Source organism: Gallinula chloropus (genome assembly GCF_964237585.1).
Source record: "Gallinula chloropus genome assembly, chromosome: 5".
In the NCBI taxonomy this organism is placed as follows: Eukaryota; Metazoa; Chordata; class Aves; order Gruiformes; family Rallidae; genus Gallinula; species Gallinula chloropus.
In genome coordinates, this window is record NC_140090.1 from 23,165,019 (window position 1) to 23,298,839 (window position 133,821).

Here is a 133,821-nt window from a genome sequence, read left to right on the forward strand (position 1 = left end):
AAAGTTAATTTAGCCTGCCCGGTACAGATTGGAGGAATACAAATATTTTAATCCTCCATAAAACAGGGAATGCAAATAACAGCGAGAAACGGATTCTGCTGCGCGGGCGCCAACCGGAATAAAGACGTTGCGTTAAAGAAAATACATCTGCCGCGAATACTAATAGCCGCGTCCCACCGCGTCCCACCGCCTCCGCGCCGCTGCCGCACAAAAGCCACCGGGCAGCGCCGACACCGCCTCTGCCCCGGGGCGGCGGCGGGAGCCCGGCGGGCCGTTCCGCGGGCAGGGGGAAAGGAAAGCCTCCCGGGACACGCACCTCGCATCTGGCCGCCGACAGCACCCTCCCCGAGAGCCGCTCCGGAATTTTTCTGGCCGAAAGCATCCCGGCAAAGGTCCCTTTTACCTCCCGCCCGCCCCCGCCCCGCCGGCGGCTGGGTGCCGGCTGGTTTCCCGGCGGGCAGGGCAGGGGAGGGGAGGGGAGGGGAGGAGAGGAGGGAAAGGACGGACGAGGGGGACAAGGCAGCGGGCGAGGGGGACGTGCTCGGGCAGCGGTAAAATCAACAGCGGGCTGGCCGGGCGGGCGGCGGGACGCGGCTCCCCTCCCTGTCGGGCGGCGCAGGGGCTGCGCAGGAATGCACCCGCGCGGGGTGTTGGGCAGGAGTCAGCTTTGTTTTCGATTTATAATAAAACACATCAAAGGAAACCATCCAGGTCCAGTTTCTGCCAGGCCGGGGTTGCAATTCTCAGCTCAATGATCAAGGACCTCTTTGCATTGCCTTTGCCCCTTCGGGTCAGAAAACGTCCATCACTTCCAGACTCCCCAGAAACGAAGAAGGGAGCAGCTCTGGGCCGCGGAGCCGGTTCGTTTAACCGGGAAAATAGAAAGCATGTCACCTTTTAAAGACTAAACGACACGATTCTTTCGTACGTGTTGGCGATAATTATATGGTCTGGGGAACTTTTAACACAAAGAAAAACTAAGGAGCAGACGGCGTGAGAACCGAAAAATAAGCCCGATTTCACTTTTTGAATCCGTAGTTCAGCAGCACCTCCTTGGGGGAAGGACGCTGGCCCGAGAGCAGGAAAGCGCCAGGGAGGAGAGGCGGGGAGGGAGGCAGAGGGGGGAGCGGGGCTCCCCGCCGCCCTGGCCCGGCTCGCCCGTGGCTGCGCCCGGCTCCCGTTCCTCGCCCTTCGCGGACAGCGGCTCCGCGCCGGCCCCCGGAGCCCGTTAAAACACGGCTAAAAAAAAACTCATCCAGCGACAGCAGACACCGACCGTCGGGAAAAGGTAAAGCGCCAGGAGAAACCGCTTAGGGACGTCGTTCGATCGCCGAGCCCCGGGCCGCAGGAAGCGTTCCCCTGCCCCCCGCCGCGAACTACAGCCCGAGCGGCTGGTTTTACACTTAAAAGGCGGCATTAACGTTTGCGTTCTAACGAGGTAATAGACAAACTCCCGGTCCCGTGCCCGGACAGCTTCTTAATCGCGTCTTTCAATTGAAATGGAAACTTTATCTGCGGGAGCTGTGATTCATTTGCAGCCGTTACCCGCCCCCCAAGGTCCTCTCCCTCCCCTCGGAACGCCGGCGAAGGAGCCTAACGGGAAGCCCGCCCCCTCGGGTAATTGGGGCGCTAAGTGTTTATTTTAAGCGAGAGTAATTTCGCTACAAATTTCCTCAAGGAACAGCGTCCCTGACACACTGGGGGAAAAGGCGGCAGCTCGAAAGCCGGGACCAGCGATCGCGGCCGGCGCTGCCCGGCCCGTCCAGGCCGCTCAGCGGCTCCTGCGCGCCATCTAGCGGCCCTGCCGCCCCCCGCTCCCGCCGCCCCCGCGGCCAGGCGGCGGGCTCCGGGGGCGCGGCCGGAGCGCTCCGCGGGGGCGGCGGCGCTGCGCGGGCCGGGGCCACGGAGAGAAGCTGTGGAGGCGGGAGCGCGGGGAGGCCGCGGCGGCTGGAGGGGGAAGGCCGGGGGGGGTGGTGGTGGGGGGTGTGGGAAGCGGCGGAGCCGGGCCCTCGGGAGCGGGCGGGCGGGCTGGGGTGAACTTCTGCGGGAGACGGCAGGGGCGGGGCGGGCCCGCGGCGGCAGCGCGCACCCACCTGAGGGGAGAGGACGGCGGCGCAGCGGGTTTCCGACGGGGCGAGCGGGGGGGGGTGTGGGGGGGAAGGGGCTTGCTCGGCTCTCCGGCTCCTCCAGGGCAGTCACCTGCCGGGGCGGGTGGGCCCTTCGCAATTAATGCCGGCACCCCGCCGGGGGTGGGTCACCGCTCCCCGCCCACCGCGCGGCTCCGTGGGCCGGCCCCGCACCTGCGGCTGTCCGGGGGATAGCGGGGCGGAGGCGGGGGGGGGGCCGGGCGCCGGCGGGCACCGGGCGAGGCACCGCCGCCGCCTTCGCGCCGCTGTTTTAACACAAACCCGCGGCAGTGCCTATTTCCGAGATGTGCTAATTGCTACTTGGGTGGCAGGGCGCGAAGTCCTTGTCCGTTTCCTAGTACAAAGTAGGTTGCTAGAAAATTTGAAATTGCCTTTCAGCCTAAAGCTGCCTTACCTGAATGTCATAATTACAGTAATTATGTACATCCAAATTACATGCTAATTAAATTAGAATCAAATCGTTCTAAATCGAAATCAAATGAGGTAGCGAGAATTAATCAATGACAACATAAATAGAGAGCTTCCTTCAGGGATATTTATTGTAACGATCCAAGCAGGAACCTGATCTGGAAGTCACCTGTTTATTTACTTTCCGAACGGCAATAATTTACGGCTTAGCGTTAATTTTAAATGATCGGTTCCGCGGGGCGGCAGAGCCGAAGGGCGGCCCGGGAGCCCCCTCGCCCGCGGACGTGAGGCTCTCCGCCGCCCGCCGCCGGGCGCAGCCCTGCCCGCCCCGAGGGCCGCTCCGCGGAGCCGCTGGGAGTGAGAGCCCGCCCTGTCCCCTCAGCGCGGGGCCGAGCTCTGGCCCCAGCCCGCCGGGCAGGGCCGCGCCGCCCCGCAGCAAAGCGGCCACCGGAGCCGCCCGACGGCCCTTCCTCGGCCACAACTTCTCCCGCTCCGAACCCGGGGACGCCCCGTCCTCGTCGGAGGGCTCCCAGCCCCGTCCCTCCCCGCCGGGCTGAGGGGGGCACCTGCTGGCGCCCGGCCGCCCAGCCCAAGCGCAGAGGGTTAACCCCGCTCCGCGGCTTCCAAGGGAAGAAGAATTTAAAAAAAAAAAGAAGAAAAAAGAAAAAAAAGAGCCGTTCGTGCCGCCATCCGCGAACCGACAGCACCTCCTACCGGGCCCCGCCGCGCTCTGCCGAGCAGCCGCGCTGAGGGCCCGCCCCGCCGGCCGGGGAGCGGGACGGGGCCGCGCTCCGCAGGGGACGCCGGGAGGGGACCCGCAGCTTGCGCGGGGAAAGCCGCGTAACGCCGCCCCAGTGCCCCTCGCCCCGGCGCAACGCCGCCAGCTCCAACGGCCCCACGGCACGGGCCGCGGCACCGGCCAGGTGGGACAAAGTACCGAGAGCAGCACCGACCTCCCTGGGCCGCCTGGGCTGCACCGAGCGCAGGAAAGGTGCCGCAGGTGCGAGCGTTGCGTTTCAAAGCTCTTCAACAGGTCTGTGAGACAGATGCGGCCAACATGTTGCTGTTCCTCCGGCTTAACTTTCGTTCCCAACAAGACACCCGTGGCACTTGCCAGTCTTTCCCTGTGCCAAAGGGGAAGACGTTCATGTGTGTATCATTTAACCACAGGCAAACAAATACAACGCAGAGCCCACAGAAATGCCGGGAGCCCGAGCTGTCCTTCCTTCTCCAGGCAGAAGTCAGTGCCATTGCAGCTGGCAAGACGCCGGTGTGCTGATTCCCCTGCCACACACACAACAGGCAAACCCGTAAGCACCAGCCCTTGCTCTGGAGTAGGGGCACCTTCCTGGTTATTCCTTGTACCTTCCTCGCTGTACTTCCCATGAAAACATTCTACCAGAACAAGCCTTTTCCCCCATCACACTACTCTTGTCCGTCCTCTCTTCCTCAGGAGAAATCCTGCACGTGAAGTTTTGTTTAGATTGTTTGGAGGGGTGTTCTGGCTGTCCCCTCCTGTTCTTTCTCAATCTGCGCATCCATACTAGGGCCTGGCTCTACAGAATTCTGCATGCACCCTTTCACTTCCAGCTACTTGAGCAAGAAGCCCGGAGCAAATGAATGCAAGAGCATTTAAAAGAAGGTTGTCACATGCCTTAATGGCTCACCCTTTCAAACTCATTCACAGGCATGTAAAAGATGAGCCAGCTCACTTCCACCACGTATTAAACCCAGTGTGATACCTAAAAACTTCTGAATGAGGGTTTCAAGAAGAACTGGTAACAGGAGAGAGTCCCATTTGTCCTGTGAGCAAGGAGAGGAAGCAAGCTGCTTGCCAGAATACTGAACACAGGGACACCTTTTCCCCTGTCCACTAACGAACGTGCCACCCTGAAACAGCAGAGAAGCATTTCCTTCACAGTAAAAACCTCGTTAAAAACCTCGTGAAGCGTCGCACTGTGCATTGGTACTGGTTCAGAACTCTGGAGAAAGCATCAATTCTTACTTCTTAAAGATCAAAGTATTTTATTATGGAAGTTCACCTTCATAACACCACCTGCAGAAAATGACTAACAATCATTAAAAAAAAGTGTGTTCCATGAAAACAAAAGGATGGCTATTTACATTAACTCTCCACCACAAACAACACAATACCTGAAACAGTTGAGGCAGTAAATATTCTTTTCATGTCTTGCGAGATTATTGAACAATAACTTGACATTGTACTGACACATACCAACAGGGGTTCAAGATGTTTAGATAGCCCTGACCAAGCTGTACGCTGCAGGTGGTCAAAAAATGTTGGCTACACACTTATGTGCACTATGTCTCTCTGTTGTTTTAACTCATGAAATTGATCTCTTACAGGGAACTTTAGGAAAAACGCTTCAGTACGAAAAAAACACCCCATCACCCTCTGCTATACAATGTTTTGATCTCTGAAGCGGTGATTTTATCCAGAACTACCTCAAATGTTTGTTGTCATTTAACATATGCCAGGGCTCTTCCCAAATTACTCTCTGCTTCCCCTCACGGTTGCATCCAAGCAGAAATCATCACTGAGAAACCCAAGAATATCACACACTGCTCTGAAGTATTTCAAAACCCTGAAATCGGGCCTATGAATTACTGCACGTATACGAGAGGTATTTGCCAACAAGTATATTTATACAGTAAGAAAAATACCATAACATTTATACCTAATTTACAAATATTCCAACATTACAGAAATGATGCTGCTGGCTTTATGTAGGAAATGCTAGTTACAGAGGTTGGAAAATGAACAGCAATACATAATTGAGCCCTTGTTAAAGGTATTCATCACAAACATTGAGACATTTCTGTTTGCACCTGTCCCCTACACTATCTATTTTTTTTTCCTCTCCCTGCTTCTGCTTCTACTGCGTCTGCTCCTTTCTCTGTGCTCCGCTTTGCTGCACTTGTCCCCGTAGCGCTCTCTGCATTTTTTCTTCTCTCTGTGCACATCTGTGCTGGGGCTTCTGGTTTCTCTCTTCCTGTGCCACTCTTCACCAGGGCTTTGACTTGGGCTTTTTCGTATCTGCCTTTGCCTGGAACTGCTGTGACTTGTGCAAGGGCTTCTCCTGCTCCGCTCATCCACGCTTTGGCTTCTACTATCCCTCTCCTTTCTTTCAGTCTCTCTCTTGTTGGTGCTATGGTATCTGCTTTTGGACTTTCTTTCCCCCTCACAGGAGCTCCGTTTGTTGTTCTCCGCAGAACTCTCTCGCTTTAAAAGCCTGAACTTCTCCCTATCTCTGTCCTTGTTACCGTGACTACTGGAGAGATCTTCATAAAGTTTTTCCTTCCCCGTCTTTGCCTTTCCTTCTGAATCGCTGCTGCTGCTGGTAGCCTCTGAAAACTTGGCTTTTTTTCTTTTCTTAGAATACATCTTCTTTTGTGCTGCTTTATCTCTGCTGTCGGTCTCGCTATCGCTGCTGCTTACTGAAGTCTCACTGGAGGATGAGGAAGAGGATCTCATCTTATGTTTCTTGTGTTTACTTTTGCTTTTTTTCTTTTGCTGCTTTTTCTTCTTCCTGTCTTTCTTTTTCTTTTTCTTCTCCAGACGATCCAACTTCCTTTTATTTTCAAAACAGAAGAGGAGTGCAATCACACGTGTTAAGATAGGCTAACTTACAAAGCCCTTGCCTTTCAAAGTTCACTACTTCTGATGACCCACAGAGCACATCAACATGTTTTTATGGAAAAATAGTGTAATTCCTCTCCTCTTTCACAGCAAAGTATTATTTTGAACTGCAAACCTGACATTCACTGTAGTAACAATCCTCCTGCAACCCACAAATCTGTAATCCTGTCATCTCAAACCAGGAGGATTTTCTTTTTAATTCTTTAATTTTAAAAAAGGTAAGTAAGATACGTCAATTTTGGCCTTATAACTAAGAACACATACAATCAGCAGTGCTTTTTTTCCTTCCTTGTCAGCCTGCTCCAGAGACTTGGGAAAATCATTGCTGCTTTTGTTTGTGCATTTTTAAAAGAGATTTTGAAAATGAAAAAAAAAAAGCAATTAGCATTCACTTTCTTTTAATGATGGAAATTGAGACTCTGAAGCCAACGTCTCTGAGTTCCCCAGGCAACTCATACCAATCTTTTCAATAACCAATTCTGTCACAACTAGAAATTGACATTCTCTAGCTGTAAGTACAATATTCTGTCGTGCACGTGCATTTATTGTGATTTGACTGCTTTCACCTAGTTTTTCTTTGGTTTTCTGTGTTTATTCTTAAAAAAGAGAAGTGACTGACTAGTAAAGCTACATTCAGTGTAATAAAACAAAAGTCCCTTCAGACTAGTAAAATCTGAAGGACCCAAATATTTACTGAACTTCACCTTTCAAAATATGAAGTATTACAATTACATTGTGTTGGACCAGCAGAAGTTCAAACAAAAAACTGTTTTAAATTACTCAAACAACATACACATTCCTTACTTAAAAAGAACAGAAAATATGCCAGCCCTTTTCAGAGAACGATGTGTTACATATGCAAAGACCATATGTACCTACCTACTCGTGTGCCTGCTCAGCCATTCACCCTTCTCCCCTCCTCCCACTCCCCATACACAGAACGCCCTGTAATCTAAAAGGCTGCTTTAAGCAGCGATACCTGTTATGGCATCTACCAGGCAGCAGTAGTTAGTATTTTTCATTTTTAACATTTTCAGGTAATTTCAAGATAATTTTCCGTATTATCAGGGGGGAAAAACAATTAAATCCCAGTGAGCTGCCATGAAGTCCGTAGCACAGAACCAAAGACCTCAAGTCTCCTTTTATTAGAACTACAAAACCAGGGGGAGCTCCCTGTGCTGGGGCAGGGAATGGTAAGCTCTGATCCCAGAGCAGTGTGGATGGAGCTAGGCTAACCTTGGTAACAACAGCTGCTAAACTCTAAACCAGTAAACAAGAACATAGAATTTCTCATCTTGGATGAAGTTACTGTAAACAAAGGAGTGCAAAATAACATTTTAAAATAGCAACTGTCAGTGTCTCCAGTGAGCCAGTTATTATTATTTCAGTATCCCAGTTAAACTGGAAATGAGCCCCAGTGCATGGGCACCACAACTAGATTAGAACAACCAGATTAAAACAAAACCAACTGGATTAAAAAAGCTGCGCTGTGTATTTGTGGTCAGTTGTATGTTAAACTAAGGTGATTTTCTTCTGTACTGATGGTAGCACAGAAGAGTTACAGGGACAGTCATGGAGTCAGAACTACTGGTGATACAGACCCCCTCCAAACTTACCTCAGAAGTTTCTGTTTTTGTTTGGTTGACAGTGATTTTAAAAATTCAACTTCTGGATCATCTTCTCCTTCACTTGCAACAAATTCCTAGGAAAATGTGGCAAGACATTAAGTACTTTTTCTCTCTCTCTCTCTATATATATATATATAAAATTAAAAAAAATCTTCATTCAGATTCTTGTATTGAAAGTAATGTCTCTATGTATCTTATTTCTGCACAGGCACAAATACATTTGTATTACTAAGTCTGCTCAAGGCTCCTGGGAAAGAGCAGCAAGCTTGCTACTAAGTGAAAAACCACCCCACGTTCTGTCTCAAAGCTGAGTAGGTGTTATAATGTGGGGGTTATTCAGCAGGAGTTATTAGTAACATGAAAAAAATCACTGTTAGAGAGAGAAACATTTCTGAAATAGTTAATAGAAATGAGCCAATTTAGGAGCCCACATGATTCCCTGGGATAAGTCACTCCATTGTTACCATGCTTGGATGAATAGGTAAGATGCTAGTCCTGCTCGAACCCAGAGTAATTTAGGCAAATTACTTTTCTGTCTCGGTTTAGTCATTAGGAAAATGGGTATTAACACATCTACCTCACTGTTGTATTATTAGTCTTTAAATGTTCGTGAAGTGTTCTAGCAATGCAAAATACTGTAATCATATAATCCACATACAGGAACGCAATCAGCAAAGCGTAACTACTTTGAAGACCCTGAATCCTTCAAATTACGTGCATCTGGTACACTACAGCTCTCCACCATGATGTTTTTAATTGTAGCCACACTCAGGGTGGGGAAAGAAGAAAAAAAAGATTAAGAAGCTCTCCCAAAAAGGCCCCACCGTACCTAACATAACCCAAACACACACGGCTACCACTGCCATTCACTGAACCCTGCCCACAAGCTGCAATCTTCTGGGGTACGTAGGCTTTTTAAATGCAAAGGTACATCCCTCTGTCTGTGGAGACCCAAAGAATTGTTGATTTACTCAGGATTTCGAGACCAGCCATCGTCCCCTCTTCACTAGTGGCCCCGACGATATCCTGCCACGCGAACAAAGGTTATTTCATGGTGGCTCACTCAAGGAGCCTGAGTGAATTTTTCACTCCACACTTTCTAACTGAGGCGCTTTAATAAAGCCTACCTTGTGCAGCCTAAACAAAGACAATTAAGCATTTACACTCCCAGGAATAACAGATGGATGTAACGGCAGTCAGTCAAGTAAAGAAAAAATAAATCTTCAGCTCTAGCACTAATTATCTGTGCATCCCTCCTCCAACTTCAGCCCAAGGCCAGCACTGTATCAGAGCACACTGCAAAACCCCACACTGTCCCCCTTATGAAAAACTTCACTTTCTAGTCACCCAGAGGAGGGATTTAATTTATTGTATGTGGTTTTAAAAGAAGTAATTTCTGATTCACCGTTCTGACTGAAACAAAGCTGGAAAACAGTAAGTTGCTGGACATTTTTCCACTGGTACAGCTATTCAGCTTTCCTATGGATATGCATATTTGAAAACATTAAGTAGCAATTCACAAGCAATCACATTCAGATTTATAGACATTTTCAGCTTACTGGTAAAAAGATCATTACCTGTGATGGATCATTTGCGGTCAAGTTTCTCCCCAGTACATTTTGTTTCAGTGCAAACCCACTGTTTCTCATCTCCGCTATTAGCTCCGAGGGGTGCATTGATGGCCCTGTTCACAAAAATCACAGTTTGAATGTATCATTTATATCTCTCTACCTTTTTTGGACTCCACAGTAGGAATTCAGTTGAAGCTTTGTTAAGTAAAATCACAGCTAAATCAACTCAATAATCTTCTGCTGAGCAAATAATCAGATATGATTTTCTAAAACAGCAGTCTGGAGATTCAGAATAGAAAATAATTGCATTTTTCTTTAAGTACAAGGGGATTCTCTTATGTAACTTTGTCATGTTGAAAACAATATATTTCGGTAAGTCTAGTAATATATTTTCATTACAGCAGAAAAAGCACAGGAAAACTAAAGAAAGCCCAATGAGTAAGATTTCTAGGTGCCTCCTCTCCCTTAAAACAACAGGAAAATGCACTTCCAGTATGCCACTAATAAGGCATTTCTCATAATGAAATAAATTTTTTAACTTAAATGTAAAAAGCAGCCATTGTTAGAGACTTAATACGGAAAAGAAATAAATTAATGAAAAAATGATCTATGGCCTTTCTTATTGTAGGGACCCCCAAAAATGCAGGCTCCCTAGGCTGTTACGTCCTCAGAGATTTCTGGTTTTTCAGCCTCAGAAATACTCTCTGTATTGCATTAGAGTAGGGGTTTGGGATTGGGCATGGTCCCTTTCTTTGCAAACACCTAACTCCACCGTGTAACTTGTAAGCCACGTAACTCCTTCTTTTGCTTTAACTGGATACCTGTAATCACCAAACCCTCATCTACTTGTCTGTCTGCATAGTTATTCTTCACCTGAAACATGTGCTCTTTTATTAGGTCACTTTCAGTAACCCCCTTCCCAGTTTGTTCGCTGACCTCACTGTCAGTGACTTAGCACGACTGCGTAAGGGGAATCGAAATTAGAAGGAATGTAAAATAAAGCATGGAGCACATGGCTGCTATTGCTTCAGGAAGCTGACTGTGATAACATTAATTAGTCTTATGGAATACATTGATCCTGTTTTGTGGAGATGGGACAAAACTCATACGTTTTTAATACAGAAAAGTATGAGAAGGGAGACTTGCAGTATGGAAAATATATGGAAAGTAAAATAGCTTTTTCTCAAAAAATAGTCAAATCCAACTTTTTTCTCAGTTTTCACTGCTTACAGAAAGAGACAGGCCTACGTGTAAAGCAGGAAGAAGGTAAAACTTTGGGAATAGTTTAAGGTTACTTAAAGAACTTTCTAATGAGATATCTTTTAGTCTTCCCTTGAGTTTACATCTCTATTAAGTAGGGGGTTATTCCCCCCAACATACGTATTTTACTGAAAGTATTTTTTATTTACAGGGTAAATGTAAGCTCGCTGATAGTAGTTAAGGAATGTATATGGACTCCAGCACCTACATTTTTGTTTATTTCAAATTTAAAACCTTGCTCTCCTTACCCAAATCTACTCTGGCTGGAACAGAAACTGACTTTTGACAAAAGCCCAACAACAGGATCTGGTACCTGATTTGAAAAGGCCCTGTGTGAGGAAGCTGAAGGCAGACAAAGCATAGAGACACGGAATAAGATCTCACCACACCAAAGAAACCAGAACACGGGGCCAGACTGAAGCCTGGGACCCCTGTTATTCAAAGGCAGAAAGAGCCACTGCCTAACAGAGTAACCCGACCCACCGGCTGTTCCCCCTCAGCCTCTCAGCGTGGTACACCCTTTGATGTGCCCTGGATACCTAATAATTCTCAGTAGGGTGATTAGACAAATAGAGGAATCCAGCTTGTCCAGCTGGTTAAGTACCAGTTAAGTGATATACTGTAACAGTGACGGTAAGGCTGTGCTGAGGGGCTCTCAGTTGGCTAAAATCCTGGGAGCTGATGTTACTCCCACATCAGGCAGAGCAAAACACTTGGTGTGCTATGAAAACCTATCTCCTCATACACACATTGCTTATGGCCTAGTGCGAGGCAGTCTGTGAAAGAAGGTGCCTGGGTGATCTCATCCAGGGATGATGACATTATGCTGGGAGTTGACAGACAGGAATCCTGTAAAAATAACTGATTGCTGATACTTGTAACAACTAGTCCCTCAGCATTCATCCATCCACAAACTAAAAATAAGCCCAGAGTTACAATGTTTCATCATCTGGTTCTTATTCTTTCTGAAACAAGTCAAATACAGTACCTTGCTATTTCTGAATATGTCTGTCAAGTTTATTTTCTGGAATTTACATTTTGATAGGGCAAAAAAGAAAAGAAAAAAACCCTTTAGAACTTTTCCAGGTGACGCTTGTTTTAAACTAAAACATTTATCTCCTTTAAAATTAATTCACCGTCTGAGAAAAGCTTTTTATCATATAGTGGAATTAATTGCATGCTGATGTCATACTTATTTTTGTGCAATAAGGCAACTGACAACTTGTTAAGTTTTCTACAGCTACAGGTACTTAAAATTATATTAAGGGCCTGCACAAAAGAGGCTCCATAGTTAAAGACCCAGTAAAGGATTTTAAAAATATTTTTTCCATGGTCTTTATAATTCTCAAGAAACAGTGTTGTCAAGCAAATAAGACTACGGTTTCTTTCTGCTTCTTACTTCCCACAGAAGTTCTTGCTGCATTAATTCTCTGTCATCTTCTGTTTAAGATACTATTTAAGGAAAAGATCCAGAGAGCTCAGCTGACTCAAAGAGCTGGGGCACAAAACCTGGAAACTCAAACCACTCAACGAAGCGTGAAAAGAAGGATTTTAGCCTTCATCAAGTACAACCCGAGTGCAACCTCAGCTTGACAGCTGTTGGTGCATCTCTCTAATATTTGTACAATTAAATAAACAGAAGAGTTGTAAATAGAATTTTTCTGAAGCCCATACGAGCATCAATTATGCCGGATGGCAGAAGGATGTCATACTAGGATTTCTACAACATGTTGTCAACTTGCTCGTCTATAACAAAGAGCACTCCAATTTCTTATCACACTTAACTGAGATCAATTTAACAGAATCAATTCTGCTTCTATTAAACAACTGGGGAGGGAAATAAAATTCTGGATTTCAATTACCTAAAAGCCTGGCTTATAGCAAGCCATCCCAGCCCACACTACTACCCCCGCTCCCAGCCCAGCAGTCAGACACACCTATGGCTCCAGTTCGTTTCCTGTCTGGTACTATTCTGGAAGGTACAAACAACAGGGCATGCAACGCACTGTTGTTGCCTGAGTGTTTCCTCTACGAGGCATGGGCACAGGACACCCCTTTGGAGACCAACCCTAGCCATAACACACCACCTAAGGAGGCCTCTAAAGCTTTAGGAGGTCTAAAGGAGGTCTAAAGCTTGTTTTTCAAATTATCCAATGTTATAGAACCATGAGCTAAAACCTCTTTTCACAACTCTGATTAGATACAACTTTTTCCACAGCAGTTCTGGTGGCACTAAGGACAGATGACTGCCTCTATCACCAAAAGAAGCAGTTTTGCTCCTACCTACTCATGATGTGTGGTCTCAACAGCATCTGCTCGGCTTACTGGTAAAAGCTTTCACTGCTGTCGCCAGTGCGAAGAGGAAAAACAAATTATTCTTTGCAATCTCTTAAGTTTTAAACGGATTTTTGCTGTGGAACACATACCGAAAGCAAGGAGGGAAGCCACAGTCATAGTGTAACCACGATTCCCACCTGTGGTGGGGGAAGTGACAGTAACCAGTAAGAGTAACCACTTGGACAGTGGCCGCAGTTACGTATTGTTATATAAGGAAACAGAGTACTCAGCATCAAAGTTACTGGAAAAGTCAGTAGATTCTTCATGGTGTCATTTTAATTACAACTTTTAAAGCCCTATTTTATGCTTATTTTGCATAGCATCAGGACAAAGCTTTTCTAGAGCTTCCCCTTCCTGAGAACTTACTCTGGTGTGGGACGTCTTTTAGTTTTCAGATGTGATCATTTTAATGTAAAAGTATCACCATTATCACACCATTAGACTTCTCCTTAGTAAGACTTCCATGTTCAAAAATTAATTTAGGACTCAAAGTCACAATACTTCAAGGCTTACCCTTTATTACTAGGTAATTTTGTTAACAAAGGAGGCCTGAAGCATATTGGATTTCTTCTGCCTTGTATACATCTTTGGCAAGTTTTATTTTAACACACAATCACATGAAGGATAACTACACTCTGAATTCAGAAGGCTGCCTTCTCTGTGTGGTAGCAAAGGTGTAACATGATACAAAGCTTTTTAGGTTTTGCTTATAAACTCCCCTAACTTTAAAATTAGCATAGGCAGTTTCATCAATACATCCATAGGCTTTTTTGTGCTCTTCACAGAGTTTCATATGGTTGGGCTTTTTTTCTTTTTACATTGCTGAAAAGGAAATTGAACAAAAACAGAAAAAAATATAGATGGATCCTAATCACACTGTATCATCTGTCAACTTTTAGTGCCATTGTGACAGAACTAAGCACAGTCACAAAGCACACAAAGAGCTATTATAAAAATTACGTGATCATGATCCTGGTCGTGAAGAACACAGCAAACTTATGTTGCACTGCTAATTCAGAATTGATCACTTTTTACTGATAATTTTCCATCTATGCCAGAGATGACTGCTTTCAGGCTGTATTTGCACTTCAAGGCAACTGCTGCAGTTGGCACCAAGAGAAATCAATGGATTAAAAAAAAACCCTCTGGCTTTTAATTAGCTCTTCTTTGGAAGGTCTGCAGTTTAACTGCATGGAACACCTCAGCACAGAATTTCAGTGCATTTTGCCATGCTGCTATCATAGAGTATTTAAGAGAAACCCGGGTTTCCCTTTTACTTTGAGTAGTAAAACACATTAAAGATTGTCAAACTGCTATAGGAGTCCATACACACTGCTTATATGCCAAGCACAAGATTTCTACTAGAAATCTGTATTTTTTGCATTCACACCAAAAATAAAGGCTTCTGAAACATAAACGGAGGAGGATTATTCTAAAATGTGACACTTCTTAAAACTATGTGATGACTTAGTTAAGGTTCCTACTGTTCACAATCAAAGGTCTCAGCTGCAGATCATACAGGAAGGTTTCACACACCGTACGTTGCTACAGGTGACTGTTTATACAAATATTCACAGTTAACATATTCAAATGCCATTTCTTTGCTATTATGGATTCAAGAGAACACTTAAATCAGTCCCCACATTCCTGATACAATGCAGATTTTATCTGTTGGGAAACAAAGCAGCACCCTATCTGTCCCTGAAAAGTGCAGTGCGAGACAGACATGGTGTAACATGGATTTCCTTTGTTTGCTCTCTCTGTATGACGGGGAATTTCAATGATTACTATGGAAAGAAATCTCCCCCAAAACCTAAGGAGCAGTTGAACACACTAAGTGATAGGCTGATGGAAGCCACAACCACAATTACTTTATGGGCATTCGGGCACTGAAGAGAGGGCACATGCTCCAGGAGCTGATAATGAGCTTTTGGAAGGCTGCATTTGCATAGATGTACCTAGAACTTCTTTATCTTGGTAAACTGTAAGCCACTGGACATGTACACATGTTGCCCAATTACACTGTCATCATTATTTGCCTGTATTGTTCACAACCTGCCAATCACTTCACACTACTCCCCTTGGTAATTTCACTGGATGGATCACATGCATATGGAACCAGTCGGCTCTAAAACATTTGGAGTAGTCCACAGCAGCGGAGGATGCCCAACACTTCAGACTTGGCTCTCACAGGTCAAGAGCATGAGAATCTTTTTAATCTCAGCATCCCACTTCTTTTAACTACATGACTGATAAATGTACCCTCCCATTTGAGACACTAGCCTTATTTCATAAGGTAGCAATGCCTTTCTTAGTAAGATGGTAATAAATTCCTAACAGGTTATTTATTGTAAAAACATAGGATAAAAGTTGTAAGCATTTAAGCTTTCATAGCTTTTTAACAACTCCCTTGACACCTCAGCTCTAACTGAGCAAGACAGATGGCTTGCAGAAAAAAAAGAAATTAGTTTGTCTTAATGTCACCTGACCAAAGGAGTCAGAGGTAATTCTGAAGTGAAATAACAACATTATTTCAAAACATTTGCAACCTACTAGTCTCTGTTCTAATAAAGCCAAAGGCTTTTTCACAAAACAAAACAAAACAAACCCCAAAACCACACACACACAAAAAAAAAAAACCCAAACAAAAACCCCCAAACCCATGCTCCAAAAAGCATGAAAGTCTACAGGTGCTGCAGGTTAAGGATATAAAAGCACTGTAAAACAGGCAAACTTTCAGACACTACTGACCTGGGCTTTTTGCTGGTACATGTTACATTTTATACATTTTTATATAGAGAGTGGCAGACAAAGTCAGAGCCACGACTGATATTTTCATCTTGTTTGCACTTTGAAAGTTAGGATTTCATCAGTAAATCAGTTTAGCCCAAAGAAGCATTTTGATTGCCTAATTTAGCTTTGTAAAGGAGTAGTAAATCTTATAAGTTGGTCTCTGTAAGCCTCACAGCTGGAACATTCTAACACTACTTTGCAGTCTCCAGCGATCAAAGTACGTTACTTTATATCTAAAACTAAGAATTTCATAATGGAAATAATGCAGCACCAGGGGGTGCAGTTATCATGAAATAATTACACTCCTGGGAGATTACAGACAAGGCTGTACCCCAGGGGTGTGATTATCCCATGATAACCACATCCACTGAAATTGCCTTATTGCAAAAATAATCTCTATTCACTGGTGAGATATTATTCAATAGGCGCCTTTTTAATGGCAAGATTATTATTTTTTTTTTTGGTATGAATTACCAGCTAGATTAGTAAAATGGTCCCAGAAGCAAAATAAGCAAGCCACCATGCCTAAGTTAAGGTACTGATGGTAATTATTTTTGTTTGCTGGAGTGCTGCAGTGGATGTCAGGTGGTGAAAGACAGCAGCCGTTTCTCTGGGAAGAGAGTTCTGGGCCACAGACACACGTTCACCCTGCAGCAGTTCCACTGGGGTAAACTGAAGTCTGAGGTGTTCAACACTGAATCCAAACCAACAACTGCCAATCAGTTTGTGGGGCAAAGAAGATGATTACCAAGCAGTCTTCATGTAAGATTCAAAGAAGTAACCTTGGGCTGAGCTCACAGAATCACAGCTTACAGAATTTATGGTAAAGAAAACTCCTATAATGCTGTTTTATGATGTGAAAAAAAAAATGTATGTAGGTAATCAATAGCTCTTCTTTTTCCTCACAGAGAAACAGAGCAAGAACTGTAGATAATGCAACTACAGACGACAAAGGAGTTTCATTTTCATTCATTTTAACTCAAACATTTCCTCTAAGGCTCAAAAAAGTCTGAGCCCAAATAAGACTTTTTATTTGGCTCTCTTTCTGAAGGAGGAAAGAATCAGGACACCACACTGAATTTGCATCAAGTGCTCTTGAACATTTTCATTGTATGTTGGGATGCATCATTTATGTAGGTGTCAAAAGAAACAATAATGACAATTAAAAATCAGGTGTATTTTTTTTTTCAGCACTTTTTAATAGCTGACTACTCTGGAAAATTTCTGTCTACAAAGTATCAAGCAATACTGGAATGCCACACCTCTGCTGTTTGGTGGCACACAGTATAAACCACGAATCCAGGGCTCTGTTCACCTGCTACGCCTTTCCCTTTAGCATGACCTACTCGCTTGGGTAAAACCGCTTCTGCGTGACAAACTTATCTTCATTCAAATAAGGAGTCTAAATCCTACTGAAACTCACTCATTTGGGATTTTAAAACAAATATACATTGCCCCCCAGGCTTTTATTAAATTGAAGTCACTATTCAACAGAGACCTCCAAAGGCCTTGTTTTTGGAGGCAGAAAGGGAAGGATGGGAAGGTTGCTCTTGCTGGTTTTAACTCAGTAATTTGGTTATCCTACTACAACAGTTTCTTTTTACCTTCATTTTCTGTCAAAAGCTTTTGACCAAGGAGAAGGAAAATCTCTCCCCAATTAGCTAAGTGCCAATTCTTTATACATGCATAAACATTTGTCAGCAATACTGTGGTTGCTGCTGTTTGCACTGTTTTTGGCTAGGATAAGAATTAATTTTCTTCAGAGTAGCTTGTTTGGTGCTGTGTTTTGGGGTTGTGACACAGGGATGTTTTAGTTACTGGTAAGCAGTGCCTACACAGCATCAAGGCATTTGCTACTTCTCATGCCACCCCACCAGTGGGTAGGCTGGGGGTGCACAAAGGTTTGGAGGGGACACAGCCTGGACAGCTGACCCTGAGTGACCAAAGGGCTATCCCATACCATATGGCGTCATGCTCAGCATATGAAGCTGAAGGAAAAAGGAGGAGGAAGGGGAGATGTTCAGAGCGATGGAATTTGTCTTCCCAAGTCACCATTATTTGTGATGGAGCCCTGCTCTCCTGGGGATGGCTGAACACCTGCCTACCCCTGGGAAGTGGGGAATGAATTCCTGGTTTTGCTTTGCTAGTGTGCACAGTTTTCGCTTTCCTTAAACTGCCTTTATCTCAGCCCATGAGTTCTCTCACCTTTACTCTTCCAATTATCCTCCCCATCCCACTGGTGGGGAGTGAGGGAGCAGCTGTGTGGGGTTGAGCTGACAACCTGGCCTAAACTACCCTGTTTCAAGGTTAATTAGCTTTGTTCCATAATGTTCCTGAGAGCAGTCACCCTTCTACACTAGAGATTTTAAAAGATTTTAAAAAGTTATTACATAAGGGAATTCAGTCACAAGTCTAATTAGTATATAATAAACTTCTTTGGGTGTTCCTAAACTTGTATGTACAAGATGTTTCAGTCCTTTATAGCAGAGCATCTGAAGTTTCTAATATGATTGTTCTGCAGATAGAAACACATCTGGGTGAATGCATGAAGATAGCAGTGAAAAAAAGTCATTTATTTTCCCACATGTTAAGTGTGTTTCTCTGAAGCAGAACAAGACCTGTTAGAAGTCTCCTACAGGGAAGCCAGACCGTTTTTCAAAAGCTACTCATGTGATGTTGTCGTGGTTTTACCCCGGCTGAGAGCCGAGATCCATGCAGCTGCCTGCTCTTTAAAGGAAAAGAGCAGGGGAAGGGGGGAGGGAAGGTGTGAGGCAAGGGAAGGGAAAAGGAAGGGGCAAATAACAACCCCAAAACCAAGAAACCAAAAGCCCGTGGGTTGGGATAAGGATAGTTTACTAAAATAGCAGAAAGATAAAATATAACAATGCTAACAGGACTTTAGAGCAAAAATACATGAAGCTGTTGATACACAATGCAGTTTCTCACTGAACCCACAGCTCAGGCCGTGCCACCCAGAGCCGTCCCGGAACCCGACCGTCCCCCAAAAACTGCGCATCCCGGAGCCGCCCCTGCTCCTCCTCCCATCAGCCCCCCGTTATACTGAGCAGGACGTAATTGGCATGGAATACTCTCTTTGGCCAGTTTGGGTCACCTGTCCTGGCTTCGCTCCTCCTTTCTCATGAATAGAGAAATATGAAGAACGGAGCAAGTCCTTGACTGTCTGACAGCAACTAAAACCATCAGGGTGTTACCAGCACTGCTCCCATTTTAACTCTCAAACACAGCATTCCATCCGCTGCTACAAAACAAGTTAACTCCATCCTGACTGAAACCAGGGCAGATGTCCATGTCCTTAGAGCATCAGATGCAGAACCATGAGGCCAAGGGTTCCCAAGCACGGGTTGCTTAGAGATTCTTTACCAGCCACAATGCTCTGCAGCACACTGACTAAGACTTCCAACCCTGTGCTGCTGGTGCCTGGTGCACTTTGATGAGGAGAGTATTTTCAAAGCTCAAAGAACCCTAACCTAAATTCCAGTAGTGTAACTAGCATGCACTCCCTACAAAAAGAAAACATGCAGTTCAGTTTGCAGAAAAGCATGCAAGATCATCTTTCATTAGGGTGAAGGGAGTGTAAATCATAGGAGATGAAGTGCTACCAAGCAAATCAGTTCACAGCAACAGAGCTGTTTTCAAAGACTTTATTAAGAAAAGCCAAATATTTGCTCTTTTAAAAGTTTTAATGTTTTATAGCTTGAATTTGTCCTTCTAATACGATTAATTTCATAAACTAATCAGAGTCCTCGTATACTGACTATGGTACTAAAGATTTAATCTAATTTCACCTTTATTCCTTATTATACTGTATTTCTCAGTTATGACACAATATTTATATTTCAACTTCCTGACACACAGGCTAGGAACAAGCTTTCCAAGGGGACTTCCCACATACAAGCTAACTTCCCAACCTTTAAAAGTATTACTGGCTCTAATAACTTATCCCAACATTCCTCAACTCTCTCACTCCAGAGTTGGTTGCAAACCCATTTTACACACTTAGCTAGAGAAGAAACCCAGTCAAATAAATTAAATACATGTTCCAAACCTGCTGTATACTACAAGCAATGACTCGTTATCCTAGAAACCCCTATTCATTGTTCTCTTCAGAGAATGTATTTTCTTCTACATTCTAGGAATTAACAGGCAGCTTCTGAAAATTGTTCTTTGGAGTTCAGACCTTTGAAGGCAAGTGGGCTTTACTTTTTTTTTCCCCTGCCCCCCGTGCTGCAATCATGATAAATTAAAACTTGGAACTATTTACATTTTTTTACCAGTTTTCTAAGTAAAATAAGACAATGGCTTGTGACACATGGTGAGGGGGTTGGTAAAGTGCTGTTGGGCTTTTCTTTAAACCTAATCATCAGTTCATGAAACACAGGAAGTTTTCATAAAGAGATGGCACCATAAAAAGTCTCTATCCCTACAAAGCAGTATTTTCTGCAGTCCTAGCCAGTCTAAGTAAGAATAGTGTGGCAACAGACACTGTTGCAATGTTATAATCAGAAAATAATTAGCAATTTAGTCTTGAGACATAAAAGCAGCTTAGGAGTGTATGCAGTTACTGATAAAGAGGAGCAGGAGGATGCTGAGGTTGAGGGAAGGCAGAAGGTTCTTCCAGGCAAATACAGATTCAGCACTAGAGCAAAAAAATTAAGTAGTGAGAGGAAACAAAGAGCAATGAAGAAAAATGATCAAGACAAGATTATATTGCTGGGGTGCTGATTAGAATATGACAGATTTTGTCTTTTTAACATTGCAGTGTCTTGATAGGAAACATAAAAACACACCTTTGCTCTCACTATAGGTTAATTTTACAGATGTATCTGCAGAACCACAACTCTGGGCAGAACTCTCAGCAATGGAGTGATAACTACTTACTCCCATCCCAGAAAACACAGGGCTGGAGTCAGGGGATAGTAAAAAAAGTGGTTTTTTAATGCATGATGTAAGCTTTAACATGCCATGTGAATGAATTATGAGTCTTAAGCAGTGAATTCAATAACTTGCATTGACTCACTTAACTGCAGCGCTTCATTTACATACATGGAGCTTCCAGAAGTCAAAGGAGCATAACCTAGCTTGTTATTAAATCAGATGAAGTTTTAGAAGAGTTGATGAAAGGATTGCATTCCTGAAGTTCCAAAAAGCAGACAATCTTTTGTCTGATGATCTAATTAATGGTATTACCACTTCCTATAAGCCCCATATCTGTTATTAAATCAGAAACTTAAAATTGTTTCACACTTTACCTACAGTGTTTTTACATACAGTTTCCCTGAAAGAAAGTGAAAGTAGCAATATCATTACAGCTGACTATTCAAATCCAAGAACAGTATCTTACAAATTATATATACAAACCCTGATCTGTCACCCACCCCTACTCCCTGAAATCCTTCCTCAGCCTATAAAGCAGCCTATGCTCACAGCACACTGCCTTCTACATTCCAGTGCTAGAAATGAGAGGGCAGCTTTACAGCACTTTCTGTGATGCAAAATTCACTGTGGAAAGCTACCTGGAGAACATCTCTCTGACTAGGCAACACCCACAGCAGTCAAGCGTTGCCTACACCTAGACAGTTCAGTATGAAACAAGCAGCCAGTCTGACACTGACAAAGTGTCGGTGTTACTTTGTTGTGAATAATGAGGAGTCCACTTTCAAGTCCACACAAGCACACACAAATACTTCCCACTTTCCCAGCCAAACTCGTAAAATCTACCCACACCATTTGAGCTGGGGGCAGGGGGTGTTGGAAGAGGGTTGAGTTCTGCAGCACAAAAGCTTATCTGACACATCAGAGCTGCACAATAGAATTCTACCACCACCAAATGCTCCAAGCACAATTTCTTGTAAGGTAAGAAGGAGGCAAGAAAATTACTTGATGCTAAGACATGCTGAATAGAAAGGCTGAGAATGTCAACTACAGGATACCTCATACAATGGCACAGTCATCAGACAGTGCCTAAAAGCAGAGGAGTGAGAGGGGCACTGTTCCCTTGAAGTCTTTCAGGCCTCATCTCAAAGAAATGACATAACTAGGTGATCTAATTCTGAAAAGCAAGATTGTTGATAGGCTAAATAAGTAATAAAACTAAGAGCTGCTACATAAAACAGATAACCTGAGGAAAGACAGGGGAAAACCAGGTGTTACCAAGCATGCAATGGTAATGGGATGCCGCAAAATTGAATACAGAGCACGGCACGTGGTTGTGAAGGGCTGCACAGCAAGTCTGAAGATCACCCACGTTACTGGGTGTTTCTTTAACGTGCCACTAAGAATCTTAAAAGTGTTTCAAACTTGGGTCAATTTACAGAGGTACTGTAGGAAAAAAAAAATAAATTAAAAATTAAATGTTTATATCTAGTCCTTTAATCCTCATCTATCACTAAATGCTGGGTGACTTCAAGGAACAGGAAAGCTAATAGAGGGGGGGAAAAAATCTAGTTCAGGAAGCAACAGGCAGCCAGCTGAAAGGAAACAAGGCACTGAGAACTCTAGCTCTCAATTGCTTGTCCACTCAGAGAAGCACAATTACATAAATAACACTCTCCCCTCCCAAAAAAAGCCCAACTAATTAATAAAGATATACCAGTATATTCCAGCTTTTCCAAGCAGTTTGCCTGAATCTGAACTGGGACAGTCTTTGACAGTCCATTACATTAATTTTTTGCAGTAACACAAATATTGTCATTCTGAAATAAACAATCTCATTGCAGATGATCTTTATGAGACCCTTCTAACTCAGGACACTCTATGAGTCTATGATCTTCTGAGTTTTTCCAAAGATATAATCAAAGCAACGGTTATTATGGAATATTTTAAAATGTGTTACTAATTAGAAAATTAGGTCCCTGTCATTGGAAATAATTAACTGAAATTGTGGAGCCTACATTTGGAATAAAGAAGCATTTTCCCCATTTTATCATATTTCAAAGAGCCAATGATCTTAAATCTTCTAAAATAGTACCTGGTGTGTTCTCCCCAGCTGTTTAACCAGCACCTTTAAGAGACACTTGCTGCCTACCTGAACCATCAGTGGAGACTGAACTGGCGTTGATTCCAGAAAGGCCAAATAAGGGACACTCTCGGTCAGTGTTTACATGACCCCACTTGTGGCATTTGATACACCTCACATTCCGCACCTAAAAGTTAAAACAAAGAGAAAGAATTGGCATAATTTAGTTAACAACAGAGCTTCACATTTACAGAGGCATCTCCATTACTAGGCATAAGAGAAGCTTTTAAACTCACTGAGACACAGAGGATAAAACTGCCAGTCCGTGTGACTGCTCTGCAGTTAGGGAATAACTGAAATACACCCAAGACATCCAGAGAGTGAAATTTATGTAACTTGCCTGGATACCAAATGGCTGATCTCTGATATTCATATCATCCTTAGCATATCTGTTACACAAACACAAAAGAACACAAATACTCAATTACTTTTTGTTTTTCAAGCCATGTTATACAAAACTACCTTTTATTGTTAAGTGCACATCCATTTCAGAGAGACTTCTGGTAAACATCAGCTTTAATATGTTTTCAGATATGGATGTAAAATTGAAACAACAAAATCAGCTGATCAAAAGAGTTTCATATTTACAAGTTTTACAAATTAATTGCTAGAACATGACAGGATTACACAAGTCACCTGCTTAAAAATAAACCAAGGAGCAAAAAAAAAAGGATATAAAAGTTAAGAAAGAAGAAAAAAAAATGGTTCAGATCTAGGCATCTTACTTTTCTCGAGGGGCAACTTTTTGCCATTCAAATTTGTATTCAGTCTCTCCTTCTTGCTATAAAAGAGAAAACATGGGAAGTTTGAATCGTTTTGTAATACATTTTAAATAAGTAGGAAGAAAACATAGAAATGATTTAAGGAAATACCTCTTTAGTTTCCTCTTTGAATTTTCAGAAGTCATGGAAAGAAAAGAAAAGATATATTAATTAGACACCAGCTGCATTTTACATGTGTAAGCTGAAGACAAAACATTTTACAGTTTATACTAATACAACAGTGCAAATACTCAGAAAGTCACTTCATTTAAATAGAGCACATTTCCTGATAATCAGCCTCCAAGCTACAAGTCTTGTAAAATGAGAATCATCTTTCAGAGCTGTATTCATTTGATACACAAAAAACTTCAAACTTCTGCAAAAGTAAACTTTTAAATCTTAAATTTTTAAAAGCAAAAATAGCTAGTTTATAGTTGCATTTGCTCTAACCTTAAGGGATTAATTGAATGGCTTTTAAAGTTATATAATTGCTCAATTTACAAGAGTAAGCCTATCCAATCGTTTCTAAAGGGTTTTGTGTAAATGGGAAAGATGCATTTTAAAGGCAACATGTTTTCTTTTAAAGAGAATATGTTTCCTTAGTTTTGCATTTACATTGATTTTTATAAAATAAATTGACTGATGAGTGCCCACCAGGTACTTCCTAAATTCCATCTGTGAATCTACTAAATACCATCCTAGTCAGAGCCACCAGTCAGCTGCTTTGACTTCTAAAACTTCCACTAGTTAGTTTCTTGCTTTGGTATTTCCTATGCTTGACAGGCATCAGGCTTATTTATGGGCAGAACTTTTTACGTCAAAGTGCCCCTGCTATTTCCAAAAAGGAGAGTAGGCAAAAATAGAGGTTTGTGTTGTCTGAGTCATCACCTTGGTAAGGCCTCGTCCTCCTCACCCAATGGCTTTATAACTGGCTAAAGAAACGCTTCTGGTCAAGGACAGAATTTCTCCTGCTGCCAGGAAGTATCTTTCCCCCCCCGCCTTTTACTACATCCTACGCATGCCTGCATATACCCATGGGAAGAACTAAAAACCATGCCTTCTGGCATCCCCTCACTACAAACACATTGTTTGAAAGTAAAAGACACTGTGCTTGTTTCTTCAGAGGGTTTTCAGCCTTGCAGTACCATCTGCTCAGGATCAGGAAACCACAGTACCTTTCTTTGCTCCAGGTGGGGCCTCATACATGAAATTAAGACCATTCTTCACACGCTCATCACCCATAAGCAATCTAAATAGAAAGGGCAAAGTTTGGGGTGTTACACACCAAACAGTCATGCTGGTACTACTTATTAAAGAAACCCAAACAGAAACAGGCCGCAGGAAATTGTTAGTAATGGCAATTTTTCATTTGTTAAATTGAGCAACAAAAGTTGAGTATGAAAAAACCTGAGCCAGCAGTTCTGTACGCTCCACTTGTACAAAAAATATCACAACTGAAATGTAACTCTGCCCGCAGAACTACAAGAGGCAGATTTCTGCGTGGCCCAAATATAGTTATACAAGGTTACTTGCTATTCTGTGCAACATAACGTATTTCAAATTAATTAAAAGACACACAGAGGCCACTTTAAAGAAGTTCTTGTGACCTCTGCTTACTCAGACACCAATTTAAGAGTCACTGTCCTCTCCAGGACTACCGTCAGCAATATTGTACTGGGAGACAGCACTTCACAGCCCTCACAACAACATGTCCTTCACTGCTATGAAAAGGAGAGACAGCAGAAGTCCAATTCTCACCTATTATCATAGGATTCCTGTTCTTTCAGATACTGTTGCATTAATTCTTCTTGTTTCTTCTTATCATACGATATTTTCTGTTCCGCCATCCATACCTAGTTGAAACAAGAAAGCTTCTACTTCAAACAAATACCAAACCTACCAAAAACCACGTTGGCATATAAATACTTAACCAGCTTAGCCTATCGAAAACACTTAATAAGGGAAAAGTCCCCTTCTAATCACATCAAATAAGTTACTTTCACCCAGCACCTGGACCAAGGCGCTTCACACAGGCTGCACTGCGACTCCACAGAACAATCGCCAGCTGAAATCACGGGAAAGCCGAGCGAGGCACGGGGAAAAGCAGGCTCGGCAGATAGGCTGGGCACCGCTGTCACCCTGTGCCAGGCTTCCCCACCTACGCCTCGGCTGACACTGAAGCCCAGGGTCTCTCGGAGGCTCCGGGCACGGAACGGTGCTGAGAGGAGAGACCTGGAGACGGCTCACAGCAGGTGCGAAACAGCCGCTACTGACCCAGAATCGACTGCTGAAAAGCGGGAGCCGGGGCAAAGCAGCGCTACACGCACCTGTGAGCGGGTACACCCGACGCCTCAGGTACCCCCGAGTTCCCCTCGGGCTGTTCCCGTCCCCAAGCCCGGCACCCCGGGAAGGCCAGCATGCCCTCCGTGCCGCTGCGGAGGGACACCGCCTGCGAAACCGCCCGTCGGAGCCCAGCGTCCCGGGCTGCCACAGTGCGCGGCTGACACGGCCTGACCGACCGAGGAACCGCGGCGCCTCCTCCCTGACCGGCCACCGAACGGCAGCGGCTCCCGCCACCGGCCTGTCCCTCCGACCCCCTCACCTTCTTGATGTTGGACTTGGAGGCGGGGTGAAAATCCTTCTTGCACATGAAGTTGGCGAACGACTTCCCCATGGCGGCGGCGAGTAAGCCACCAGCTGTCCTCACCGACGCGGCTCCTCAGCCGGCTGCCTCCTCCGGGCCTTCCGGGTCAACGGGCGGTCCTTCCTGCGGGGCGCGACGCCTCCGCCGCCGCGCAACCCCGCCCCGCCGGGCCCAGAGGAGCCGCCGCTCTGCCGTCTACCGCACCCCCCAGCATGTCTCCCCGGCAGCCGCCCCGCTCCTGCGACACCTTCGTGGCGCTGCCGCCCGCCGCGGCGGGTGATCGCGTCGTCTTCGGGAAGAACTCGGACCGGCCGGCGGACGAGGTGCAGGAGGTGGTGTACTTCCCGGCAGCCACGCACCCGCCCGGCGCCGTGCTGGAGGTGAGCGCAGGGCCCCGCCGCAGGGCACGGCCAGCCCTTCGGGAGACGGCGAGAAAACCCCCTCCGTCCTATTTTCTGTTTATTTTTAGCCCGCGATTGGGCCGGTTACTCGAGGGGACGGCGCGCACGGTAATCTGTTGTGTGCTCTGACTTCTCGCAGTGCACCTACATCACGATCGAGCAGGTGGAGCGGACGCACGCCGTGGTGCTGAGCCGCCCGTCGTGGCTCTGGGGCGCGGAGATGGGCGCCAACGAGCACGGCCTCTGCATCGGGAACGAAGCGGTGTGGGGGAGAGAGGAGATCGACGACAAGGAATCTCTCCTTGGCATGGACCTCGTAAGGTTTGCACGGGCTGTTTGGGTAAAGGGTGCTGAATTCAGGATTTAATTTAGAAAATAATTGGTTTGAGCTATATGGGGAAATTAGTGCTTTTAACTTCAGAAGACACACCTGCTTTTCTTGCCCTGGGTAAAAGTAGGTAACACAGGTGTTGGATCTCTGCCAGGAGCTGGGAGCCCGTGAAAGGTATCTGAAATTGCCAAATGTGTTTCCCCTTACAACCTTTAGTATAAACTAAAACAAGACTCTAACTCTTCAGGAACTAGTGTTTGCACCTTTTTCTAGTCTGTTCTCATTTCCCATTTTCCCCAACTTTTACACCCATATTTTTAAGTTTCAGCCTAACTCTGCAGCTCCCCACAAATAATGACAGTTTCTTGTGCTGGTCTCACTGGGTGCCAGTGTAACTCTAACCCACCCCAGTGAGTCAGTTCTTCTTGGCACTGCTTCCCCCCAGCCCAGCCCGGGACTTGGATGCATTTCCTCAGAGCCCTCTCCCTGCCATCATTTCCCTTTGGTTGTTTTTCCCCACATCAGGGACATGCAGGACCAACTTCAAGCTCTTTAACTGACTCTCTCCTTTCTCTTACCAGATCTTACATCAGGTACATACAGCAATAGCATTCTAATTTGAATACTCAGGCTGAAGAGTTGTATGCGGAGTTTATAGTTCAAAGTATAACATCTTTCTTTTGTTTTAGGCTTGGACTGGAGAGAGCAGACACAGCTGAAAAGGCTCTTACTATCATTGTTGATTTGCTTGAAAAGTATGGACAGGGAGGAAACTGTATGGAGAGCCAGATGGCATTTACATACTATAACAGTTTTCTGATAGCCGACAGGAAGGAGGCATGGGTGCTGGAGACATCAGGAAAATACTGGGCAGCAGAAAAAGTAGAAGGTATGGATGGTGCTTTTTGCTTTAAACCATTTAACGTGTAGTGACAGCACTTCTTTACTTTTCATGTACCATTTCTTTAAAGCATCAAACTGGCCACCAGACATGTGAACAACAGGAGCTGCTTCCCAGGGCATCACTGTGGGGAAGCTGGCAGTTTCACAGGGGAGTTGAGTCACGTGGGGGCCTTCTCAGAGGCAGGATGAACGCTTCTGTGCTCAGAAAACAGAGAGCACAGAAGGGCAGCAGGAGAATGACAGCGGTATATATGGCTTTAAGTGTGGTGGCCATCAACGACAGTTGCATTTGGTGACAGGGTAGGATTGACAGGATTGGTGCACTGAGCCCCAAAGTGGCTCATTCCTCCAGTGTACCTAGAAAGACAAACTGTGTCTTTGGAGTTCCAAGTTGAAGAACATAGAGATGGGAATAATCAGAACAGAACCTGAAATATGATGCTGGCAATAGGGGAAAACAAGTCAGAAACCAGCAGCAGTGGAATCTCAATTAGAAGGATACCAAGGGAGAGAAGGCCAAAAATAAACTGTGTGACTCTCAGATCTTGTAGGAAGCTCGTCAGAGCATAATTTGCTTAAGCTAATTGTTAGCAAAATACCAAGAAAAAACATTTGATATATTAAAATGAATCTTCCCTCATCTTACAAACAGGTGGTGTACGTAACATTTCCAACCAGCTCTCTATCACAACCAAGATTGACAAAGAACACCCAGAACTGAAGGAATATGCCAAAAGCAAGGGCTGGTGGGACGGGGAAAAGGAATTTGATTTTGCTGCCACATATTCTTATGTAAACACTGCCAGAATGACCACATCCTCAGGCCGATACTGTGAAGGCTATAAACTTCTGAACAAACACAAAGGTATCTTGTTCTGTAGTATTTTTAAAGACACAGAAAGTGTTTAGCAAACTACATTAAATCATAATTGTTTAGACATCTGACATAGGCAGACATTCACTTGGTTTGATAAACCAGAACTCAGTGGAATAACTTTTTGCCTAAAGGAGAAACACCAGTCTTGAAGTCTTCTATCCAAGTTTGCCAATTTGTTGATGAGGAAAAACTAAAATAAGGGTCAATTATTACTCTCATTTACAGCTACAACACCGAGAAGTCACATTCTGACCGTACTGCTAAGTACTCCCTAAGACCTAGCTCAGAAACGTGCTAAGCTGTATAATATTACTGTACCTCTAAGAAAAACAAATCAGAGGCTAAAACAGACTCCAGTGGTTTGCAGCCACAAACAGAACAACTTCCCTCTGGTACCATTCATACAGGCCTAAGAGTACAGCATTCAGATACAATTCTTGCATTTCTTTTTTTTTTGAGATTGCCTTTAAAATCTTTGTAGTTTCACTATAACTGCTAATCTTACTTTTTGTGGTCTAATAAAACACACCGAGAGCAAAATAAAATAATTGTCTGCAGTCTAAGCAGGCGCTCCTAATCACTAATTTATTCACTTACTTCTCAGATCCCTGTGGAAGGAAGCTATTACTTCTTCTAACTGCACCCACCTGGCAGGTTTTTACTGCATCTGTATTTACTTCCTCATTTGCAGTGATTAATCTGAACCAAAATCACATTGCACCCTTTTTTTATTTGTTTGAGCTCTGCCATACCAGGTTTAGCATTTTGCTAATGCATCAGAATGAATTACCTTTTGCTATCCTGCTCTAGTGATCACGTAAATCCTGCATTCATTTTGGCAATTGCAGGTTCTGAATACTGAAAGCATTTTCATAATACCTGTATTTACTTGTATTATAACAATGCTGAGATTCTATCAGTGTTTTCGTTCTAAATCCCCATTTTCAGGCATTTACCTGAGCCATTTTAAAAATCACACTAGGTGTTCAGGTTATCAGCCTCACACAGTTTCAGTTTGTTTAGATTTATTTTAAATAGGTGCCCTAACTAAAAGCTATTTGCTTTACCGCTTCAGTAAAATCACTGGTTGCTTAATCTACCCTTCCCAGCTTTTTTGCTCAGTGGCATCATAGGTTTTTTTCCAGACTGCCTGCCATGTGAAGACCATTTTTAGATAACCATCATTTATATTTCAAAAACCAGGGAATGTATTTCAGGAATACAAATAAAAAAGTCTAGTGGGAAGTACACAATACCTTCTTCACTGCTGGACAAGTTGCCAACTTGCAGTTGACAAACTGACTGTTGCTTCTTTTAATTTGTCTTTGCTTTGTCTATCTGGTTTCTTGAACTCTCTGAATTTCCCAAGCAACTGGGGAAAAATGTGAGAGTGTTTCCTTGCTGAAATGTAGTGCTGCCTACCTGTCTGCAGGCATTGTGAATCTTGTATAAAAAAAGAAAATTTTATCATAGACATCTGAATCAGCAGCAGCGTGATTACTTTGTGAGGAAAGAACAAGGCAGCTCAAAGATTCTTTTTTTTAAGCAGCTAGAACTGCACTAAGAGATTAAATAGTAGATGATTATACATTCAAGTAAAAAACCCCAAACAAAACAAACAGAAACAGCAAATGAACTAAAGGCTTTGGTAGCTTTTTGCCATCAGCATATGCTCAACTAGTACACCAAACCTGAAAAGAAAGCTACTGCAAGTGGGGCCCGTTACAATATTGCATCACCAGTATTCAAACTTCATTGTACTCTCCATGAACAGCAACATCACTTGAACACTAGGTACCCAGGCATGTCTGAAAGGGTTTTGTTTCACCTGAGAAGACCACATCATTTTCAGAGAGGCGTTCAGCTCTACCCTTCACATAGGGCTTCTTTTACACATGAAGTGTCTTTACAAATGGATGTACAACTGTAGTTTCTGTTGATTCCAAGTACAGAAGATGATGTTACTCTAGTGCATCCTTTCAGTTCTCAACTTGCAGCCTAGGTGCTTTTGCAGGTCAGATGATTAAAATGAATAATAATAAAAAAGAGGAGTGACCGCCTTGGCAGTTCATTTTCAAAGCTACACACAAACCCCGCGCACAGTTGTTATTTTTACATTTCCAAAGCATCCCAGCAGTAGTAACTTTGTACAGACACCAGTAACTATTACAGGGATTTGTGTTAGCTTCCACACAGTGCTCAAACAGTTCGGCCTTTAATTTCCATCTGAAAAGTTACTGCGTGGATGACTATTTGCCATGAAAGGAAAAAGCAGCCAGTTGTAGAGAACATGCCATTTAGCTGGTGTTACTGGGAGCTGTGTGTGTGAGCACTTGTGTTGTGTCTCAAACAGGCTCTATTACTGCTGAAATAATGATGGAAATTCTTCGTGACAAAGAGAGCGGCATCAATATGGAAGGTGGATTTATGACGACGGGAAGCATGGTGTCTGTACTGCCTCAGCAGCCTCACCTGCCCTGTGTTCATTTCTTTACTGGAACTCCAGACCCTGCGAGGTGACGTAGCAGCAAGCGATTCGGATACAAAGTTGCATATACCTAAATGACAAGTATTGGAATTTGTCTGTCTATATTCCTTTTCACTTTGCTTTTTTTTTCCCCTCCTGAAATGGCACAAACAAAAGGTAGGAGGAACATAATGTATATTATCTACCTTAATGCTAGTTAGCAACCTACCTTAGTGAAACACTGCTGTGACACTGACTTAAAAAATCCTAACTGATGTTTAAGACTTCTTTCTTAAGAAGTTAGAACGGGGAAGAAGTACAGCAATTTACTGGCTTAACAACTTAACATACCTGTATCAGTAAAGGATCTCTTTCTATTTTCTCTTTCTAGGTCTGTATTCAAGCCTTTCATTTTTGTACCCAATATTACTCAGTTATCAAAAACTACCTCCCCTACGTTTGGTCATAACGATCCAGTTAAGAAGCAGCCACGTTTTCAGAGTAAGCCAGATCGAAGACACGAGCTGTATAAAAAACAGGAAAGTGTTGCTGTAGTTATGGAAACTCTGACGGTACGTTGATGAAATTAGATTTCAATACAAGCAAGTGGCTCCTTGCTCACATTTTGTTAATGTGATACCATTTAATGCCCTTTGATGGGTTGTGAGGAATACTGTAGTGCACCAGAAGCCTGTCCATTGTCTTGGCATCTGGCAGGCACATGTTTCAGATACCAAAAACTGCAACTAGCACTGTGCTGTACCCCCCAGCCTAGACCCAAACAGGTATCTACCACTCACCCTGTGCAGCAGCAGGCCATTCCCACTCCCACACCAGTCAGATAATGAGAAATGCTGGAGCAGCCACAGACAAATAGAGAGCTCCTGGTAAGGGCACTTGAAACACTTCAGCACCCTGACCTGGGCAGAAAGGAGGGCATTCCTTTTATCATTGCTTGGTAGGGACAGGAAACGAAACAAGATCGCAAAGACAGTGGGACACAGAGGTGAAGCAGGGAGGTAGTTGCGCACTTTCCATAGCAGCGCCTCTCCTATTTAGAGTTACATGTTCTAAAAAATAAGATACACACCCACTTAACTTTTGGTAGGATAAATACCTAGAACAGCTTTACTTTTGTTTGTTTTCAGTCCATCAGACAGGGATGCAGGGAGATACATTAGGTATTAGGAAAGCTACTTAAGAAAATCTGTTGTGGTGCTAACTTGTACCAACACAAACTCGTATCGTTGAGGTTAAGGTAAGTACAGCAGAACAGAATATGTTGTTAGGGTCAATACTACATACTCTGTATTGTCTTTAGTGAAATGCAGTTTCTTTTTGCAGGACAAAGGCAAAGAGATGCTGAAAAAGATACAGGAGCTGGAGAAACAGAAGATGAGTGAAATGGAATCAGTCCTGCAAAATGGATGTCTTGATGCTAACCAAGTGGTTAACATTTTTTCACAGTGTGTAGAAGAAGAACTCAAAATATACAGCTAAACCTACTATTTGAATGTGGTAAAATTCAGTTTTATTATTAACTTTCCTAATGAACTGTCTATATAGATTACATCTTATGTGCAATACCACACTTAGTATAGACAGTTTGAAAGATGCAGATTCACATTCAGACCAAACAGCTTTTGGATGTAAGCAGCAACACTGAAAAGGCTCGTAAGAGCTCGGCAGTGGCTTTGTCGTGTGTGGCATAAAGCTGTCAGCAGAGATTGATTTCATCAACAAGCATGCAATTAGAGTGTAATAGCTTGACTCAATTGTGGAACGACCCCATCTCTGGATGAAGAATACAAACTCAGATTTGGGGAACGTGCTTCCAGTAAATACACATGTAGCTTTTATAGTCAAGATAATCATAGCAGAACTTCACGTTGCCCGAATTAAAATGGCCATGCAGGAGGACTTGATAAAATGTAGAAGCTATTACTTGCACCAATAAAAGAAGTGATAGGTCAAAATTGGTTTTATCAAACAACTGAATGTCAGTCTAAGATACACTGAACGAGTAGAAGGGTTATATATGAAATGTCACATGAGGCTGAGTTGAAGGTATACTTAAAGCCAAATCATGGTTAAAGTTTTACCATGATTTGTTGTGAAATCTGATTACATAGAATTCAACACTGCAAGCATCCTGCAAGTTACCACACCATTTTCACTTCCCTGTTTTACCTACCATGATAGGGAAAAGTAAGTTAACTTATTTACATACAATATGATTATTGTCAAATTAATTCTGCAATATACTCTATAACATTATGTAGGTTTTTTAAATGTTCATTAATTGTTACATTTTAAAATCAGGCACCTAGAAAGGAAGATGCTGAGGTACACAAGTATGTATATGTACTCAGTGGGACACTTAAAATAACTTTTAAATTTTTTCACTTCATATGAAGCCCTTTAACAATGACTCATCTTGCCAAAATTACTTGATTTAATCAAGGTTTTTGCCCTGCCAAGAACTTTTCCTCCCTGATCCTGCTTACAAGTAACAATCAATATGTGACCCTTCTTTTCTTATCTGTGGCAAGGTGCAAACTGAGCAAACAAAGAAAGAAGGTACCGACTTTACTACATGATCAAGCAGGATAAAAAGTATGACTGGAAGGAAAAAATCCCAAACAAATCAGCACTTCTGCAAACCTTCAGAAGAGAACACGTAACACGAAATGGAATTTAATGCTGTAGCAGCAGAATGTGATGACACACAGCATCCTCATGGAAAGACCATTCTTTGATTTTTCTTTATTTAGTTAGTTTCTAGAATCATCTCAGATGCTAAAAATGGGGCTACACACTTGCAGTTTTCTTACTTTGTAAAGTGTCCTATCCCCTATGGGTAAAAAAAAAAAAAAGCATAGTCAAACAGATTAAATACAATTGAGTAAGAAACTACAATGAATGTAGAAGCTAATTTAGGATACTGTGTTCAGATCCACAGCAAGAAATCAATGGCTCAGGAAAGGTTCTTGAAATTCCTACATCTAGTGACCCTATGTGTACCAAGTGGCAGTAGCAAGACTGATTAGTAGGTAAGACTGAAAGTACATTGGAGTTGACTGTGAACCTTCTGTGACTGTACCACCCTCAAAAATTCCTGAGTTCAGTAGCACAGTGGATGTTCATTAACTAGAAGGCATATTTAATAAAGTTCTGCTGTATTTACCCATTTTCCTTGTGGATGTCTATCTGACCATTGTGTGTATCTTTATCCTATTTTGGCTCATCAGCTGTTCCACACTAGCTCTTTGATAACTTCAAAGCTGGAAATGTACCTGTAAACTTGACTTACAACTTACACAGCGAAACAAGAAAAACAATTTTATGCTACAATGTAAACATAGTGAAGTTTCATAGGGATAAGAGTGGTGGAGCAGACATTTAAGTGAACTTCTTGTCAACTTAATCATGAGGTGGTAATTAACCAGGTTAAGCATATGGGTCTGGTTGTAATACAGGCAGATACAGTCCAGCTGTTCCTCTGGTTTCTGTGCTAAGGGGTACAAAGTAAAACCAATGTGATGTGGCAATAGATCAAATGATGGCTGGAGTACAGAATATTGTGGATTTTTTTTCCCCTGGGATTTCATCCTCTAAAACATATGCAGAGTAAAAAAAAAATTATCAGTGTCCTCTAGAGGGCAATCTTTGCGTGTATCTCAGGCAAGCACACATCCTACAGCTTCTTTCATGAGGTCTTGAGCTTTATGAAAGATCATTATTAAAAAAAAAAACCAAAACCAACCCCCGAACACAAACCAAACCCCTACTAAAATTGCTACCTAGAAAAACAAGTTTGATATCCACCCTATCCATTATCACACTTGTTTTGCATTAGTGCAAGAGAAAAGATGTGTTTCACTGGAAGCTCCCCTGGACTACTTCAGTAGATGTTTTCATGGAACTGTAAGTGCCAAGTTAACTGAGATACATTCCAAACTAATCCCTCTTCAAAACAAAAGAACTTACTGCACCAGGGACCACATTTTAAAAGCAAATTATTTCTCACCACCAAAAACTCACGGACTGGTAGATCAACTATTAACATACACGGGATTGTCACCCATTCTAAAACTTGCCAGTGCTCTTTGGTGCAAGTATTTATCAGATAAGAGTTATTTAACTTCCTAAAGCTAGTCACAGTCTATTCTGAGATTCCGGAAGTACCCAGTCATTTAGAAACAGATTATCACATCCTGTATTTCATTCACAATTACTTCATATATTAACCATCATAAACACTCATTGGACTAAAGGGTATGATCAGACAAGTCACAGTGGTATAACAGTTAATCTAATAAAATTTAGCGTCAGTTTTCAGTTAAAGGCATTCTCTTAATTAGATTTGTAACAGGGCCTTCTCTAAGCAGGAATTTTGAGCTGTTTATTACTTAAAACATACATTGTGTCAAATCTAGGGAACAGCAGAGCCATTATGAAAAGGGAAGCAAGGGCAGGACTTCACAATGACAGCAAGACAGACAAGACTGCAAGAACAATGACTAGGCACAGGACTGTCAAACTGTCCTAGGATCAACTTCCTGAACGTCTGAAGAATTGTAAAAACAAGTAGAATTGGCTTTGGCAAATAGACGATAATGTGAAACATCTTTAAAGATCCTTCTAGGCTGTTAGACAAGAACTGGTATCTTCATGTGAGTACCCATTAACGAGCCCTCTGTCTACTTAAAGAGCATCAAGGGTGGATTTCAGAAATACCAAATTTGAAACCCAAGAGCCACTTTAACAGATCTCAGAAAAACACATTAGTAGTAAATCTTGACATGCACACATACCCCTACCACACATAACATCAAAGCTCAGAACTCTGAAATCAAGTAACAGCTTTATTGACAAGTTACATTATTTAGAAGCCAGGCATACTCATGGCTTCTGCTCTTAAGTCACATGTCTCTAATTATTAAAAAATATTTGATGTATCCACCTTCAGCAGCTGTAATGGAAATACGCTATTGTTCTCCTTTGTGGCCACAGCCTGATACAAATGTCAATTAGTTTGTTGCTGGCAAACATTAAAATATGTCAGTTTGTATAGCATACATACACAGCAGGACGCTGCTATGTTTCTGTGCACACTGCAGATGTGCAATAAGACTGACAGTAAAAAGAATTACTTTACCAAAGTAAGTCTTTGCATGGTGCTATAGCTACCATAAACCAACTGTTTCTTGAATGGTCTTTATGCAGTTAAAATCACTTTTAGTTCTTAATAAAAAGTAGATGCATAAGTAGCTATAATAAAAATTTGTGTACTAAAAAAAAGAAGGGAAAGACATTTTTAAAAAAAAGGATGAGAAGAGTTTTTTATATGTTGAAGCAATTTTTTTTTTAAAATACCTGGGTTCCCTTCCCTCACTATATAAAATTTTTATATAGACACATAAATGCTATTCTAGCAGTTTTAAAAGGGCAGCATAATGTCTGTCAGATACCCCAGTCTGTCTTTAAACTTTTCAAAATACTGCAGAAGACACACAGATTCTCAGGTTCTGCTTCAGCACACAGGAATCTGAATGACACCCGAGTAAATATTTAAACATTGTAGGGAGATACCTGAGGCTTATGAGAAACCTGTGCAGATGATCTTCAGCTACTCTAAACACTAACTTGGACCTTCAGTTAGAATTATTTCTATAATAGATTTAAAAGTCATTGTATTTCACTTAAAAGTTTTTACGATTTGATAAATTTTTCATCTTGACTTGCACAGGTATCCAAGGCTTCTGTCACATCTTTACCTGAGGCTGGCACTTCAGAATTAAACTGGTAAGGCTAACTTCAGAAGGTGAAACTCTACTCTTGACAAAGCTGTTATTACCACCATAAGGCAAAACTCCTGAACCAACTGTTCATCTGTAACTCCATTATATAATTTCCTAATTCGGGGTAGTGGTGGGTATTCTTATATGTATTTAAGATGTTACGTTTGTATAAGACCATTATTTTTTCCACTCGATATTTCCTCAGCTTTAATCCTCTGACATCAGAATAATCTTTAGAAGAATTCTACTTTTATGAAAGGAGGATTTTATTTTTAGGGAAAAACCCACCTGATCTGAGGTGTAAACAGCTAAAAAAGTTCCTGGTGTTAGACAAGTGCAGTAAAAACTGGGGTATGATAGAAGAAATCCCATTCCTATGATGCAGATGAAGGCCTGACCATAAACAGGAATTAATATTTCATCACACTAAAGTATGAAAAACATACAGCAACATGAAAAATACCTCATTCATGGGTTTGGTTTTTTTTTCTTTCCATTGTGCCACCAGTCACTAAACCTGCTGCTAAAATGCCTCTCCAGCATATGACTATGACACACATTTTACTATTTGTTTTGCTCAAACTGGAAAAAAAAAGCTCTGAATCCAGAGCACCTTGTTTTTGTTTTAGTTGCATTCTGGTTTGAACAGAATGTCACTCGCTAAATGTCACTCGCTACCCTTTTCTTCAGAACAGACAGAAGTAGAACCACTTAACTTTATAAGAGAGAATAACAAAATTCTCCAGGAGCCTTGAGAAAGAAATGCTTCCAATTTCACTGCTGAAGGCAGAGGAGATGGTCACACTCACCCCTAACTGCCTGTCCTCTGCCTACAGGCTCAGGTCAATGGCTCTCAACAGCAACCGATCTCTTAGGAATGAAGCGGTAGTACAAATATTCATCCCGAAACTCAAATTCGTTGGTGATGTGCTGGATGACGCCTCCTTTCATCAGCCTGTCTCCATACATCACAGCTTCACCACGGTCAGCGGCAAGGCCAACTTGCATGAGCCAGTTCACCAGGTCACAGCCAAAGAAGATGCCAGTGGAGATCTTTGCACCACACCTGTATGTCAAAGGAATGATTCACCCACATGTTCTGTAAATCTGGTATCACCACTGCACGATGGGGAAAGGCAAGGAAAAATAGCAGGAAACAAGGAAAGACATCATGATAGTTAAGAGCATGTTAGAAAAGAAGTTGCAAGTTTTGTGTATTAGGGACATGCCAATGTTCACTACCTTTTCCTACTGACACTTCAATGAGAAACAAAATGTACCTGGCAAGTTATGTTCATTGAAGTTAATATGCACAAGCCTAAAATAAGTAGCAATATTCCTAAAAACACACACAATGTAATTCTACTTTTTGGATACTTACTTCCCAATGTCCTCAATAGCATGACCATTTATACAACACAGTATCTGATTTGAGCCTAGCAGCCCTCTGCAACAGGAACTCAATCTGCACTTCAAATCTGTTTTAGAAATTTCTCTACAACTTTAAACAGACACTGACTGCTTACATATAATGTAAACAAAAAACATTTAACATGCATAGCCAGTTAAATATTTACCATATAGGCAGTACCGAGAATAAACAAAACCTTTACAAGAAGACTTCACTAATTTTCTTTTACATATTTATGAGGCAATGCCACTAACATCTACCTAGTTGCAGTAAAAATACCATTCAGAAATGTACCTGCAGCAACAAACGTTTCTGGTTATCTAAAATCTGCTCTATGGAACTCAAACACAGGGTTTCTGAAGATGATTAACAGCTACACAGCAAAACCCAAACTTCCTTCTCTCTTTTTGTAACGTTAAAAGCAGCAGTAACACAGAGCAAGTCTTAACATCTATTAGCAGAGAAGCAAAAATTAAAATACAAGTTCATGATTACAAGGTCTCAATTACAGAATGTTTAAATTAAAGAGAGGATCAAGTTAGATCAATATTTAACATGAGAAGCACTGTCTTTCAAATCACAAGGAGAAACGACATGAAACTATTTCTACACAAACATAGTACTAAAATAGCGCAGCAACAAATGTCAGATTTTGATGCCTTCTCAGATGTATGTATGATTAATAAAAAACCACAAAAACCAACCAAATGAGCGGCCGTAGAAGCCACAATAGCAGCAGAGGCACAGGAAACACAACTGTAAAACCCATCCCTATTTCAAAACACTTTCCGCTACATCTTTTCTGTCTGGCATGAAAGAAGAAAGTCTTTGAACTGCCACAGTTAATTTTTCCTAAGTGAATAACTTTATTATTTTATTTCTCATGGAACATTACTGATTTCTGAGAATGAATAAAATCATGATGCTGTCAAAGAAAACCGTTCTCAAAAGTGGTTTTGTACCTGACCATTAAAGGACCAAGCTAGTCCTACTTAAAAGTTCACATAACAATAAATTTTCCTGTTGGAACAATTCCTCATGTCTTCTTTTCACACAGTGAATATTTAAATAAAGGTAGAAACCTTTTGTTGTTACTGCTGCTTCTGTCTGCACTTCTCTCCTCATCCACCTACGCACACCTGAACATATAATCCTTGCTTTAGCTACCATGATTTGTATCTGAAAGCTTTGCTGATCTCACAAATTGAAGATTAGGCCTCACAAGAAGAATGAGCAAAAGAAATTCTATGAACTCAGAGCTCCTAAAAATGCTATGATCTCATATATTGAGTGGCCTCCAAGTACACACTGACATCAGTTGCAATAGCTTCAGCTCCTGTAAAAGCTGTTAGTAGTAAACATTTAGAGTCATACTGATACCTCCTTAATCTCAAATGAAAACAAAGGGTCTCAAGCGTGACAAAACTCAGACACATACCCTCTATTGTAGGCATTACCACACACATTTGCTACAGAAAGATTAGCTCTCCTGAACTCTAGCTAAATGCAAAAACTGGTCCCATGCCCTAAGGATATAAAACTTTTAATGTCAAACCCAGATGGGATAGCATGATAACTTGCACCTCCATGTTTCAGTGTGAGACAAGAGACATCTCTCTGTGACTGATACCCTCACCTTCAGGTTTGACTAAGTATGCCACAAGAGGAATTACCCACAGACAGATTAAACTGAATTGCATTATTACCAAAAGGTGAGCTATGTTAAGTTGTATGTGCAGGGAGGAACCTTACCTTCTGCCTCTGACAATGCTTTTGACACAGTGCTCTCTATGATAACGGACAAACTGTTGACAGGTCATCCTGATTTCCTCAGGCACAGAGGGATCTGTATGTCCTGCTGTTTCTCTCCCACCCCAGAGGAATTCAAGCCTTATAAAAAAAAAAAGTACAAAATAAAATAAAACCAGCAAAACAGCCAGAGGCATCTTCAAGGAAACTGCAAGTAATAGAACAGAACTCACAGGAAGCTTATCACAACTGTTTTACTAGTTTTGTGCCCAATATATTACATAAAAAAAATCTTCCTAATAAACATGTATGTCCTTTGGACACTGAGTGGTTTTATTCTAGGCTCAGGCAGAAGGAAAGACACAGAGTAGTTTGCAGCCAGCTTTAGGTGCTGGATTCACACTGTTAGCTCCAGTTTAAAAGCAGCTTTGTACAATTTATGCCTCCACAGCGAGGCACCAATTAAAGTGTCCATTCACACAAAGCACGTGCACGAGGTTATGAACACAGGACTTCAAAACAACGAGGACAGAATCTGGTTTAGCACCTGTATCTAAGTTTTAATTTATTAGCTGAAATTATTTCTGAAGTTCCATCATCTCACTGATCCAAATCACATACTTCATCATTTGCCAAAGATTTTGTTTATAGGGTTTTTGGTTTGGGGAATGACATTAGGACAGCAGTAAAAACTCATGCACCGTGAACTGCAATTAGCTCTCCACAACTGGAAGATCAAACAAATAGAATACGGAGTGTGGTGACAACACTCAATAACCTATAAAAAGTATTATCTTTCCACCTATACCTATAGATTTAGATAGTTATTAAAGATTCTATTTACCTTCGCTTGAACGGTAGAATGATTAAATGCTTATCTAAGCCAAAAACACCAAAGGAAATGAAGCCCTGCAGGAAAAAAAAACACAGAAAAAAAGCAACATTAAGATCTGGTTTCTAAAGAACAGAAATAAAATTTTAAAAGCTCATTGTGGAAACATACATGAGAAATAGCTTTCTTCTCTAGGTATCATTCAAAATGCATTTTGTTTCTGCTTTGACAATCTTTTTAAGGCTCAAATGAAAGAGATTAATAGGTAACAGTCCAAAGAAACTGTTCAAGAAACAGTTCAGAAAACCTAATGCTGTCACATGCCATCTGACACTTACTTATTTACAACTTAGGGGGAAGTTTTTTACAGAAAGAGTGGTGAGGTGCTGGAACAGGCTGCCCAGAGAGGTAGTGGATTCCCCGTCCCTGGAGGTGTTCAAGGCCAGGTTGGATGGGGCCCTGGGCAGCCTTGTGTAGCTCCAGGCCTGGAGGTTGGTGTCCCTGCCTGTGGCAGGGGGGTTGGAGCTCTATGATCCTTGGGGTCCCTTCCAACCCAGACCATTCTATGATTCTATGAACTGTCTTTGTTAACATCAATAAAAGGACTTTTATTTGAATGCTAGAATGCTTTCTAGTTCGTTCATTTTTCTGTGCTGCTTTTGTATCAACATGACTATCATTACTTCATACTGCAGTGCATCTTGTAGGCACACCTGTCCACGGACCTGTAACACATTCCTCTAGTATGTGTTTTAGCACTGCCTGGCTTTCACCTTCACAGATAACAAAGCTATTTTGTGCCAGTTTGCAATGAAGTAGGCTCTGTGAAGCTGGAACAATTACACTTCTAATTGTCAGCTCAATTGTTTGTCAGTTAATTGTCAGCTTAATGGTGTTGTTACAGAAACTGAAGAGATAGTACCTTAAAGCCTTATAGTGAAGTATCCACTTGGCCATCTCAACCTATTAAGTAGCCACCTTGCACCTATTTAGTTAACTGGTATAATGTCACAAAAGCGACAAGGTACAACTTTCTCTTACAAGCAAGGCTAACATGCTACTCAGTTTCCATAGACATTTGGTACTCGGTTGTCATTTGCATCTTGCAGTGTTCATGCACGTAAGACATGCATTAGGATAAGAAAGCTATCAAAGTAAAAGAAAAACTTGAGGAAAAAAGGCAAAATGACACAAGGGGCCAGTGACTTCAACACTGTTTGAGGACTCCAACTTACTGTGTTTGTAACAGCATGTGCTGCAGCACCCACTAACAAAAAGTCATTTACAGAACACATCGATAAGTACCTGACCAAAATTAAACACAGCACAGAAGAACTGCAATTCCACATACAGCCTTCCAGGCTCCTGGTTGAACAGCCACCATAAACAACTGGAAAGGTTCTGTTAAGAAAAAACCCAAACAAAACAACAACATAACCACAACAAAACTCACAAACCTAACCTATTAACAATCAACAGCAGTTTCTTACTCTTTACATGCTATCAGATTATTGTGCAATTTTCACTGTCTCTATTTAACAAGTTATTCAGACAAAGACAAGTAAGAGGGAATAAACACCTTAAAACATCATTTCAGTTTGTCTTAATAGGGGGAGGTGGCAGGGAAGGGAAAGGAAAGAGCTTGTTCGTTTTTAAACAAAGTCATACAAAACATACCAGTGCGGAGGTCCTGCCCGTTTACGTAACGAACTTGCCTCAAGCACACTTAGGTATTCAACCTAACACAGATAATATTAGCCCAGACAGATCTGCAGTATTTGTTTTTAGGCCTGTTAGCTGAAACCAGTGCTTGCTACATATTTTCTGCATAGTTAAGATTGTGATAAGCTGAAGCACATACCACTTCAGCTATTTTAGATGCCTGACAGAAGGGAAAAAACCTCTAAAGTTAACTCCTTTGGGTGAAAAGGCTACTTCTTTAATGCAACTGGTCTCATTTCATAGCATCTATGTAATCAGTCAGATACAACTAAAACAGGGGCTAAATATTTCGGAAATTTCTTAAATATAGAAGATGTAAAGAAAAAAAAATAAATCAGCATGGAATATTTGATACAGGAAAATCAAGAGGGAAAACCTCCATTTTGTAATTTAACAAGACCTGAAAAACAACAGCAGTAACTATCACACCACAGTTTTCCCACACTGTCCTGCTTTCCAGTATCATATACTCGTGCCACAGTATTTTCCATTTACAATAAAAATACTTTCTTAATTGCTCAACCTTGAGCAGGACATTCAGAGAGTTGCTTCTCATCTCTCCATCACAGTTAAAAATTCAAATTATATCCCTAATGCATTACTTTCTGCCATTTCACACTTCTACATAGGAGCAGCCACTTCACAGCTGGGATCGAGTCAATGATGATGCTTGGCAATGCCAACTTAGCTACACACTGCCTCCAAACCACCACTATAAGCAAGAAAACTGCACATTCCCATTTCAAATAAAGATTTATATTATTCTTCATCTCTAAAGCACCTCAGAAATACGAATCCTAAATAGAAGCACAGTCAGATGGAAACAATTTTTGTACAATCTCCTTCAGAAGTAGAATTCACTTTATATTTTTAATTAATTTCTGTCTTGGGAATAAGACTAGTTCTTTAGAAAAATGGGAAGAAATAGGAAGTGGGGTGGTAGTGACAACTACCAGATGATAAAATTAATTTCTTCCCCCCCCCTTTAGGTTTCTCCAGTGTCACTTGCTTACTTACAACAATTTTAACTTGCCTTGAATTTAAGATATGGTACCAAAATTATAATTTTATAATATCCTTCTTCCAGTAAGGAAAAAAAAAGCCACTAATGTATTTAATTGTTACATGAGGAGTTGGAAGATTTTTACTGTCTACATAACTTCCCTAAGTCATCCCACCAACAATGAGTTAAGGAACAAGGGAAGGAAAAAAAAAAAAAGTATTTACAGCAAAGAGGCCAACAATAAGAAGCAAGCACAGCAGCACGTGTCTGGCCAGCTGTTTGTCTCCAGTCTGTAGAAGCTGTTCTTCCTGAGCCAACACACAGGTTTGAGCACTGCAACGACTCACACACTGATCAGCTGAAAAACAAACCACAACTTTTCATTAGGCTTTTAACTTACAAACTCCATGAGCACATTTGTCACAGTAACTTCCCAAGTTAAATTACCTTGTAAGTAATTTGTAAGTATCTATATTGAAGTCACACACAAACATTACCTTTGACAATTACCTGTTCAGACATCTATTCTCAAATAAAACAGTAGTTTACATGTGCTCCTAAGTGAACAAGCTTTTTGCAACAGAACTCTTCTTTCAATGGTTTGATGCACCTGAAGTTGTTTAATATTTAGAAAACACTGCTATAGATAATGAAAAAGGAGCACAAAGGTTTTAAACTTTGACTATTTCAAATAAACCACCAGCTCTAATGTTCCTGCTTCATCTCTCAACCTCGTTGGGCTCTAGTTCAGACAATAATTTGAATTTGACTTCTGAGGATGTATTTTTAACATGGTCTATCAGAACACTGTCATAATTCTATCGATCAGAACAACCAAACACACACACAGGGAACAGATGCTTGTCTTCCAGCTAGAGTTTTAAGGAATTATGAGTATCCTCCTCTAGATGGCAGTGAAAAACTTCTGGCAAGGACATGCTGAAGTATTTGCAGTAGTTACATGTCAGAGCACTTCAAGGGCATAGTAGACATATTAGTAATTATTGCAGCCAAAGTTGCATAAGTGTATCCACTACGATTTGCTTTTACTAATTTATAGTTTTCAAGTGTTCATTCAGGAGGTCAAAAAAATTCCAACTCAATCATAAGGTACTTTCTACCTTATCTTTAAGGATAAGAAAATTAAACTGGCCTTCCTCTATCACTGGAAGACATTCTTATGATGCTTGTCTAAATTACTTAATAGATAAAATAGCTGGAAAGAGGTGGAAAGCTAGAATTTTATGCAAGAAGACATAACTAAGTATATTTCAGTGTGAAGTATTTAGATTTGTTGAAAGTTATGATGCATCCAAGCAAAGCATAAAGACATGAACATCCTTGGTAAGGATGAAGAAAAAAAAAGGCAAAAAACCCACAAAACAGTAATGAAAGAAAGGCTGCACTGCACCTAGGTTTGATTATTGAAACCCATGTATGATGAGGACAGGCTGAGCCTGCGATTTTCCACCAGGTGTGGATCATTTTGATCCACGTTTTTCTATTTCAGTGATTCCAAAGGCCTCTTAGTCAACTTCCTCCATATCTTTCCCCTAGACATGGCTAATAGAGCAGCAGGGACATTTGATCTAACCTGCAGTAGGTGCTTGCTCCTCTAGATCTGAAGTTTCTTATTCAAAACCTCTGCATGATTATAACAAAGGCTTCAGAGGCCTTTTTAGAAAATGCAAGATGTGAATATAAGAATGTTTAAGTTGAACACTTGAGGCGAAGTAGGGTAATGCACTGAACTTCACAGGTTCCAAAACAAGGCAGTGATGGAGAGGTAAAGTCCAAATACTCAGAAGGACATGTTTAAGTAGCTTAGTGGTAAAAAAATCCAACAAACCCCAAACAACTCCCCATCTTGAGCACTGAAAGATTACTAATAGCTATCAGGCAGAAGAGAACAAACACCTAACTTGTTGCCTAATACTTTCATGTAAGTTGTCCAAGTAGAGCTGAGAGAACAACAGCCCAAGCAGTTTCTTTGTGAGAACACCACACACAAATATTTGCAGAGTCTGCAAGAACAGTTAGCAGTATTGAAGCAAGGAGACCCTACTGCTTTACCTGTCTCAATTGGAGGAACTTTGTTTTCAACAGCATTTGACACTGCTTTGCTCTCTCTGGCACAGGATAATTCACCATTTGTTGTTTGACAGGAACAGCAACCTATTAGACATATACAGTAACAGGGTAGTTAGCTTCCTTCGCTACCATAACTTATTTTCCTGTAACAATATGTTCTGTACAGCTTTAAAATTACGCTGGAAAATAACCCAAAAGTAGAAAGCAGGCTTAATTTTTCAAATTTGACAAGAGGGTAATACTAATACACAGAAACATCTAACACAGCACTACTGCTGCAAAAGCAACACAAATACTTTTAGCTCCATGGAAAACATATAGGAAGTGTTCAAAGAGGCTACATACAATCAGGGAGGATTAGAAACACATTGACTATCAACGCTGCAAGCATATAAGCCATTCTCAGAGAGTTTAGTGGGTGAACAATCTAAGACACCCAGTGGACCGCATTTATCATAGCCTTAAGATACTGCTACTTACTTAAGAACAATACACATGCTTTTTTTCCTGTCCACTTCCCCCCAGCCCTTATAGTGACAACCATCAAACTTCCTGTAGAAATGTGAGACAAAATCCTTGGGCAAGTATATCTAGATTTTCTTCTGTCCTAGTGTAACACTTAAAGGTGTAAACAACTGCCCTTCCCAGGTCAGAATTAAATTTGGAACACCATTTTATTGTATGCAGAGCCATTTATTCTTTTACAGAGCCATTTATTCTTTAACAGATTTATGTTCCCAACCTTTTTCTGCAGATGGCTGCGCAGAAGATCCTTGAAAAGGCTGTGCAGAAGATTCTGCAGAAGGCTGAGGCACAGTGGCTGAAACTCGAGTCCCCTCACTCCCTTCCCCTTCAACCTCCTCCACTTGGCTACGCGGTGAATATGGATTCAACACCTCATAGCTTGACTCTTGCCTATTTCTGTTCATGCACATAAGTGAGATACCTGACATCAATATACTGATGAACAGGATCACTGTCGTGGTAATTATCTGTAAGGGAACAAAGAAAATACACCTAAATACAAAATAAAGGAAAATAGTTGCATCTATCTTTCCTAACTTCTGTACTTTCCTAAATATGCTAACAAATGCATCTGAAGAAATCAGTTTTTTCTATATTTAATGCTCTTGCACCTCGTGGCATTGAAGGAGGGGCTCCATCAGCATGTGAGATTAATTTTCCCCGCCTGACTAATTCAGTTTTAAAAAACCAACCAAAACAGAAACAAAACAACAACAAAAAAAACAAAGTAGTGACGTCTTTTTCCCATGCAATCCAAACATCCCCTCACCATCACCTTTCCCCCTGAGGATCATTAGTGCTCCAATTTAAGTTCTGTTCAGGTACCTTTTAATTCCAAAGAGGAACGTGTTCTTGTCACCCTGTGGCGCAGCTCTAATTTCCATGTTTTCTCCAATGGGGAGCATCCCATTAATTAACCTTAAATCACCTGCCTCTGACACCCAGAGTCCACTGTGAGGTTATGTTGGTACTTGTGAAAGTGCCACATGTAAACCCCTGGCTCAAAACATTTCTATCCTTAAGAGAGACAGAAGGAAAACACAACAAATCTACACTAGTGGCCTTTACATCCTCAACGAGAGGAACTGTTTACTGGTAAAAACTGTAGTTCAGGCTCAGGCCCTTTCAACCCATGGTTGTGCAGGGAAGTCTCCCATAGTGCAAGCAGTTACTACTACACATATAATGCTGATTGTATCTATTACACACTAAAAGCCATTAATTAGCTATTGGATGGTAACAATTTTAGATAATTATCAAGGTAGACTACAAATTAGTCACCAGGAAAAGGGATCTGCAATTCATTACCACTCCTAAGCCTTTACTTTGGGAAGCCTACTCCCTCTTTTTCTTAGTCATAGCTGCCTAAACCTGAAGGTCCCTGTCCAAACAAGTTTTTCTAATGATTCATTACAGAAATACATTTTTGTATCAATCTATGAGCATTCTATAATGATACTGTTATTATAGTAGCCTGTACTTTGACTGAAACCTACTTACATAAGACCAAACAGAACACAATTTCTCAATACTGCATTGGACATGGCAGAAGTCTGAAGTGATGAGAACAGGACACGTTCATACCTGGTATTTTCCATAGAAAAAGGCAGAGTCAATGCTAGCGTTGTTACGTTCACCAACAATGAGCAAGATTCCCACCAGAAGTGCTGGGAGTCTGAAAGAGCAAAACATGAACCAAGTAACATATTTAGCATGCTCCCACTAATTCTGCAGGGAAACATCTGAATTAACTTACCCCCATCCAGCTATGATAATAAATCCAATGGGAATCTTTACTGTTTCTCTTTTCCTCAACAGAAACAAAGAGAAAGATAGAAAACCTACAAAAAAAAAACCCAAACCCAAAATGAATACCTTATTATTAAAAAGAGAACCAATAAATACAGAGTCCATAACCTCACAAGAGTATAAAAGATGCAATGAGAACATTTAAGACACAAGTAACTAATTTCTTATCAACAGCAGTTGTTCTAGACTGACATTCTTAAGTAACCAACACAAGATGTTGCATTCTGTTAGAAGATTTCTTTGAAAACTGACTAGACCTCAATAAAGTCAATGACAAGTTTAACAAAAAAGCATTACATGTTTTTACACATATAGCCATATAGGGGAGTATCATCTGGAACAGCCTATTTTATTCATGCCTGGGAAGCTCAGCATGCCGAAGCTAATCTAGTATTGATGTTAGGCTATACTAACCATGAGCTACCTATTTCAGCTAAACACCAATACAACTTGCTCCAAAAAATCACCACGGAACTAAACCCTCAGACTTCTGAGCAGTGACAGGACCTGAAAGAACAGTATGCAGTTAAGACAAGGGAGGTGTAAGTTGGGTATTAGGAATAGGTTCTTTGCTGTGAGGGTGGTCGGACACTGGCACAGGCTCCCCAGGGAACTGGTCACAGCACTGAGCTTGGCTGAGTTCACGAAGCATTTGGAGGATGCACTCAGCCACATGCTCTGACTTGGCTGGCCCTGTGTGGAGCCAGGAGTTGGATATGATGATCCCTATGGGTCCCTTCCAACTCAATATATTCTATGATTCTGGACTCAAGAATGGTATTAAAAGTTGCCTGAATACCCAAAGCCTCTTTTGTCAGTCATACACATAAGGTTCTCCAAGTTTCTTGATGCATCTTTCAACTTTGCCTATTTCAAGTTATCCCTCCATTAATCACCTACACCAGCAGAACACACACATTCTCTTTACAAATTACAATTCTAAAGTGAAAGAAGTGTTTAAGTTAGCTTGGTATTTCCCTTCATACCATATGTCCTACTTTTTTGAGGCAGAAAGTTTTAAAATCCACTTAATGTTGAATAATAAAAATCTTAAACTGCATTAATCAAATATAACCGATAATGATTTTGGTTAGCTGAAGGGCAACCAACCATGTTAATTCTATTGCTTCTGCCTTAAGAGTAGGTTCTTTTACTACAAGCTAGCAAGGCTGCTGTACCTAGCAAAGACAATCAAGACCTGCCCAGGTATAAGAGCACCTGACAGCAGAAGCAGTGTTTGACACTGAGCCCTGCCTTGCTGGTGCTACAGCCTGGCACAGCTTAGAAGCATGCATATATGTAGAGCTACATACAGGTGAAAGGAACAATTACTCTGAAGAATATAATGAAGTTACTTCAATACAGTAATCTTTTGTTACAGGGTCTGCCTAGAAAAACGTCATACCTGTCCACAGGTAGGTGCCATAAAGTGAGCTGTAGAGGAATATAAATACTAGGATCTGTATGGTGATGTCTTTCTCTTTAACAACAAAATTCCACACCACCATTCCAATGCAAGCAATAAACTGGAAAGAAAGGTAAGAAGCCATCATTTACATTGGGAAAGCCGGATGACAAGAAAAATCAAACACAGTGTAATATAGCTACAATTAACTTTGAAACTCCACCCCCAGATTCACTGGAGTGTGGTTTTATGAACTGGATAGTTTTCACAGCGGTAAAGCACTGCAACAGTAAACTCAGTATTACAGCTCTGTTACTCTTTTCAGGGGGAATATTTTTTTACAGCAGTTATGTAGCTCAGATAAACTGGCAGCAAGGTAAGTCAGAAATATATATAATTATATATCTTACAATAAATGTAAAGCTTTTGTTAAGTACAAACTATTTATCTGAAGTGATCTGAACATAAAGCTGAGGTTAACAGATGTTTGTCCAGCCAATATTTATACAGGTTTTCACCCAGTGATATTGCATATATGATAGTTTCAGTATGTAGGAATCTGAAAAAATAGGCTGTAATATTATGGAAACAGCATTACAGCAGTTCAAATTTTTTTAAGATGACAGCTAACTTTGCTGTTATAGACAAGAAGCACCTGTGACTGATACATGACTTTTTTCAAATGACTCCATGATCAGACCTCAGAGTTTAGTACATATATATACATAAAAATATATATGAAGGGTTTTTTTGGTTGGGTTGGGAGGTTTTTGTTGGTTTTTTTTTTTTTTTTTTGTAAATTACAGAACACTTCAGAAAGCACTTCCCCACAGATATGTTACAAGTACAGGCTGGTCTCACTGAATTTAACAGCAGTTGTGCAGTTGACTTCAAGGGAAGAAGGAACATGTACTCATGTTTTCTCTCAGTTTAAATAACTATTAAAATTAATCCAGAGCTATTTGGCTTTGCCCTTCCCTAGCCACCAGCTATGCATTCCCACACCCATCTGATCCTTCAGCGAGTCACTTCAGGGAGGTAAACCAGCACGGGGATTAGTTTTCTATTTAGCTCCTTGAATCAGGTCACCACGTGGCTGATGATCCCAGCAGTGCTGACTTCAGACTGGCATAAACTGATACTGAAGTGCACTTAACAGTATTAGTCAGCAACTTACAATGCTAAAAATATGTTTCAGAAGCCATTCTCCATTCTGCTGGCTTACAGTTCTGTTTGAAAACCATACTACCAGCATCACCTATAGCTTTCTTCAAGGGTGTATTTTAAGGCACAGAAATTCTTTAGAGGAGTTGCACTGCCCCTCCACAGATGGCTACAGAGATAGCACTGTAGAAACCCAGCTTGTAAAAATGTTAACACTTTCAAAGCGCCCAAAACTCACACAACAGCATTCTTTTTACTACTCACCTGAGCAACAAGTAGATTTGTTGTAATCATATGAGGAAGCTGTTTGTATTTCTTACTCAGAAGAACAACAATAAGAGACCAGATCTGTAACATAAAGGAAAAAAAATTAAATTAAGGGTAAATCCAAACCCAAAAGAACAAGACAAATATCGTGGTGGACAATGATAAAATCTAATATACAGGAAGTCTTCCTGACAAGTTCCTTAGCAATGTGACTACTGTAGTCAACTCCACACCATCTGCTGCTAGTCCTTGTGGCTCAGCAACTGTGGCCAGCAAAAGCAATGCCTCTTTGTGCTCTTGTGATGGTGAAATACCTCCATGAAGCACCACAAGCTTGCCTCTAGTGTGCAGAAGCCTGATTCTTCCTCAGGACATGAATGATCACAGAGTAGCCTGGCAATTTCGAAGTTAAAACCCCACACCCTGCTACCCAATCTCCCAAAAGGATCTGTGACAGCAAAAGGCAGTCTTCATTTGTGGCTTCCCCTGAGGCACAGTTGAAGACAAGAGGACTTCAGAAAGACAACAACTTAAGGAAACTGCAACTCTCTTGAACATGGAAGATTTTATTTTAAAAAAGCAATCAAAATAAATACACTATAAAGTGTTTTGGCACCTGTAAAGCCAAAACATAATTCACATTGGACTTCTGGATTAATCAACCCACTTTAAGAATTATGCACTGAAAATTTCTAGGAAAGTATTTTATCAAATTAAACCTTCCAAATTAATGTTATTAATACTTATTAATATTTCATTAAATAAATATTCACTGATGTTTCTAGAGCTCAAGTTTGTACACAGACAGCATCAACTACTGTGATATCTAAGCACCTTATATGGTCTGATGGGATTATTCCCTGTGGTGTAAACTAGAACTGTTATTCCCTACACCCTGTTGTTTAAAAAAAAGGAAAAAACCAAACTCCACAGCGCTGCACTAGAGCACTAAATCACTTACCCATCTTTCTCTACAGTGCTGCTTTCCTGCTTACCCACTGCTAAATCAAGGTTTTTTAACTCCTTCCTCATCCTTCTGCAGGAGGATACAATGAGGAAACACGAGTCACCTTACCATGACTCAATTTGTTGCTTATGCATTAACACCACCATGACACAACAGTGTGCTTCTGTACTTCACTTCATCAACACCTACCAGAGAAATGAGGCTGACGATACTTATGTCAAAGCTAACATTTTGGAGTGCAGATGCTAGTGGGTTGGGGTCCATAGATGGAATGGTCAACAGCCACGCAGAAACATACATAATAGGTGCAGACACAAAAGTGCTTATCACCATACCTGAGGTAATCTGCAAACAGTCAAACAGAAACAAGAACAGAGCTAATCAGATCCCAAGCTGAATAATCTTTCAGGAATACAACTGCTGGCAAAAGCATAGTTCTGAATTAAACATACACAGACATTAAATAAATCATCAAGTTGTTTCTGTAATAAATTATGTAGAATTTGAGCCAGAAAGTAGCCATTTTAAGCTAAACTGAAAGTTATAGTAAGTTTCTAAAAAAAGTAGGAATAGAGTTCCCTACAGTAATTTCTTAGAGTATTTTTTCATGGACATCAAATATACTACTGACAACAGTCTAGGAGTGGATTTGCAAAGTCATAATTGTCTTTTCGATGCAATGAATTGGACTAAATAAGAAAACTTGTAGCTATGCAAATACATTTATGCATTAATTCATGAGAAGCTGCTATATATATTTACATGTCAGTGATTTCTATTTTGACTTCTCATTGTTGTTAGTTATACTACACATCACTTTTTAAAGAGATTTCCTGAGCTTGTTTGGCACAAAATTCTATCTTGTAAGGTTTACTTTTCACATCCTTTCCCCCCCCCCCATTCCTTAAAAAAAACCCCAATAACTAAACAAACAAAAAACCCCATTAAAACAATGGAAGTCACCAGGAATGTTTTAACGTCTCTTCAAGTGGAAGAAAGGAAAGTTGTATTTTAAGTTGGAAGCATAATTGATAACCTCTTTTTTTTTTGAAAAAGGTAAGATTAATTTCTATTACTAGATTTACCTGAAGGGCAACATAACAGAATCAGCTAAAGCCTAAGTTCTTCTGGTTGTTGCTTTTTTTCAAAGATACAAGTTCTTTAGATTTAAGATTATCCTAGTTTTTCCCACTACAGACACAATAAGAAAGGTATGAGGATATATTTATGAATGTGTACTATCAGGAGACTTGAGACATCAGAAAAGTGTACTCTGCTTAATTGATTATCTGAAATATAATTTGTATTATAAATAAATAAATCTAAGGACTGTCTACGGAAAGCAAATTCATCAAGCCTCCTTATTTACTTAAGTATTTAATCAACAAAGTTAAGCCCAAAGTTAGTGCATATTTAGGAAAAGCTAACGACATACAATTCCTACTTCCATATTAAATTGGCTTGCAAATATTGCGACACCAGGTGCTGCTGGAAAAACTCCATAAAGAAATGCATAGTTTGATAAACTGGTGTGGTTGACTACGTTGTCACTCCTGTCCAAGAGTTCCACCATTTCTCTACAGAGAAATGGCATCATAAGTCTGAAAAGAGAGGGGAAAAAAGTAATTAAAAAAAATGACTACTCAAACTATAGCAATAGATTCTTCTTTACTCGGGAAACAAAGAAAAGTTCAAACTTGTTTGAATACTATTTATGAAAAAACAAATACTGACATCAATCACTTTAATCACTATTACTGTTACCAGCAGCTTTAAGATTTTATGTCACAAATTAAACAAAAAACCCACATACATTAAAATGAAGGTTAAAATTATATCAAACTCTGTGATATAAGCCTCTTCTCTGACTGCACAGATACACTCTTTCTATAAACCTCAGGTTTAGAAAGGTTAAAAATACAATTTTTCAACTGTTAAGCTATACTCAGGTGACCATTCTGCAAGCTGTCCGAAATATAACACGGGCTCAAGCTTAAGTATCCCTTCTGAAAGTTCTGGCCAGCAAAAAGAGCCCTGCATCGATGTTAGTCTGTTTGCTATTAGCAACGCCCCAGGTCTCAGGCAGACTCGCTATATAAGCCTTACACAGGCTCACGACATAAATTCACCAGTGAAGCAAAGTGGTAACAGTAAAATATTTTTTTCTCATGTTCTTACAAAATCTGTCATTGAGTTCGTTTACAAGTTGGGTCTTTAACTTTGCTAATCAGTTGTACTGATACTCAAACACACCTTCAAATTTTACAGTACAAACTTCACCATAATAGAGCGATTCTTTGGTGGTTAATCGGAGCTCTGTAGCAGGTGAAATATTTAGTTCACCTGAAATATATTCAAGGGAAGACAGCAATGGCACAAGTTCTAAATAGAAATTGTCATTGATTCATGCTTAAAAGTCAGACAGTTTGAGTGTAAAGCTACCATTTTTAAGCTCTTCCAATACAGCAGCTTCAAAGTTTTATAGACAAAGCAAGGAAAACCAACTCATTTAGAGATGTACTGTGCAATCAGAAGAAAATATAAATACTAATAAAATACCAGTTAAATAGACAAGAGGGAGTTTAAGTAAATTTTAAGGTAAATCATTCCCCAAACACCCAACTTGTGACAGGTGGCCTGTAGGCAATGTGTGAAGTCACAGCACACCTGAGTTTGCTTCTCTGTGGAGCATGACAACAGGTTTTCTTTTATAAAAGTTAAAACTCATACACTATCTGAGTTTGGGATGCATTCACTCAAAATACTGGCAGTGCAACATAACCACTACTGTAATGATTTTGAGAGAAAAGCCCCCTGACCAGTATATGCAGAGCTTAACACATCTAGAGAAGAAAATTATAAAAGTACATAAATTGAACTTACAGTTTAGCTGTGATGAGAAGGATCAGTGCAACAAACATACCCTTTGTCAGTTTTTTGGTTTGTCCCACCATAGTTAGTCCAAGGTAGAAAAGTGCGGAGCCAGAAAATGAACTGCCCAGTCCATCAAGGAAGTTTTCAAGGTATTCAGGAATTTTCTGGCCAAGAATAAAGTTTGAGGCAATTCCTATGAAGACCATGAATACAATTGGGTTCTGCAAAACTCGGAGGAGTGCTAGGCCCACTATTTTGATTTTGCTTTGTGACACAGTGCGATTGTCCCTCCACTTCTGGATTTCACAGAAGATAAACCCAAGAGGGTTTAGCATCATAAGAGATATTGGAGCCACTAGGTAAATGTACTGGAGATACTCTGGGTAAGTGGTTTGATATAAAGCTTCAACTAGAAGACAGGAAATGAAAAGCGATGAGTGATAACATTTCAGTACAAAAATACATTAATATTGAAATTAAATTTTATTGTCTGCAAACTAGAGAAAAAAGTTATCCTTCAGAGGTAACTGCATTTACAAACAACACAAGATGATGTAATACAACCAGTACACTCAATCACCATTAGGACATAGCCATCTAATAAACACATTAAAAATCAAAGATTCACTATCAAATATTTAATGATTCTATGAATATTCAACAGTTTATATAGAATGTTACAATTTCCTGTTAATATTCAATATTTACAGGAGGAAAAAACAAACACAAAAACAATCCCACATGCCCTGTGAGTCTTCCCAAATGCTGATTTTTTAAAAATTATTTTTTCCCCTGAATTGCTTTTTCTCCCCAGAAACACGAGAGTTGTGCAGAATTACATGCACCTCTGCAGGACACAAGATGCTTCTCATCTAGACAGTGTCTCACATCTCTGAAATGTAAATGCATTTCAGTGGATAAATCAGGTGTAATCTTTCTACACTGATTCAATACAGAAAACCAACAGCTAAATAAAAAAACCCCAACACATTAGCACATAATGGTTGGCTCATTTCCTGAGACTACTCAGAACAAGAGTTAGTGCTGTAGTTCCTGTCCCTCAAGGAACTTTAAATCATGAGCATTTGTTGTTATTGCAACTACATATTTGAGTCAAGTTAGAACTGCTTCATACTTCAAGTTTCTGCTAACAGCACTTCAAAAATCATGAAAAGACTCTAGGAAAAAATATACCATATTCTATCCTACTGCAAATTAAAAAAAACCCCACAATATTTTTGAAGTAAGATTTTCTTTTCATTATAATACCCTACATTAAGGGCAAGAAAATCACTTGTCAAGCTGCAAGGTTTTGAAGTTGCTATAGGGATACCAAAACCATTGGCATTCTGGAGTCAAAACTTCACATGAAAATTGGAACAGGAAAAGAAGACTCTGTGCATGAGAAGCACTTTCTCGCATAAGCAGTGATGTAACATTTAAATTGCCACCACTGCTTCATGCCTGCATTTTAAATGTCTTTTATAAACCAAGAGTTCAAGTGAAATTATTTTAAAATTCTTGGTCTACACTGTAGTATTTCCTACCTATGCATTAAATAATGAATTAAACCTATCAAAGTTGCTGTTTATCTGGTATACAGAGTTGATCTATGTAAGAATGCCATGTTAATTTTTCCAGACTTCTTTGGAAAGGTAACATTTACCTTTTACCTTCCTTATTATGTTATTATTTCAAATATTCCAAGCAGTGCTTTCCATTTTAGTTTTCTTTGCCCGAGGTAGAGACAAACACAGGCAGAGGTGGCACAATATGCAGATGCAATTCTATTTGCACTACAAAGAATGTATAGAAAAGGAAGCACTACTGGATAAATACACCTACCAGACCCTTCTGTGGGACAAACTCACCATGCTCTAGCGTATTAAACAAAGTTGAATATCACTAAGCAGTCAACTGCTGGAGGTATTTCCATTTCTCCATATACTAAAACTCTCCTTTTTTTGAAAAAGCTTCTCAAAATCCAAAAGATTTTTACCTTCATATTAGTTAAGCATCTGTAGTAGCAGGATCTACAAAGTGCTAAACCAGCACTTGTTGTAAACTGCCTCCTCTTTAGATTGAGTGAACGGACATTTGCAATTAGGTGATTTCCACTATATAAGAAGAGAAGCACCTTTTAGTGCTTTTTCTTACAAGTCAGGATTGAAGTACATATACAACAGCTACTAGTCCTAAAAGCCTGACTGAACTCCTGAACAGAATTCCCAAGTTTGTGGTTAGTGGATTTAACAAGCCACTTTAAAACACTAAACACATTCTGATAAATAAAACAGCTTTAAACATGATGGACACCTGTCATGCAAGTCAAAATCTCCTAAAAACCCAAAGTGATGCTTTTATGCTGCTTTATACAGAATGTCCATTTTAATCAGATGCAACTCAACACATCACATGTAAATAATGTGTGAGTGAAAAACTGAATATTTTCTTGGCAACATGAATCTGTATACTGAATACATATATATTAAGTTCTACAAGTAATTTAGCTGATGCATGAAGTCACAATACATTTTCCTGGGTAGCACAAAGTGGAAACGATGTAGATTGCTGAGTCAGTGGGAAAAATATGAAATCACTCTGAAGTCATTATCATTAAAGGCAATTAAAATAATCCACAACTATCTCTGATGAAAAATTTTCTTTTTATTTAAATCAAGGTACCTGCTTGCTGATAGTAACAAAAAAATTTGATATTTTAATATTTAAAAAATAAAATTCTACATCTCAGCTGCTCAAAATTACATACAAATCACACATTAGCTGTCCATGCTTAGAAAAATTAGCATCATTAAAGCCATGATAACTGAGTCACCATCCACACAACACTTCTGCTACACCTATGCTTTAACAATACAGCACTGGAGAGCAGATGAAGCTGTTTGGTCAGAGTATCACCTCATCTAGTAATAGAAATCAAACAGACAAAGCTTTCTATTATAGTAATTCTATCAATGCTGCTAGCAAATCTCCATACCAGTTGCTTTTCACTCCAAACCAACATCAGTTAGAAGTGTAGAACTGTCACAGCAGTGATTAGAGAAAAATAGAATGGTGATCATTGAAAACTTAATCTGTATTTTAATTTTCCTATGTGCACATCCTTGTTCAACACCAAAAAAATAGCACACTGTTATTGAAGAAATCACATGGGATGAATACACAGGACATTATTTACCTATTCAGGAGGTCAAACTGTCTTTTTAAATGGTGTGGTTATAATACACGGATTGGTCAATAATGATTTACTTTTCTTTTACAAATATCAGCTGAAGCAGCCTTTTAAAATAGATTTCCATTAAAAGGTCAGGTTTTGCTCAATATACTACCTATCATCACACATAAAAAGAAATAAGCAAGGCAGCTCTAAAATTAACAGCATCTAAGTGTCTACTGTGCTACTGTTGCATTAGGCATTTGAGTAAAGCTCGAGCTAAATGTTGTGAATTTGCATAGAAGAAATCATATTTTATAAACAATTAAATACCTGAAGAAAAATGCAATCGGACAAGAAAGTCATTCACAGTAGAAAGAATGTTTTAACTAGAATGATACAATATAGTCAGATAACCTGAAAACAGGAAAACAAAATAGGAAAAAAAAAAAAAAAGAAACCCTGGCATTTTAATCCAGTCCCAAGAAACAAAGACATAATCTTCACTGCCTTATTGGTGATGAACTTCTAATTTCTCTTAGGAGGAATACATCTCAGGAGATGCAACAGAGGAAAACAAAGTATTTTCATCTAGGGAAGAAAAAGACTGCAATTGCATTTGTCTATATTTTAGACATACACAGGAAATTTGAGGAGAGTAAGGATTCCAGATTCTCTCAAGCATACTGCCCTGGAATAGTGAGACTAGAACTGCCAACTTCTCAAGTAAACTAAAACATGGAACTACTAGTGGTTACATATAACCTGAAATTGCATGCTGAAGCTGAATGCTGAAGCTGCTCTTTTCTAACTCTATTTTCAATTTGTTAATCAAACATCTCACTTTTTGCTTTGCTAGAACAAACATGTTCTTTTTTTTGTTCTTAAGCTTGTCTGGATTGTAAGAATGATCTCAAGAGAATTAGAGAAGCACAGAATACCTTCTCTTCAGGGAGCAGCAAACAAATAAAACATGGTCCAGGCATACTCTCCAAATGCCTTCCACTCAAGGTGTATTTTGCAGGTCCGGATACTCGACATGTACATTCCCACACCAGGCACACAGGTGAGACTGGGGAGAGGCAGCACCGAAAGCTACACTGGCACTAAAGAGCTTCCTAAGGCAGGTAGGAAGCACTGCAGCTTAGGCAGCAGCAGGTGGAAGAAGCCTGATAGCAACTCCAGACCACTTCCCAAGTATCTTAGTGTGTATGCCTACAAGTGTACTAACATACCATTAAGAAAATCTAGAAAAAGGAAGACGACAAAACCTTCCTTAGCAAAAGAAAGACAATAATAATCCTCCAGACTGAATAAAATTAAGCTAAATAACTGATACTGCCTGGAATTCAGTTTATAGTCTTAGAAGAACAAGAGCACACAGCTCTATTATACTCTGAATGCCTCTCTTGTTTGGTTGGTTTTCAGCTCCACTGGACTAGTGGTTAGTTAAACATCCCAAGAATGGCATCACAGCCGCATGAAATTCCGATTTGAGGTACACAAATACAAGTTACCACAAATCACTCAGCAATCTTGCTTTTCAAAAAAGACAGACTTCTTCCAAGATTACATTCTAAAGCAGGTATACCGGTCACAGCAGCATAAAGATTAAGGGATAAAGTGTGACTGCCTACTTAAATGAAGTAGGATAAAAATTAGGAGTTTCTTCTGAACAGATTTAAACACCTCAATAATCAGGAGGCACCCAAATTACCAAAATGTTTTCTTTGAGCTAAACCAAGACGTAACACCAAATCAGTGAAAACCCCACTACAGCTATTTCAGAGGCTACAGGTACAAACTCATACTTTGCAAAGAAAGAGATTCACATCATGAGGAAAGCTGGCAATTTCCCATAAGGGCATTCTTAATCTACAGTAAGTCTAAGGTAACTTATACCAATCTTGAAATTAATTTCTAAATAGCCTTTTTTTTAAAAAGAAAACTATTTACTTTAACATGACAAGATCACATAGCCAACAGTAGACAGATTATTTTAAATCCCCTCATTCATACCAGATGACAGTTTTCTTCCCTTACATGGTCTGAGGTCAAGAAACAAGACTTGAGAAATGGCTTAGCTCCTAACTTCTGTCAGAGATCAATTTCAAAAAATGGAAAAATAAAAGCACACATGTCTAGAATGCTGAAAAATTGTTTTAAGGAAGAAAGCATAGGGAACTACTTACCTATTGGATATCCCAGTGCAAAATCATTGCTTTGTGTAGCAAAAATAGGGAACAAACCTGCTTTGCTAAATCTGTTGTCAGGATTGGCTACCAACAATGTTAAAACACAGACTAAGAAAAACACAGCAGCTTTGGCAACTAAAATACTGTACAGGAAGGACCAATTCACATTAGAAAAGTTAAGTACCACCATGTTTTTGAACAGCAGAGCTGGGAGTGCAAAACGGGACACAAAATTTCCCAGTCCTTTGGCCTGAGTTGTTGTGATAATGTTGGCTCTTCCAGCTATGTAGCCACAAAGAATTATTCCAAAGCACTCTAACAGGGCTGGGAAAAGCCTACTTATTGACATAGAAGGAATACCACCAGTGGTATTCAGTCCAACTTGTCCAGGTAAAGAAATAGACATATTAGCTGAAGATGAGAGGTTCTTCATATTGAAGTCTGAATAGTTATCCATTTCCTTTGACCACGTCTTCCAAAAAAAGAGCTTGAAATGATCTCATCTGTTAAAAAAAAAAAAAATCTTTAATGTCCAAAACTGTGTCTGTGAATATTTATGGTATCAGGCTTGCTCAGACAAGAGTTTGCACTTACAAGTGCATTACAGATAAATAATAAAAGACAGATAAGTAGCTACAGAGAAACAACTCTGAGAAGAACAGTGAAAAATCATTCCATACACACACCATCTTCATACATATTCTCAGAAGTCCACACAATCTAACCAATTGATAGAGGATAAAAATTCCTTATTGCTCTTTTGTCTCCCTACATTCTCTGCCTGTGTATTTTCATAAGCACTTTATCAAGAAAGAATGGATGAGTTCTAGATCTCTCTTTATAATCCAGATCTATCTGTTAAAATTATCATTTTACCCTGGCCCAAAGATCTCTTTTGTGAATAACCTGCTGTCCATTCAAGTCCAATGAGCCTGACACTGTTCTCCCTTTTGGGAGATACCCCCTCAGTTACTGTATGACATGCATCTATTTTTCCTAGAAACGAGTGACAAAGATTACAAAATCCTCTAATTAGAGTGAAATGCAAACTTACCTCATGCATCTGTAACCGTTGCACGGAAACACCTTCATAGTCTCAGTTTCAGTTCTTTTTTTGGTACATCCTTCTACAGACTCATTCTCCACACAAAACCCTCGTTTTCATATTCTTTTACAGTCTAAGCTCAGTGCCCTCTTAATCTATCACAAAATAGCAAGAGGAAGCCTTTACAAGAACATGAGCACCAGGCAAGGAAGACAAACATGTCCAGGAATTTTAGCTTTCCCATCCTGGCACAAAAATATTTGGCAAGGCCCTTCTCTACCTTCCAGAAATATTGAGAGGTCAAATCAGTCTACCACCCTTCAAGCTTGTACCTTGCTTTGTGCAACTTTGACCTCGACAAATGCTTGAGTGTCATGTGCTAATGTTACACTTCCCAGCTAGCAAGCAATCCACATATGACAACAATGATCTAACTCTTCACACTATTGCTTACTCATACACACAATTCTCTCAGCCCATAACAGTGATGTTGAATCATGCATTAAGTATTTAAGTGCAAAAGACATATCTTGCAGCTCCTGATCTTCACTTGTGACCACTGATCCCCTTTGGAAGGGCCAAGTATAATGCTGCAGGTTCAACATGCAAGCACTCTGCATATCAGATGGAGAGGACATCAAACACCGGTGTTCAGTGGCCAACAGCAAGGTTTTGCAGAAACAGATGTGGCTTTGCTGATACAGCTCTGAAACACGTGCAGCCTGTCAGCTATCTATGTCTGAAACTTTGACAGGACCAAGTCCTAAAATACTCTGGAAAGGAATTAAAGATAATTTACCCCATTTTGTAGAGATAGACAGTAAGGCAAAGGCTGACTAATTTGTGGTAAGCCATTAAACATGTCAGTGGCAAAGCCAAGAGTCCCAAATCCCAAACCAGAGCTTTGCACGGCACAATGGCTAGGTCTGGGCCAATTAACAACTGGGTTGAGTCTTCCCAGACTCTTTGTACCCTATCCTCAGGGAACAGAGAACTCTCTGCCAGGTAAACAAGCAAATAGGTAAGTTGGAGTAAATCCTGTGCGCTCTATTTCACACCCTGGCATTCAGCATACACATATTCACATGTAGCATAAACTCTCTGACTCATTACTTTTATTTACACCTGAGGCTTTTAGTGAGCAATCCTACAATGCTGTCGTCATTCATCTGGACTGAGCAGCTGCATCATCCAAATCCATCCAGCAGCCTTGGCCACTTCTCCCAAGGCAAATGAGTCTCGCACCAAGTAGGATTTATTTTAAAAGTTGTATTTTTCTTATGTTATAGATTACACATTCATGTAGACATATTTGGACCAGGAGCCCAAAGCGTTATCTACCACAGCATGATGAAAAAGCTTGCAATAAATAATGCAGATAACACACTGCTGCTTCTACCGACAACACTTAAGGAAGTTGTTGGGATTTGCAAAATGTCCTAAAGAGGATCAGAGACAGATTTCCAACACTAAATTCCTGAAAGAAACCAGCCACATTCTAAACTAGCTGCAAGGTGAAAAGCAAGGTTTTGGCACAGCCCACCTCCATTTCTTCAAGGCTGCAGCACTGCATAGAGGTAAGGCTCTTGGCAATGCAACATGTTCAACCTACTCCCTGCTCTGCTGAGGTATTTTTTTTCAGCAATAAGATAAATGGGAAGGGGTTTTTTAACCAAATGCAATGCTTGATCTGTAGTGGAAGTCTACTTTAGCTCTATCTGTCCTTAAATCCTGTCACGCCTTCTCATGCCCCATGCTTTCCCAACTAAGGCTGTATCTTTTTATTACCTTGTCAATACTGATGACAACATTTATATTCTGATATTCTTACTCAAAAACACCACAGTTTACATACTGACTTTTACCACTACAATACCTCCTTCCTCTTTTTCTTTCCTGCAAAGTGGTTTGAGGCACCCAGGCTTTTTGCTTGCATAGTCGAAGACTTCACAGGCAAGTCTATCAATAGTTACATAAGCCCATACCATTAAACCAAATTGTGCCTAAACTAAACACCTCTATTCCCTCTGCATTAAAATTATTGTTTCTCCTCATAGAATTGCTACAAAATACAGAAGTTCCCCTGCCCTCATTTTATAATTCAGGACTTAAATATGCAGAAGACTAACTCTCTAGCTGTATCAGTCAGTAGCACTGGGTTGGTTGGACTCAGTGATCTTGAGGTCCCTTCCAACCTCTACAATTCTGTGACAACATGCTAAATACTCAATTTACCTCACTAGATCCAAACTGACATGGATATACACTCACGTATCCTATGACCACCTTCTGTAATGTGCCACAAAGATCCCTGCAGCTTTCCTTCAAGCTATCTTTACCTTGAACTTCATTACAAGGGGGTTTGCAAAGTCAGTCAGGCTCAACTTTTGGTGAACCACATGAGTCTCAAAGAGAGAAACTGCATCACAGTAGAGCTGCTCCCTTTCTGGGCTTTGAGTGGGAACCATCTATTCAGTTCCAGAGACAAACACATCCCAAAAAATTCATTTCGCACAGGTTACCTATTGCAGAGCTGTGTCTGTCTTCCAGAAATGCAAGCTCTTGCACAGTGTGCTGCTTAACACAGTGAATATTTCGATCAGCCTTTTGCTCTACAGGATACTTGCATTTACATAATCTCGTGACAGTTATGTAATAACTAATCACAGATTTAACTTATCACACCTGGGACTTAACTCAAACTAGCATCCCACATACTAAAATGTCTTCAACTCACAGTTCTTAATGAAATCAAAGATTGTGATCTGATGCAAGACCAAAACCTTACATATTCTACACAGAAACTCATCTGTTCTTACAGTGGCTGTAACAAGTGACACTAAAATAAGGAAATATGACACAGTCCAAAGGAAAGCACCTAGTTTTGACTCCAAAGGACATACAATTTGTGGCTCTTCCTTCAGGGATTGAGATTTGAATCTTTGAAAACTCAAATACAGCTGCAATGCTGGGCACCGCTGGCTGATGAAGACAAAGCTTTTCAGAAGAACACTGCCTTATCTGCTGTCAACTGCATGGAGAGTAGCTGCTTGTAGCCAGGCTGACAGCTTGCATTTGTAAGGAAGGACAGCCAGCACAAGAGGAAGGCTAGTATGAAGACCATCAATAGACAGAGTGCAAGGAACAACTGCAGTTTACAATTCCTTTGAAACAAACCGGAGCACTGATATTTACCCACTTCTCTCTTAGGCTGTCAATATTTGTAAAGTGTTAAAATTCACCAGACCAGAAACTCAATTCTCCAACAGCTGTGAGTTAAGCAACATAAGGTTCCTCTCTGGGTACTGAAAAAAAGAAGTTATCTCCCTTACCACCAGGAAAATCCCTTTCATCTTATTTTTTAATGAAAGTCAAAGACAGTATGAGAGAATAGAAGAGATACCTCAATATACATCTTCTCTCTGATCTCTCACTCATGCTTTCAGCTGATGATCACTCTCACGATAAATCTCGTGACACTGGCAAGTTTGTGCCCGTTGTTCACAAATTATACCCCACAACGTGACCTCATTTGCTATTTTGAAGCAATGTAGAAACATCCAAAGGATTACACACTATTTTATTCAGGAAGCTGAAAGTGGAATTGAAGACACTTCAGTACCTCATCCCCGATAAGATCGTACCATATGCCTGTTTGTGTAAAAGCTTGTATAGTACATCAAAGAGGAAGCAATGTGAGAGAGTTACAATGATAAAAGTGGAAAGAAGTGATTACTGCTGTTCTTGCTCCCGCAAGTTAACCGCAATTTTTACTTTTCTCTCTACTGGGCTAAGGAAGCAGATACATGATAATAGCCTAATGGCAATTAACCCCAGAAGCAAGCCACCACTAGCTTGAAGTCCAGGCAATACCACAAGAAATATCAGCCCTTAAATGTCTTCAAGCAATTGTTCTTCAAGATCACATTTCTTTTTTTTATGTTGGGTTGTTTTTTCTCCTCTATGCTGTCAGTACAAGCACCTGAAGAACAGAGCAGGGGGAAAGACACATGCACTGGAAGCCCAGGGATGCCGAGGCCCAGCCCAAGAATACAACTGGCAGTCCTCACAATGCCAACCTTTAAAGCTACATCAAAATCTGTCAGTGTGTGTGTTGAGACAAGACCAGTGTTGTCCAACAGTGGACAACACCACAAAATACCAAGCAAAAAAACCCCACCCACAAATGGAAAACATACCTCCTCCTAATTTTCAATTGGACTCATCTTAGGGCTTATGAACAGATAGGTACATACTTTTGAAGGAAACTGCAGAACAGTTTTCAAAACACATTATATTTTCTTGTCAGCACCTCCTAAGTACCCCGCTTACCCCACCTGCCAAACAGGGGCACAACATCCTTGGAATTACATCGGGAAAGCCACAATAAACCCCACGCTGCTCCTGCCCCTCCCCTGCCCATCACTGCTCTCCCTTCCGTGGTCGTGCGAGCTACGAGCACACGGCACTTTCACTCAGAAACACCCGAGAGGAATATAAATAAATAAATAAATAAAGAACAGCACCGCCCTGTATGACAGGGCTCTCATTAGAAAATACAGCTGCAAACGAGAGGAAGCGGGCAGCTTACCTACTCAGCCTTTGGCAGGCGCCTCCGCACAAGGGCACGTATAGAGGATCTGTACTCTGACAAGGTGAGCACTTCTCCAAGGCCGGGGCCGCCGGTACTGAAGCTCAGGAGGGGAGGGCCCGCTGGGCCCGCCCCGCCCCGCCAGCGGCCCTCCGGCACGCAGCCGGCTGAGCACCCGGCGAGGCCGGCCGCGGGGCCTCCGCCTCACGGGGGAGCGCCGCTGCCGCACACCGCCCCCCGCCGCAGGCCGGGCCGTGCCGCGGGCCTGCGCGGCCGGTGGGAGGGATCAGCCGTAAGATGGCGGCGGCGCGGGCTGGGCCCCTCAGCCGCCGGGCGAAGCCCTGCGCTACGAGGGGCTGGGCGCGGCGTACCCTCGCCGCGTCTTTTGCCCTGAGGGCTTCCCCCACTTTCGGGAGCGGAACAAGCCCCTGCCGCCTCCGGCTTCTCCCTAGGGCAGACCAAGCTGCACGCTGCCACCTGCCCGCGGCTGCGCCCGAGCCCCCGGCCTGGCTGAGAGGCGCTGCCAGCCCGCAAGGGTAAGGCGGCTCGAAGATGAGCCTCCGCGCACTGACGTGAGGCAGCACACCACCCCCAACTACAGGAGCGGCGTGTGCGGGGCTCGCCGACCTATATCTGCCCCGGCCAGGGCCACCGCCCTCAGCTCGGCACAGCCGATAGCAGGGCGGGCTCCCATCCTTACCGCCTGGGGCGAGGGCAGCCCTGCTTCCTCACCTTCCTACACACATTTCAACTTGCTAGCAGTTGACAGTGCTTAGAAACAAAACCTGAAGAAAAACGACCTCTCTTCCACAGGGCATCAGTTCCCCGAGGCGAGTCAGACAGTGATTTCCTCAGCAAAAACTGAAAGCTGGTAATAGCCAAAATACTTCGTTGCTGAAAAAGCGGTTACAGCTTTCTCTTGCTTCCCTTTTTTACTGCAATTGAAGAGACAGTGGTTGAAGGAACTAAGCCAGATGTTGCTGCTGCAAAGACAGCATGTGTAAAACTCTTGTCTATTGCACACTTTCTTCCATAGTTTGACCCAAACCAGTTCATCTGACTTGCTAAGTGTAGCAGACATTCAGCAATAGGTGTTCTGACAGGAGCGTTCCTGGCAGACGTGAGGCCATCCAGAGTCTATGTGCTCAGTCATCTCCTCTGAACTGGGAACTTCAAGCAAGCAAAGAATCATTCTTCCCCTTTCAAGTAACATCCAGAGGAGACCAAAACAGAGGGAAAGGGAGAACTCTCTCAACCAAAAAAAGATGTGATTGACAATTTAAAAAGTACCATCTCAGATATGATCTAATAAATTTGCCCATTTGTTCAGCTTACAAGGTCTACTGTCAAAATACTTACAGGTACCTTACCATAAACAAATCATATACAGCAATATAGTAAGGGAGTTAAATGAGAGGCCAAGAATGGATTAAGAAAATCCCACAAGGAATGCAGACAGGGTAGAAGCTTGTGTGGGAAAAAAAAAAAAAAAAGGACTGTTGAAAGCTTTTAGAAGGTACTATGTTGGCTTTCGTCATACTCATTTCCCTACACCAATTACACATATGCAGGCTGGCCTCACACAGAAGCCGCAAGAGGCTTAGCCCTCTCAGCCAGGGCAGGCTTCAGTAATTTAGCTTTTAAGATCTAGTAGTGACCACATGCAAGTATATTTTTCGAAAATCATACATACAACTAAGCCAATTTGGACAGATTTTCAGGGAATCACAAACGTATCTTTGCACTTTATGCAAAGGCTTCTTTAATGGTAAACTGCAAGTGCTCATTGCAGAGCATGAGTCGCTGAAGTATTCTGAAGAAGCCCTCAGGAATTTACTGTAAGCAAATACATTTCTCCAGCATGTTTCTGAAAATACATGTTTCTGTAGGTGGGGTGTTTTTTGGTTTTGTTTTTTCCTTCAAGAAAGAGTCAGAGAAGCAGCATGGAAGTCGTAGCCAAATTTTTAGGGTATAGTGATAACTGAAAGACAGCACTGCCTTATAATAGGAGGCATCACGTGAACTTCAAAGCAGCACTATTGATTGAAAATGTAGCACCAACATTTCTCTAAGTAACCTCTCAGTAGGATATTAGAAAAAAGTGACTTTTCCAAGAATAGACAGAAATAAGATTACAGAAATGAGCAGACAGCAAGAACATTGGCAAATGCATCAGGATGAAATCTGTCCAGACATCTACAAATATAACCTCAGTGTTATTTCCAGACAGCTGTGCACCTAGTTTTCAACAGCATGGAAAAATCTGAGTATCTTACTAACACAATAATTACAACAGTGGGTGGGGAGACTAGCACTTCTTAGGTAACCTCCTTATAGTCAATTACAGGAAAAATACTTACTCAATGCTCCTTGGTTATCAACAAGACAAATTTTGTATGAAAATTGGAATTATGCCTACAAACAACCTAACTTTAAATCTAGTACTGGAAGAAGTACATTTTTACATTGCTCACTGCTTAACAGGTAAATGGACAATATAGCACACAAGGCAGGGACTAGTGCTCAGCCTCTGTTAAGTTTTCTTAGCTGCCACCTGGAAATGCATATCTAGCTTTGGTTTATCTCAAAAAGGTAGCTCAAGATTCAGAAAGTTTGTTGTTGTCTAATGTCTGCTTTTTTGCAGTTGTGCGTAGGTTGTTCAGGAAGAACATGAAGTGCTTAATGTATCTAGATATATCTGATCACTTACACTGACTCATATAGTTACTGGAAAATAAACTATAGCTTACAATATACCTATGTTTGATGAGGCAGTTAAGCAACAAGGAAAACCTGAGAAAAATTAATCTGTAGGCAGGCAACAGGCCCCTGGATTTCTTCTCTGGAGGGGTTGTCAAAGGGAAAGCACTTAATGGTCCCATGAAATAATTTCTCAGGTTTTTGAAGCTTAAACACCATGAAAAAAATCCAGCAGCTGTGGCCTCAAGAGTCATCTAACCCAGAAAACAGGGAAACATCTAGTCAGATACTGTCACCTGAAAACGTGACGCTTGTTAACAAAGGAATGGTGAGGGATACACTGGATGTTTACATTCACTTTGATTGCCTTGGAACACAGTTGTAAAACATCATCATTCTCAAGAAAGCTATTTATCTGCTCATCTACAATGTCATAGTAGTATGCCTTATTATCTACAGTGGTTACAAGAACTTAATTGGTATTTTCGGCTCAGTGTCTTTTGTAAGATGAGGTGTACATTCAAGCTGGGTTTGCAAACTCTTGTGTTTACTGTACTGCACTCACTTCCACTTTGTTCTGTGGCTGAGACAGGGGCATGTATAACTGGTTCGTCACAGAGCTGTAGGGCTGTAGGTGTAGCTACAGTCTTCAAAATACTGTATCTGCCAAAAGAAAATGCATGAAACTCAAACTAAAAATTCAGCAGTATCAGGTCTGTTGATAACATGCTGGTCTTGAAAGCAAGAGCAGTAAGCATCATGCATAGAGAAATTTACATCTCTAAAGCAAAAAGTGAAGGGAAAAAAGTTCAAATTAGATTGCACTGAATTCAGTAGAGTTCAGAATAGTCCCATATGATTTCAGTACTATGAGATCTTTTCTGAAACTACTTTCAGGGGAGGCAAAACAGCATTGCAGAGACCTCCTCAATGTATACATCCCATCATTGGTGCTTGGGTATCAACCTGTTACTTTGCTTGGCAGATAGCAGACTGGGGGGGGGGGGGAGGGGGGGAGGAGGCAGAAAGGATGTAAGAGTCACGCAAAGAAATCACTTCTTTAATGTAGCAGTTTTGAATGCTTATATGAAAAACAATTATCAAGCCCATTTGCCTTGTACTACAGTGAGAGCTGTATCTGCTCTGCATAGACGCTTAAAATAGTTTCACATTTTCGCACATGCACAAAACCAACAGCATGTAGTGAAATTACCAAGAACAGGATATGAAGGTCTCAGCTTTCTTGACCTAAGAAAACCCACTCATTCATTCATTTTGACATAGGCAACTTGCTACTTAAATGTTCTCAGCATTCTTACAGCTCCGTCACTGCAGGACTACTTAAATTCAGCCCAAATCCTCCAAACCAAAACAAATAATTTATCACCATCACACACAAGTTAGTAAATACTCCTTTGCCCCAGAAAATGACACTAAAACCAGCTGCAGGGATTAAATAGGGTGTTTCTGATGCGTGACCTGCTGCACCTGCTGCTCATGCAGCAAGCAGTTGGTTAGTAAAGAAATCCAAACAAACAATCAGAACCCCCAAAACAAACAAACAAACCACAGAACCAATCTCGGCATCACAAATGAAAAGCTTTGGAAATATTTTCAGAGCATGACCCGAACCTCTGTAGAATCTCTCCTCTTACTAAGTTTCTCTTTGCAATCATGCCACACCCCACCATTTTTCAAGCCCCTGTTTATTACTTGCACGAACACAGTTTAAATGCAACCCAGCAAATGTACTGATTGCGGTGTGTTGCCCCCTTCGGCAGAAACCCAGTAGGGTTTTGTTCGTCTGTTTCTTCATTTGGCCACTGCTGTAGCTTTCAAGCCTTTCTGTTGCTTTGTCACAGGAGAGTGTTAAGGTGGCCTCTTCTCCTTGACTTCTGCATAAAGCTGCTGTGCCTGTGTCTTTCACATACTTCTCCATCTGTAACCTATTCCTGACATTTCTTCCTCATACCTTTTTTCCTGGTTATGTTCAGCAGTTTGGCATTTAACTTGAATTCATGACTAGTATTTTAATCTCATGTGGATTGCCAGACTGATTGTGTTCTCTATTTCCTTGACTCGCAATACAAAGGAATTTATTCTGTTGAGTATTTGAGTAAATTTTGACTGCAATGTGGCCGCAGTGGCTTTCCTACAACTATGCTGTGCTTGACATTTTCAATAAAAAAGGTATTTTTCATTGAAATGTCTCTCCAGCTACAGCTAAACTTTACTTGTTAAAGACTTTATTTGTTTAGGTCTAGTAGAAGGCTGCCTTCAGTCGAAATGAAACGGAGTCGAGTCAGAAGCGCTTTTCTGTTGCATCATTCTCATGCCAGCTCCGGAATTTCACTTGCCTAAGAGTTGTGCAACTGCGCGGGGGATCCGACCGTGTGCGCCGGGAGTGAAAACGCTGCTGTCCCAGCAGGGAGCCTGGAGAGTTCCTAAAACCATCGGCTGCCCGTTGCCTGATGCCCGTAACCCAAGCCATACGGTCAGAATTGTTTGTAGTTAAATTCCCTGAGGCCAGAGCTTAGGAATGGCTTGTCCTGCAGGACAGCGGAACGTTCCTGTTTGGCGCAGTCCCCGACATCTCACAGTGACGCTAAAGGCGCTCAGCTGCCGGGCCCCGCGAAATGACGCAGAGCAGCGCGAAGTGCCACCTAGCGCCCTCCGTCAGGCACGCCAGCCTGGCTGCCCGCCCCGCCCGCCGCTCACCGCCGCTTCTCGCACAGCTGCCCGAGGACGCCGGGACACGGAGCCGGCAGCGAGCGGGAAGAGGAGGGGCCGGCCGGCTCGAGGAGCTCGCCTTCAGGCTGAGCAAAGGCGGCTGTGAATGAGCTTCCGCGGGCGGGCCGGCGCTCGCAGCTGCGCCCGCTGCCGCCGCCTCGGCGGTGAGCCGCGGGGCAGTCCCTCGCTGCACCCACTGCCTTCGGCGGGGCTTGGCGGACCCCGCCGCCTGCTGAGTTAGAAGCAAGCAGAAGCATGAAAAGCGTTCTCATCTACTGATGCCTGCTTGTGCGCGGATTTATGTTAGATAAAAAATAGGTTTACGATTCGCCCCCTCCCTGCTGTGCAAGCGGCCGGTGTGGGTACGAGAGGGAGGAAGGAAGGCCCTGGCATGGAGGGGCTGCGGCCATTCTCGCAAAGCACGCACCAGGGCTTTTGTTTATAGATCAGTGATCATCTGAAGCAAACGCACCACCAGCAGCCCTGCAGGCGCAACTGAGGAGCAGACATATTTAGAGGAAAGGAACAGGGTATCTCTATGTTTTCAAACAAAGCTCCCACAGTTTCGTAAGAAACATAAGCTACTGGCCAAATAGCAGAAGTGAAAGTTTCTATTTTAAATAGGGAGAGGAAAGAAATAGCCGAAGAAGGATTTGAGCAGTCTGCAGCAAGGGCTGGCGTTCAGGCAGTGCAGACTCTGGCCAGAAGCACAGCAGATATTATTTATGCAATGTGTTAGTCCCAGTATATGACAGAGACTGTCATATACTAAGCCTAGACTGTCCCACGTAGCTTTTATCTTCTCTACAAAACCCTCTTAAGTTCTTTGGCTGTGGTTTGCTCTCAGGGCTAGGGAGTGCTCGGCCTTCAGCCCCATGGGCTCCCCATGCTCTCTGCTGCTCAAGAGGGCATGGGAGGGCTCATGCCTTCACTGAATTCTCTAATAGTTTGGCTAGCATGCAGGACAGGAAAGACCCATTTTCACATGCTTACTTCATGTCAGGTAGGATGTGAGGTAAAAAACCCCCTACCTAAACACCCATCTTTGTGCAAACACAGCAGTGTTTTCAGAAGTTACGTGCCTTTGCTCAGGTTCAGTGTTCACACAGGCTCAAAGCCAAACAATCATGCACACAAGTAAAGGTAAAGCATAGCCAAAGTGAGCTTTGGGAAAGGAATGGGCTTGAGAGAGAGTTGCACAGTGATAAAGTCTTGCCTGGCTGCAGAGAGGGATCTGCAGTTCCTGCTTTGGCAAGAGGAAGGATAACAGCAGCCAGCAGCCCCTTGTCTTCAGCCCCTCTGCCTGCCTTTACCTTGGAGGTGCCTAGGCTTCTAGCACAAAATTAATTTGTATTTCTGTATCAGTCATCCTTTCCTCAGGATTATTTTTGTACCTGAACTGCTGCTGAAATTTTAAAATAGGTTAAGAGCCTGTTTTTTTGTTTTTTTTTTTAAACAATTGAAAGCTCCACTATGGCAGGAATCCATCATGTCATCTTTCCCAGAGAGTTTTGACCACTGAAACCAAATGTTTAACACAATGGAGACACTGTCTTTCCCATTAAGCTGGCACCTTAGGGCCTTTGGGCGCTGTAAGACATGGCAACATGTGATTTTGCCTCATTTTGGGAAGTGATAGCAGGCTGCTTACTGTGGGTTTGCTGCATGAGAAGAATGCACTTACAACACTAGGATGCAAATGGTGTATTGGGAGATTGCCTAGGCACAAGAAAGGCAATGGGAGGGAGTTGTCAGATGGGCATCTGCTGAGACTTATGGCAGCGGTAATTCATTCTTAGAGGAATATTTTCAGGAGTTACAGAAAGGACAAGTTACCATTGGTGAAGTACAACATCCTACAATGTGAAACAATCATTCTGCACAGAGATGTCTTTGTAAGACCTGTACCTCAGTCAGTGGATGTAATCCGTATGTTCTGAAGCTTTCACTAGCTCACATTAGAGACTGAAATTATTCATACGTCTTTTCATTCCCAGCACTGCTGCAGCATCTACAGCATGAAGACAAAGTGCCATCCTGTTTACTTTTAAGCTTCAGCAAGGTTTTTGATTAGCAGTCTCTATGTGTGTAAACACACATAACCAAGCAGCACAGATACCCCAAAGGCACAACACCACAGGGTACAGAAAAGGTAATCGAGGCCCCTCATGTGCTCTGCAGAATTTGTGTTGTGGTGTACTTGCAAGGGGGAGTGAAGCCTAGGCGCAGCTCTGTAGACTGAAGTTAATCTGTATGAGGAGAAACACTTTTGCTTATGAAAAAATGTAATGGATTTTAAAGTTGGCAAGCCACTGTACGGTACCCACCAGACCAGTTTGAAGTGTCCATATGACCTTTTAGAAGGATTAGAAAGTCCTATTTAACAAGTGGAAAGGGTGAGCTCTTTAAAAGGGTAAACCACACAGCTTCATTATATACAAAATAAAATGTATAGGCCCTTTATGAGTGTAACAGAAAATGAAACCTGGAATCAAGCTTGTGTCATGTTACATATTTGGGTAGTTCTCAGAGAATCATAAAATAGCAGAAAGGGCTGTTAAGAATTGCTCGTTATACCTGCTGTTAGCCAGAGGAAAAACAAATCCTGAAAGCTCTTGATCATTAGTTAACATAAATAATACATGAATTGATGTACAGAGATGCACGGGCCAGTATTTAGCCCCCCCATCGATAACTGGCTAGGACCAGTCTTACTAATTCCAATGTGAAATGGAGCCAGACCAGCTGAGAGGGCAGAAGGGAGCAGCCTGCGCATACAAGGCAGGAAGGTCATTGGAAATTGTTGAACCAGGATCAAAGGAGTTGGATCCTTCTGTGTGCGCTGCGTGCGACACGTGGGCCTTCCCGCGACTGCAGGGCACAGTCAGAACCGTTTCACAGCGCAGCCTGTGGGTTTATTTTAAAGCTGCAGCACTTCTTGAGTTAAAGAGAGGAAGGACGGTGTTCTGTCTTCCCAAAGTCAAGGAAGTCATTTAATTACTTGAAAACTGGAAAGAACCATGCTTTCTTTGGTAAAGCATGAGATACAGTCCTACAGGTTGATCAGTAGACTCATATTGCCAAGTTCTCCTTCAGGGGTACTGCCACCAAGATCTGCAAATAAAGGTGTCTCAGCCCACTATGCCAGCTCCCTTACACCTCACAAGCTCCCAGCCTCCACCCTCCATCACAGCTCTTCTAGTTATATCTCCCAGGCACAGGGACCAGTGGGCTTCTAGGCTGCTGCTGAGCCACAGATGTCTGTGTCCTCGTAAGAAAGTCATTCGCTGTCCCAGTCAATCTGTAAACAGTATCAACCAGCAGCCCTTAGAGATGTCAAAGGATCCACCATCTGCCTAAGAGTAAGCCTGCTGCTGAAGTCTCTGCAAGATAGAGGAGTTACAGCATAGGGTTCTCTAACTCAGAGTTTTAAATGACCTTTCTAATTTCTGGAGATGCTGGAAGTACAGCCTGAATTTGAGCCTCCTTTGGACTTGTACTAAAAGGCCTTCCTGTAATAAGCCTGGTCCAGATTATCTGAAAAGGTTAATGTCCAAGATCAGGAACAGGGCTCGAGTCAAAAGGAGGGTTCCATTTGTTTGATATTCTCTGGCAGCCTTCTGCCTGGCCGCAAGAAAACCAAAAATCTGCGCTTGACTAGAGTGATTTTCCACGTCACCACCCCGTGGCAAGCACCTAGCTTGCCTTGACCAAAGATCACACGACAGACATCTCCAACTGCAGCATCACTGACCAGGTTTTCAAGCATTTCTTATCCTAAATTCATTATTCTTCCTTACCTGCAGGTGTCTAACCTTCCTGTGCTGCTGCCCAGTTGCTGGTGGAAGGGGAGGAGGACAACCCATCCTAGCTCCTGCCAGGCTCACTGTTCTGCTCCTGCTAAAGCCAACCTTGTTTCTGTCAAGGAAGCAACCATGGTTGTTCTCAATGTTACAGTCTGCACCACTGATTAAATAAAAGTAAAATTTATTTGGCATAGGACAGAAAAATAAGGAGAACAAAATCACACACAAAAGCAAAAAACCCAGATTAATATTTTATAAAAAGCTCAAACTTTAAGCATCTGATAAAAACACATTACTTTCTGCTTAGTCTATGCTTTAGGCTATGATTCTCTCTCATAATCTTGTGTGGCTTTGGAAGTTCAAATTTAGAGGTCTCCCTTTGCATGCATTGGTTTACACAGTTGTCTCAGACAAGCTGTGCTTCAGAACGGCAGCGTACTGAGGGGTTAGTCCCTTCTGTAAGGCACATGGAGACCAGTTTTTTCTTTCAGTCTGCCTGCTAACCTGCTGCACACTTGTTCGCTGAGAGCACAGACACGTGCCCTGCTTCTGCTCAATAATTCCAACACTCCCCTCATTGCCACTGCTCCAGGTTTGCCTTCTAACTAAACAGTCCAGACACTTCCACCTTACAGGCTGCACAATCCCCATTTTCTCTGAATGCCATGTTCCATGACCTAGCTACGTTTCACGTGTTACCAGTATCTGAGGTAAGAGATTCGCCCTATTTTCTGGTGAATACTATTTGACAGATGAAAGTTTGTACAATACATGTTATACAAAGTCAACGTACCGCCAGAGCAGGTTGCTTGCACCTGACTGTGAGACAACGGCATTCACACTATTGTGGTGTGGCATTACATACACACACATTTTCTATCATAACTTGTACTCATAATTGTGATAGCAACATTCAGCCAGTTGGTTTTTATCTCCTTCAGCAATCTTCTCCTTTCCCGCAGCTGAGGAACCCCCTCTGGGTCTCTTGACATTTGACATCCTGCTTGAAAAAATTCCAGTCTGACCATTCAACTCCATTCTTTGCTTCCAAGGCAAGAAGTACCCTTTCTATTTCCATACTTCTGCAGGGAAATTTTTGTGTCACAATGTGTGAAGCATGACAGCAGTTTAGTTCTCTCATCCTCTGCTCCAACACAGACCTACTTGTGATGCGTAAACAGTTGCTGCTGCAAGGAGCAGTTTAAGTCCAGTTTAAGTGACAATTAAGTGACAATTTAAGGAACTTCTTGAATAGCTCAGTCATGGAAAAAAAAATCTTATGATTCTTTTAGGGTCGGGAAGTCCTGGCTTCTAAACAAGAACTTTGCCACTTTATTTAAGCAGCAGTTCATTTACAGAAATACACGCTTCCTGAATCACAAGCTGAGTTTCCTTTAAGAACTCTGCACATTAATCACTGACCTCTTCTCCCAATGGCTGGTGCAGAAAGTCATTACAGATATAACGTGTGCTTTTCTTCCAAAAGTATTGAGCAGAAATTATTGTCACATGGCACAGAAGTTATTCTCATTTTATTTACTGACTTGAATTAAAACAAAACTGAACATCTGTGGCCGCTGTCACGCAATGTGAGTCTTAGTGATGACATAAAAAGCTAGTTCGAGGTGTAAAGGTTTATAACATGGTGCCACTGAAACATGCCCAGTAAATCTTACAGACCAGCAGTGAATAAAATTTAGCCCTCGAATAACCTACGCAACCATGCTGAAGTCAGCTGGGCTGTATGGGCAGCAGCGTGAGACTGGGGGTTTGGGCAAGGGTTACATTTCCCAAGCAAGACCAACAATTGACCGCAAGACTAAGCAGCTCCCACTTACACCGCACCCAAAGGGCGATCCGATAGTCTCTCCGCACACGGAGCTCAACCCCAAGTTAGCAGACCAAGCATGCTACAACAGCAGGGCTTGGCTCAGACACTGCATAACGCTACCGTTGGCGCGGCTGGCGTTGGGACTTGGAAGAGCAACGCCCATTTGTTTTTCTAGAGAGACAATGAAAAGTTGACTTAGAAAGTCTTAAGGCACCATTGAGTCAATCTGTGTGGTGTTCTGTTTTAACACTTCATAGTGAAAATAAATACTATAATACTGATCATATTGTAAATATCTACTGATACATGAAGCAATACATGGAATGATAAAACGCTGCATGTTCTGGAATATATCTGGGGGCTTCTATAGCAAAAGATATAAATACTGAAGTTGTTGTTACGTGAAAAAAATAGCTCTTTCTGCACTGTTAAGCTATTTTACATACATGCCAAACATCCATTCTGAAGAGGTTTCTATAGCACAAGGAAGTGCTAAAACCCAAGCAGCTCAGGTTTCTCGGACAGCTGACTGAGGGCCTTTTACACAGCATGTTTTGAAATGAGACTGAAGCTGGTTTGCCAAGTCTTTGGTAGTGGCCCAGAATTTCTGGTCAGAAAACCTTGCTCAAAAGATCAAATATGTAAGATGTTTTAAACGATGCAGAGAGTTGGCAGAACAATGTGCAGCGTTTTAATTGACTTAACATAAAAATCAGGCTGGAAGCAGGTATGTTACAAGAAAGGTATAGTTTCTGGAGAGTTTGGGAGTTTTTTGGCTGCATAGCTATTTGGATATTAATAAGGATTTGGCAGGTCAAGGAACTGAAAATATTGTATTCTGAAATTCAAAATGTTGTTCCTTAGAAAGTTGTAAGTGCTTCAGTTTAAAAACATGAATACAATAATTTATCCTTTAAGTTACTATCTTAAAAATCTTATTTGGACTTCTATTCACATAATATTCCAAAGAGACAGGCACTTTAAGTGACAACCATAAAATACACATACAAGGTTTGATCCCAAGGTGCACCTGTCACATGGAGGTCCCACGAATATCTGTTTAAGAAACTCTTACAGCCACGATCCTGCAATTAGGTGTAGATACATCCCTGCGCCTGCGCATTTAATTGCAGGTTCAAGACCACAAATAGTAACTTGAAATAGGTCACTAGATATAAAAATGTAAAAAACAGGTATATAATCAAATGCTATCACAGCTAACAAGATTTTGTAAACAAACACTGAAAAGGCCAAATTAAATTTGATCTGGCCAAATCCAATTCTGTCTCATCCCCTTCACTGTGACTGTCCCGGCCAGGGGGCAGAAAGGGGATCTGCCCTCCACACCCACCGACAGAGCAAAAAGCCCTATGGCCAAACACTACAGTAGGGTCCCACCTCCCTTCAGCTAAATTCACCAGATTTTCAAGGGCTGACCTCATTCTAGCTGCAGAGCGTTCTTAGGATCACATGCTGGGGAAACATTTTCTTAACCTATATGACTGGGTTTTTTTAAGCAACACCCTGTGAAGCACAGCTGCTGACATGGGCTGGGTAGGATCCCAAGGCATACGTTGAAGAAACGAAAACTGTTGAGACAGAAGTTTTTCAGAGCTAACCATCAAAAGTCCAATTAACAAAGCACTACCATTCAGCAATATTTCTAATCCAGAACTATAATCTTCTTATAATTTCCAAAGGCATTTTATATGTGTTTAGATCCATTTGTAAAAAGCACTCTTTTCTCATATACAAAATCCAAAAGCCATTCAGCATATTACCCAATTGTCACAAAGTCGGAATACTTCACTCTCTTCAATTCATGCACTTGCAGCTCTCGTCAGAGGCTCCTTTCGGCAACGTTTGAAAGGACAGGCTTCATGGTAAACTCAGAAGGCCAAATCTTCCCATTTCTCTTGAACCAGTGCAGACAGAAAATTTTAGAGCTGATGCTCCCACTTGAACGCACAAACCTCAGACCTCCTTCACTATATCAAAGGGCTTTCATTTACACGTGTTTGACCTCAGCTGCTCTACTGTAACGTAAGTCTGATGCAATCTCTCCATCCCTTGTGACCTAAGTTCCAGGAAGCTTTTTAAGTCAAATCCCATCATTTAGTTGTACCAAAGAAACAACTGGAAAGCAATCTGTGGAACACTGGTGTCAGCAATGCTTTGCAAGAGGAGCCTGCAATGACAGTAAGTGCTGCACTTACACCAAGACTGCTTTCTGACGACTCTTCGCATGCAGTCTCAGGTAGAGGGCATGACAGTAATCCAGGACACCGATCATTATGGTCTGGTCCACATCAGAGTAGGGCATGACAATAATCCAGGACACCAATCATTATGGTCCAGTCCACATCAGAGGAGGAAAGAATTAGGTGACTAAAAGCATAACGTTATTAAAAAACAAGGAAAGAGGGATAAAAAACAAACCAAACCAAACAAAAACCCAAGAGATATTTTTAAGAAACTGAATTCTTCACTTGTGTTTTTCTTTGGAAGATTCTCCGCAGATAATAACAAGGCCAGACACAGTCGATCCTCAGGGATGTGCAACCTATTGTTTAAAATACAAACTGCTTGGCTAAGATGAAGTGGAAAGGTTTAGGATGAACTCTTTGTCTCCATGTAGTAGGTCTACGCTTGCAGAAGCAGGTGGGCCAAGTCAGGCATGCAAAGAAGGATCCAAGAGACTCTTGGCTACATGGTTTTCCCCAGCAACTGTTTTTTTTTTTTTTTTTTTTTTAACAGAAATTGTATTGTACTTTATCATTCAAATACTACAGCTACTGTACACAAAGTGAATGAAACAGCTTTGTTCCAGCTCTTGTTCAATTCAAAGCCAGACCTCAGACCTTTCATGGAGCTCTGAAGGGGACAGGGCTGGACACAGTAAGCGTGATGCACATATGTTGTGAATGGTCCACACAATGCCTTTCATGACAGCCTGCAGTATAAGCAAATAAAATTTATAGCTCTGAGCAACTACAGTTCGTAAGCTGCATCTATTACTTCTGTAATAGCAACTGAAGTCTGTTCCAGCTGACAAGCCAAAAGTGGAAATAAAACAAAACAGGCAGCTTTCCAATGATGTGGACAAGAGAGCTGACTTGAAGGGAACTTGAAAACAGACGTTGCCCAAAGATGGGCCAGAACCCATTTCACCTTGGTATAGGCGGAAGCGGGGGGGCACCTCTTTCTTTTCGGCCAGAACCACCTAAAAGAGAAAGTAAGGGTTTTTTTCTTGTTACTCCTCTGGTTTCTTTTACAGTGGGAGATCACATCTAAGTCATTAATTCAGTAACTGGCGATGATCTAAGCATTTTTTTGTTGAGTCATTTCACTAAAAAAAAAATAAATCTTTGTAGAGTTTCCAGTTAGTTTATTAAACAACACCAGAATTTCAAACAGTGTAATAGAAAGTTTTTAACTAACACGATCCCCAGATGTCTGGAAAGCACATGTATTTGAGTCCTTTGACCCCTTCTCAAGACAGGCTGAGGGCTCGTTAATTAGCCTCACTATTTTATGCAAACACATCCCTTTTCAGAGCTACTTGAAACAGGCAAATTTCAGTGAAAGTGGCAAGCCCTAAATATGGTAACATTCAAAGCTCTTCACACTTTTCCCTACACAAAGATTTTCATGAAATGAAACATAAAATTTGCTTATACTACTTTGCCTTTCCTCATGGAGCAATATGAATGGATGAAAGCTAACAGGGCAAAGTGAAGGGTCAGAGACCAACAGGAATTTCTGCTCCAACACAAAACCTCATCATTTTGAAAGAGAGGAGAGAGAGAAACATCTGAGTGCACAGATGATAACATGATAACTATGAGGCACCGATGTCACTGGTTGTGAAAGAAGTAAATTGATCCTTGGGTGTATCAGGGAAAATACCACTAATGGAGATAGGAAACATGGCTGAGACCTGAATTGGAATGGTACATACCACTGATTGGAAAGGGTAGTACATCCTCATTTAATCAGTGCAGCAAAGTAAAAGCTGAGAGGAGGGTCTGACTGTTGTCTTAAAAAACATTAGGTGTTTAACACACCAAGGAGGGAGCATAACTAAACTCAAGGATGATGTTGGCACAAGAATGAGTTGTGCATGAATTTAGATGAGCAATGAGGAGGAAGTCCTAGGGGGTTTTGTGGTTCTGGCTGCCTGCAGCTGACAATAACAGCAATACAACACATGTTCCAACTTAAAAATTAAAGAATCCCCCCCTCAAATACAATTTTAAGGGAGTTTGTGCCTGGCAAGCCTGCATTAGCTTTTTCTGTGTGGTAGGGAAGGGTGACCACGCTGTTAGCCTGAGAAGTTTCGAAACCTCAGCATCCAGTCTTTTCCCCATTCACATTGTTTTCAGGGTAACACACTGAAATCCCAACAGCAGAGGTGGAACAAACTTACCTCTACTTTCATTTCTTGCTAGTTTACTGGGATAACTTCTGTTCATGGGTACATATGGCTCTGGAGGTGGCAAATCAGATATAGGATGAAAAGAAAATCTGCTTTCCCATTCATCTGGAAAAAATCCCACACAATTTATTCATTAGTTTTTTGATCCAGCCTCAGGAAAGTAAATTGACATTAGCATCATGTTTAATACATTTTTTATAATGTAAAATGCTCACATAGCTGAGTATCCTATCAAGAAGTCAGGGAGGAAGATGCTTTTGGTTAGTTTGAGAATGAAAATTCTTATTAACTTTAAGTGATAATTTAGTCAATTTAACCCAAAATCACAGATCAGGGAAATGGCCACAATTCCACTGAAATAAGTGCTACGTTCCCTTCCATGGATAGCAGGTCTGCTTTTTCAACACACAGGTATATACACACATACTTGTCACCAGAAATGTGCAGTGACTCCTATTTCAAAACAGTATATTGTTCCGCGGTACAGAATTTTCTGATATTCACACTGCACTGATATACAGAGCTCAAAAGCATCACTAAAAGTGGCCTGACCTGTAAGCAGTGGGTGTTTTTTCTTTCTTAATTTTTATTCAGGAAAAAGAAAACGTGAGGCCAATTTATGATGACAGAGACACCTGTATGTAACTACTGTAAAACATGGAAAAATAAACCAGTTGAAACCCTATCTCTTGAGACCACAGGCACCCAAATGCTGTGCTTGCTGAGGGTAGAGGATTCTAAAGAATAAAGCACATCGATGGTTCCTTCGCTGAAACAGTAGGAAATGTTTATAGAGCTCAGTTCTGCCCTTGAATTTGGAGACCCAAGGAAGAAAGTGCCGGCTGTCTTAAACTTTGCCATTTCTTCACTTGGTTACTTCAGGACTTCATGACCATAGCCTTTTTTTTTTTTTCAGTATTTTTATTTTTTATTGCATAATGTAATGAACATCTCAGTAAGTTTTGCCTGGCAGTTGTACATGTAGTTATTTCCTGGGATTCAGTTTTTCTGGGTTTAGTCCCAACGGTTGCAGTTAGAAACTCGTGCACGAAGGATCCGCAGATTCTGAACCCTGCAAATGACTTGTGTAGGAAAAAATGCGTCTGTGACCCACCTGCCTTATCTGATGTGTGAAGAGTGTGAAGATGCTTCAAAAGCGTGCGTTACAGTTTTGTTTTCTGCATGCCTTTTCTACCTTTATAAGTGTCAGAAATACCCATTTTGGCCCCCCGTAATTAGCTGACAGATTTCTCTGTGCTTTGCAAACAGAAAACAATTAAAAAGAAAAGCACAATTTGCCTTTAAAAACACAGCAATCTTGGACCTCACATTTTCAATAAACACTAGCCAAAAGAGAGATACTTGACATTTTCAGCAGCGTTCTGACAGTCTCTTCCCTCATCAGTTTTTCAGCTTTTGAATCATCATCTAACTTGTTCTGACTACCAAAGAGTCTTAGTAGAGCTACAGTCGGAATTTGTATTAGAACAATCCCCTTAGGCCTTACTTCTCTATTGTCGCGAAGCAAAGACCGTGAATATATTTCTTGTTTTCAGGGTATTTTTCACAGGGTTATTTTGGGGACTCTGTTGATGACGTTGCAGTTCTGCTCAACGTATGGCCTATTTACTCTGTTCTTACTCGGCAGGGTTAATTGAGTCCCAAATGACACCTCTGCTTGTCAGAAATCAAAGGTCTGCGCTAGAAGCAAGGCCTCTATCCCAAACCTTTTTTTATGTATTAAGACCAAAAGCGACTACACGGTCTCTATTAAAAGCAAACAACTAGGAGGATGGCTTACCATCACTTGGATCCTGGAAACCGTTTCTGACAGCTGAAGAAGGTGGTGGTGGTGGTGGCGGCGGCGGCGCTGCTGACCCAGGCCGATCTGGGGGAAGCGGTGGTCTCGGTCCACCTCTCTGGTTGTCCAGCCCTGCTCGGGAGGGCAGTTGTGGAGTAGCAGGCAAAGCCCTTGAAGTGCTTCCATTCCTGCTGATGGGAGGTGGTGGTGGTGGGAGGGGGCCTGGAGCAAGACAAAAGGCAAGTATAAACACTACTTACACCAGGGGTTATTCTGCCAGTGGTAAGCCACCGCCCATGGCCCACTAACAAACCAGACAGTTGGCTTGGGACCCTCAGTCCCAAGGGGAAATCACCCTCAGCACCCACTTCCCTGCTGTACACAGCTCTCTGGGAAGTTGCTACTCATTTAAAGACTAGAGATCTGGGGAGCAGGGTATATCTAGGCACAAATACACAGCTGTGCCCATATTCCCATTTCCCTCAGCTACAGAAGCCTCTGTAGAAGTGCTGGTGCTTGGACACACTTTTGAATTGCTCTAAATTATGTTGGCCACAATAAGCTAAAGTTGCAGCTGGAATTCAGGGTACAGGGGAGGTCCAGACCATGGCCTGTTTCCTTTCCATGTTCCACTGCAAGGCAGAAGGACATGGAGCAGAAGAGCTCTGCTACCTTCACAGAGGCTCTGTGCCCACAGGGGTAGGTCCTCTCTGTGTGTCACAGGCAGGGTCTGCAGCAGCACAGGGGAATTCAGCCCAGGAGTGGCAGTGGTAATGGTTCATTTACAAATGTACGTGCTACATGCCAGGTTGGAAACACTGGAAACAGACCTCACATGTAGACTGGCATTCCCAGTGTCTGTATATCTGAGTAACTGGTGTGATGACACGACAGGTCAAATATGAAGGCACAGCCTACGTAACATAGGAGCAGGGCTGTCCTGTGGTTAAGGGAAGGGTGCTTCTCTGAGAAGAGCTGGAAAATAAAGGCAAGAAAGCTGCTGCTGCCAGAGAGAGAGGTACCTGTGGTTAGGACACAAGGAGACGAAGCAGAGGGTGTGGAGGGCTATACATGTTCAAAGGTCTCGCTACCTCTGTTTGGCATAGTTGGGCAACTGACAATTATGTTCATTTTTATGAAATGCTTCCTTGTCCTGATGAAATCTAGCTGCAGACGTGCATTTTGGAAAAGAGAGCGGCAGATAGGTCTCCAGCAACAAGCACTGAAGTACACATCAAGAAACAGGCTGTACTTTGTGGGGTTTGGGTTTTTCTTTTCCCCTGTTTTTTTTTTTTTTTTCAACAACTTAAGTTTGCCTTCAGGGAACAGTTTCTCAGAATGGGAAGCATTTAGTAACTTTCTGAGTAGTTTTCTTACTCCCTCTCTAAACCTATCTAAACCCCATCATCTAGACTGAACTGCCACAGAATAGGAGTATTCGAGTTTATAGTTTATCACTACAACTTCCTTCTACTTATGAAGCCAGCAGAAAGGGAACACAGATTTCTTAAAACCATTTGCCTCAGGAAAAAGCCAACCAGGAAAGCACTGGTGAAAACAGAGGCCATCACAAAAGAAGCTCCTCAAAGCATCTGAGTAACTGCAGTCCTTCTCTGCGACTAAGATCCATGCTCCCAGTCAAATACAACAAGGCTTCTAGGATTTTTGTTTGTTTGTTTTTCCCTTACTGCAGGGTGTGCTGGCAACCAGCTCCACCAAGCATGGTTTTGTAGCCAGTATCTTCTGTAGCTGCATGGCTGCTGCAGGTGCCATGCTACAGGAGATTCAGGCTAGTTCAAGAAGCTTGAAAGCACCACGGATGGCTGTCGCCTGTGGGACCTCCCATGACATCTCCACTGCCCAGAACTGTGTGGGTTTGAAATGATTCCAGATTTTTATTCCCAAGGATGAAATGAAAGGCGACTCTATGGAGGTTCCCAGCATCCTTTCTGTGCAATGCATCCTCTTTCATGATGCTACAGGGCCTGGCTGTTTGCATCTAAATTCTCTCATCTCCAAGGAAAGAATCATCAGATAGTAAGAGCACTAAGTTATGATACACAATTCTTAAAAGCCACTAACAATAGCCATTGCAGAGGACAAAGTATATTATAGAGTAACTCAAAGGAGGCAATTCTAATTTTAGTCTTACTTGAAATCTGCACGTGGCAAGTAACAACAGCTAATCACACTGTAACAAGTGCCATTACATTTAACAACAGTTGGCTAGGTCTTTTATTAAAATAATTTGTATCTGGCTGTAAGCGCTCGTGCCTCCCGACACGTAGCAAGCTCCATTCATGAGTTCACCACCATTAACTCACACTGGTTGACTCAGGAAGGCAAATGCTGTCAGATGTCAGAAGCTAGATAAAACAGCTTCTTTGCATCAGAGAACGTAATAGGGAACCCCCGTTCGCAAGCCTTTTTAATTACAGTAATTATATTGGAAGTTGCTGAGATCTGCAGAAGTGCCCATGGTGCACAGTGACTCTCCTTAAGGCACTGTGATGCCCGTGAGCCCTCATCTGCAGATTCACTGCGCCAAAGGAACAGCACTGCTTGTCGCCCACAGACAGCAGGGGCACACATGGCAGCAGGACATGGGGGGATGGCACAGCCCCACGCCTGCTGCATCATGCTCCTCCAGCGCTTCTGTGCATCGCACCGAGGGAAAAACTGACGCCCCAACCACATCGTTCCTCCTCAGGGTGACAGCAGAGGAAGCAACTGCAGAGCCGTAGGATGAAGAACGGCTGTGGATTCTGGGTTGCCCTCCCAGAGGTACGGCCAATGTCACTGCCACGGTGGAGCAAACCAAAAACTTCCCTTTCTATCAAGAACTGTCACTTCGCCCCATCTATTCGATCCCTGCCATGCAGTCGCCCTGAGGACCCCTAGCCCCCCGGCTCCCTTACCTGATCGGCTGGGGGGATCTCTGACAGGCGGCGGGGGCCTCTCGCTGGGCGGGGGTGGCAGGGGTCCGGAGCGGCCCCCCACGCCGCCACCGGCCGCCGGGGAGGATCCCAGCGAGATATTTCTTTGGGGCAGCCGCGGCATCTCGTCTCCGCCACCGGGAACGGGAGGAACGGGGGGCGGCCCCGGCCTGCTCGGGGGCGGTGGGGGCGCGGGGGCGCCGACGGTAGGCCGGGGGGCAGAGGGCACGGGCGGCTTGCTGTTCTGCGGCGGCGGCGGGGGTAGAGCCCCTTCCCGGGCGGCAGGCGGACGGTGCCCGGCGGGGGGCGGCGGGGGCGGCGGCTTGTCCTCCGCCGGCCGGCCCGGGGTGGGCGGCAGCGGGGGCCGGCCGGAGAAGGGGGGCGCCGCGCCGGGGCCGGGCTGCCGGAGGGAGCCCGCCGACCCCGCGCCCCGGCTCCCCGGGAACGGCGGGGGCGAGGGCCCCAGGCTGGGTTGACGGCTCACGCCCGGCACCGGCGTCGACCTGTTGTGCAGGTTGGAGGAGACGGGCCGGGGGGTGCTTGGCACCGGCGGCGGGACGGCCTCGGGCCTGGAGCCCACGTCGGGCCTCGGCGGCGGCGGCATGCGGCTCCTTTGCGGCTCGGGAGCGGAGGTTCGCGGCCCCGAGGGCGGCCCCGGGAAGCGCGGCGGGCCGCTCGGCGGAGAGAAGGGCTTGGCGGCTGCGGAGCGGGCTCCGGGCGGCAGGGCGGGCGGGCGGCTTCCCCCGGCATCTGTGAACGCAGGACAGGGAGTCAGTACCCGCCGGACATGGGCTTTTTGCTCTGCGCGTCAGGGGCTCCGGCCCTTGGGACCAGCGACAGGCAGCAGCAGCTTTGGGGAGCCGCTCCCGAGGCAGGGGCGACATCCTGATAATGGTCATGAGGGGCGACCTGTGCGGGACCAAAGTGGCTGCAAGGCAGCACAACCGCTCCAGCCCTCCTATAGCGATCAGCAGCGTGGGGAGGGCAGGGGAGAAGCAACGAAATCTTGGCTTTTAAATTATATTTAATAACAATGCTGTGAAAGGCCCTTTTCAGCCCTTTCTGGAAACCATTATCAAAGGATGTACTTCTGCACATTGGGAAGAAGACTTCTACACCTTGTGCTAGAAACAGCACAGTCCTATGATGCTGGGAAGTTCTGTGTTAATACAAGTTCCTAAAATAGACTATGACACAATAGAAAATACCAGCTCCAAGAGACTGGTTTGTACACATGCTGAAAAATTATGTTGGTCTATAAAATATGCAAGGTTCATGACACCCTACAACCCCCATTGCCCAGTTCTCCTTCAACAAGCATAAAATCCTACATCCTTAACACCTTACAAGACTCACTGGCCCCAGATCTCCTTTGTTTCAAGGGGCACAAGGCCTTGAGCGGCTGCGTTGCCAGCCAGAACACAGCGTACACCCCAGACAAGCCTCCAGCAGCAGCGTGCTTACCAGCCAGCTGGGATGCCTCACGCACTCCCTAAGTGGTAAATCATGCTGTTGTGGAGCTGACACAGATGTATTTTCCATTTGGAAAGTAGATTCTTTTTGCTGAGATCTTTAGTTTTCATTAATAACTAGAAGGATGCTTGGAAAGAGACTCACTTCACCCTCTCAAAATCTAGTATTAAGAGTAAAGCAAGATCCAAGCTGAAAATGACATCTCCTAAGAGCCTTAAGATATCTGAAGACTTTTTCAATCCCAGCAGGTAGTTTATTGCAGTGCTATGAAGGTTTTAAGCAATACCATTTACTTTTTCATACTCAAACTGCAAGGTCTTTCTTACCAACATCTCGACTCGCAGCCGATCTGAGCTTTGGCATTCCTGCTTGAAAAAGGCCTCCAAGGCCAGGTGGTCCACCACCGCCAAAGCTGCCACCACCACCACCACCACCAAAAGTCCCACCGCTGCCGCCACCACCACCTCCTCCAAAGCCACCGCCACCACCTCCACCAGGTCCTTTGGGTTCTGTTGGGAAAAAAAATCCCCCACATTAGGCAGAGAAGCGAGACTGATCCTGCAGTATTATCTCTTTCACTACAGCAATGCTTGTAGCTGAGGAAAAGTGGACAAGCCTTCAAAACACAGAAGTCCTTGTTGTATTGTCACAGCTACCACCACCACTATTGCATCATCCAAGAGGTGATTTAATAAACATAGACATTGTGTTTTATTCAGCCATCACACTCCTTTACTCTGCTCTTGACTGGAAAGCAGAGAAAGTCACTATGGAAAATTCGGAACTGAGCACGGATGGAACCTCTGAGAATATCAAGTTGTCTTTGTTAGCAAACCAAGAGACAGAGTTTCTTATGGGAAACGCAGAAGGAAGAAGGAAAACAGAGGTGCCCTTCCCCTTGGAGGTATCGCTGGTGATCACTTCTGGGAATGCGCAGAACTGTCAACTATTGGTGATGTTGCAACTTACTCACTTAAACTTATTCATAAAAGGCCTAGTGGGGAAAAAGACTTAATTTCCGATTATGTTCCTGGAGGTCCAGAAACACAGCGACAGGATCAGTAGCTGCTGATTTTTCCTATGGCCAGGAATTATTTTATCAGCACCCCCCTTCCTCTCCCATTTCTCTTCAATGTCGCTATTTCTGCTGTGACAGCACTGAGATGCTAAAAGTAAAGTGAAACTGTTTCTACAACTACAAAGGGGAAGAGCCCTATTTGGAGCAGCACTGCACAACGAGCAGGCCTGCAGGTTGGAATATCTGTGGGGATCAGCTCTGAGATGACAGGCTACATGGCTGAGGATCAGTTGCTTAATTACTTGGCATCTTGATTTCCACAGCTTTGGGTGGGTAAAAAATTCACTGATTATAAAGTAATTACAACCTTTGGATGAAAAACACTTCTAATAATCCCACCCAGAAGAAAAGGAGGAAGAATGTGTTCATGGGGGAATGTTTCACATCATCCTTCTCTTTTCTTAACCGTGTTAGCCCAGTTCAGCTCTGACTCACATAGGGTGTGAACCTCTGGAGAAATGCTGCTACTATGGTTTAGTCTTTCATCATAATTTGTTAATTCATGTAAACAAGATAATAGGCCACATCATTTTAATCTTACTGCTTAGCTCTCCTTTAATCCCCTTAATACTTTTCTCCAGCTCATTACAATAGCCAGAACATGTAACTTTGCTTGCAGAGATAATACTCAAGTGTTTAAAAACTAAGTACCTGGCTGAGTGCAGGACTGTGTTTTTTTAATTATTCTTATTTGATCACACTCCATTGGACGTTTCCTTCTTTCCTCATTATCTTCCTATCCCAGTCCAGCCTTTAATTGCACGGTCAGACCTGGACTGAGCTGTATCACATTTGCTAACCAATCTGCAGTAGTGTCTTCTCCCCCTAGGCAATATTGTTCCTTCAGCATAATCCCTTCTCTTGTTCCTTGCTCTTCTGCTTCTGTTCCGTCTTCCCAATACTTCTGCTACTTGTGCTTTTCCAGCCTCCTCTCAGCACCTTCTGACATGAACACTGATGGCAGCAGTGCAGCTGGATGGAGACCCTGTCTCCATTCTGGTAAGTGTTGCTGCTGCCTTGTGCCAGAGCAGCACTAGGCAGGCTGAGCAACAAGGCTCAGCCGAAAAGATAACTCCCCTGAGTCACTCCAGGAGTGGCAAAACTGCGCAGTGGGGTGACACCCAGGCGGGGCTGTGGCTCCTGGCTGTGGTTTTGCTTTTAGTGGTACTGGGGCCACCGACAAGCCAGCGGCAGTGTGCCAGGGTGCCTTTGTTTTTATACTGTTGATGCCAAAGTAGAATCTGAAATCCCACTTTATTCTCCCAATCCTGACAGGGGTTTTGTTTCCCTGAGTTTCTGCAGCTCCTCAGTACACCCACCTAAGTAGGGTTTGCAAAGTTTTCTGATTTAAGTGAATGAGAAAATGAACTGCTTTATACAAGTGAGCAAACCAACACGATTCATAGGCAGTACTGGATTTCACAGCTGACAATCCACAATGAAGAGAATTTCTATATGCCAACTTGGGGCATTTTATTGTACCTGCTTCTCTCTCGACAGTTCATCAGATGATACACAAAATAATTTTCTGCATTCAGACATTTGCATACACAGGAGCTCCCAGCACACAGAGTCATACTTACTGTCCAGAATCGGAGCACTTCTGTCATTAGTAACAGTTTTCTTCAGCTTTTTTCCTTTGGTAATATCAGATAGCAGAGCATTTCGCCCTGCTTGTTCTGACCTACTCAGGGAGGGCTTTTCAGTGTTGGCCTGCAAAATAAAAATAAAAATGAGGAAGCAAAATAAAGCTTGAGTTCTGGTTACAAAATTATGCTCAAATACAGTAGTTATCTGAGACCTCAATTTCTGTTTTAATGACACTAGACTGGGTAGTGTGCCATGTTGTGTTTTGTGACTGATGTTTTAGGTAGCTGCCTACGTTACCGACTCAAGGCCTGAAACACTGCTGCTATTCACACACTATTCTCTGGAAACAGAATGATTTTATGCTAATTCCTATTTTTTTGAACCAAAGATTTACAGCCTCTGATTTTTTAAAGCCAAGGCATGTTTGTGGCAAATTGCCATTTTGGAGACTGAACAAGAACCGACTACACAGATAACTTGACTACACAGAAGGTGGGCATTCTAGAAAGCTGTAGTGAAAACTCCAAATCTAAAAATTCTGGATAAATCAGAAGGACGGTGTTTTATCTACAACTTTAGTTTTGATAGAAATACTTTACAATGAAAGCCATCAATTCAATAATATGGACCTCTTCAAATAGGTTAAATAAAACCTTTGGATGCATGATGTTTGTTTTGGTGGTCCACTTTTTTCAGTTTATGTTTTGGTGACAGTTTTTCCAAGGAAGAATCAAAAAACCACACAACATACGCATATGTGCACGCACACACATATATATGGTTATTTCTTCTGGGAAACGGTGGTTCCTGAAAAGCTTTCTAACTTATCAGCTCAGTGCTATGGACATTTCCTGAAAGGCAGTGAGAGTTGCCATGGAGGGACCAAGCACAGGATCTGTATCTTGATTGTGGTGGAAAATGAGGGAGACTCTTCAGCAGCACAGCCCAACACGTCTGTGTAACCAGCTTGGGTTTGGAGATGCAAATCTCTGAGCACCACACAACAGTATTTTGAGAAGCCTCTTCTTTTTTGTCAGTGAAGCGTCAGAGGGCAAGCACAACACGAGGTCTGAAGCAGTCTTGCCCACCAGGCAAGCACACTTTCCAGCAGTGGATCCTGTGCTCTGATGCTGCAGGCTGGCTGAGAGCACCATGCTGGCTACAAACTATCCTTACCAAATTTAAACAATAGGATTGATTTTTTTTCACTTCTGGTCACGTAAGTACTAGAGTAGAACAAGGGAGAAGGTGGGAGCATGTGGCCGGAGAAAGGTAAGGGGAAAGCAAGAGTTCGGTCCCCCTGACTTAGACAAGCTGTTGAGGAGCTGTGCCTTTCCAGCCAGGACCCCCACACCAGATCAAACCATCAGTGTGGGAGGAAGATGGAGAATCAGTGTGGCTAGCGACATCCATATGCACCATGGACGAGAGTGGAAGTGATGGTTCCTCTTACAGGATTAATCATCAGCCATAAACAAAACATCAGCGAGTTTTCCCCAGATATCATGCATACCCACACCTCGAGGACTCTGGTTGTCCCATGCAACAAGCAACAACAGAGGATGTGTGTATGGTACGTTTACCTCCTGCAGAACTTACCAAGGCCAGAGTTGGGGGCGGAGGGGGAGCTGGAGGGGGAGGCACAGGCATGGTGGAAGGCTGAGTTCAGTCCGGTCTTACTAAGAAACCTGCACAGAAACACACAGGCCCAGAGATTAATAAATCTTAATTAGGCTTCCAATCAGTTAAAAGCTTCTTGCAGCTAACAGGTTTATCTGTCACATTTTCTAAGTCTAAATAATCCATAGAAATTGGTTCACATTTCACTGTACAGAAACCAGCCACATCCTTAACTGAGGGCTCCTGACGTGACCATACAAACCTGCAGACATACATCCCCCATTTTGCACGCATGCCCAACCCACACACTGCTGTGGCAATGCACAAAAACACAGTAACGAAACTGAGCTCTGTCCAACAATCTTGTTTCTGGGTAAGTACTACAGGATAATCCCATAGCTATACCCTTCAACCTTCCTTCAAGAATGCATCATCTCTTTAAGATCATACTCAGAAAGAGATGCTGACCTTTCAAAGCCTTTAAGTCACTGGAAGATTGCACATGCACACATGGTTATGGGTACAGTGGAAGAGCAGAGCTCCAGGAAAGACTCATGTTTCTCCCTGGTTTCTCTGAAGAAGCCAAGTTCCATCATCACCTCTGAATGCACCTCCCTTCCCCTAAGGAGCAGCAAACACAGTGTTATGCCTTGTCCATTTTCCCTGAGGAAGAAGAGCAAGCCGACATCCCAGCACCTCAGCCACTGGCTGCTGCAGAGAGAAAAGCCTGGCTGCCAAAGCTCAGCCACCAAAGCTCACCCTTCCTTGAGCTTCCCTGACTGAGACCAAGCTCCCATTGTTCCCCACTCCAAGCAGAACTGTCAACCTAGAGCAATCCTAGGAGGGTGACACCAGAGATGTAGAACTTCACTGCAATGAAGGTATTAAATAAAAAACAAAAAGAGGAAAAGCATCGAGGAACTTTTTTTCAAGTCCTGTGGCTTTTTGGCACGCGCTGCTCAGCAGAACTGTGCCTGTCTGGGGCTTTGCTACAGTGCTACAGTGCTTCAGCATGCACTGTGCTGTGATCCAGTCACCCGAGCCAGCTTTAGTAACAGTGATTTGCCACCATATATATAACATGCTTACACAGGGCACACACACAGTGGGAACAGGAATAAAGGTTATTCTCCAGGCAGCCCCAGGCTGACTGCTGGGGTCCCTAGGGCAGTTATTTTACAGGAATACACAGCTCTTTCCTTCTTAAGTCTCTTGTTTTTGATAAAACCAAGGAGAAGTGTAATAGAACAGTATCTGCCAGATGAGCTTTGTGGCAGGTACGGTATACTCCGCAGTTTAAATGAGCATTAGGAAAATATTCTAAATGGAACCAAATGGCATATGCTGTGAGGGTTTGAGGTGAGTCCCTACCTACAAAGTCTGTTAATGGCTGAGATGATCCATGAAACGTGACAAAAAAAATTATGGGAAGCAGAGATTTATGTGCTCCTGCTTTGAAAGACTGCAGCTATAAACCCCCCCAAAAACCAAACTGCTGGGCTACCTTAGAAGAAAGCTTTTCTGAAATAAGACTTTAATGGATTTTTCTAAAATCTTTGGGGAGGAATGGGCTTGGAAAAGGGTCAGAGACATCAGCCCTAGCTCTGGCAGACTATCTAGAAAAAACACACGGAGTTGAAAGCGGCGTGAGGCACAGCCTGTAGCGTTTGTGGGTTTTCTCCTCTCGCGCTGCACCAACTGCTGCTCCTTCCGGTTTCTGCGAGAGAGCAGAGCAGGGGGGAAGCGGGCGGACAGACCGCCTGCCTGCCTGACAAACGGGAAACTGCGAAGCCAGACCTCCGCCGCGCTGCGCGGGCATGCGCCTTCGCCAGGTCCTTCAGACAGGCCGGCGCGCTCTCATCGGGCTCCGGTGCGTTACCGCGCGGCTTACGGCACCTCCGCACCAGCACCAGCTTCACGCTCAGAGCATCTGCTTGACTTCGGCGACATTCCCGACCCCCGCATTTCTAACCCGCAGTCCTCACGTAAAACTCTGCAATATCCGATCCCAATCGACTTATCCCAAACGCAGTATCTGAAATCTGAAGCCTATTAAAAGCACCGAGACGAATGCTGCTTTGTTCTTCAGCTTCCTGTTTAAAAAAATAGTCAACAGGAAAATTATTTCTTACAGCAGACCACAACCATCCTGTTTCTTAACACTGCCTTTTCACAGCTGCAGTTGTCTCTAGCACAAGCCTGCCATTAGGCTGTTTCGCCAACTTTTAATTCCTTCAGCTGATTAGAAGAAAGAAACTCTGCTCTCTGCACTGCTTTGATAGGAGGCCAAAGCAGTTTGGATAATGCGCCGTGAGTCTCCTCGGCGCTCCCCGTGCCACGGGAAGGTTTCTGAAGCAGGCAGAATAAAGTCTGGTTAGATACTGGGCTTCTAAATTAATTCCTTAAGGCAGCTCAGACCCAAACGCAGCAGGCAAGCCAGCTGGTCTGTGAAGCTATTTCTCTAAAAAGCAGTAGCTTTGCAAGTACTGTAACGTCTCTGCCTCCCTGTCAGTTCGGCGATGGCGCTCTCCATGCTTGCACTGGTCTGTTCTACCTTTTGTTTTCCGTTAAACTGGGCTGGTTTAGATCAGCTTCTTACAGGGGAAGCAAGGTACCGCTCAAAGCCTGAGGTCTCAAAGGGGAAGCCACTGCCCACAGACACATGCAGCCTCTCTGCACACATTATCTGCACGGAGGTAAGGGGGAGAAAGGCACCAGGTTCCCCCCTCTTTCCCCACCCTATCTTCCAGAGGGATGACATCCTCTGATGTACCTGTGGTCAACCAGCTGTGCATGAGCCACTACCTTTTCTGGTACCAAAGGGCTTTCTCAAGGGGACCGAGCAGACACAAGGCACACAGCAGCACGTTGGGAGCTTAGCATGTAGGTACTGCTGAACAAGCCCTGAAGCCCCATTGAAGATACCACGGGGGCTGCCTGGAAAATGGCATTTTGGAGGCACAGGACAAGCTTCTGTATAGGCCAGACTTTGGCAAAACTGGCTTGAAATTTGATGCAAGCATCCTGAAGTGTTGTTCACTCATAGTGTTCTAGAGCACATGTTTCCCTCAGGACCCATCGGAAAAGAGATCATATGGCATGACTCAGAAACCTGCGCGCCCACACAAGTATAATGCATACACTTACAGAGTCTGTAAACCACCCCGCTTCATAAATTTTTCACTTAAAACATAAGTTATGACACTGTGTCACTCTTACTTTTGTCACTCTGACTCTGCTCCTGCTGCTGAGAAAGAAAATTTCAGAAACTCAAGCTGAAGCTTTGCAGCAAGTAATGGCACCTCTGTCTTTGAAGCTCTAACTCACTGTCGCTGTCCAGTTGTGAGGTTTCGTACAATCTAGTTCTCTGCCTTTTTATAAGCAAAAAGGATGGCATGCTCTGAATTTTTACATCTGGGCACTGTAAGCCCATAGGAATAACAACAACACAGTGAAGAGACACAGTGACACGGAGCTTGCCCACACAGCCTGGTGCAGTGCCGTGCTGGCCCTCGCTGGGGATGAGCAATGCCTCTCGGGCTGCAGAAGCAAACCAGCCAAGTCAGCACAACGCTGAACGTGAATTCTGCAGCTGCCCTGCTCATTACAGATCCACGGGTGCTCTGCTTTGTGCAGCAATGCCCTAGAATGTTATGTGTAACTCAGCAATCAGAGGAAAGTGTCCGTGACCGTGCTACACTTCAGCAACGGGCTCGGTTTGTTACTGGCTCTTGACCAGCGGCAAACAGCTGGATTTAAGAAATGGATGTTATATTCAATGGCCAGCACTATAAAATACCTGAAACAGTATCTGATCCATCCAGTAGTAAGTTTTACCTACCACATCTGTTAGCCGGTAGGCAGCAGTGTGAGGTATCACAGCTCTGTAGGGAAGTGCTGTGCCCAGATGAGCACTGGTGGTGCAGCGGAGAGGATTACGGTAACTAACCCACACATGTACGCCGCAGCATCGGCCTGAGCCCCAAACACAAAGGTCTGTATTGTCAGCAAGAGAGAAGGATTTCCACAGCTGGCAGCAGCAGCAGTTCTCCCACTGAGAGGCAGGCGCCAGCAGTGCCGCGCACACCGCTGTTTCCTCCGGAGGTCCAGCCCGGATCTGGGCTGCCATCGCTACCACCACAGTCCTCCCAGGTGCCTAGGGCAGCATCCCTGCAGACTGTGGGCAATCTTCTCAAGAGGGCTGTGCACGCAGCCTGCATCTCCTGCCCTTTAAGAAAGCCAGTCCAGCCATCAGCTAACCCCAGTTAACTCATACCATCACTTAAGGAAGCTCTGATTTTTGCAAGCTACCGCGTATGCCCGGCAGTCATTGTAAGAAATAACATTAAAATATTATGACATGCAACACATTGTAATAAAAAACCTAACTTCATTCAAATCCCAAAGTACAGGAGACAGCATAGGATGCGTTGTGCAAAGAGCCCCTTGCTCCATAAAGTAACTCATAAAGAGCGATAAGCAAAAGGGGCATCAAACTGAACTCTGAAACCCAAATTCTGCATTCAGATTCAATTCTGTACTTCAGAAATCATTTTGGGAGCATTACAAGCACTGAAAAGAAATGGGACGGTTAACGTGGGATGGACGGTGCTAACCACTGGCCTGCAAGTGCACTGTTTGCATCTCCTCAGCCATTTTGAGATGCTCAGAGGCACCCCCTCGTAACCGGATTGAGTCAGAGGCAGACAGATCACTGTGGTTAATCATTTCCTGCATGATTAATTTCCAAGCAAAAAAGAGGAAGGAACAAACAACGGCAGAAATAAAATAGAAGTGGTAGAACTCAAGGGGTGGGAGGGGGGGAAATGCCAGTTAAAATGCTGATTGGCCCTCTGTGCGAAAAGACTGAACCCCCAGATACTGATTTGGGCTGTTAAAGATGCATTACTTCCCACTAATGAAAGAAAGGAAAAAATTAAAAATGTGAATTTGAGGAAATTGGGCTAGGTTGTGAAGCACCAGGGTCTTTGTTTTGAGGTAGCTCGCTCGCTCTCTCAAAAAAAAGCAACTGACTATAAACACATTATAAAGTATTTGGGAAAATCACTTTAATCTGCTTCACGTAACCCACAGTGGTTTTTTTTCATGAACCACTTTTTAACAGAGTACTGAACTATTAAGCCATTTTGATAAAAAGCTGTTCCCATGTTGTCTCATGAGAGTGCCCCTGCTCCCAGTTGGTGGACCTGAGCCATTGGTAAGGCCACATGCCCCACGGTCTACCACTGTACGTTGCAAAGGCCAGTGGGGCCATCTGCATCAAGAGTCGTGGGCAGGAGTGTGCCAGGGTGCAAACGAAAGCTTTAGGGGATGCTGAAAACGCTCCTCCCTTGCAATGCCATGCCAGTAAATCCCATCTGAAAAACATCAGATATTTGTCATCTTCTCTTTTTAGTAAAGTTTCTGAAAGCACAGGAAATGATAAATACATACACAGATGGATGGCTATAAACACCTAAAGAGTTCAACAAGGACACCAAACTCTGCACAGTGCAGCATGAAGCTACCTGAATATACCAAAGAGGAATTCCCCTACAGAAGAAAATAGTATTTAGGAGACCCTTTGGCCTCAGTAATGCCCACAATAAAGCAAAGCCTCTGGGCAGCGCTGAAGAAACCCAGTAAGAGATCTACCTGAGACACACCAGGACTGCAGGCAAACTGCCCTACCCTCAGCACTCTTCCTAACCAGGACAAACCTTCTGAAGCCCAGGAGGTGGAAAACATTGCTCTCAGTATTTTGGGGTCTTTGAATATCAGTGACTCGTCTATTAAGGATGGCTGAAACAACACTCCTTTTAGCACAAGGATTACAAGACTGCATGGCTTGAGGAAGGACATCAAAGGGGTGTGAGAATGCCAGTTGTCCTTTCCTGTCCAGAGTCAGCTCTGGTAGTGAAAGAAAGCACTAACGTTTCACCCCTAAAACCACTTGCAGTGAGCCAGACAGCCAGAAGAGACCAACAGAGAAGTTACTTTGGATGCATGAGACACAGGGAAATTCTGGGGGTTGCTGCTGCCAAAGAGAGGAAGCCAATTTTATTTGGGACTTTTTGCATTTCAAAGAAACTCTCCACAGTACCTGAAATGAGTGGTATGACTTTCCACCCAGGCTGAAGAATGCTGCCCCTTATGCAAAATGCCAGGGCAGAGTAAGTGGCTGGTACCAGCAATGACAGAGAGCTGCTGCCTGGATCCCAAGTCAGAGCTTCCCTTCTCTTTTCCCGCAATGGCTGGGGTGATGGATGATCTACAGGAAAGTGGGAGAGGGAGTGTAGTGCTAGGACAAGAGGGAATGGCTTCAAACTGAAAGAGGGTAGGTTTAGATTAGACGTTAGGAAGAAACTCTGTCCTGTGAGGGTGGTGAGGCCCTGGCACAGGTTGCCCAGAGAGGCTGTGGAAGCCCCATCCCTGGCAGCATTCAAGGCCAGGTTGGATGGGGCTTTGGCCAACCTGATCTGGTGGAAGGTGTCCTTGCCCATGACAGGGAATTTAGAACTAGATGATCTTTGAGGTCCCTTCCAACTCAAAGCATTCTATGATTCTATGACAGGCTTCATTCACAGGCACATTCATAAAGGGGGCAAAGTCTCTCATTTGTGGCTCCAAAACAGGACTTGGCCCCAACCTGAACGACACACTGGAGTTGGCAATAACAGGAAAATCTGCATGGGGAACTGCATCTGTACAAACTCAGCAGCAAACAAGTTGGGGGATGCCACACCATCCTGCTGCGGTCAGGGGCCAAAAGGAGAGAAGAGGAAAGCAAGAGCCTGGTGGTCTCTGGCAGGAATGCATGGGGCGGCTGTTGGGGCAAGAGACACATCAAGCCAGTATCACCACGAATTATTTTTTCAGCCCTATATAGGCTGCAGAGAGATGATAGCTGGTTTTGTTCTGGTTTGGATCAGCTATACCCTTTTCAATGAATTGGAGAGTTTTAATCTTTTACAGCAGCATAACTGAGCTGTGTGAAAGGTGAAGGCACTGGGGGACTAGTGAGAAACAGCAATATAAACAATCACCACAGCAAGTAAAGCACAAGACTAGTTAGAAAAAAATGAGAGGATGCTGTGAGGTGCTTTCATGCCCGTTGTCCCAAGCATCCATGCCCTGCCAACCCTATGGCATCTTCCCCCGCTCCCATGCTCACTTCCCTCATCCCCAAGCACCAGCCAGCACCAACTGTGGCTCACACTGGGCAATTCCCCAGAGTCTTAAATCCCCCTAAATGCTTTCAATCACCCCCTTACCATCACAGGAAGACAGTGACAAAGCAGGTTAGCGTGGGGTGTCAGTGACAAGTGAACTGTCAGACCACCAAGCCAGCACAGGACTGCGGGTGCCAAGAGCAGTAACAGCCAGATGCACTCATGGCCCACGGCAAGCTGCATCCAGCAAGCTGAATCTGTCAAAGGCAACTGGGAGTTATATGGCAAAAATCCATGAGTGCTGCATCCATGGAAAATTACAGCTAAGAAATAGGCCACTGTGGTGTCAGAATGTTGTTTTAATCCAAGTATTTTTGAAAGTTTTTTCCTCTTCAGCGACATATTTTTCAAGATACGCAGAAGACCATAGGCCATGGCTAGCTTGATGTGCATCATAGCACTGCTCCCAGTAGCCAGTATAGTCACTATTTGGAAGGAGCAGCAAAGTCTTTTTGCTCAGCTTAAGCATTTGGATGTTGACTTGAGAAAAGCTGACAATCTGAGAAGAAATACAGCAGAAGGTATCTCTCTGAGTCACGGAAAACAGAAATTGCTTCCATCCAATCCACGCTCCCATAATTACTTTCAGAGGAAATGTAGTAAAATATTCCTGTCTGCTCAGACTCCTGGAGTCGTTCACGCCCTCACCACAGTGACCCTGCCCGGGGGAGCAGGACCTCAGTCCTGCAATGGCTCCTGGAGCCAAGCCCCTGCACCGGCCACCACGGGAAGGAGTCTTCTCAGTGTTTTAAACCAAACATGAGTGTGTCATTCCTCAACAGGAGGCTGGGGCCAAGTGCAGAGGAGAAATCTACAGTTACTGGGCTGTATCCCAGCCCTCAGGACAGGAGGACACAATTTGAGATGCTGCAACTTCCTACAGCTCCCTCCCCACCCCTGCCTCCCTGCCAAAAAGTGAAAAGCCCATCCTCCAGTCTCTCTGCAAAGAAAAGCCCTACAGCAAACAGCTTCACCCCCTTTCCCAGGCAGGAATGATGGTGTCTGTGCCCGAGCCCTTCAGCCCTCCCGAGCATCACTGCCTGCAGCACTCAGTCACAACTGCCCTAGGCAGCCCTGACTCGCCCCAACGTCTGATGCAGGGCTGTTATCCCAGGCATGCTGCCCAGCTCAACCAGTGAGAGTTGCCCCAGCTAGAGACCACCTTAGCATGCAGCCCTGATGAAAGGGACCCTCGTTATTGTGCTGCAGAGAGGCTGATGGGACCACCCCTCCACACTGGGACAGCATACGCAGGGAACAGGGACCAGAGAGGTCACTCTCCATCATATCCCTTCATCTGTTTCTCCTTGCAAATATTTCATCCTCACAAATACTGTCCCTAATGCACAGCCCAAGGGCTTCTCTTTGCCAGGGCTGCTTTTTTCCAGTGCCTCATTCCTGCAGAGGTGATCGCTCGGCCTCGTGTGGCTGTTGAGCAGCACGCACTTCAGTTCACAGCTTTCTCCTCAAAACTTGTGCTGTCTTAAGCTCTGGGAGCTGTTGGCAGGGTGAAAGGCTAGTTCAGAAATTAAGGATTCTAAATATTGCCTCCAGCTTGTTCAGTCCTGAATCAGAAAAAAAAAAAGCATTAAGTTGGAGAAAGTCTGGAAGAGCAAGACTTCTCCCAACAGCTTATCCTCACAACACAGCACTGCTCCGCTGTGGTGGGATGGAGCTATTCATTCATGGCCTGGCGATGGTAAGCAGCCTGCATGGAGGGGCAGGCAGGGATGTTTCCCACACCTGGTGACCCAGCGATGGAAAATAATTGTGTTCACTTCACGTCTCCACCTTCTGCCTTCCCACCTATTGCTACAGGTTGGGGCACTTCTTGGCTCTCCGTAGCATGAAGGCAAGTCTGCCATTTGAACTGAAGTGATACATCTGGAGGGTTTTTTCCCCCCTTCTCTCCACTGTTTTATGGAATAACAGGCCAAAAAGTACCAGGAATTAGTCTGCATGGGATTTTTTTGGACACTTGAGTTGTTGCAGCTTTCTGCCAATGTGGAAGGAAGTCACAGGAACCAAGTTTGGTGAGTGAGCCCTGGGATTTTGCTGAACTTCCACTGGCCACCAATGTGTAATGGGTCCCCTTCACAGCAGTGGTTATAAGCAGAGGGGCTTCTCTACTCTGCAGATCCTGAGACTGCAATGAAAAGAGGCTGTCCGGAGTCACAGGATACTTCGCGGGAGCGCTGGGATTCCCCACACCACATCCTCTTCATGCCCGGGGCACTATATTCATAATGTTGTGACCAGGGTAACTCCATTGCCAAAGCTGTCTTCACTCACCTTTCTCTTCTGACCAGCAAGACAACGTGAAGCTGCAGCAGAAAGCTTTTTGCCATAGTGAAGGCATACACAGGAGGAACAAGGGTGTCACACACCGTCAGATAACTTCTCAGTAGGCGTAGGTTTAGAATTCAGTTGGCTTTAGCAACCAGACAGGCTTTTTTAACATAAAAAGTGTTTTCTTCATCACAATCAACTAAGTCTTACTAAACCTGCAGTGAACTGTGGTGTCCTAAAGCCAGCATCTAAAAAATGATATTAAAAATGATAGTAAAGGGGAAATCTCTGAGGCATGTGGAATGAATTTAAAACACCGTTTTTCAATCCCTTTCTCCTGCAAAAATTGCAATATTCCTATAAGAACACTGAAAAACTACAGTGTGTAGAGATTAGTTCAGATTTCACATCAAAAGTTCAAACAAAAAGTTAAGTGGCCTGAGCAGTCAGGAGGGAAAGAGCCACTACACAAGCAAGACTGCATTAGAGCTTTTCACAGCCCAGGCATCAACATGAGTTAGAGTAACTTGAATACCTGTCATTAGAGGAGCCATCAGAGACTCATCTGCCTGGAGTGTGGGAAACAGACCAATCCTGACCCCAAGATCTGCCTGATGCAAGGCAGTCTGCTCAGCCAAAGACAGTTCAGAAAAACGAATAGCACCTCAGAGCCAGGTTACTGCCAATAAAAGCCTCTGCTCAGTGCAGCAAGCCCCAACAATCAGTTTTGTGAGAAATGGGCAACCAGATCTGGTAGAGATTTTAATTAAAAAGAAAAAAAAAATCTTATTTTCCACTCCAAAAGATAATTCTGGATTATTTGAGGCTGCAACGTTCTGAGACTCCAAATCCCCACTAAAATGGGTAGATATGGAGAATCTGATTTTGCTCTCATTAGCGGTCACAGAACCGCTCTGGCCAACTTTCAGAGGGGTCTGGATGAGACCTGTTGTACCCTATGACTTTGCTGAAAGTCCTTGAACTCTCTGAGATGATCAGGCTTCAAGATTAAGAAAAGCGCATCCTGCAAAGTGATGATCCCCCACTTGATGATCTCTGCTGTGCAGGGATTTGCACTCTACTTGGGATTAGTCATCAAAATAGATCATTTTTGAGGCACTGAATAATATCTGCACATAAATAATGAATTTGAGGCATGTCATAATCAGTAGTTCAGGATCACATTGGCTCCCAGAAGCTTGTGGCTGCAGAAGGCTGGTGGAGCAAGGACTACAGCCACAGACTGCCCAGAGAAGCCATCATATATACAGCACTGTTGGCATTTTGCTTCATGAACCTGGGAAGAGCAACCAGCTAGACACTGTCATCCATCTCAAAGGACCATGACCTACTGAAAAACTCCCCATAACTTTCCCTCTGTGCTGTGCTCACAGACTCACGTCAGACCTTACAAGCTGAGTAGATACTAAATGAGGATTTGTTCTGCATATGACTTGTATCCCCTGTGTTCACAAACCTCCTCTGACCTCTGATGCAAAAAGCTATAAAATAGCATTTGATCTGCCATTTCAATGCCTACTCTAGTAACAAGACTGGGGAAAGTTAACTTCTTTGTACACTTGGCTGGGCTGTTATAAAACAATTACTTTTTTATAATTCATACGCCCAAAGGAATTATTGCAAGTTTGGAAATAAAGCAATGGAAAATTATCATCTTACTGGCATATAAATGAAATGGATATACACAAAATATATCATCGCTTTGTGTGCTTAAGAGTTTATAGGCTTTCCTAATATTGGTATTTTATCATAGATCCCTCTCTGAGAGTAACTACAGACTGAAATTCTCCTTTACATCATTTACACAATAACTAGCTCGCAGTAATTAGAAATTAGGATCCCTTGCAAAGCCCCAGCTGCCTGGCACCCGTGAAGCTGGGCAGCGTACTCTGGGTATCTGCACGCGGGGGAGTTGGACAACAAAGTGTCCATTCGCACCAGCAGCCAGAGCAACTCGCAGCATCCGTTCTTGCTGGCTTGGCAGAGGGCCTCTGCCCTCTGAGGTTTGGCCTGCTGTGTCGCTCATACTGCGTCTCAGAAAGCTTTCAGATGGGCTGCTATGGTTGCAGTAATTATTTTTAAAGGTTCTGGGCAATATAAAAACAAATCTGTGGAAGAGATTTTTAAATCAGGATGGAAATAATAAAGGGGAGGGAAAAGTGGAGGCAGAAGTAATCTGAAACAGAGTCTGCTTCAGCAAACAGCCCCTTCCCAAACGCCAGGGCTTCAGTCGCCCCTTCGTCGTGCCAAGCTTAGCTCACCCCAAACCACTCTGATGCCGTGGCCAAAAGGTGATCATCTTTTCAGAAGGGTCTGCAAAACTTTGGAAACTGCGTCCGAATGATAAAAAAAGCCAAACCCAAGGTGAACTAAGGATAAGGGATTCCTTTTAACCTTAAAACCTTACTGTAAATATTTTGGTTTGAAATCGATTAATTTACAAACAATGAAAAGCAACGTTGTTACTGAAGCCACATTCTTTCACATGCGAATTTAGGTGATCTCCTAACATCCTGGCAGCACTGGCAAGTGATGTCTTGTTCTAGTCCATATAAAGGAGAAGTCCAAAATGTCATGTTCCTGCACCACCAGATTATTTGCCTGGTTGGAATCCAGCAAGAAACTTCTCCTGCAACTTGCTTCAAAGGCATAGATAGAGGAAGCGATACATTGCTGCTGGTAAAGCTGCCCAATGAGACAACTCAAAAACTGTCTTTAGGTGGCTTGTACAAAACTAGCAGATCAGATAACCAATAAGTAATGTAGATTGAAGGTTGCCATATCTCTATACTGTTTGGTTCTTTGTAGCATGTGTGAAGTCTACCTAATCAGACCATCTTTTCTCTGTTTTAAACAATAGCTTTTGTTACTTACCCATATTATTTGGGTTAATTCATGGGCTAAGCAAGAAAAGCTTAATTTTAAAAGTCTATTTTTAAAATGCAAGTTAAAAAATAAATTTAAAAGTATTAGCTGTCCTTAGCTGATAGGAACTGCTGCAAGTTTCACTCCAGGTCTATGAAGTCTTACACAGATACGGTCCCAAAGTAGCAATGTTAATCTGTATGGTAAAAGATGCGGCCTGTCAGTTGGACTAAAGCAGACTACTAGGAGGGAAGGTGAGGAGTTGTCTTTTCCTCCTGTGATAATGAACCACTGAATCCATCACATGCCTTATTCTGAGCTGGCCAGCACTCCCCTGCCTCCAAGACCTGTTAACAAACTGCTACTAACGGGAAATACATGCAGAAATCCCACAGAGGATCTCTTGCTCTAGAGTAGCTTCACAGGAAGAGTGCATTGAGTACCTCTCCTTGTGCAACTGGAGAGACCTCAGCCTTCAGCGTCTGAGTTTGCATGTGTGCAAGTCACCCGCAGTGCTCATGCACTGTTCCTACCACCGACAATTTCCACTTGGTCCAATCTGGAAAACATCCTGAGTAATAAAAGGATGGGTTTTTCTGTTAAGTATTTCCAATGCTGTCTTTTGGCAAGAAAAAAATGCCAAAAGTCACTTGGAAAAGGAAGGTACAGCTAAGAGATGTTTCAATTATTTCATAAATAAGCTGCCAAAATACAAAGAGTAATATATAAACAATACTAACATTCTTCATATTTAAGTCGAGTGGAGATCAGAGTATTGACCAGAGTTACGTTTTATTTAATTTACTGGAGTAGATCTTCAACTAAAGTTCAAATAAAAACAGCTCTGTAAAGCCATTATTACATCAGTCTTGGAGTTTTGTCTACTTCTGCAGCAGGACTTGGAATTTCTGAAATAAAGATATTTATGAAATGTCTGTGAGATAACACTGAGACAGAGGGCTCAGATTTTACAGTCAGCACTTTAGCTGAAAACTCAGCCTTGATATGGGGAAAGTGAGATTTGCAGGTACACATCTGGGTACACAGTACACATCTGTGGCGGATGCTGCCAGTGTGAACACTCACAGTAAGGGCACATGGTTAAACTGTCCACACCTAACCCCTGGCTTTCATTGTACTGTTGAAAGCCCTACAAGTTAAGAGAGCTTTTGAAGATTTCATTTATGAAATACCCTTCTCTACTTGCTTTGGCAATTACCTAATAGATGGCAAGGTACAAGCTCTGGTTTGCATCACTCTGTGGTTCTTTTAAACTCAAAGCAATTCTAATGTTACGTTAAAGACTAACTCAGGCTAGTTTAGATTCCATGTACTACCTGAAGAGGCATTCTGCAGGTTCTCTCTGCATGTTTGTAAACTACAGGATTTAATAGCCTGGGTTTTGTGGGAAAAACAGAGAGAAGTAGGAAGTTAATTTTACGTCCTGTCAAAGTTTGAGACATGAAGAGATTTCTATCTTAATCAGGATTTCTTTTAAAAAGAGGTTTCTTCTTAGAAGCACACATTTCCACGGAGCCTACATTGGCTTTAGGTATTTTAAATTTCTTTTAAAAGTCAATTTTAGAATTTTTTTTTAATTTCTGCAATGTAAATTTTGTGCCAAGTTCACCTTTGATCTAGGGGGAGGAAGTTTTTTATAAACTTATTTTAATTAGAAAAGCTTTCCAGTAAAAACATCCTGAAAAACAATAGCTGCAATCATTAACTTTGATATCCAAACAGAAATTTTCCAACAGAGGCATCTAAATCCTATCACTAGAGGCTTTGCTCCTGTATTGGCATGGCACTGCTGACCCAGCATGGGGCTCTCTCACTGTCTCCTGACTGCCACAACCATCCCCTGATCCCTGGAGGGACACAAGATGAGTTGGTGCCACTAGAGCCAACACTAGGAGGACACAGATGAGGACAAGTAAGGGGCCCCAAAGTCCTGTAAAGGGCATTAGATTAAAGGCTGGCATGAAGCAAACCAAAAGCAACCAAGGACAACAAAGTGAAAACGCCTTTCTGCCTTCCTCCGCATCTCCGATTACAGAAATCTTTGCTCCAATATACTTCTCTTTGGAAACAACATTTACAGCTGTACATGGCAAGTACTTAGCTAGCAGGGGAAGAGGAGAAGCTGGAAAGAATGATTCCCAATGCATTCTGCCAAAAAAATAGGCGGGGCAAAGTCTTTCATGGCTTAGCACAAGAACTAGTCAGTCTTCCCCTACGCAAAGGAGGGATGTCCCGTGTTGCCTTCCCGGGAAGGCCAACAGTGCAGCTGCCTTGCCGACTGCTGCAGCCCGGGCTGCACCCCGAGGAAACGGGCAGCTCCCCTCACTTTCTGCTTGTGAAGCTGTTCGAGTGTGCACGCATTAGAAGAGAGCGTTTGCCCAAGTCATTGCTAGTTAATGCCAAGTGACTCCATTCAGCTCTGCATTTCTATCTCCAACTCTTTTCCATGACTGTCAACAAGCAATGTTTCCATTTAGCAAGTGTAGTCAAAGGCAATATGTTTTGTTGGTGCCTGACCTTGGAGGGCACAGGTTTACCAGGAGGCTTATGAGACTGTAGTGACATCACACATGAGGTAGTATCTAGCTGACTGCATAGATCAGACCCAGACACATGTGCCAGGCAAGTGAATATGCTGAGGGACAAATACACATCTTGCCTGAACGCAGTGGGCACCACAAGCTATTGACTGAGAGGAGACAAGGTACCAGCAGCAGCTCCTGGTTCCTGCCGGGTTTTTGGAGGCCATGACCTGCTAGCATCACACCCCCTGAGCCAGCCTGCTCCACAGGCTCATTGGGAGCCCAGGGCAAAGCTGGTTTTGGAGGTTATGCAAAACAGCAGGTCTAGCTAAGCTCCTGCTAGTATTCGAAATGCAGGTCTTTGCATAAACAGTAGTAGCTTGGTGCTGTTTAATCTGAAAAGTATGTATGGCATACCACTGCCAAGAAAAAACATACCCACAAAACCAAAAGCAGCCACATACCATCATTCAACACTCATGTTTCCTCTTTAGAACATCCATTGGCAAGTCCTCTTACTCTACAGGGCTGCTCGAGGCTGTCCTTGCTAATACCAATCTACCAAAAGCTCAGAGGGTGAAACAAACTGGTCCCTGCAGGCTGGAGTGCTCAGTGCAGGTGGCCTGAAGCAGCAGGTATTGGAGGGTGGCAGCCAATTTCCTCTTTAATTTCTTTGCAATAAGAGTGGTTGTCACAGTTGTTAAACCCTAGCTAAAGTTAGCACCACATCTGCTGAATCCTGTAAATATGTCTGAAACCTTGATCAAACTGACTGAACGGTTTGGCTAGCTTGTAGTAGCAAAACCAAACAGGGTTTAAGTAATTCTGAAGACTCAGTTTAGCATGTGGTGGACTGAAATATAACTTCCACCATCTCTGCTTTCAAAACCAGAACTGGTAATTAAACGGAGAGTTATGAACCACTTCAAATCTGAGGCCACATGCTGCCAGATAAAAAGATAAATTTTTCAGAACTCAGCAAACTGTTGTAGCTGGATCAAACCCACAGCTGAAGGGCAGCTTTGCATTAGTTTTATCAGGTCATAGGACATTATGACTCTCATGAAGTCTACTTGCTCTCTTAAACAGCACTCCTGATGACTGGCAATCCTCAAACAAGCGACTGTGCAAGGATCACCACTTTCTTCTGTACCTGCCCAGGCCCTGATGCACAGGCTGGCTGGCAGAGGGCTGGGTTACAGGTGGGACTGGGCCAGGCACCATCATGCAGAGAGAAAGAGGCCCGCTGCTGCTCAGAAGTGGCATGCAAGCACCATGGTAGTGCCAGGGCAGCCATGTCAACAAAGCCTAAACTGCAGCCAAATGCCACTTCGGGCAAGCCTGATCCATCAAAACTTGCTATTAGCAAACACTGCTACATGCAGACCAAAGTAGTTTTGTATGGCCAGTGTGAATTTTAACTTTGCCATTAATATCAGAGTTTCAAGACCCACGAGCAGTTTTCTGCTTTCCCACAACTGTTCACCTGAGAAAGCAGCACAGCTGCCTGCCTTTTCAGGTGTCTCTTATACCAGGAGCAGACCTTGTACTTACCTTGCCACCCACTAGGGATAACAACTCAACACTTTCCCACAGCACACAGTGTAATGTGCTCATTTTCTCTGTTAACTCCTAAACGAGAAGCGCTCAGGAAACTCAGGAACAGCATGTCACCCTCCCTCCCTGAAAAGCAGAGTACAGGATATACTGTACCATACATCTGGAAGTGGTTATTGCTTTTAAAATAATGATTCAGCTTTCATCAATAACAGAAAAAATTAAAGTCACTCTCAACAAGGGGACAAATACAGAATAGACCATAGGGCTGGAAGGGCATCTACTCTTCCCCTTACCTCAGTTTACTATCGATTGCATCATTCCTGGCAGGTATGATGTAATGATTTCCTTTGCTATTTCTCATTGTATTTACAACTGCAGGACAGAATAAGTTGTTCCTTTGCTCTTCATGGCTATTTGAAAACTGTCTATATGCCTCTAATTGTCTCTTCTCTGACCTAAGGAATGATATTTCCTCAGGTGTTTTGTCATGGGCTGTATTTGGTCCGTCTCCCATCTACAGCTGTTGCCAGGATGTTCCATAATCCCATATTGTATTTGAAGTGGATGAGGGCAACAAATCACCAATTTCATCTCAGTATTGCATTGTATGTTCTTTTGCAGCATCAAATGTACCAATGTGAAATTAAATACAAACGCCAATTTAAGCACGCTCCTGTTTTGCCTACCTGCACACCTCCCTCCTCCAAACAGGCCATCCTTTTTAACCCACAGTGTCCCTGCATGTGTGCTCAGCTACTGGTCACGCATCTTTTTTGGTCCTCTAATGTAGAATAACCTTCCAAATATTAGGCTTTGCACCAATATTCATCGTGTCAGCAGTTCACTATGCTCAGTATGAGCTGTGGAGCCATAAATGAAGTGAGACATTTGTCTCCTCCTAGGGCTAACTCTTTCCTCTCATGTCCCCCAAGCCTGGCACCTGGATTTCTTCAGCCAGGGGTTTCCAAAGCAAGCATGCTGCTGAAACTACACCGAAACATCAACTCACATGGGCCAGCAACAGACCCTGTCAAGAAGCAGCCCAGAATGGCTTTTGCTCATGCCTGCAGAAGACCAAAATCCCATGCGCCCCTGGGACCCTCCCAACACCTGTTCCTACCTGTTGCCTAATCACAAAGACAAGGCAGTCAGTGTTTACAACACAGTGCATTTGGGATAAGAAATGGTATTTGATCTGCTGGGCTGCATCAGCTCTGGACCAGCACGTTGCAGCCTATCTACAGCACATACTTTCTGGTTCAGCCTCTGCTGCAATGAAAAAAAATATTTAAAGAGTAAAGTCACCACTATTTCTTTCTGACCCACCATGTGTCTCAGTGGACTTTTTCATACTATTGCTGTTCATTAGCACCACACTCTGAACATTGCAGCCCTCGCTGTACAGTTTTCAAGTGAAACATCACTTGTTCTGAGTCAGGACAGCTACAAATTCACAGCACCTGGTCAAAACACCTCTCAGGTCTCCTGACCTACTTGTGAAGTCTTAAATCTCGCCACTGTTACCCCAAATGTTGCATGTGTTCATAGCCTGTGGGTTTGGCAGAAAAAATGATGTAACCTAAGGCACCTGAATCTGACATTAGGAAAGCTGTGCCACATCAGAACACGTCTGTAAACTGGCATTGGGTCCTGCCCCGGAGGAGGGTCCCTGCACTGCCAAACTGCAAATCAAGACAGGAGGTGGCTCTGTACCTCCTGACTATTACAGGCTGGGGATGATGCACACCAGAGACTTGTTTCCCTGTGGTGCTGCTGCTCACACAGCTACTCCTCTGTGCTCCTGTCCCTCTCTCTGTGCATATCCCGTGGGCTCTGTACCTTGTCAGCAGCAGGAGAGGTGCTTGCAGAGACCAGGAGGCCTGGGAAGCTCAGTCCAGAATACGCTTCTGAAGCTAATTAGATCACAGTAACATCTCCCAGGCTGCACATTCCTGCAAGAAAGAAAGAAAACCACCAAAAATCCTGTTAATTACAACACTGAAATTGTGGGGACCACAGAGCCTGTGTATGTATCTATTGAGCATCTCCTTGTGTAAACAGAAATTCTGCATGAGATACCGGCAGCATGTAAAGAGGAGCCCAGCTCCTTCTAAAGAGGAATTGGAACAGGAAAATACACTGACTGTGCTCTCCGTGTCAGTCCCTGAGGCCAATGGGCCAAATTTGTTCTTAAAAGTATTTAAACTATTTCCCCTGACTTCAACACAGCATATCAAAAGCCAGTGTAAATGATGGAATGAAGGCAGAAGGGTTTAAAACCACATGCAGGTGGTTGCTGTGGTAAGACTGAACGGAGTTGTGCACTGCTACAGCTGCTCCTCCTAAGAGAGCCCTGGCTCACTGGCCAGCACTGTAGTAAGGAGGTTTCCATAGTTTAGGCTGGAGAAAAATGCAGGCAAAAGCTGAAATAAATCTACCAAACAAAAGTAAACGCAATCTCCTTCAACCTCCAGATGCTTCTAACAGCCAGTTACAGGAACAATTTGCAGAACTTGCGTGCAAGTGTGTGGGGGGAAGGGAGGGGGAGGGAAAGGCCAGCAAGATGTGGCAGACGCAAGCTGCAAGTAACACCCCAGCAAAAGACGCCCTTATCCGTTCTGTGTATTTAAAGAACAAAAATGTCTTTAACAATCAAGTTAATTTAAACTAAAATCTAAGCACAGTAACCATTCAGCAATTTCTCGAGTGACTTCTGTTCAGAGATCAAAGTCTCAGACTCCAACCCCTCACCGGTACGAGCTCTTCGCACACATTGTGTGGTGGCATGGAACCTGCAAAAGGATCCTGCTGTAAGCCCTCAGAAGCTGGCCTGTGCCATTTAGGTTTGCATCAGTTGATGCCACACATCTTAAGTCCTGTTTTATCCTTGCAGCCCTGTGCTGGACCACAGCACACAAACTTGACAAAGCAGTGCAGCTGAGCAGCTTTTGAGGGGCAAAACTAGCCAGTGATTAAAGTAGCATCCTGAGTGGTTTATTCTGTTTGTTTGCAAAATTAAGGATACTTTAAAGTCTCTCAAGCTTACAAACTTTTATAATAATACTGTCCAAGGGAAAGAAACCAAAATAAAGAATTAAAAAAGCCATACAGAAAAATTAATTTCTCTCCCATAGATACTTTGAATACATGTTTGCACATACTTACAGTCTCCCTTCCTTCTGAAGCTCAGTGAAAGAGTAGGGTTTTCTCCCAAGCACAAAATTTGTCCTCATCTGGTTCCATTTTTTACTATTTTTTTTACTATTTTCTTTTTTGTTTTGTTTTGTTTCCTTCTCTCTCATTCCAATCCGTATTTATTTCCTTTTGTTTAGTCTGTACTCTTTATTCCCTTTCCTCCTTTTGCAGATTTCCTTTTTAACTTGTTTGGGAAAGAAGCATTCTTTCCCCGGTTTTCATAAGGCAAACTGGTAGAGCCGTTCAGAAATTCCCTCTCTCCAGCTCTTTCAGTCTCCCTTGCTTGTGCTCATTCCTGGTAGCAGAGTAAAAGTGTTGGGCTTTATTTAAGACACCACATCAGTTTATTCTTTAACTCAGTTTCAGATACCTGGCAAAAAAACACCGCGTGGAGGCTCAAATATATTATTTACAAGCTATTATATTTAACTTAAAACAAGTCCTAGTCTATTTGAGATGAGCTGCTATAAGGCAGGATTAGGCTGAAATGAAAATGTCTGCAGTGGGATTTTATTAGATTGGTTTTAAATCACATTCTTAGTTAAACAGAGTTGGGTTTCACAGTGCTCTGGTGAAGGCTATAAAAATCTGCTAAAGCAGAAAGGCTGACTTTGGGCAGAATTCAGCTCTTTTTGCAAAACTTGCTGGCAGAGGAGCCCAGCTAAGGCCAGAGCCTTCTGCATATGAAACCCCAAAGCTCAAAACCCGAGTGCTAGCCTTGCAAGGCTTGCAGAGAGTGACAGCTGCAGAGCTGTAAACTGCCAGAACCAGGGTCCTTCTGGGACCCTCAGCACCTCGCGTCAGAGCCAGGCTCAGCATCTGCCTCCTCAGGCAAGAGGAGAGGACTCCCCTGCTCGCACAGCCTGGTCCTTCCTGAGCTGCTACTTTCGTTTTACATAGATGCTTTGATGCTGACATCACTGGGGGGATATGGCGTGGGTAAGGCAGCAGGGCTACTTAGGCCGATCTACAGAATCAGGGAATATTTGGGTTCTTTTAAATATTTGGGATGAAGCATGGACTGTTTTAGGAATACTTGCCTGACACTCCTCTCTCTGGTTTTGATGTCCAGCACACCCTTGGTACAGCACCTGCCATGCCCAAGGGCTGCACTGCGTGCGAGATCACGACTGCACATGAAATCACAACAGCGTGCACTGGCCAGGCCCCTCTGCCCAGCAGGCCGAGCCCTTGCCTACCCAGCCAGTCTCCACACGGAGCCTCCACCTTTGCCATGGGCTGCCACTGCCAGCATGGCCTGCGCAGCCATCACCTCCTCTTCCCCTCACGCTCTGCCAGTGCCACGTGCGCCCCGAGCCAGGATTTAGTTTTAGGTCAGGTTCTGTGAAGCACTGTATTTTATCATCCTGAAGTTTATTTTAACTTTAACTTTCACTCCATCAAGTCCCTGATGAACTCTGCATTACAAAGTCTTTAACTAATCACAACTGCCTAGCAATATTTAAAAGTAACAAATACCTTTTTTGCACAGGATTACAAAACATACATCCCATTAACTGTCCTCTCTCTGAGAGCTCCCAAGTTCTCCAGCACCAACCTGGTGCTGTTTCATTCTCGATACAGTGCGTTCTCAAGCCAAAACCCTCCCAAACCGAAAAGCTGGGGTGGAATTTCTCAACAGAAACCATCAGGAATGAGAGAAAACCTTAACAAGGAACTGCACCAGTAAAATCAAACCATACAGCTGTATAGTCGGTACAGCCAAAACAAACAAAGTGAAGTTCTCACTACAGTCAATAGCTTTAACCTGGGCTTGAAAAAGCACATTCTGGTACCGATTAACACCGAACACTTCTATGAAAAATCCCAACCTTTTGCTCATTGTATGAAAGTCTTAAGACAGAGGAGGTGTCATTCACTCACCCCTCTAACATGATTCAGGTCTGTACAGCAAGGCAGGCTACAAGCATCTCACAAACCAGGCTATCTTACAGAAGAGCTTCCTATTTTCGCCCCATAATGTCCCGCTCTGAAAGCCTGTATCGCTCGCTACCTGTCAACAAGAGTGCCATACAGACTGCTTCTTGTCTGCATCCCCCATCCAAAAAATCTGTGAAAATACACATGCAGAACCCCAGGAGGATGATTAAAGAGACATTTTATGAGGACTAACCTGCACTATTTGGATCCGTCAGAGGTCACCCAGTTCTGAACTTCCCCAGCAGCTTCAATCTCATTTCCTGTAGCGCTGCATGTGACACCACACTTCCTCACCGCACCTTGCTAGGCTTACTTCTAAAAGCCAGATGAAGAAACTTGCTGTCCATTACAGCATGTTTAAGAGCTTTCTGCTCTCATGTTGAACCACTGACATTTCTGCATAGCCAGAGTCCTCCTCTATTGCCTTCTGAGTCACTCCATGATTCAATGGACTTTTGTATTATCTCTTTGTATTAACACCAAACGCTGACTGTGATTCTGTTACAGTATGCTCAGTGACCGCCCCCCTCCTCAAAGAGGAAGCAAATGCAATCGGGGAGAATGTAATTACCCTGCAGGCGTGGGAAATTTCAGTTCAAGGATATTTGTTTCTCAAATTTTCAGAGTGGCAATGAATTGATGCATTTGAATAGATGAATTTACTGGCGATTTTCAGAAATATTTTTTCATTTGAATGTGGCAAACAGCTTTCACGGGAGCTTGAGTCCCATGAAAAATAGTTTATGATGTCAGAAGACTAGAGGTTTTCTTCTCAGTTGTAACAGTGAGAACCCATATACTATCATCTCCTGATGGGACAAACAGGGCTGAATATATGTCACAAAATGAAGGACGCTGGAGTGCTGGATGTTTACAGGATTAGTCAATATCTGGTGCTTCAGCATTTTTTTTTTTTAAAGACACATGTATTTTGGAAAGGCTGTCTAATCCTAAGTGGTACCAACACTAGAAATACCACCACAGCCTGGACAAAGTTTGAAGGCCACCACGTGAGAGGAGAGGCATAATGGGTTTACCAGGGTCAGCAAGGAGACACTGCTCTGCTGAAAGATGGTCTTTGTGGAGCATGTTAAACACCCTTCAGTTAAGCTAAGAAAGGGGGCAGAGATCAATTAATTGTGTCTTTATTTAGCAAGAGCTGAAATAACATCAGCTAATGCCTGGGGCGCTGATCAGCCTGGCAAGGGCTGTGCAAAGGTGGGGTGGAATAAACAGCCAGCGGTGTTCCCTTGGAGACTGACTGCAAACATCTGCACTGAGGCACCGGCTGGATTTAGTTGCACCTAAGGATGGTGGGATGTTAGGGATGCAAATCTTGTTTGTGGCTGTCTTCCTGCTGCCATGGCTCTCAAGCGTTGGCACCATGGTTCTACAACCCATCCCATGGATGTATTGAGGAACTATAGCATTCAAAAGTTGATTTTTTGTTTGTTTGGGTTTTTTTTTTCCTGCCCCCCCTCACTTTCAGGCAGCAGGGGACAACTAGCACAGAGCTGGTTCTGCTGTAACAGAAAAACATGGCTTAGTCAGATGCCCAGAGCAAACCAATGGGAGCTGCTGCTTTGCCCACGGGTTGATGCATTTTATGTAAATTCTACATCAATTAAAAGGTTTCTACTAAAAATGTCACCTTTTAAATTAGACTGTGCCAGATAAAGACATTGGTGAAGCAAGCAGCCTCCCAGTGACCATCACCAGCCAGGGATTACCTCTGTCTGCTGCCCTGGGGCTTCCTACCACTACTATCAAACAAACCAGATTAGCTCCAATTACTTTTAACACACTGATAAAAATTATCTGACTGATCCTGTTGGAAATTGAGTGGCAATGTGTTCAAGCATCCCTTGTCCCCACACAGCTTGCCAGAGCAGTGACCTCTGGCAAAAGGGCTGCAACAAACAACAGGATTTCACAGAGCAACACATGCCTGCTGCTGGGGCCACCAGCTGCCAAGTTCTACGCTTGTGCAAGAGTAACTGGGCAAGGGTAACCTTACCTCCCTTGGAAGCTGGCAGACGCGGTGTAAAAAGTTGCTGGATAAAGGGGCAAAGGGGAGGATTGATCAGGCTGACAAAGTGAGACCAGCACTAAATATTGAACGAGTTGCACCCATCTAATAAGAGATATAGATATTTTAAGTGTAAACACGCAGAGGATGCCCACACAGAAGGAAGTACCCATGACTGAAAAAAAGGCTAGTCAACAAAATGGAAGCTTTTGCATCAGAGTCTCTTTGGGTGCAGACACACGGCTTCTCGTGCGCACACGTCTGAGCTCATGCGATTGCAGGAGGAACGCACATAACCACGTGTCTGCAGATGCACCTGCTCTGCCCCCATTTAAAGTTTTTGAGCCAAATGGCCAAGGTATTATTTACACTGGAAGACACTTGAGAGCACGCCGAGACGCATGCAGCTTAAGCATTTTCCCCTCGGTAAGCGTGCGGAGACACGATACGCTGGACCCTGAGCTTCAGAGGCACCGAGGGGAAGTTGAAGAGTTCAGGAAGTGGCCATGTTTGCTCTCTGCACACTGCCTCTTTGTCCTCCCCACAGCTGCTCCCCCAGGGGCCTTCAGGCAGCCCCAGGCCCGCACAAGAGACGGGTTATTTCTCTTCATTTTAAGAAGGGGCTACGTTTACAAAGTCACTTCTAATGTGTCAGCCGCCACGAGAGGTTCTAGCTGCATACGCTGGACGGTGCCAAAGCTGTGCTCAGAGTCACTGCTGGGGCAAAGGTACTTTTATATCCCCCCAGATACTCAGGGTTGTTCAAGATGGGAGGAATTTGTTCACCCAGCAGGTAATTCACAGCAGTCTCACAGCCGCTTTTAAGCTATGCCCAAAGAAAACGGCCTCCCAGGGCATCGCTCCAGCCGAGTCCAGAGTACAGGGCCGCTGCAGAGTGCCCCTTGGCAGGGCCATGGAGACGTCACTGCAGGGACAACAAAGGCAGCTGTGCAACACTGGGGGACTCGCCATGTCTGCAGCGCCCTCACGCAGCAGGGTTTGCTGCGCCACCACGGACACCAGAGGATGTCAGCTCTGACCACGGATCACTATGACATGAAAGGAAGCATCTGAAGCCTTACAAATCCTGTCCTCTGTAAACAAGCTGCTTATTTCTCCACCCCTGTCACAGATGGGGAATCTATTGACTGGCACCTTCCAGAGGACCATAGCATGGACAGGATTTTTGGTGGTAATCTTATGTGATAAGCCAACTGCTTGTAACTAAAGCTGTATCTCAGCATGTATATACACAAAACCAAGACAAAACCATCTCTATCTGCTGAGTGGAAAGCATACCCAAAGCTCTCCCTTATGTACACCTGGATACCGAGTAGGCATGTGCTAGTAACCTTGCAGATGGCACAAGTTGTTTTTAAAACTGTAAACTCACTTCCCCTCACTCACTACAAGATCAAACACTGATTTATGGATGAAGGACCACCTCGGCAGCGATAACAAGTCACACAGTGGCCTGACAGATAAGCTACGCAGGGATGTTAACAGACACAGCTGTAAAGCTATTTACACAAATAATCTGCTGTCCTGTGTTGTGGGGATAAAAGGCAACCACAGGCCCTGATGCTTTAGGTTTAGATTAGACACATGTGCTACCCCACATCAACACATTGAAAGTTACTGGACATGACCCAGGCAAAGCAAGCATGCTGCATCCCAGCATTCAAAACACGAATACCATTTGCCTTATAAAAATGGGCCCTACTTATCAGGTCTACGGAAACTCACCCCCTTCACTGACACAAATAAGACTATACACACAGAGAATAGTGGATACTGTGGGGGCTGTTTTCTGTCTGATACCTGTCAGCAGCGAATATGAGCAATTAACATTTTGGTGACTGGGCAAAGCAATCTGTACTGCCCCGACCTCCAGCGGGCACAACAGGCGTGAGTCCAAGAGTAAGGCATTGTGTGGGGCAGCTAATATGCAGGCACATAGCCCCCAGATCTGCTTGCCAAATCACTGGAGCCAAGCACTAATACAGAGGTGTTCAAACTTCAAAGCAGGAGCACAGTCGGCAAGAATTTGTTGAAAGAATTACAACCAGGCATAGAAACTGGGACTTCTCAGTAGCATATAAACCCCGCTGTTTCCATTTCCTCTTGCTCATTATCAGCACAGACGGGGGCTGAAGATTAGTAAACAGTGGGTGTTTGGGGTGAATTAGAGCATGTGTGATGTAGAGCTAGGTATCCTGGTGGCATCCATGTGACTTTGTAGGGAGATGTAAATATTTAATGTTGCCCACTTCATTTCTTCAGAACGAAGAAATACTAACGTGGTCCTTGGGGGTGGGAAAATCATATCCGATTAAACAGTCTATCTTGTCCTTCTTCCAGGAAATAAAATATGATGGTCTTCCATTTATAGGCAGCCCTGGTCTAGTCTGCGGAAGATGAAAAGTTTCCACATTGCTCTAGTCCTTTCAGAAACAGGAAAAAACACTCTGGATCAAAAAAAAACCCTTGCACAGCTACACACATATAAACCATGAGATTTTCAGCTATTACCCTTGACTTTAGCTACAGGTAGCCCTTTCAGAGGATGACCATATGAATAAAAGCCATTACTAAGAAAACATAATATGCCTGGAAACATCTCAGAGTTTGACTTGAGCAAAAACTGCTTAACTGACAAACCTTGCTCTCAGAAAGTTACTTGTCATCCCCATCCCAGTAATAGAGATGTTAACAGACCCCTGAAGAAGAGTCCTGCACTGCCCATGTATTATGAAATACATCGTATGACATGTTTCTAAAAAGAGAACTCTCTCTGTGACAGTCTCTTCATATTGTTATGGATATTTCAAATAAACTTAATTTCTTCTCAGGAACCAAAAAAGAGCTTCTATTAAATGGAATGGCACTAGTGGTTGCCTACAATACTTAATTTCACATAAAGCCCAATTTCTTAGGTTGCAGCCTTTTTACCCAATAAGCTTGAGACACAGTTTCTCTTTGACCTCATCCGAGAATGCGGGAATTACTCAACAGGTCCACCAATATAATAAACAGTGTATGCTATCTTTCCAAAGAGTATTTTCAACAATGTAGGCTCAGCAAAAATTGCTTAGCTGTTTTCTAGAGCAATGGTTGTTATATCTTGCCAATGGCATGTCTAGTCTTCAAGTATCATTTTCAGTATATGGACACTGCTGTGATGGTGCTATTAAAAGATATTATTGAGCAATTTGCCTTTAGCAATCAGCGTGAGTCTTTATAAAAGTTTCAGGTATGAACAATACTATGAAGAGTTTTTATATACTTGGTTATTTCAGTAAAAAGAATCATCTGTTTTAAAAGACCACACTTAAAAATCTCAGTAAGTCTTTATATTCAGAATTCCCATCAGCATTTGTGTACATACATATACATACAAGTGAAAAAAGCTAAAATCTGCACCTCAGAAGTGACCTCCCACAACATCCACACATTTTAAAGCCACAAAATCAATTTTCATTGATAAGAGCAGTTCATCATCTGACACGGGCCATACAGCCTCAGGCTATTCTGCTTAGTTTATTCCCCCTTCCCTTGACACCCTGAATCTTCATACTGCAAGTGCTGAAAACTTTTGATTAGGTAGAAAATAGAAAGGGAGATAGCTAGCAGCAGGGTAACGTGGGACTATATATTGGCATGGTTTCACCAGAGCTGTGCACCACTTTACAGTAGCAGCATTTTATCCAAAGCTCATACCCTTTCACTTTTTTTTTTTTAAAGGGAAGAAAAAGTTCAAATCAGAGGGAACTCTAGTCCATTTCTTGCATTCTTCTCATGGGTGGTATATTCCCCATCAGAATATTTGGATGCCAAATATAGACACAGATCAGAGACTATGTGTGCTTGATGGGTGATTAGAAAATAGAAGCAGCTTCTCTGATGTATAATGGATGAGATCTTTTATTCTTTGCTCAGGTACAAGTGCCAGCAATCCCATATTGCCTGGAACTATGCCTGAGTGAAGTGAGCAAGATGTGCAAGACCCAATCATGCATGTTTCTTTCATTAATATTTATTGAAAACAATATTCTCCCAAGAATAAATAGGAGAAAGGAAGGCTTGGTATATGAATATGTATATCCGCTGCACACCACATTCTCATTTAATTATCTACACACTTACTACAAATTAGGAGAGTATATTACTATGAATTAGGAGAACATTGGTTAAGAAACTTTAAGGGAACCACAGGATCCATGAAAATCATCCAAGATAGCAGCCTTGGAAGCTAAAGGTCTCTGCTTCCTTCGATAACAAAAAATTCAGCCCCATTGAGAGATCCTACATCTCACTCAACAGCTACATGGGACACATTAAACTGGGATTTGTTCATACCACCACTCCCAGTGTCAGCCCTGATCTGAAAGGATCACTCACTAGACATCCAGGAACAGTTTCAACCCTCATTCACCATCCAAATCCATCGTGACGGCTTTCAGCACGGAAGTCTGACAACACCATTTTGAGTAGGAAATTTTGCCTTGTAGACCCATGATTGTTTAGACTGTACTAAAGCTGACAGAAAACAATGTTTAGTCCCAGCTCATCTGAGAGAGGTAAATGGCTGATGTAGAAATAAAATGCCCTATATTGCCAATCACTGAAACCTAGTTTCATCAACAGCTGAAGCCAGGTCAGTTGTCAGGAGGCTGCACACCCAGGACAAACAACACCTGTTATCTCCAAAGGATATGGGGGCACCCTACTGTCACCACAGCTACCCAGATAAAAGGAGCTAGGCTTCTGATGCCTCTGCTGTGCCTGTTCCCATAACACACTTGGAAACTGACAGTCAGGACAAGCCCCTGAACATGCAGGTTGAGATTGAGTGGGGGCAGCAGTTCGATATTCTGGCTCAAAACAGTATTAAAAGTTCCACACAAGAATATAACTGAAGTTGTAATCACCTGTCTGTATCCCACTCTGCATGTGTTTTGTTTCTTCTTTCCTCACCCAATAGCAAAATGCCAGGTACTCAGCAGAGAACAGAATAATTAAATTTATAGCTGAGTATATGGCTTATGGCTCTGAGGTGTTACCTACACACAACAGAAACCTCCTGGCTCTGTGTACTTTGAAAAGCTGCTGCTAACAGAGCAAAGTTGCCTCCTAGCCCAATTTCTAGGCTACTCAGTGAAGCTGGCTGGCTCCCCACAAGGCTGCACCACAGCAGCAACCTAGGAGAGCAGCGCAGAGGAAGGCAGTGGCGGCCTCCTAAAGCCCTCATGCTCAGCCTGAAAAGTTACAGCTGCCTCAAGTAAGGGGTGGGGAAACTACAACACAGACCCCTTGAGGGAAGCCAGAATATTAGTCACAGGCATTTCGGTAGAGCCCACGCTTCCACTTGGGCTGTGGGACAGGTCCCAGCAGAGTCAGTATGTCCCAGCATGGTCGCTCATGGAGGATGAATTGTGAGCCAGCACTCCCTGGCTCTCATCTGCAATGCCTCGAAGCATCTCCACACGCTGCAGGAGTCTAAAGGTGTTTCTTCACCCACTTCCCTGCCACTATGTAGTGCCAGCAGGAGCTCAGCAGCACCAGCTGTGACACAGGCTGTTTATTCCTGCTGGAGGCTTAGCGATGTTAATAGTTTGGATTTAAGTAAACTTTGTGACATTTAACTTCAGGCTTTTTTCTGTTAAATGGGGTAACGACTGTTCTCTCAACTTCTAACGCCAAGGCCAGCACCTCACACAGGTCTTGGGAATTCTGGTTTTGAAGCTCTGTCATTGTCCAGGAGGCTATTTCCATAACTGTACCCTTCGTTTAAAAATATCCCTTATTTTCTCCCTGCCCTTACACCAGGCAGGATTCCTTAGTGTCAGGGCCTGAGAACATTACCCATGTTACAGTAAGCGACAGAAATACTGGGGGTCACCTTCTTCATTAAGAAACAAAGAAACCAGGAGCTGAACACACCGGAGTTAGATAGAGAGAGGCAAGGTGGTCACTTGCAACAATTTCACTGGACAGAACCAAGCTTTATTAAATCAAACACACTCTGGGTTTTTCCTCCTGGTACATTCACAACACAGCAACCCTCCAAATCTGTAGAAGAAAGATGTCAAGTGCACTGGAGCTTTACAGCAGAAGAAAGAGTATTCCTACCTTCAGGGCAGTGATTTCCAAAAATGATGAGCAGTCTCCACCAGAGAACAGAGGAAGCACCTCCAGAAGTCTCACAGAAAACATCCCAGAGGAAAACCCTGTGAAGCACTGCCCTGACCTTGACCAGAGCAATCCTGCTCCGCTGGTCTCTTCTCTAGCAATGATCCCCCACAGAAGCCTCCCCCAAGGTTGCACCTACCAGCTCTTTCGCTAGTCCTGAGCGTTGTTGTCTCTGTTTGCGTGTCTCTTCTCACTTCATAGGGCATAAAGTCACACCTAAGCAAGAAGTGGCAGTGAGACACTTCCTTATCTCTTTCTAAAAGGAAGAAGGTGAAAATACAGTATATATTTTTAATTTCCCTTCCTGCAGGGTTTTTCCACTATTTTCGGTTGCTTCTGCCCATACATCACAGGAGAGGTCCTGGAACAAAAGCCTTGGAAGCTGTAAAGGCTCTGCTCTGGTATTACATACCATGTGTATCATTACCACAGCACCTTTAATGCCTCAGCCTTGTCAATTAGCGAGCAGGTGGTGAACAAACACGTTTGTGAGAAGAATAAAAAGCTTTCAGTCTAAGCAAGATGGAGCAGTTATATACCACTCTTACTGTAAACAACTATAACTCCATTATTCCTCCTAAGAGGAAGCCTTCTTGGGGAACTTTTAAAGTTACAGAAACCAGAATACAACAATGACAGTTCTTTCCCTTGGAAGCACAAAATCCCTCAGTGTTCTCATCTAAGCACTGTGCATGATGACATCCAACTGGGTTTTACCCTGCAATTCACTCCCATTATAAGGGATGTTCTGCTAAACAACTGGCACATTTTAGATGAATAACGAGATGACTGGACAAGTTCCCTCAAGCTGTTTGTTAGTTATGGGACACTTCATTTTCTACTTCCCTATAGCAGCTCAAGTTCATTTGTCTTCCTCTCGACTCCAGTCAACATGCACGCTTTTTTTAAGGACGCACAAGTTAAAAGAGAAAGTTCTAATAAAACCTGGAGACACTGATCCTGCAGAGACCTGCCAGGAAGAGGACAACCAATAAATGAGGAAATAAATATTGTTCTGGTTCCACTTAAGGGGACAAGTATAAGTATTCAGGAACTCTTCAGAGTAAAACGCTTCACTTTGAAAAGCATAATCTTATTTGAAATTAAAACTAAGCAAGACAAGCATATGAGTTATTCATTTATACCCAAGGGACATGAGTCAATTCAATTAAGAGTAATCTATGCAAAGTAAATTGTTGCATGAAAAGTTTTCTGCTCCTAAGTCAGCTATTCAGGTCCAATGCAGAACTACTATTAGAAAATACAGTAGGAAGGTCCAAGAGGAAATTATTTCCTTATGGTTTGTTTCTGCCTAGCATTAAAACAAAGTTTTGGGGCTACCTGATACCATTTGAGAGTTTCAGATTCCAAGATGCTACCAGAACTATGCATTGGAAAAGCTGTGTGTTGAAGGAGCATCTTTCTGTTTCAAAGCAGTGCTACTCTGTGGGGTGGTTTGAAAAGGCAACCTGCAGAGAGGAACAACAATATACAGGTAAACGTTGCCTGCGTGATGAGTATCATTCTCTCTAGTAACTGAGTCATACTTGCATATCTTCCTTACCACCACATTGCTATCGTGCGACTTTCCATTTCATCCCATTGGAATAGAAAAAGCATTCTACTAGGGATTGTGATTGAACAGTGCCTGTGTCAGGGGTCTTAAAATCAAAGATATATGACCATATAAAAACCAAGAAGGAACATCTGACCAAGATACATATAAAGAAACAAATACATTGAGTCATGTGTACTCTATTACATTCATAAGCATGTGGTTCGTTTACTTACCACATATGCAACATACAGCACCCTTCATGGCTTACAGTTCAAACTTCCTTTAAAAAACACATTCAGTAGCTTTAAATGTGAAAGTAAGCCTGAAAATTCTCTATTTTGCATTTTCATTTTCCAGAAAGAAAACTTCTGGAAATACATTGGGCAAAGCAGGTCAGTCAGTGTTGGTAAATCAGGACATGAGGAGAACAATGACACAATGATGGGAGGACTGAAGAGTTGGTGTAAATTAAGAAAGGACAGTAGAACTTAGTACTGCATGGCTGACGCTGCCCATGCTTGCCAAACTGCAATCCAGATTAATCCAAAGGACTGTCAAAGTAGCATCCTTGAAGTACTAAGGAACGTTTCCTCAGGTGGGAGGGGGGTGTGCACGTGTGGGACTGATAACCAATCCTTCCCTCCCCCCAAATATTTTTCATCATCCATGTCTCTTAAAAAGTTACCTAAACTGATTCTACTTACAATACCAGTTACCATTGTGTTTGAGCTTCTCAAAAAAGGAAGGTTCCCAACACATGCCACCCTCTTTGAGCTTTGGAGGACTACCCCAGCAGCTGGAGGTTCTATGCTGCCTCTAAGCACCTACATCTTCCCCTGGAGACCTGGGTAACAAGGGTGGCTTTGAGGTCCCACTGTTTTCAGAGCCTGTGGGTGAGACAAGCTAGTGAAGGCATTGGCTGTTGCTCCCAGAAGAAATAGCAGGGACACCACTGATCTAGGGCAGCAGCTCTGAACTAACTGTTCACATAGTGTCACTGCTTTAAAAGAGGAGAAAAAAAAAGGGAAATAAAAAGAGTTGAGAAGATAAAAGCTCAGGCAACCTCCTCTTTCACTTCTTGAGGACAGGGCCAGGGCACAGCTCTGAGTCACTGGGTGCACAGACTAGTCTGGACACAGACACTGTGTCTGCTGGAGCATATTTCACCTTCTTAATTCCCAAGAACAAGTGTTTTAAGGATCATATTTTGCACATGTGATAACACCATATGCACCCCTGTAAAGATCTCCATAGGCAAGGGAGACTGTGAACCAGCAAAATAAAATACAAAAAAAATCTGAAAACAAAAACCAGGGCCTGGATCAGAAATTTCATTACACAGACCATGATTTAATACTCAGAAGTACAGAAGATAAAGTTTTATTTACCCTCAAGTTTCAGTGGGAAGAAACCTGTGCTGCTAACCAAATCCTGCAGTGCTGAGCCAGCATCCCAAAACCAGAGGCAGAGCCCGGCATCCCCAGGCCATCCACACCAGCACGCTCCACATGCACGGCAGGTATTCCCCTCACCAAGAAATCCCAAGTTCTCAGCCTTACACACACCCCATGGTGAAGACACCATTCCCAAGTCTGAGGACAGCAAGGGCTCAACGCTTGTGCTTCCACCCCAGCCAGACACAGCCCCCATGCCATCTCCCAAGCAAAGCTGCCCAGACAGTTCAGCTGTGTGTAGCTCAGCTGCTGCTGGGTATTACTGAGACACAGGGCTCTTCACATCGCAGCGATGCACACGCGTCTCCGGACAACAGGTTGTGGAGGCAATGAAACGACACACTATCATATCCAATTTCTACAACTTGAAGGATTTCCCAACTTGCCGTGCCTGCTGCTGTCCTCTTAGTATTTAGATACACATGTCAGGGGTTACAGAGTGATCTGTTGTTGTGGTGAACAAGCAATGGCCAGAGCTGCTGAGTGATGCAAGGCTCCGCTGACTGAGCTGTGCTTATGTAACTCCCTGGTTTCACAGCTGCTAATAATTAGCAGATGACCTGTGTAAGTGCTAGACAAAAAAAAGAGAAAGGAGAATCCTCCTCTATCACTTCAGAAACAACCCACAAAAACAAGAGCAATGGGCTTTTTTTTTTTTTAAATCTGCCATGGTTTTCTTTCCCCCCCTCTCAACAGAGCTCAAACAAACACAGCATAACGAATTCAGCATAACTTATAACTGAGGAGCTGAATGGTGCCTTGTTCGCAGCGTTTGGATTTGAAACACAGATGCAGTTAACTCACAGCTTAACTCCTTCCATGGTGCTCTTTAAAACTCTGATCTGCATTCTGCTCAGCTTCCAGATTTTAAAGTTTTCAAGTGATTTTTTTTTTTTTAAACAAAGAGAGATTCAAACTTGGATTCAGTGTACAGCTTCCTCTGCTCTTTTCCCCTCTTAAAAAATAAGAGATTAATTGTTATGCAGCAAACTGGGAATAACATCACATTCTAAAAATTTCCTTTGGAGCTCTTGTCTTTATTTCACCAAATTCTTTTCCAGATCTGATGTTCTCAGTGTTTCCTGAAAAAGGCAATGCAATAAACTGCTCTTTAGTACTAAAAACCCTGATGAATGACAGATAAATAAAAGTGATCTTTTGGAGGGTAAGAGTAGTGTCTGTTGCCAAGTGACCTGAAAGTAGTTGAGTAGGGAAAGGAGATGGTTTTTGTGTTTAAAGACAACATCTTTTATCTACTAAGGCACTGGTCTGCCACTCAGAAGATTTATGATCTTCTCCCAGCACTATTACTGACCTGCTGCTAGGAAACTTGGGGCAAAGTTACTTCCCCACACTACGATTCTCTACACACGTCAGTTTTCAAAGTATTTATGCAGACTTCAAGGCCATTTGGGGATGTTTTGAGTCCACCTTTATTCCCAGATGTTCTGGGACAGGCAAAAGCAGCCAAGCTTATCCAGTAAGCAGAAACTGAGCGTAGAGCCAGCTGGAAGGGACAGCTAGATCTCATCTTGTTCAGAGCAGGGCCAACCTGGCTTTAAGCAGATTGCTCGGGGCTTTTCCAACCCACTTTTTAGGCCATCTCTATGGACAGAGACTCCACAATCTCTTTGGACAACTGGCTCCAGCAGCTGGCCACCCTCACCATGGAGGACCTTGCTGGCAGTTTTCGTAATGAGCAGAGGAATACAATTTCCTCTTAGGGCTTACTTCTGGTCATCTTAAGTCAGGGTCCAGGGAAGATCAGAGAGAAGCCTGCTCCACACGGCTGGCTCTTCATGGCAAGAGGATTTCAGCGCTCAAGCACAGCATTCATTCAAGGGAAGAAGAGGGAATCACCCTATTTCCTGAAGTTATCACAAGAGAAACTTGCACAAGCTATTTTTGGCTCACTGAAGCTGACAAGAGCATTTATTTTAACCTCTGTATTACTTCCCAGTAAAGAATACCCTCTAGTTTCTTCAGCAGGAGAGATGTACTCAAGTTTAGCTCAAACGAGGAGAGCCCTCTTGTGAAAACATGCGCTGGAGGACAGGAGGGCCCCTCACATGGACTTAGCCCCAGGAAGGAGGTGGCAGGAACTGCACACATAGACAAACTGAAGTGTTTAAAGATGAGGGGTGTCACACAAACAATCTTAGAAACTTTAAACTTTTATATCTTAGAAACTTTTGCTTCTGCAACATTAGTAGTTTAAGGAGTTACAAAATTACACATTTTAACTCCAAAGGGGACTTACATGTAATTGGAACCAAATGCTGAAGATCACTAACAAGGTTACAGCAGAGTGGAGTGTTACAAAACAGACCCTTGAACTACTCCTTGTGCTTCCCGTTTATCTCCTTCCAGGAATAAAGAAAAACTTTCTTTTCTGAATTCCTTTGATGTCTCAGATTTAGACCAAACCGCTCCCTCATGCCTTGCATCTCCAGCCGTAGAGACACTCTCCACTGATCCTTGTGTGCAGAGTTGGATGAGACCCAAGGACAGCTGCTCTTTCAGACCTGTGCGCAGGCAAGGCCGAACAGCCGCCCCAGTATCTCCCAGAGCCCTGATGTTCAGGGTTATTTCCACTGGGAAAAAGAATCTTTTCACAATTCAGACTTCACTTACAGCTCAGCAGGCGTGGCACAGTGCTTGCAAGAATCACAACAGAGTACTAACATAGTAAACACTTCAATTATTTCCCTTCTTCCTTCTCTCCAGATACCTACGCACATGTAGTTAGGACCACATGAGAGCACTACACCACTATCATACTGGTGACCAAAAGCATCCAAAAGATTTAAACTGGAACCTACTAAAACACAATTCTAGACATGTTTGTTAAATTTAGTTTTTAATAATCCCTTGTCTGGGCTATTTGCCAGCTAACTGTTCAGCAGTTATTATTCAGTAACTGACAGATTTTTGTGTAAATCTTTGAAGTAAGGAGCTAAGCAAGTAGGTGTTAGTTACACACTCAACATAGAGGGGTTAAGTGCACATAGAACATGTTCCTTGAAGATTTGTGGCCACTTTCAGTATCGTCAATCCTTGGTACTACCAAGATCTGTGCTACCAACCCAAAACTTAGCCATGCCCCATATAAAGCACACTCTCCCCTCCTCAAACACAGCTAGCAGGATGGATTTCCATCCAAGACACTCAACAGTTCCCTTTTATAGCAGACCCAACAGACCAAGTGTGCCACACAGACAAAAGGAGACAGTGTCCTCATGAGCCAGGAATAAGAGAAAGCAGTAGAAAGAACACAAAAACATTTAATTAGATTCAAATTTTGATAATGTTTCATTGTCATGAACAAGCCACAATTACATTTACCAAAAGCATAAACTTTAAATAAATCCTCTCCATTGCATTGCTATCTCCCATGGTTTCTATAGGCAAGTCCATTTTTCAGATAGAAATGTGATGTTCTTAAAGCACAGAACATTCCCAAAGGCTGCTGCGTAAGGACATTCTACTCAAATGTATATATACACCAAGAACAAATACGTGCCTCTAAAGGAAGCTTTTAAATTCCTGTCCTCACATCACATTTGTCAGACAACACCAACACATGCTCTTTTCTTTCTCCAAAAGAGCTCCATGTTTACACAAGCAAAGCAGAAGTCTACTAGCTGCTGGTACGTAACGCGCTGCGGGTAGCAGAGTGCAGTGCTGCTGCAGCAGCAGTCAGGACACAGCTTGGGTGCTTAAAACAGCTTAATTCCCATTAGCTGGGGTGAGAGGTCTCAAAGTCAGGAAGAGGCAGCACAGGACCCATGCAAGATAGTTGCACATAGCAAGTAGCTGCTCCTCCTCCCCTGTTCCAGAGGTTTTTAACCTTTCAGCAAGTGATTTTACAGCATAACCCCAGGAGTAAGGGAAAGGCTGAGGAGCTGGAGCACAGGGGGAGGAACAGGTGACCAGGGTGGGAGGGACAGGAGGGAAGGCAGAAATCCCCGAGCTGCCAAGGGCAGCATGTAAGGTAACCACAGCCCCTGCCCCAAAGAGCTCGCACTCCAGTCCAAGCCAGCCACAGGAACTGGCGTGCCTCTCGCTTCGCATTCCTCAGAAACTTGCCTTAACCAACTATGGAAACAATAACTTTGTGTACAACATGGAGAGGTTCACATTTGACAGGCAGGTGGTAAGGGCAACACCCTGCTCAGTCTGAGGCCCGAGGATGCTGAAGAGCCTAGCAGAGCGAGGGAGGAGGACAGCGTAGCAACTGCTGAACGAAAAGCCGCGCTGCCTGAGAGAACAGGAACAGGGAATCAAGAGATACAGTCTGGTATTTTTAGGTTACTGGCTCTTACCCTAGGCAAACGGATTTCAAAGCAAAACTTGCATACCCACAAAAAGCTTTTCCTCTCCGTTCGTAGCTTTAGTCCGTGCCCCTCCATTCTCTCTCGTACTCTCTTCCTGAACCTCCCTTTCTGCGTCTGTCCTCCTCTCACGTGCTCCAGCTGCACAGAGGGCAGAAGTACTCTGGAACAGCTGTATTTCCTCCTCCTGTGCTCCTTCCCCTTGCCCGCTCTAGCAGAGGGGAAAGTACAAGCCAGCTCAGCCTGCCTTGTGCTTCACAGTGCACGGAGAGGTGCACTGCCAGAGCAGACCGCCCTGCAGCAGTGCCCACATCCCCTGGCCTTTACTGAGGGCATGGCTCCCAAGCAAGGAGTGCTGGGGGTAACGTGTGGACCTCTTCCTTTTGACATGGCCTCTTGGGCCTCTGCACTGTGCTCCCAGGTTGGGCTTGGAGGAGCTAAAGGACAGAAGAAACAGAGGGAAGAGTAGGAAAAGAGTGAAAAAAGGGTGTGAACAAGGAACAAAAACACACTGCCCATCCTCCAGGGGTAAAGACAACCCAGAACAGCTGCTTATTACAGCCCTCACTGGGAGGAAGCCCTAAAAAGAACAAAAGAACAATTTTTAAGTACCTCATGGTGGGTTTCTGAACATGTACACCCTACTTTGTGACAGAGAAAATGTCTGTATCACTTTTGGTTTAAATCAGAAGCCTCAGCAGGGCACGTGGTAGCAGCTGAGGAAGATGTTCTCTCAGAGAGGGGATAGTCCTGCATTGCTGAAAGTGTTTATTAAAAGATGAAGTGCAGCCATTAAAGAAGCAGAGGCAAACAAAGGGGAAGACAAACTAAAGCTTCAAGACTGTTTACTTGAGGTTCCCAATCCTGACTCCTTCAAAAAGCCCCACAGACCTAGCTCAGAGAGCACAGACTTGCTTCAGCTGCCTCCACCACGAAGCCTAACTTCAAGGTTCACCTCAACATTTAGTACAGATGAAAGCACTTAAGGGAGGAAGGCTGCACCGCAGACACCTGGCGAGCTAGCAACCATAATGGCATCCTGCTTGAGTGCCACTTGTGCGGGCAGCAGCCCTCGACCCAGCCCTCCCGGCACGGCTCTTCCCCACCCTGCCACGCCGGCAGGATTTCACACCCCTAGCTGTACCACAGCAGGGGTGGGCATGGATGCCACCAGCCGCGTCCCTGGAGGTCGGGGTCTGAGCTGCCAAGGGGGACCGGGGCTGTGCCTGGAGACCCGCGCCATCCTCCAGCCCGGGCGCACACCCAACCCCGGGGAAAGCGAGGGGGAAGCAGGGCGGGATCCCAGCCCTGCGAGCGTGGCTCCGGCAGGCAGGAGGAGAGCATCCCAGCCCGAGACAGAGCAGTCTGGAAGAAAAAAGAGAAAGAGCGAACAGGCACGAAGCGAGACTCGGCTCACGGGCGGGGGCAGCTGCCGCCCGCCCCGAGTTCCCGCAGGACGCTCGCCCCGCGGGGCCGGGGGCACCGAGCCGCCCCAGCGATCCGGCCGCCGCCGGGACCGGGGCCCCGCCTGGACCCCCGCCCGCCCCGCCGGGAGCCGAAGCCCCGTCCACTTTCCCCCCGGGCGCCGTCAGCCCCGCCCGGCCCCGCGCCCCCTTACCGCGCTCCGGGCGGGCTACGCGGCGGGAGGGGACGACAACTCCCGCTGGCGCTCCAGCCGCTGCGGCGGCCGGGACATGTTGGGCCGGGCAGCTATTTATAGCGGCAGGAAGCGGCTCTGGGGCGCCGCTCCCCCGCCGTCGCACATGCCCCGGCCCCGCGGAGCGGCGGGCGGACGGGGGCGCTGCCGGCCGGCCCGGCCGTGGGTGGGTGTCCGGCTGCCCGCCCCGTCTCCCCCCCGCTTCCCCGGTCCTTCCGTCCTAGGTGCTCAGTGGAAGTTAAAACGAGTCAGTCAACGAGATAACCGTATCACAGGGAAGGGGTTTCAGGTCCCCCAGCTGTGAACACTGGTAGCTTTTGCAGGAGCGCAGACGATTCTCCAGACCCTCATCAGCTCCCCTCTCATACTCATTGCCCCATCAGCAGTTCTACCTTCTGCAACCCCTTGACCTCCCTTGTGCCCGTTGGCAGGGAGGGAGGAGGTGTGCTGTACCCTCCTACTCCTGCTCTGCGCTGCCCCGGCCTTTTGGGAAAGCTGCAAGCCCCAAAGGCCGTTACACAGGGTCCCTTCTCACCCCAGCTCCCGATGCTCTATTTGTCCGCAGAGCTCTCAACACGCTTCATTTTCCTCACCTGCCTCCCATGGCCCTGATAGCAGCTGGCGGGGAAGGGGTAGTGGAGCTTGGGGAATGGCAAGGCAGCAGGCAGAGGCACACACGGTGGAGTCAAAGCATCATTAAACAGTGGGAAAGAGGTACTTGCTTTTTCCCTTTTAAGGTCTGCAGTATGCAGAGGTGTGGGAGGGTCAATTACCCCTCTCTACATGATGCCCCAAAACACATTTGTGCTTCTTACCTCAATTAACTCACGCAGAGACTGCTTTGCCAGACAAGCAATAGATTCTGCTTCCTTTTCCCTCTCAGTTTGACCAAGATTTCTAGAAACAACACTCCTGCTAATGCTCTTGGGTCCAGCACTGAGGTCTTGAATGGAAAAAAGCCCAATGTATATGTAATGGAGTAGCCTGGGCAGGTAGGAGCAAGGTTTGAAGGGTGAGACCTGTGCTCTGAGGGCCTATTGGAGCCAACACATTGGTCCCACGTGCTTTTGTCTCCATAGGATTTCACATTTTGGAGATATTAGAATGTTTTTTGTTTACTCCATGCATGAACATGCTACAGCCCAGCAGCTACATAACACCATTGCCTAAAATATATGTATGTTAGGGACAGGTGTCTTGAAGAACCTAAAATGTTCTTGACTCATTTATATCAACATGGCCCAGGAAGGTCAAAGACTGAGTAACCTGTGTGCTGAGCTAACCTGCTACAACTTACTTTCATGGTTTGACCAGATGACCAGTTGCCCAAAGACAAAACATTATGGTGAGACACGCTGTCCTAAGAGCAATGGTATTACTGATTTTCCTTCAGTGGAAGGTTCTAAACCCTGCCAAGCTTTTATGTAGGTCATTTGCCTGTTTCTGTGTCATTGCATGCTTGGAGCATTACAAGATGGACAGAAAAACAGGTACAATTTTTTCTGTCTACCCTCTTCTGACCCATGCACACAACCTAGATTAGCTGGCAAGCAAAAAATTATGGAGCTCATAAGTGGAAGAACTACAGGTACTCCGTGTTTACTGTCTTTACGGACCTAAAGCACCCTAAAGAGGGCCACAAATCCACATGAGGTTTCTCAGCGTGGCATACTGCATTTGGGTCATTGATTAGCTGAAAAGTCAGACAGGAGGCAAACAGCCTCCTCTTGACTACGTACTGGAGAAATACCGTGTGGTGGGTTTACCCCAGGCTCCGTATGAGATAAATAACAAACACCTATACAGATCTGCTCGGCTGTTAGATGTTGGAAGATGTGCTGTGGTGGGAGATCTGTGCTGGGTGACAGGAAACAGTGACAGGCCTTGCTGGGGAAGAGTTCCCCCTTTACAGGGAGTCTGCCGAGGGACCTGTCATCGCTGCACTGCGGCTGCCAACAAACTGCTTTGGACTCCTGCCCGCTGGGCAGGCTGGCTTGTCGCATGGCAACAAGTGAAATTGTCCTGTCCTTGTTGTAGGTGGCCCACCTACAGCAGGGCTCTCGGGTGAGCAGGGGAAGGGTTTGATTGCAGGCTGGCTCCTTTCCTTATTTATCTCTGTCAACCTTTCACACTGCATCAGGGACCCAGCTTGGGAGACTTTGTACCAACTTCATGATTTGTTAGGAAGAGAGAGGGACTTTACACCCAGGAGCATGCCTAGGGGGCATGGAGGCAGTGCTAGTCCTTACCTAGCACTAGCAAACGTATGAAAAGGTGAGGTCTTGCAACCAGATGCAAGCACAACAACCTTCTAGAAGTGTCCAAAGGCAAAAGCATTTCTGATGCGCTAAACCATCAGTGACTTTAAAAGTAACATCCCCCATGCCCTGCTGTGTCCCTGCCCATGGCAAGAACTTTTTCAGGGAGGTAATGTCCGTCTTTTCTCTAATAGCAGCACAGTGTTTATGGACTTTGCAGGTCCTGTGTTACACATACTCCCTGGCCCCACTGTCCCTACCCACTGTGGTTTGCTTCAGCTGTGGAAACAGGAACTGCTGACTCAGCATGCTGATGAAACTCAAGCTGTTTTTCACACATCTCAGGGGAGATGGCCACAGCATGGAGATTGGCAGCAACTTGTATCCTGGAGGGAAAAAAAAAGGCACTGAAATTGTTTCACAATTGCCTGAAACAAGAATCTGATTTCTTAAGAACCCTCAAACTGAAGGAGGCTTTGGGACCCAAGCCCTAGTGGCAGGTGAATGGGACTCTGGGCATACAGAGGCTCATGATCAAGGTGAGCATTCAGCATTTAGTGATGTCATTCTTCAGCTCTTTCTGATGATCAACACTACTATGTTTTACAAAGCTGAGATGCAACTAGCTGAACCGACAGAATAAAGCCATCAAATTTCTCTCATTTGCCTGGTGATGATGGAGAGCAGCAGCCTGCTCTCATTACAGACACACAGAGGTGAAATCAGTCTCTTGGAGCTGGTGCAGGGCAATGGACCTTTAAAAATCCAAGTGAGTCCCTCAGAAGGGTCAGGTCTCCTGAACAGACAAAGTGCCATAAATGGAAGAGGTCTGGTCT

At 43.4% G+C, this 133,821-nt stretch overlaps 4 protein-coding genes across 4 annotated transcripts; 1 reads left to right on the forward strand and 3 right to left on the reverse strand.

The window, feature by feature from the left end:
• Window positions 1-5,201: 5,201 nt before the first annotated feature.
• Window positions 5,202-26,343, reverse strand: CIRSR (corepressor of RBPJ and splicing regulator). Its single transcript, XM_084265084.1, has 10 exons — window positions 26,205-26,343; window positions 25,361-25,455; window positions 24,778-24,851; window positions 23,714-23,727; window positions 23,567-23,622; window positions 23,182-23,230; window positions 22,851-22,968; window positions 9,422-9,528; window positions 7,833-7,918; window positions 5,202-6,148 (listed from the first exon to the last, which is right to left on the reverse strand). The coding sequence occupies exons 1-10, from the start codon at window positions 26,274-26,276 to the stop codon at window positions 5,422-5,424; spliced, it is 1,398 nt and encodes a 465-aa protein (XP_084121210.1). The 5' UTR covers window positions 26,277-26,343; the 3' UTR covers window positions 5,202-5,421.
• Window positions 26,344-26,458: 115 nt separating this feature from the next.
• On the forward strand, window positions 26,459-34,409 carry SCRN3 (secernin 3; the record flags this gene model as incomplete). The annotated part of the gene is made up of 8 exons (XM_084264785.1): window positions 26,459-26,626; window positions 26,787-26,968; window positions 27,668-27,867; window positions 28,534-28,746; window positions 31,112-31,274; window positions 31,617-31,797; window positions 32,570-32,743; window positions 33,778-34,409. The coding sequence occupies 7 exons, from the start codon at window positions 26,459-26,461 to the stop codon at window positions 32,723-32,725; spliced, it is 1,263 nt and encodes a 420-aa protein (XP_084120911.1). The 3' UTR covers window positions 32,726-32,743; window positions 33,778-34,409.
• Window positions 34,410-37,872: 3,463 nt separating this feature from the next.
• On the reverse strand, window positions 37,873-60,699 carry GPR155 (G protein-coupled receptor 155; the record flags this gene model as incomplete). Its single annotated transcript, XM_084265771.1, has 15 exons — window positions 60,216-60,699; window positions 54,858-55,257; window positions 53,410-53,575; window positions 52,164-52,319; window positions 51,005-51,088; window positions 49,577-49,697; window positions 48,119-48,203; window positions 47,947-48,037; window positions 46,580-46,829; window positions 45,820-45,921; window positions 43,971-44,104; window positions 42,327-42,422; window positions 41,034-41,098; window positions 40,193-40,330; window positions 37,873-38,095 (listed from the first exon to the last, which is right to left on the reverse strand). The coding sequence occupies exons 1-15, from the start codon at window positions 60,673-60,675 to the stop codon at window positions 37,873-37,875; spliced, it is 2,571 nt and encodes an 856-aa protein (XP_084121897.1). The 5' UTR covers window positions 60,676-60,699.
• Window positions 60,700-78,833: 18,134 nt separating this feature from the next.
• Window positions 78,834-91,902, reverse strand: WIPF1 (WAS/WASL interacting protein family member 1). The gene is made up of 7 exons (XM_084265237.1): window positions 91,837-91,902; window positions 90,231-90,360; window positions 87,896-88,078; window positions 86,079-86,846; window positions 83,161-83,382; window positions 81,351-81,464; window positions 78,834-80,144 (listed from the first exon to the last, which is right to left on the reverse strand). The coding sequence occupies exons 1-7, from the start codon at window positions 91,885-91,887 to the stop codon at window positions 80,089-80,091; spliced, it is 1,524 nt and encodes a 507-aa protein (XP_084121363.1). The 5' UTR covers window positions 91,888-91,902; the 3' UTR covers window positions 78,834-80,088.
• Between the last annotated feature and the right edge of the window lie 41,919 nt (window positions 91,903-133,821).

Excerpts from the sequence above, each read along its gene's own strand:
- CIRSR (XM_084265084.1), bottom strand. The coding sequence starts at position 26,276 with ATGGGGAAGTCGTTCGCCAACTTCATGTGCAAGAAGGATTTTCACCCC. Across the intron at positions 9,529-22,850 it reads AGTCTCCACTGATGGTTCAG|GGCCATCAATGCACCCCTCG; the intron begins GTAGGCAGCAAG and ends TTTTGTGAACAG. Across the intron at positions 6,149-7,832 it reads CAAAAACAGAAACTTCTGAG|GAAGTTGGATCGTCTGGAGA; the intron begins GTAAGTTTGGAG and ends TGAAAATAAAAG.
- WIPF1 (XM_084265237.1), bottom strand. The coding sequence starts at position 91,887 with ATGCCTGTGCCTCCCCCTCCAGCTCCCCCTCCGCCCCCAACTCTGGCC. Across the intron at positions 90,361-91,836 it reads CGCCCCCAACTCTGGCCTTG|GCCAACACTGAAAAGCCCTC; the intron begins GTAAGTTCTGCA and ends TTTATTTTGCAG. Across the intron at positions 86,847-87,895 it reads GGCTGCGAGTCGAGATGTTG|ATGCCGGGGGAAGCCGCCCG; the intron begins GTAAGAAAGACC and ends CTGCGTTCACAG.